Source organism: Tenrec ecaudatus, chromosome 13 (genome assembly GCF_050624435.1).
Source record: "Tenrec ecaudatus isolate mTenEca1 chromosome 13, mTenEca1.hap1, whole genome shotgun sequence".
Lineage (NCBI taxonomy): Eukaryota > Metazoa > Chordata > Mammalia > Afrosoricida > Tenrecidae > Tenrec > Tenrec ecaudatus.
In genome coordinates this window covers 19,720,790-19,831,184 of record NC_134542.1, presented here as the reverse complement: position 1 = coordinate 19,831,184, position 110,395 = coordinate 19,720,790, and the positions used below count along the sequence as shown (strand labels likewise).

Sequence of the window (110,395 nt, the reverse complement as noted above, 5' to 3'; positions counted from 1 at the left end):
TGCTGCTGCTGGGGAGCTCATATAAATGGAATCAGACATGTGTGACCTTTTGTGTCTGGTTTCTCCCAGCCTGTGTTCCAGGCAATTATGCGTAGCAAGTACTTCATTGCTCCGTGTGACTGAATATCCCTCCCTGTGTGAGTGTGTGTGTGTGACTGAATTCTACCATTTTAAAGGGATGTTTTATGAACATTTGAACTTATTGTAAACCTTTCCTTCCTTTTTAAAGAATGAAAGTTTTGTTAAAATTGAAGTCCTTGAATCTCCAAAGCTGACTAAGACCCCGGATCTACTCCTCCCTCCCTTTCCTGGGTACAAATATGCCAGAGGCAGCAATGCTGATGAGGAGGATGTTTCCAATTCAGTCCCCAAATCCTTTTCAAGCCTGACAATAAACAAAAGGGGCAGGGTGATGAGCCACAATGCACTCCTAGTTTCTGAATTTAAAAAGATTTAAAAGCTAAGGTTCAAATGGAGGACAATGACCAAAGATAAACCCTCTGTTTACACACCCTTAGCCTGGAGTTTACTTTGACTCCTGGCAACCCTCAGGTGGGGAGAACTGCCCATGGCCTTGCCTAGGCTGTCACCTCCACGGGAGCAGACCGCTGCCTCGTGCTCCTGCCACATGGCTGGTGGGTTTGAACTACTGGCGTTTCCATTAGCAGCCAAGTGCTCAATGGCTGTACCACCACTGGGCCTTCTCCCTACCGACAGGCACACATTTTTGAGATATTTCACATGCATTGTCTTCCCTTAAACATAAACCAGAATGCAAGATATGACAAAATAAAAATTTATAAATTACCAAGGACTCAGGAGGGAGGGGAGAGCGGGGAGGGAGGGGAAAAACTGAGCTGATGCCAGGGGCTTAGGTGGAGAGCAAATGTTTTGAGAATGATGAGGGCAATGCATAAATGTGCTTTACACAATTGATGTATGTATGGATTGTGATAAGAGTTTTATGAGCCCCTAATAAAATTATTTTTAAAAGGGGGGAGGATAATTTTGTGCCAAACGATTTACATGTGAGGGCTAATATCGCATTAAAAAAAAGATTCCATTTAAATGAATAAAATGTGTAAACTAGCACTTCCAGAGGAGAGTCTCAGTGCCAATGACCCTGACCCGCTAAGACCTCTTTTGCAACAAAGTACTTATTTGAACCATTTGTCACTCCAGCATCTCTCACTTAAGAACGTGGACATTTATTTATATATTTTAGCGGATGGATGCATTATATTGTCAGTGAATTTTACTTCTCAAAGGTTAAGTTTTAAAAGTTGATAGGTCAGCTAACTAGATACATGATAGAAATAAGAAAGACTACGAGAAAGAAAGGAAGGGAGGAGAGAAAGAACGATATCTAGACGATAGATAGCGCCAAAAAAAATAAAACAACACTGCCATCGAGTCAATTCCAATTCATAGAGACTTTAAAAAAATCATCTTACTGGGACTCCAACAGCTCCTACCACAATCCATCCATGGGCCCAGCACATTTGTACATATGTTGACATCATCATTTTCAAAACACGGTCTTTCTCCTTGAACCCATCATAGAGACTCCGTAGGACAGAGTCTCCGTTTCTGAGACAGACTCTGGGAATTGGAAGCCTCCTCTAACTGCTGACCTTGAGTTTAGCAGCCGGAGGTACTCACTGTCCCCAGGGCTCCTGAGCTAGATAGCTGGGGCGACAGAATTCACAATCAGCTAATGACAAAACCAAACTTATCTAAGCGGCAACTCAATCCTAATTTTTAATTTATAGCCGGGATTGAATATAATTTGGAATTTGTATTTGATTCAAAAAGTGTTTTTTTTTAAAGCATTTTCAGCATGGCATGTATTTGGCTCCTTGCCAAGTGTTTGGTCAGTCCACCTGAAGTCCTTACCTTGGCACACGCCTGAGAAAAGCAGGCCGAGGACTTTCTCCTTGCTACACCCTGTCGGAGACAGGGACCTGGGTTTCTACAGAGACTTCCTAAGAATCGTCCTCCACACTCACTTTGCACAGTGGGGAGGTTATTCCAAGCTTAGGAAGGAAAGAAGCTATTAGACTGGAAAAAAAAAAAGATTTAAAAGAACATAAAGGAAAATTTCAAATATAGTGTTTCTCAGGCAAAATAACATTTGATTTTGAATGTAGACATTTAATGTATAACCATAATACCATGATCATACCTGAGGGGGTGGGGAAAATCTCACATTATTTAATTTCCAATCCAAATGTAAATTTCTCCAGTTGTTCTCCCCAAATGTCATCATGTCTTCAATGGCCTCGTCCCCCCTTCCCCCAATCAGGGATCCAAAGTCTTTTGTTTATTTGGAAGAGTGCCCCCCTAATTTTGTTTATTTTTAATTCTTCATGCAGTGGTTATTTTTAAAAGTCCGGCCAGCCACTCACTCATTTTGTAGTAGGTCTTGTATTCTGGATTTATCAGATTGTTATCTTTTAAAAAATCATTTTATTAGGAGCTCATACAACTCTTATCACAATCCATACATACATCAATTGTGTAAAGCACCTTTGTACATTCATTGCCCTCATCATTCTCAAAACATTTACTCTCCACCAAAGCATTAGGTCCTCATTTTTTTCCCTCGCTCCCCACTCCCCTCTCCCTCATGAAGCCTTGATAATTTATAAATTATTATTTTGTCATATCTTGCACTGTCCAACGTCTCCGTTCACCCTTTTCTGTTGTCCATCCCTCAGGGAGGAAGTTATGTGTAGATTCTTATAATCGGTTCCTCCTTTCTTGGGATAGCACTTAACAGTTGGAACACCTCCGGTCCACAACCAAAAGCAGCCTCCCTGCCCATGAGGACGCTCTATAACTTTTAAACTGGGGGCCAGTTCACTGTCCCTCAGACCTGTTGGAGGGCCGAACTATAGTTGTTTTTTTTTAAAGAAAAACAACTATGAACAAATTCATATGCACACTGCACAGATCTCATTTTGAAGTAAAAAAACAAACGGGGCAGAAACACCCGGCGGGCCGGATAAATGTTCTCGGTGGGCCGCATGTGGCCCGCGGGCCGTAGTTTGAGAACTCCTGCTCTGTAGGATCCACAACAGACAGAGCCTGCTGTGAGTTTCTTGATGAGAGTAGAAGACTCATCTTTCTCCCGAAGAGGAGTGGCTGATGGTTTCCAACTGCTGCCCTTGCAGCCCTCGGCCGCCAGGGAATAGAAAGCCTCATCTTTCTCCCTTGGAGAGGGTGGTGGTTTGGAACTGCTCACCTTGTGGTTAACAACCCAATGTGTAACCACTAGGTCCCCTTCCTGAAACTGAAAATTAGAGAGCCGTGATTAGATGCCCCGACCAGCGGGACTCAGTTATTCGAGGGGTTCCGAGGGGGACCCAGCCTGAAAGAGAAACGGGTGAGAGAGAGGAGCGAGACCAAGCAGATTCTTGTCAAGGTCTGAGTTTATTGCTACACAAGCCTCTCTATAAAGGGTGAGGCAAACAAGGGAGTTCAAAAAGGGAAGATAAAAAAAAGGGAAGGGCGGGGGTGTAGAGCACACAGGGCAGGCGGCTGCAAATCTGCGGTTGGAATGTCCGGTGCTGGAGCAGACAAGGGTGGGCCATCTGGTGTGTGTCTGTGTGTCAGGGTAAGATAAGGTTGAGGTGACGTGGCTTTAGCTCTGCTGGGCGGGCAATATGGCTTTGGTTTTGTCAGGCTGATTCAACAATTAGATTCAAACATTTGGGGCAAAACGGTTCTTAGGTGACACTAGACCCTCACGTTGCAGCCCATAAGAGGCCTGATCCCACTGTTGGAGACCAAGTGTGCACCCCAGCCCTCCAGTACGGAGAGAATTTGTGAGTATTGTGTGGGGTGACACTTTCAAACCACAGGAAGTCCGTCCTTCCTTCCTTCCCTTTTGATTTGTGATCTGGGTGAAAGTTGGCAGAGCAAATTGGTTTTCTAACCCTGTTTCCATACACTGTGGTTGGGGACAGCGACGGCAGTCCCCACGATGTCAACAGCATCTCCCCTTTTTCTCCCTGGGTCTGCCGCTGCCAGCCAGCCCTCTTCTGTCCTCGCTGCTTTCTGACCTTTGTCCCTGGCCAAGCGCTGCCCTCATGATCTGGAGTGGTTGGTTGTTCTAAGGTGTGCCCGCCTCTTGGGTGCTATTGTTCACCTGGGGAATGAACCCACTGCTGTTAGTCCATTCTGACTCACAGGAACCCTCCAGGACAGCGGTTCTCCACCTTCCTCATGCCGCGACCCTTTTAGGCAGTGCCTCATGTGGTGGTGACCCCCCAACCACAACATTATTTTCCTTGCTATTTCCCAACTCATTTTGATACTGTTATGAATCGGGCGACCCCCATGAAAGAACTGTTTGACCGCCAAAGGGGTCGCGACCCACAGGTTGAGAACTGCTGCTCTAGGACAGAGTCGACCTGTCCCAGAGGGTTTCCAAGGCTGTCCATATTTTTGGCATCAGACCGCCTCATCCTTCTCCCCTGCTGTGGCTGGCAGAGTTGAACCACCAACCTTTGGGTTGACAGCCCAACACTTAACCCATGGTGCTACTCAAGATCCCTGTCCACCTTATAGGTCTACTATTTGACTGCAAGTTGAGCCAGGGGGATGAATTCAGTCCTAAGCCTGAAATGTGTCTGTCTTAGGACCCTAATCTTGGAGGGAGGGGCCCAACAGTGTCTTTAAACCAGAAAGCCTGGTCTTTGCATTACCTTGACTTAGTTGCACATTTTCTCCCACTCTGAGACAGATCTATTGGTCCTTTTGGCCGTCTGTGGTACTTTCTACATTCTCCCCAGTGATTCAAATGCATCCACTCTTCTGCGGTCTTCCTTGGTCAATGTCTGGCTTTCACATGCACATGAGGAGATTGAAAATGCCATGGCTCGGGTCAAGTGCTTCTTAGTCCTCAAAGGAACAGCCTTGCTTTTGAACTCGTGAAAGCGATCTTGTGTAACAGATTGACCCAGTGACATGACAGGAGTGGTAGCAATCCACTTTCTAACACTCTCTGACTGAGGGGAAAGCTATTCACGTTGCTGGTTAATGGTCAGAAAGAATTCCATCGAGGCTGAATCTATGTGGAAACTCAAAAATGGATAGAGGGCTTCACTATAGACCAGAGCCTTCCGCAAACCTCTTGCTCACTGCCCTCCAGCCAAGTCAGACTCCCAGGGGCTCCTTTCCAGAAACCTAGCGCATTTTGATTTTGAGTTTTAAACACATCAAATAGAAAGAGAAAAATGTAGAACAAACTCAAATTTCAAAGAGACCAGAGCTCCTGGACTGATAGAAGCTAGAAGAACCCTTGAGACTGTCACCCTAAAACAATCTTTGAACTTGGCACTGAGGCCAGCCCTGGAGATCACTTTTCAACCAAATGATGGATGGGCTTGTAAAAAAAATGATCACCCACCGGTGATATACCCCTTAATCAATCCACCCTATGAGACCGGACATTCAAGATTTACCCCAAAGCACAGAAGCAACGGAACAAGGGGTGGGAAGCTAGAGCAATAGAAATAGACCAGCCACAGGGAAAGACTCAGAATGCTGACGCAAGACAATTATAAGCAATTGTATACAATAATCATTTGTATACAAATGATTCAATATAAGGCCAATTTTCTGTGTAAATGTCCACCTAAAACACAAGAACAATTTAAAAATAATTTTCTTGGGGGCTCATACATCTCTTAACACAATTCATCCCCTGTGTCAAGCACATGTATACATTTGTTGCCATCATCCTTTTCAAAACACTTTCCTTTCTACTTGAGCCCTTGTATCAGCTCTTCATTTTATTTTTTCTCTCTCTCCCCCATCCTCCCTCTCTCCTGAACTTTATAAGTTATTATTGTTTTTCCATGTCTTACACTGACCAATGTCTCCCTTCACCCACTTGTCTATTGTCCGTCCCCAAGAACAACTTTTTTAAAGGAGACAGAACACCAAGAGAAAATGTGCGTACTACCTAGGGCAAAAGCCGACCTCACTAAATACAGAGCAGTGCCAACCAAGACGGAAGAAAAGATGAGCAATCCAATGGGAAGCATCGTCAAAGGCGCTCGCGGAGGATGGGGAAGGGTACTCAAAGCGCCATGCACTGCCGAGGGCACCAGCATGCGTCTTGCAAGAAGTCCCTTATCAGGCCTGCAAAAGGACATCATGTTTGGTAGCGTTGAGGGGCAGGCAGCACACAGGAAGGCCCTCGAGGAGGTGGATGGACACACTGGTTGCGACAATGGGCTGAAACCTAAGGACAGGTGTGAGGATGGCGCCCAATGGGGTTTTTATGAATTGGGGTGGTCCTGAGGGTCCCTAACTGTACAACATCATGATGTAGGAATTCTTAGAAATGCCCTTTGAACTCATATGGCTGTTATTGCTTATCTGTTTTAAAAGCCCCTAACCTTGATAATAGTTAAAGGCATTCACAGGAAAGTATAGCATGATGTTTTCGCCTGTAGGTAAGAAAAGGTTCATAGAAACAGAACAAAATCGGCAGGCCGTCACCAGACAGTTAGCTGGGCTGCGTCCTGAGGACCTGTGTTTGGGCACTAGAGGGAGAATCTTCCATTTGCTTCTGCATAGAAATGTTCCGGGTGGGTTATGGGTGATTTTGACTTTGGGTGTGTTTTTGGTGACCTGAAGTCTCTGGAAAGCCACGCAACCACACATGTTCTGCTCCAGGGGGCACGGGGCATTTTGCTTGTTTCCAATTTCAAATTCATGAAGACGGGTGAGCTAATGAAATGACAGAATTAGACCCAGTTACACCTACGTCTGTTACTCTCAGAGCTCCAACCAATACTGGGACGCACATGATGTGTTGTTACACTGTAACTCATGGGCAGCTCCGGTTGGGCACTTTCCCAGGCAGCTCCTTTCTCGATGTTCCCCAAAGAAATAAAAAGAAACGAAGGAATGAAGGAGGAAGGGAGGCAGGGAGAGCGGGGAGGGGAAGGTACTCCATTTTATGTCAGGGTTTAAATTATTTTAATACCTTACTACTGATGTCACAAGGTCTCTGGGGGCACAACAGTGTGCAGTAGGCTATTCACCTAAAGTTTGGAGATTGGAACCCACCCAGGGCAGTGTCGTCACAAGGCCTGGCTATCTGCTTCTGTAAAGGTAGAGTCCAGAACACCCTGTCGCTGTGGAGGAACCCCGGGCACAGTGTTACTCCTGGGCCTGCAGACCAAAAAGAAAGCCCCTACAGTAAGGTGATCAGACGTCCCGCTTTTGGTGGGACAGTTCCAATTTTTAACAATTTGTCCCATGTTCTGGGGCGTTTCTAAAAAGTGCCAATTTTTGGAAAGAATGCATGACAAGCCAGGGAACGGCGGGAAAACGGGAAGGGAACATACGGTTTTTGGCTGCCATGTGGCTATTTCACCAGGATATGAGTTTTATATTATTTTTGTTAATTTTATAATGTTAAACTTTAATAATAACATAATTGTTGAGAACTGCTCATCAATGTTCGCATTGTTGATCAGTTGTTAGAATTCAACCACCATTGTTTGGACTTAATGAACAGTGGCACTTTTGGCATTGGCAACGATGAAAACATTTTGTAACTCAGACGATACACATCGTACTGCGTGCTAGTGCTAGTTAAACAAGTGATCTCAACAAATCAGCTATTCAGATCATTTAGGTAAGTAATTTATTTATTTATTTCATAAATACATAAATTTTCTTGAATTTAGAAGACAGTATTCGTATTAGTTATATTTTATAGTGGCGGCAAAAAGTCTAGCGCCAGCCTTGAAAGTGACACTTACAACTTATGTTATGGCAAATTCAGAAAAAAAAACCAACAAGCTAGTATTGTTATTATTTAGAAAGAAATATAGGATTAAAATTAAAATAATTAAAAATATATAGTTACTTTATAACAATCAAATTAATTTAGTTTATAAACTAACAATAAAATGTGTTCATGTAATTATGTACCTAGTTGCTGTGTTTTTAAGCAATATGTATATAATAATTTATAATATAATTAAAATTATTTTTAGATTTTTAACATAATGAGTAAGAAAAGAGGATGCAAGTTCAATGATGATCTAAGAAGTGAATTTCCTTTTATTAAAAAAACCAAAAGCGATTACATGGTAAAATGTGGGAAATGTAATGGTGAATTTTCTATTTCGCATGGCGGGAAGAATGCTATTTCAAAGCTCTTGGAGACACAGAAACATAAAAGATATTTAAATACTGCTGTATCTTCCTCCAAAATACAGGATTTTTTTCAGAAAACAACTTATGGAGACGAAGAGAAGAAATTAGCGTTAACAGAAGGACTTATGTCTCTTCATGCTATTAATCACAATCATTCCTTCAGATCTATGGACTGTACATCACAAGTTGTCAAAGAGTTAATCAACAAAAAATTTGCCTGTGCTTGAACAAAATCCGAGGCAATTGTGTGTAATGTGCTTTCCCCATATGCATAGTCAGAATTAAACAAAAATCTAGAAAAAAATTAATTTTATATCCATATATTCTGACACATCTAATCATAAGGATATAAAGTTATCTCCAACCATTATTAGATTTTTTGATTCAGAAACTGGAATAAAAATTAGAATTTTAGATTTCATTTCTGTGCCTTCTGAAACTTCTGAAATAATTTTCAGTTCCATTATTAATATTTTGGAAAAAATTAAAACATAAAATGATTGCATATTGTGCAGACAACACGAACGCAAATTTTGGAGGAAAAGCTAGCAGAGGTACAAATAATAATTTTTTTTTTAATGATGATTTTATTTTATTATTATTTTTTTTAACAATTTATTGGGGCTCATACAATTCTTTTCACAGTTCATACATATACATACATCAATTGTATAAAGCACATCTGTACAGTCTTTGCCCTAATCATTTTTTTCTCTTTTCTTCTTTTACATTTTATTAGGGACTCAAACAACTCTTACCACAATCCATACATATACATACATCAATTGTATAAAGCACATCCATACATTCCCTGCCCCAATCATTCTCAAGGCATTTGCTCTCCACTTAAGCCCCTTGCATCAGGTCCTCTTTTTCCACCCCCCTCCCTCCCCATTCCCCCCTCCCTCATATGCCCTTGGTAATTTATACCTCGTTATTTTGTCATATCTTGCCCTATCCGGAGTCTCCCTTCCCCCCTTCTCTGCTGTCCCTCTCCCAGGGAAGAGGTCACATGTGGATCCTTGTAATCAGTTCCCCCTTTCCAACCCACTCACCCTCCACTCTCCCAGCATCGTCCCTCACACCCTTGGTCCTGAAGGTATCATCCACCCTGGATTCCCTGTACCTCCAACCCTCATATGTACCAGTGTACAGCCTCTGTCCTATCCAGCCCTGCAAGGTAGAATTTGGATCATGGTAGTTGGGGGGAGGAAGCATCCAGGATCTGGGGGAAAGCTGTGTTCTTCATCGATACTACCTCACACCCTAATTAACCCATCTCCTCTCCTAAACCCCTCTATGAGGGGATCTCCATTGGCCGACACTTGGGCCTTGGGTCTCCACTCTGCACTTCCCCCTTCATTTAATATGATATATATATACATATATACACATACATATATACATATACACATATATACACATACATACACATACTTATATCTTTTTTTTTTTTTGCATGATGCCTTATACCTGGTCCCTTGGGCACCTCATGATCGCACTGGCCGGTGTGCTTCTTCCATGTGGGCTTATTTGCTTCTGAGCTAGATGGCCGCTTGTTCACCTTCAAATAATAATTTTTATAAATTAAACAAAAACCTTAATCAAAACATTATTGGTGTTGGTTGTGCAGCGCATATAATATATAATGCCATTCAAACAGTTGCTTATTTGTTGCCCGAAGATATGGAAATATTGTTATTAAAGTATATATATTCTTATTTCTATATATACACTGCTCACATTGAAATGCTTAAAGAATTTTGTGAAACTGTGGAAGTCAAATATCAGAAAATACTTGGATACAGTAAAACATGTTGGTTAGCTCTTTTGCCAACTGTCCAAAGAATTTTAAAAAATATACAATCCTTTGAAATCCTACTTTCTATCACAGGATAAATGTCCTAGAATTTTAGAAGAGTTTTTTGAAAAAGAATCTTCAAAAAATTGGCTAGAGTTTGTACACAATCAAGCAGCTCTTTTTCAAAATGCTATAAAACTTATTGAAGATGACAAAATTTCGGTAATCGAAGTAGCAAATGAAGTCAATAATTTAAAATTTCAGTGTCAAGAAAATAATTTTCTTCCATTAACTATCTGTAATAGTGTAAGCCAGCTAGAAGAACAAGGTGCAATAAATCATGCAGATATCATGAATCACGTTAAAAAGTTCTATAGTAACTGCACAGATTATTTAGAAGAGTGGATGGTACATTACAATGATATTGAACATTTTCATTGGGTTACATTAAAGCAAGAATCATTTGACCATATTACTCAAAATTTCCCATATAGTAATATTTCTGAAAATGATCTTTTTAATGAGGTATCATTATTTTTTAGTTAATTAATTAATTTATTTTTAGAGGTATCATTATTAAAATATATATTGATAAGGAAAAAGTTAAATCTTAGGCATCAGCAAAAACCACAATAGAGAACAAGTGGTTAGAAATATTTTATCATTTTGAAACAAACCATGTTCTGTACAATAATACACTAAAAATTGTGGAATATGTGCTATCCTTGCCAGGAACTAATGCTGCGACTGAATGTCTTTTTTCTATGGTAAATAAAGTGTGGACATCGGAAAAATCACAATTAAGTATTGAGACATTGAAAGCCATTTTATGTGTGAAATATAATTTAACAAATTCTTGTGAAAAATATCATGACCTTTTAAACAATGACAGCAATCTACTAAAAAGAATTCACTCAAATGAGAAATATGCCAAAGAATAAAATAATACTATACATAATTTTTTAATGTATTCTATTTGTAAATTGTACTTAAGTTGAAATTTAAAAATATATATTACAATACGATTTTTGCATTCTATGAAAATTTTTGTTGCTCCAAATTTTTAATCAAGAATCCCCGCTCCCTCCCTGGTCAATGGTGTCCCGCTTTACCAATGTTAAAATCTGGCCACCTTACCCTATGGGCAGTTTTACCTTGAAACACACTGGTCATCAGGAATTGGGATCCATTTCATCATGTGCTTAAAAAATGACTTGTTTAAATTGACGTCACTAAAGTCCTGGGGTCTAGTGAGGATGTAGGTGATCAAGTTAATGGACAACCAATCCTCACTTTGGGAAACACCTTTCCAGAAAGTTCAAAGAAAACACCCTAAACTAACATGCCTTTCAAATAAGCCGCTTGAGAACACTGGAGCTTTTGTGCACACAGTATCGAATCCAGAGTCCAGAGGGCATGTTGTGAAGGGTGTTCTACTCTTTGTCCGGGAGACACGGGCTTTGATTGGTTTGTTTTTATTTTTTTTGAATGCTTTAAATGAACTTGTTTGTCATTAAAGACACCAAGTCCACACCTCGGTTTTACCCCTTTCTCCTTTTTTTTAGCCTTTCAGACAAATATTTAGATCTGATGGGTAAGGAATAGTGTTAGGGTTTTTTTTTCCCATGAAGCAATTTTTATTTAGTCACCAACATCTTGTCTATCGGTGTGTAAACCATTTTCCTTCTTGTTTGCTCTTCCTTGTAACAGATGTTGGTCTTTGTAAGATTGAACGAGTTTGCTGAGCATAACGTTCTCCCATTTTCTCCATGCCTCGCTGTAGTTCAGCGAGTTATTGTTCTAAATCGAGTCCTACGTTTCCATCGTGTGAAGGTACTCGAGCTTGTTTATCCATTCCTCTAGGGTTGGGGTCCTGGGGTTGCTGCCATGTGTTTGCTATTGTGCAAACTGCTGCAATAAGCAGAGGTGTGCATGGGGTCTGTTTGTGCCGTATTCTGAATCTCTTAGGGGGTGACCCCAGGAGGGAGGTGCTTGTATTTCATTTGCTTAAGGAAATGCCATACTGATTTCCAAACTCACCGTCCCATGTTACAGATCCCCCAGCCATGTAAAAGCGTCCCTATCTCTGCACAGCCTCCCCAGCATTTGTTATTTGCTATTTTATTGAATTTTGCCAAATGTGCTGGCGTGAAGGACTGTCTCCTTGTTATTTCTTGAGTATCCTTCCAGAGGTTGTCTAACACATGCACAAACATCGAGGTGATGGTAGGATAGTTTAGACACAACCCTGGTGCGTCCCTTAAAATTTTTTAATACATCCTGACAATAAAAATGCGTATAGAGTTATATCATTCTTTTTCAAAGCTGCATATGATTCCAATGCATGGGTCAACAATGATTTATTTCATGAGCCCCCCCCCCCCCCGATGGGTTCGGTGTTGTTTCCAATATTCTTTCTCCCTGTTCAAACAATGCTACCAAAAAAGACCCGGGTATATGAGAGAGCTTCGGAAAGTTCTTGGGAAAATTCCAAAATCTTGTCCTTTCCCTCTGCAAACAGGCAAGCTCATTAGTAAGATGACTTCCTAGGAGAAGAGTTGCTTATACAAAAGGCAGGTACACCTTAAAACTGGAAAGCTCAGTAGCCCATTTGTACTCCCTTGAATCACGATGGAGAACTTCCCATCTCACCCCCACATCCTCACTCCAGAGTGCTATCCGGCATTTGGTCTTTGTCCATCTCATGGGGGAAAAAATGCTGTCACATGTGGTTGGGTCCCGCTGCCCCCACCCCAGCAAGTGTGAGATCTTAATAGTAAAGACCTTTATTGCCCTTATTAGTCAGTGAATTAAGAAACAGCGTTTGCTTTGAAGACTGCACCATTTTTTAGTTTCTTTTCTTTCTTGTTTTTGAAGACTGCATCTTTAGGGGAGATGGCACAGCAGTTCCATGCAATTAACATCAAAGACCTAACATGTTGACATCCCAGGCATCTTTTGCTGACCTCTCTTTTGCCCTGGATTCACACTGGTTCCAGCAGCTCAGGCTTCTTTCCATTGGTTCTCACAAAGGGTGTTTCTCTGCAGGAGTGGGGACACTAGTCCTGTTGCGTCCAGGAGCCTTTCTCTGTAGTGTTATTCTTTTTCTGATAATTTTTCTTCAAGAAGTTCAGGATCTAGCTTGACTATCTGAGTGCTTAACCTGCTCCCCTCTGGTAGGGCTCAGACCCAACCCAGGGATATATATCAGCCAACTATACAGGACGGGAAAAGACAAAAAGAAAGAAAGAAAAAGTGGGGGAACAGGACACTAACCCACCCACAGGAAGGGTGTTATTTATGTCTCCACAGGAGAGGGAGAGGGACCAGACCTCAACCTGGTATGCTAAGTCTTGGTATGCAGCAACATACCCGCATGAAGCAGTGAACTAACAGAGAGGTCTGCAGGGCTGGCCCAATCCTAGCTACATCAACCCTCTCCCCAGAAGAATGTACTACAGAGGGCAGCACTAAAGATACAGCCCAGGGAGAGAGGCGAGTCTGCCCAGAACACGTGGGAGCAAACTAAGAGGGAGAGGGAGAGAGAGAAAGGAAGAGAGAGAGAGAGAGAGAGAGAGAGAGAGAGAGAGAGAGAGAGAGAGAGAGAGAGAGAGAGAGAGAGAGAGAGAGCAAGCATCCTGGCCTACCAAGCCTTGAGGATGACATTCCTGTTTGGAACAGCCAATGCACAGAGTGGACTGTAGAGCTGGATCCACCATGATACTCGACATGCCCTCACTGACCCATAGTGCTACAGGGGACAGCACTGTGTGAACTGTGCCTGGTCTGACCCCCACACTGGAGTGAAACAGGAAAGGAGTGCAACAGAGCAGCAAGGGAACAAAACAACAAAGTCCCTGAGGAATCTTGAAAATAGAGTTCCGTGGGGGGTGGGGGCGCGCGCAGGGCTTGGCACCGCATCAGACCCCATCAGAAAACATTCATAAGGGTCAGCAGACAGACCTGGAACTTTTTATAGGCTTTTTGTTTGTTTGATATCTATCTATATAAGATAGGCAAGATAAACCATACCAAGGAGAAAACAACAGGACCAAACATCTCCGGGGGAGAGGGGGAGGGGGCGGGATGGAGCAGGGAGCCAACAAACCCAGGGACAAGGGAACAACAAGAGATATAAAATCAATGGTGAAGAGGTTGTAGAACGCCTAGTGGGGATTTATCAACGGCAATATAGCCAGTTAAACATGATAGTGGGACAGGAGGAAAGTAAAAGGGAATCGAAGAACTAGAAGACAAAAGACATTTATAGAGGTATAAATATAGGCAAGTATATATGTAAATATATTAACATATAGTGATAGAGATATAGGTCTATGTACATATCTTTATATGTTAAGTATCAAAGTAGCAAACAGACATTGGACCTCTACTCAAGTTCTAATAACCTGGCAATCTGGCATGCTCATCTTCTGGGCACAATCGCTGAAGACAAATGGGTGCATAAATAAATGTGGTGAAGAAAGTTGATGGTGCTTAGCTACTAGAAGATATAGTGTCTGGGCGGTCTTAAAGGCTTGAAGACAAACAAGCGGTCATCTATCAGGGAAGCAACAAAGCCCACATGGGAGAAGAAGCACACCAGCCTGTGTGATCTCGAGGTGTCGACAAGATCAGATATCAGGCATCAGAAGACCCAAAACAAACAATTATATCAATGTAAATGAGGTGGGTCAGAGTGGAGACCCAAAGCCCATCTGTAGACAATAGGGCATCCCCTCACAGAAGAGTCATAAGGAAGGGATGAGCTAGCCAGGGTGCAGTATAGCACCAACAAAATATACAACATTCCTCTAATTCTTTAATGCTTCCCCCCCCCCCAACTATCATGACCCAGTTCTACCTTACAAACCCAGCTAGACTGGAGCATATACATTGGTACAGGTAAGAGAGCTCATGACACACGGAAGCCAGTACAGATAAGCCCCTTAGGAACAGGAATGGGAGTAGTGATACCATGAGGGTAGGGAGAAGGTGGGGAGAGAAAAAGGGAACAGATTGCAATGATTGACATATAACCCTCCTTCAGTGGGGGATGAACAACAGAAACGTGGGTGAAGAGACAGCAGATGGTGTAAGACATGAAAATAATAGTAATTTAAAATTTACCAAGGGTTCACGACCGTGGGAGGGTGGTGGAGGGAGGGAATAAAGAAGAGCTGATACCAAGGGTTTCAGTAGAAAGAAAATGTTTTGAAAATGATGATGACAACCTAGGTGCAACCTATGTGCTCTGTACAATTGATGTATGGATTGTGATAAGAGCTGTAAGAACCCTCAATAAAATTATTTATTTAAGAGATGTATGGATTGTGATAAGAGCTGTAAGAACCCCCAATAAAATTATTTATTTAAGAAAAGAAAATAGAATAAAATCAAAATGGAGAAATAAAAGAACAGAATTAAGAGCTCAAGGGATACATTTAACAGCAGATTTAACACAGATTCTCGGCAGAGAATCAAGGAGGTAAGAAAGAGAGGAGGGTAGAAAATACGGATGCAACCCCAAGACACAGAAAGAAGGCGGCAGGAAAAGGGCTAGGATTTGAGTGTGTGTAGTCAAAGTCGAGTAGGTAGACAGAGCGGAGAAAGAGGAATGGATGAGACCCGATGTGTAGACAGATAAAGGCTGACACATCACCCAAATTGATAAGGGTATCCAGTCACAGATTCAAGATGCTCTGCGAAGGCCAAGAGGATAAATTAAAAAATTCACATGGAGCTACATCTATGGTTGGTCTAATTGTTGCCACGTGAAGGTGCCATTTGCCACGCCCCACTCTGGTTGTCTCTCATCAAATTCCTCAAGTTTGCTTATGATCAGAAATAGGCTGTATCCTCATGGGGACTGGCTTATTTTACAGCCTAGCATGCTTTTTAAAAACATCTTTAACGCTTTCAAAATGAACTTTAAATATATCTATGAACACACGCAGAGAGACAAGATTTAAAAATTAGGAAACATCTTCTTGCAGTTTTCTGCACTGTTTTATGTAAAAATAGACTCTCCTTAAAACTTTAAAAAAGAATACAACCCATCAAATTTGGTCTCAGCCTCTAGTCAGAAAAACGCTGGTTTAGCAGGTTTGGGGTGGGTGGGGTGAATTGGATGAAAAACAACAACGGAATATTGAACTCGCTTGGCTGTTTGGCTGCCTCGTTGGCTTGGGACTGCTGGGATCCGATGAGCATGGCCACTGCGCCTCATTCTCTGCTTCCTAGCTCAGTCCTGGGACTCCAGTGAGTCTGGACGGCCTTTAGGAAAGGCATCGGCAGCTCCTCGGGGAGGCGAGGGCCCCGGGGCGCTGGCGCGGTGGCACAGTGGTGCGTGCAGGAGAGGCCCCCCCGAGCCCCCCCCCCCTCCCCCCCGCCTCGCCAGCTGGGCCTTCGCGTCCGGCTCGTCTGGAACTTCCAGTAACTCCCGCCCGCAGTCCAGAGCAATGTCTTCGGAGAGTGAGCGCCAGCGCCACGTGGGGAGTGGGCAGGAGGGCTGACCACCCTCTGAGCGCTGTGGGTCCCCTGAGTCGCCACCCGGCCGTCGCCACCCGCCTTTGAGTCGCATGACCCTTTCCCAGGACCAGAAGAATTACAACTGGGGATGGGGATCGGGGTCCGCTCTGGGCAGGGCGCTCGCTGGGGCAGCGAGGAACTCCCGGCCAAAGGTGCAGTGGGGTCAGATAGTGGGCAGCCGCCCCGCCCCGCCACTCCCCTCTCCTCCCCGCACCGCCCCCCCCTCCCGCACCCCGTAACCCCGCCCCGCTCCTTTGTCTCCCGAGCCAGGTCCCGCGCGACCTGCTGGGGATCCGAAGGCGCCGCGGAGCCGACGCGGGCCATGGCAGCGCTGGGCTGCACCAGGATGCGCTGGGCTCTGCTGCGGCCGCGCGTGGTGGGTCTCGGCCTCTGCGCCCCCGGGACCAGGGCCAAAGCCGTGCTCCCGGACGCCGTCCCCTCGGCCGGGCCAGAAGTGGCTCGCGGAACCGGGCCCCGGGGGGCCCCGCCGCTGCGGAACCCCGAGGAACTGCCAGGGCCAGGGCAGCTGCGCTTCATGTTCCAACTGATGGTGCAAGGCTACGTGCTGCACTTACACCAGCTCCAGGTACCGGCGAGGGCGCTGCATCGCGCCCCGGGATGGCGAGGAGCCGGGGGAGCGCGGGGGTGGGGGTGGGGAATAGAGAAGCTGAGGGTGGGCAGGGCGTTGCACACGAAGTGAAGGCCGGGCGTCGGGTGGGGTGTGGATTTCGCTTGGGACCAACTGCGTCTTGCCCAGATCTGCAGGGGGATGTGCAAAGTGTAAGCGACACCCTTCAAAAGAAAATGAATAGAGCGAGAGGTAGCTGGAAGTGTATGACTTCCCAGAGGTTATGTAATGATCGCTGGATTCTGCGGCGACATTTGCAGCCCCAGGGAAGCTCTGGTGGCGCTGTTGTGTGAGCGTTGGACCGCTAACCTCCGAGATGGTCAGTTCAAGCCCACCAGACGCGCTCTGAGGGAGACAGACGAGGCTGTTTGCTCCCGAAATGATTGACAAGCTCCGGAACCCAGCCCGGCCTCCCCGTGAGTCGGTGTCATGTCGGTTGGATGCCGGCGGGCGTAGATTGTCAACACAGACTTTCCCCTAGCAAACTCTAGACGGACTGTGGAGGCGCCTCCCGAGGTTGCCTGGTCGTCGGTTTTAGGACAGGAAAGACTTCTCATGGAGTGAAAGTAAAACCAAGAACACTTGTTAGTTGTAAAAAGGGTAGATTTCCAGCAGGAAAGCTTATCCAGCGGAGCCTTGGAGATGGGACTGGGGAGACAGATGGATAGCTCACCATCAAAGAACTCCGGAAAACAAAACAACAAAACAAAACCCAACTCACCACCATCCCTAGCATGCCCACTTAGAGTGACCCCATCAGGCTAACTCTGTATGGGAGCAGGAAGCCTTCTCTCGAGGAGCAGCTGGTGATTTTGAACTTCGAACCTTGGAGTTAGTAGTCCAATGTGTAACTACTACACCACCAGTGATTGCCAAACTCAACAGCCGCCAAGGGTTGGATCAATTGGAGAGATTCCAGGAAATAAGGGGTTGGTAGATTTATTTCCTAATTAATAGATATTAATGCTCCTTCTATGCTCCAAGCAAGGAGCCCTCCTGGTGTAGCAATTACCCGTGAGGCTGTTAACCACAAGGTCAGCAGTTCAAAGCCAGCAGTGGCTCCCTGGGGAAAAAATGAGGCTGTCTATTGTCATAAAGATTTACAGTACCAGAAACCCACAGGGACAGCTCTACTCTGCCCTATCGGGTTGTTCTGAGTCAGCCTCCACTCGATGGCAGGGAGAATAGTTTTTGGTTTTTATGCCCAAGAGAGATCCCTGAATGGACCAAGTGGTTTGTTTTCAACTGCTAACCTAAGGTTGGCCACTTGAGGCCCTCCCCTCAGCAGTGCTGTGGGAGAAAGGCCCGGCAATCTGTTTCTGCAAAACGTACAGCCAAGGAAATCCTATGGAGCAGTTTTGCATCAGAACCCATGGGGTTGCCCTGGGTCAGATTGATTGGACAGCGATAACTTTGGTTGGCTGCATGTGTGCCTGTGTGCTCATGCTCCAAGCATTGTTCCCCAGGCTGAGACGCAGTAAGACAGGCTCCTCAGGGGGATTCTCTGTCCCTCCTGGGGAGATGGAGAACAATGGGATAAATAAATCAATAAGCTTCCTTTCACTTACAAAAACAAACAAACCTTTAAAAAATCATTTTATTGGGGACTCGTACAACTCTTATCACAATCCATCCATCCATCCATTGTGTCAAGTACATTTGCCCATTTGTTGCCATCATTATTCTCAAAACATTTGTTTTCCACTTAAGCCCCTGGCATCAGCTCCTCATTTTCCCCCTCCCTCATGAACCCTTGATAATTTACAAGTCATTATTATTTTGTCATATCTTACACTATCTAATGTCTCCCTTCACCCACTTTTCTGTTGTTTGACCTCCAGAGAGGAGGTTATATGTAGATCCTTGCAATCGGTTCCCCTTCTATCCCACCTTCGCTCCACCCTCCGGTATCATCATTCTCACCACCACTCATAAAGGGATCATCTGTCTTGGATTCCCTGTGTTTCCAGTTCCTATCTGTACCAGTGTACATCCTCCGGTCCAGCCTGATTTGTAAGGTAGAATTAGGATCATGATAGTGGGGGGAGGAAACATTTAAGAACTAGAGGAAAGTTGTATGTTTCATCATTGCTACACTGTCCTCTGACCGGCTCATCTCCTCCCCACAACCCTTCTGTAAGGGGATGTTCAGTTGCTCACAAATGGTTGACTATTCTAACACAGAGACAAGTTCAGTTCCAGACTTGAAGGATAAGGCCCATAGACTTGAGGGTCCCACCAGTCTCCATCTGACCAGTAAGCCTGATCTCTTTTGGGAATTTAAGTTCTGGTCCACATGTTTCTCCCACTCCAGCCGGGACCGTCTACTGTGATCCTTTTAAGAGCACTAGTGGTCACCAGACCCCATCGAGTTCTTCTGGACTCAAGATTGTGGAGACTGATATTTGTGTGGTTCATCATGAGTCCCTTGGACTAACTGTTTCCACATGTCTTTGGATTTTCATGACTCTTGTTTCCTCCAGGTTGGGGGAGACCAGCATTTGCGTCTTAGATGGCTGCTCACAAGCCTTTAAGAATCCACTTGCTACTGACCCAAGTAGAATGTAAACATCTCCTTTGTAAACTACGTAATGTCAATTGACCTTGGTGTCCCCCGAGACCAAGTCCTGATCCTCTGGGCCAGTTGGTTATGTCTAAGACGTTTTCATAACTTTACCCCTGTATGCTTCACCACATTCATAGACATGTTTGCAACCAAAGAAAATACCCAAGTCCTTTGTCAAACTTATATATATATATATTTTATTTTTAAATCATTTTATTAGGGGCTTTTACAACTCTTATCACAATCCATACATCCATCCATTGTGTCAAGCACAATTGTACATTTGTTGCCATCATCATTCTCAAAACATTTGCTTTCTACTTGAGCTCTTGCTATCAGCTTCTCATTTTCCCCCTCCCTCTCTTACCCTTGATCATTTATAAATTATTATTATTTTGTCATGTCGTACACTGTCTGATGTCTCCCTTCACCCACTTTTCTGTTGTCCATCCCCCAGGAAGAGGCTTATATGTAGATCCTTGTGATCAGTTCCCCCTTTCTTCCCCACCATCCCGCCACCCTCCCAGTATTGCCACTCTCACCACTGGTCCTGAGGGGTTCGTCTGTCCTGGATTCCCTGTGTTTCCAGTTCCTATCTGTGCCAGTGTACATCCTCTGGTCTAGCTGGATTTGTAAGGTAGAATTGGGATCAAGATAGTGGTCGGGAGGAAGCACTACAGAACTAGACGAAAGTTGTATGTTTCATCGTTGCTGCACTGTACCCTGACTGGCTCATCTCCTCCCCACGATCCTTTTGTAAGGGGATGTCTAGTTGTCTAAAGATGGGCTTTGGGTCTCCACTCTGCACTCCCCTTCATTCACAATGATATGATTTTTTTTGTTCTTTGGTGCTTGACACCTGATCCCATCGACACCTCATGATCATACAGGCCAGTATGCTTCTTCTATGTGGACTTTGTTGCTTCTCAACTAGATGGCCACTTTTTGATCTTCAAGCCTTTAAGACCCCGGATGCTATCTCTTTTGATAGCCGGGCACCACCAGCTTTCTTCACCACATTTGCTTATGCACCGCTTTGTCTTCAGCAATCGTGTCGAGAAGGTGAGCATCATCGAATGCCAGTTTAATGAAACAAAGTGTTCTTGCATTGAGGGAGTATTTGAGTGGAGGCCCAATGTCCATCTGCTACCCTAATACTAAACCTATAAATGTATGCACATAAATCTATTTCTCCATCATTATATATAACTAATATTTACACATATACATGCTTGTATTTAGACCTCTATAAGTGCCCTTTGCCTCCTAGTTCTTTTCTCTATTTCCTTTTACTTTCCTCTTATCCCACTATCATGCTCAGCCTTCATTTGGGTTTCAGTAATTCCTCTTGGTTACATTGCTCCTGATAAAGTCCTACCAGGCCTCCTACAGCCTCCTCACCATCAATTTTGGATCACTTGTTGTTCCCTTGTCCCTGGGTTTGTTAACACTCACTTCCTTTCCCCTACCTCCCCCTCTTCCACTCCCCCTCCACCCCCCGAACCTTCGATCCTGTTGTTTTCTCCTCCAAATTGTTTATCCTGCCTATCTTATCTAGGTAGACCTGCAGAAATAATAATATGCACAAAAAACAAGACAGAGCAAAACAAAGCAACAAAAGAAACGAAAACAACAATAAAACAAAAGCCTGTAAATAGTTCAAGGTCTGTTTGTTGACCTTTAGGAGTGTTTTCTGGTTGAGTCTGATGAGGTACCATGCCCTGGCCCCAAAGTCTATTTTCGGTATTCCCTCAGGACTTCCTTGCTCTGTTCCCCTTGCTGTTTTGTTGCACACCCTTAGTGTTTTGCCTCAGTGTGGTGGGATCAGACCGGGCGCAGTTCGCACACTGTGTCTCCTGTGTTATTCCCTGAAGGGCTATGGGTCAGTGAAGGATGTCGTGTCATGTAGTGGGGCTAGCCATATGGTCCTCTGTGCATTGTCTGCTCTGAGCAGGTATATCGTCCTCAAGGCTTGGTGGTCCAGGATGTGCTCCACTCTCTTCCTCCTCCTTCATTTGCTCCTGTGTGCTCTGATCAGACATGTCCCTCTCCCTGAACTGTAGCTTCAGTGTTGTCCTCTGAAGTAAATTCTTCTGGGGGGAGGGGTGGCTGTCCACGTAGTTGGGATTTGGACCTACCCCTCAGACCTCTCTACTGGTTCCCTGCTCCATGCAGGTATGTTGCATTCGCATCTAGGAGCACTGAGTTGAAGTCTGGTTCCTCTTTCCCAGTGGAGATATAAACAATACCCTCCCCTTGGGTAGGTTAGTGCCCTGTTCCCCCGCTGCCCATTTCCCCCCCCCTTTTTCACTGCTCCTTTTTAGTTGGCTACCATATGTATCCCTGGATTTGGTCTGGCCCCGGTCATACTACCTGGACCTCACCCCAGGAATGTTTGTATACAGTAGGTTTTTCCCTATGGTCCCTTTGCATTTTTGTTTCAAGCTTACCTCAGCAGACTCATGTTGTACTTGTCCTTTTGTACTTTGCTTAGTATAATTTCCTCCCGTTCTTCCCTGAGGTCATGTACTTCATGCGTTCATCGCTGCTTTTTAACGATGTGTAATACTCCATTGTTATTAATGTACCATATTTTTTAATCCATTTGTCTGTTGATGGAAATTTGGATTGTTTTCAACTCCTTGTGATTGTGAACTGTGCCGCGATGAACATTGGAGGACAGAATGTTTGGCCATGGCTTGTTTCTTGCCTCTTCTGGGTATATGCCCAGTAGGGGGCTTGTTAGGTCGTATGGTAGCTCAATTTCCATCTGTTTTAGATATCGCCAAATTGATTTCCACAGTAGCTGTACATACCTACAGGTCCACCTGTACAAGTCTTTTCTCCATTGACTACCACGTTGGTTGTTGGTTTTTCATATATAGCTTGTATTGTACATACAAGCTATATATGGACCTGTAGGTATGTACAGGTGGCTGGATAGTCTTCCATTTGTTGAAGTCACTCTTGGTTTCTTGTAATAGTGTTCTGTAGTTTTCCTCATACAAGTCTTTTGTTCTTTCAGTCAGGTATATTCCTAGATGTTTCAGTTTGTGCTTGGCTATTGTGAAGGGTATCACCTTTTTGATCTCCTCTTCTGTGGTCTTATCCAATGTGTATAGCAGTCTGAAAGACTTCTGTTTGTTGATCTTGTATCCTGTCACTCTGACATATTCCTCTATTGCTTCCAGTACTCCAGTACTTCCAGTACTCAAGTACTTCCAGTACTTGTGGAGCTTTTGGGATTTTCCATATATAAAATTATATCATCTGGGAATAATGATAGTTTTGCCTCTTCCTTCCCCAGGTGAATACCTCTGATGTTTTTTCTTTGCCTTATGCTGCTAGCTAAAACCTCCAGTACGATGTTAAATAAGAGTGGGGACAAGGGGCATCCTTGTCTTGCCCCCTTTTTCAGTGGGATTGTATTAATCTTTTCGCTATTGACTACCATGTTGGTTGTTGGTTTTTCATATACAGCTTGTATTGTCTTGAGGAATTTTTCTTCCATTCCTATCTTCTTGAGTGTCTTAAACGGGAATTGGTGTTGGATGTTGTTGAATGCTTTTTCTGCATCTATTGATTATATCATGTGGTTTTTATAGTTTTTCATGTTAATGTGGCGAACGATACTAATGGTCTTTCATATGTTGAACCATCCCTGCATCCCTGGTATTAATCTCACTTGGTTATGGTGAATTATTTGTTTTATATACTTTTGTATTCTATTGGCCAGGATTTTGGTAAGGATTTTTGCATTGATGTTCATTAGCGATATTGGTCTGTAGTTCTCGATTCTCGTGGGCTTCTTGCTTGGTTTTGGTATCATTGTTATACTAGCTTTATAGAAGGAGTTTGGGAGTGTGCTGTCTTTTTCTGTGTTCTGGAAGAGTTTGTGTAGGATTGGTGTCAGTTCTTCCCTGAATGCTTGGTAGAATTCTCTTGTGAAGCCATCTGGTCCAGGGGATTTTTTTGTTGGTAATCCCTTGATAACCTTGTCCATTTCTTCTATTGCAATGGCTCTGTTGAGATTCTTGACGTCCTTTGGGGATAGTCTAAGGAGGGATTGTTTTTCCAAGCATTTGTCCATGTCTTCCAAGTTGTTGAGTTCATTAGAGTACAGTCCTTTCGTAGTACTATGTAATCATCCTAAACCTATATATCTTTGTGGGTCTACTTTCCCTCTCCCACCTGTCAGCCTACATGTCTATCCAGACATCTACTGGTAGACCCCTGGTTAAATGGTTCATTTTAGAAAGAGAACCAGAATGCCCCGTGGGAGAAGATGGTCCAACATGGAATGGAGGGAGCTCGTGGGTCAGTGGACCAGGCCTGTGCCCTCCACATGACATTTAGCTGTCAGTGACAGAAGGAGGCAAGGCTTGGTCTGGACTGTGAAGTTGTCAAAAAGGAGGAGGATCCCTGAGGACTTGGGACTGAACAGGCCTTTGAGAGGGTCTTGAAGACCACACCAAGGGCCGGGCCCCTCTGTGGCTGATGCCGAAGGGCCGTGGGAGTCCTTGAGCAGAGAGGGCATGAAGATGGCCCCCCTGAGAAGCACTTTTAAGGTTATGATGTGTGAAGTAGGATGGATTGGGCAGGAGAGAGTCTGAGAAGGAGAGTCTGAGGAGAGTCTGAGGGCTACCCTCTCCCTTGGCTCTGACTGTCCCCATGGACTCAAGTTTCCCAGGTGAGCAGGTCTCAGGGTACTCAGATGTGCTTAAAAAAAAAAAAAATCACCACCCTGTATGCTCCTCCTGGGCAAGAAAGTAGAGTTCTGGAAACTTCCCTCCGCTTGATTGAACTTCTGGAAACACGAGAGGCTCAGTGAATAACGCAAGAGTTGGGCCAAAGGATTTCTCAACCTCTCTCAGTGGAGATTTGCTCAGGATTATCTCAAGAACAGCTACTGCCAAGTGATTGAAGAGGGCATTAGGAGGAGGAGTCCGAATCAGGAGAAAACCAGCAATGTGTGGCTTCTTTAAGGGACAGTCAGGAACAACACGATGAACCTAAGTTAGACCTTGTATGACCCGTGGGCTATATGACAGCCACTGACACTTTCAGCCCCGCACGTTTCTTGGGAAGCTCCTGTTGCCTGGTGGGGAGCCGTCTAACTATGCGAATCTGAAGAAACAGGCCTCATCTCACCAATCCTAATACCAGGGTCCACTCGGGACATATATATCCCACATAATTGTAGCAAAATCCATATTACCTCTAACTTCCCCTCACCCCCTTGATTTCAGCATGCCTGTCCTCTCTGGAAACAAACTGTAGCCACAAAGCAGAAAATAAACCAGCTACCAAAGGGTTAATGTCACTGAATTGGTCACGGGCAGAATGGTGTCATAACAAATGTTCTCTTATATATCTATCTGCCTGTGTTAGACAGGGTTCTCTAGAGAGATAAGACTAGGTTGCTGATAATTATATATATATATAAAGAGATAGATATAAAACACAGGAAACAAACAATTAAATTATAAATAGATAGCTATATAATACAAGAAATGAACAGTTAAGTTATAAAGCAGTACAAATGGCTCAGTGAGACTCAGTCCCATGAGAGTTGTGAGACGCTACCGGTCATTCAAGTCTTGAGGGCCGTCCGGTCGTCCTCTGTAGAGAGAGAGAGCTAGGCTATCCCAGCACAGGCAGCAAACAGCCAGGCAGGTCACCAACTGTCAGTCTCCAGCTCCGGAGATGTAAATTTCATTTGAGTGGTCTTAAAGGAACCTCAACTTATAGCGACACAGTCCACAGGCTAGGCGTCCCACAGGTAGTGTGCCTTTTAAATTGAGGAAAAGACCAAGCAAGGCAGCTGCACAATGGTCCCATGATTAAAAAGCGAGAGACAAGAAAGGCAAGGCTCACTGAGCCACTTGTCTCTTCTTCAATTAATCCCACTTGTGTCTATCGGCCAGGCTGGGACAATAAACTATCTCACTGCCATAATTTAAAAAGAGAGGTGACATGAGTCTTTAGATTACTTTCTGCCACTGCTCACTAGCTCGAGCCCTCTAATCTCAAAGACCCAGGCATGACCTTGGCATGAATTCATAAAGGTCAGAGTGCTCTGGGTTTGAGTTCTTAGAAGACTGAAGGAGAATCAATGCATTTGAATTATGGTACTGGTGATTCTATTGAAAGTACCATGGGTTTTTGTCTTCTGGGGCCTTCACTGAAGGAGCAGCAGCCAAAATGAAGTTCAATCCCTTTGTGACTTTGGGCCAGAGCAAAAGCCCCAAAAGGCATTTCAGCGCGCCGTCCCACATTCTCAGGAAGATGGTATTTCCCGCTCTTTCCAAGAACTGAGGTAAAATGCAGTGTCTGGTCTTGCCCATTTGCCAGGATGACGACGTTCTGGTTGCAAGAGGACGAATTGGCCCAGGTTTACAGGAAGACATGTGCCATCTACATTGAACGGTGGAGTGAGACAAAGCTAATGGCACAACTGCCCGTGTGAGCATTCACCCCAGGAAGGTGATTGTCACCAGGCTAAAACTGGACAGAGACCGCAGATCCTTCAGTGGAGACCAAATCTCGCCAAATCAGAAAGGAAAAGGGGGAAATACAAGGAAGAATCACTTGAGAAGACGCAGGAGGAAATAGTCTTGAACACAACTTCCATTAAGACCAGCAAATTTGAAAAAAAAAGGGGTGGGGTGGGGTGGGGTGGGGAGAAGAAAGTATCAGGGACTTCTTTTTTTTAAAATTAATTAATTAATTTATTTTAACAATTTATTGGGGCTGATACAATTCTTTTCACAGTTCATACATATACATACATCAATTGTATAAAGCACATCTGTACAGTCTTTGCCCTAATCATTTTTTTCTCTTTTCTTCTTTTACATTTTATTAGGGACTCATACAACTCTTACCACAATCCATACATATACATACATCAATTGTATAAAGCACATCCATACATTCCCTGCCCCAATCATTCTCAAGGCATTTGCTCTCCACTTAAGCCCCTTGCATCAGGTCCTCTTTTTTTTTTTTTTCCCCCCTCTCTCCCCAACCAGGGACTTCTAAAAGAACAAACAGTTCTGTGTTGGAAGAAGTACAGCCCGAATGTTCTCTCGAAGCGAGGAAGGATGGCAAGACTTCACACTATGTACTTTGGACACGTGATCAAGGAGAGACCAGTCCCTGGGAAAGGACATCATCATGCTTGGTAAACTAGAGGGACCAGGAAGAGAGGAAGACCCCTCGGCTGGATGGATGGATGGACACAGTGACCACCATGGGCTGAGACATGACAATTGTGAGGAGGACGCAGGACTGGGCAGAGATTCTTCCTGCTGTCTGTAAGGGCCGCCGAGAGTCGGAACCAACCTGAGCCACCTAACCATAGCACGCTGCTGTGGAGTCGACCATACCAGGAGTGAAGTCACTGAGCAGAACTGTACCTTGGAGTTTCTTGGCCTTGATCTTCAGGGAAACCGTTCCCCTAACCTCCCTGGAGACACTGGGGAGGGTTTGAACCACCAACCTACGGGTTAGCAATCAGGGGCACACGGCTACCACTGCCCAGTCTTCTCCTCTGGGTGATTGAGGCAGAGGCTCATTTTGCATCTGTTAGAATTTGGCTACTTTTCAGCATTGCTGAAAAGGCCAGTTGTTGGATGCTCTCCAGGCAGTTTCTTCTAGAGATTCATGATGTCCCCAGGGCTCAAGAAAGCTGCTGCCTTTTGGGTTCTGAGATGAGCGCATAATCACGGCACCACCAGGTCTCCCCGCTCCAGGGCTTGGGGTTTCTACAGGTCTTTTGGCTTTGCTCTCTCGCAGGTGCCCTTTGTGGCACTGTGACCACTGCTAGCAGCCCCACGTTGAGACTCCACTGGTCTACACTCTTCCTCCCAAAGCCGGGGCAGAAGTCGTGAGTTTCCCAGTAATTGAGTTAGCGTGGGCATGTCTCTACTCCCAGCTCATTAGCTCTGCTTGAGTTGGCCTAGGGTACAGGCTCGCCTAGGGAGGCGCAAACTGTGCTCCCCTAGAGGTTGGCAGTCCTAACTCACCTCGTGATTCTTCGGAGGCAAAGTCCTGGTGATCTGCTTCCATGAAGCAAACCCTATGGAATGATTCTACTCGGGGACACGTGGATCCCCAAGAGACCAACTAACCACTCAGCAAACCGGTCATAGCGGCCACACTCTAATTAGCTGAGGAAGACCAGACACTTGAACTTTGGTGCTGGTGAAGATGATGAAGGGCACTGTGGACTTCCAAAAGAACAAACAAATAACCCAAAACCCATCTGTAGACAAGTGGACATCTCTTCACAGAAGGGTCACAAGGAATGAACGAGCCAGCCAGGGTGCAGCATAGCACCGACCGAACACACAACATTCCTCTAGTTCTTTAATGCTTATTGCTCACCAAGGCTTATATATCTTTGGGGAGCATGCAAGCCCCCTAATTACAGGTAAAGCTATCCATCACAGAAAGGGGTTGCACTTTAGGTAATACAGTAATGGGAGGGGGATGATCTAGGAGTACACACACTATAGGAAGAGGAGGGATTGGGGGTTTACATGTGACAAGATGGGCGGACCCTAGATTCAGGAGGGCAGCCTAACTTTGGATGTCACTGAGCAGGTTTGACTTGTTTTTTGGCTCTCCATGGAAACCATTATCAGTAGGGTGTGAACCCCACTTACAGGGACCAGACTGATGGCCACAAGCCTTAGGGAGAAGTAGCCCATTGTCCTTACCAGCAGGGAGTAGGCCCCACCTGTGGTGGGACCAGACTGGCTTAATGCCTTCAAAGAGGATATCTCTCAGCATCTTACCTCCCACCATGTGCTGGCAAACAGCCTCTAATATTTGGCAATATCTTTGGGAGACAAAGCTGAGGAAGTCTTTTGTATCCCATACACTATCATGACCTCAGTTCTACATTACAAATCCGGTTGGACCAGAGCATGTACATTGGTGCAGATAAGAGCTCTGGACACACGGAATCCAGGACAGATTAACCCCTCAGGAACAGTAATGGGAGTAGTGATACCACGAAGGTAGGGGGAAGGTGGGCAAAGAAGGGGGAGAAAAGGGGAACCGACTATCATGATCCATGTATAACCCTGCCCCTCACCCTCCAGGGAAAGGAACAACAGAAATGTGGGGGAAGGGAGACAGCGGAAGGTGTGAGATATAAAAATAATAACAATTTATAATTTGTCAGAGGTCTACAAGGGTGGGAGGGTGGGTGGGGGGAGAGAAAAAAGAGGAGCTGACACCAAGGGCTCCAGCAGAAAGTCAATGTTTTGAAAATGACGATGGCAGCAACATATGTACAAAGATGTTTGATACAGTTGATGTCTGGAGTGTTATAAGAATTGTAAGTGCCCCCAATAACATGATTTATTCATAATAATATTTCAAAAAGAACAGACCAATATTTCTTGGAAACAGTACAGCCAGAATGCTCCTTAGAGGCAAGGAGGACGAGGCTGCGTCTCACGGACTTTGGACGTGTTGTCAGGCGAGAGGACATGGCCCTGGAGGACCTCCTAGAGGGGCAGGGAGAAAAAGGAAGACCCGCGACAAGGTAGTGGCTACCACGCTGGGCTCCAGCCTAGCCCTGTGGATTGTGCGGAAGGCACAGGACCCGGCTGGGCCTCGTTCTACTGTCCATCGGGTTGTTATGAACTGATACCCACTCAACATCAATCAGCTTACCCCCATGGGTGCTCACCCCTGACACTGAATGCTATTAGATGTAGCAATAAAAGCAGCTTACAGAAGGATTGTGGGGCTTACGGAGGAGAGGGAGGGTAGAAATTGGGGCATGTAAAATTGTCTCTAATGTAGAAATGCTAGTCCCGTTCTCTTTCTGAAGTGAAATAAATGCCCACCAAAAACTCACTGCCCTCGAGTCGATGCGGAATGCAATGTGCACATGCTCATGGAGCATATTCAGTGGAGTGATGGGATGAACCGTCCGGTGTGTGTTTCTGGTGGTGGACTAACTGGGTGGGTGGTCCTTTCTGTGCTCCTTACTGCTGGCCTGTGAAGCTCCTGATGGGTGGGCATCGGCCCTTCCTTCCTTCCTCTGTTTCCTCCAGCACCAGGCACAGCCTGGGCCCAGGGCAGTCCCGTGGCAGTGCTTGATAGCTGAAGAAATTCCACGGACCAGCCCAAGGGCTGGGGGTGGTACTAGCAATGGATGCCTCCGATTGCATCCTTTTTATGGGGGAGACTCCTGACTAGAGGCCCTGAGTACTTTTATATCAGACCGTTGTAAAGAAGAGATGAAAGTGGGTACATTGCTCAAGCAGACCCTCCAGCTCTCAGCTTTTCAATCTTGGTGGTGCATTCAGCCAAGGCTGACTTTGGGGACTGACCCATATTGGTCAAATCCTCAGAAACCAACGTGTGAACTTGAAGGTCCCTGTGCTTATTTACTGACCAGGTCAAGCCTCTTGTCCTAGTTCCTTTTTGCTGCATAACCAACTCTACCCAAATGTCGCGGCTTACAGTGACCGACTCAGTTTATTATGTCATGATGTTTACTCTGACTCCTCCGTCAGAGGCCAGCAGGAGTGACTTCCTTCCGCTTTCCGGTAGACTGGACGTCTGCCTGGCATGGCTTCCATGGCGGATGATGATTGGGGTAACTCAAGTTGGGACAGTGGTTGCAGCTTCTGGCTAACTCTCTATGTCTGTCATCCCGGATCGGCTGGAATATCCAAGATGACTTCTTCAGCTGCATGCTTGGTGCCAAGACTGGCTTGGACGGGGCAGCTAGAACTCTCTCTCTCCATATGGCTACTTTGGGCTTCCTCAGAGCATGGTGATCTCACGAGACTTCTTACACGGTGTGACTTGACCCAGAGTGACTATGCCAAGAGGCAGAAAGTGGAAGTTGCCAGTTTCTTAAGGCCTATTCTGGAACTGCATCGTTTTCCCTGAATTCTACTAGGCAGGACAGTCACAGAGCCCAGCCACGTTCTGGAGGAGAAGACAGAGACCTTTACATCTTTTTTTTTAAAGGCCTTCACCTCTTAATTGGAGGGTTTGTCAAAGAACTTGTGGCCATTCATAATCTACCTCATCCTCTTCTAGGATCCAGGTTCCTGTGGAGGAAGTCAGTAACTGCAGCAGCAGACTGCTTGGTATGCGAGGACCCAGAACTAGAGGAGTAGGATTGCCTGGAGGAAAATGTCATCTAGGTTACGGCAGTGAGCTTTGGTGTCAACTTGATGGTACGTGTGGAGGTAGGGGGCCAGGGGGCGCAGCCCAACCTGCCAATCAAGCAGTAGCCTGATGACACCTCCTGGGGGGTGTGGCCTTTTGTATGATGAGAAACACGGGGGACTGCTTCTGTCTTGCTCTTCCCCTTCATTCTTGCTGGGACTCTGGGTCTGTCTCCAGGGGTGGCTCCATGTGGGTCACCCAACCGGAGAGCTGTCAGCACCCTGCCCTGTCTCCACCTCCCCTGGATCCACACGGCTCTGTACCCGCGGACTGTGATCACGCGGTTCCCCCCTCCCCTTCTGTGTCATCAGTGTGCAGCGATGTGAGTCTAAAGAGAGCCCTGGCCAGCATCGGACCCATGGACCTGAGTTGGCCTCAGCTAGAACACCTTCTTGATATGAAATTACTTCGTTATATAAAATTCTTTCTTGTCCACAGATGAGACGAGTCACTGGTTTGTTTCTCTTGACAACCCAGCCCAACACATAGGTCTCAGAGACACCTGGTTGGAGGCATTTACTGGTTATCATTTTAGATGCTATCTAGACTTGGTATCTCTCTCCCTTGGGTAGTAAGTTCTACAGTCTGCCATGTCTCTGCTTTGAGCATCTCTAGTCTGTATTTCGAAGGAGTCCTGGAAGTACAGCGGGTAAAACATTGGACTGCTAACCACAAGGTCCCTAGTTTAAAACTACCAGCTACTCCATGGGAGAAAGTTGAGGCAGCCTGCTTCCATGCAGATGACAGCTTTGGAAACCCTATGGGGCAGTTCTACTTTGTCCTTTAGGATAGCTGAATTCAAATCAACTCGATGGCAATCAACTTGGTTTGGGTCTTCTGAATTTTATAAAGACCATTAAAAAAAAAAAGACCACTCCCATTCTGTTAGCATCTTCTTCCCTCAGTTGGGTTCAGACCATTGGTAGATGGGATTTCCTTCCCAGTACTCGTTACCACCAAGCCTTCAAGAGATTGTCCTCTAGTTACCTTGACTGTGCTTGGATGTTTGTCAGGCTCTTTTGGACGGCATTTACATGGTGTTTGTTACACCGATCTATGGCAGAACTTGGTACACTGACTTCAAACTGCAGGGACGAGAAATTTGATAGGTAATCTTAATTGAAGCCAACACAATTTTAAAATGTGTTAGCTTAACTCAGCAGTTCCATGACTAGAACATGTCTTACAGATAAGTTAGCATGACCCAAGAGATGTTTTAAACTATTCAAGGTAACATATTTATTTATTTTCTTGACCATTTTATTTTTGTTTTTTAAAACGTTTTATTAGGGGCTCATACAACTCTTATCACAATCCATACATACCTGAATTGTGTAAAGCACATTGGTACATTCATTGCCCTCATCATTTTCAAAGCACTTTTTCTCCACTTAAGCCCTTTGCATCAGGTCCTCTTTTTCCCCCTCCCTCCCTGCTTCCCCCTCCCTCATGAGCCCTTGATAATTTATAAATTATTATTTTGTCATATCTTACCCTGTACGACATCTCCCTTCACCCTCTTTTCTGTTGTCCATCCCCCAGGGAGGAGGTCACATGTAGATCTTTGTAATCGGTTCCCTCTTTCCAACCCACTCTCCCTCTACCCTCCCAGTATTGCCACTCACACCCCTGGTTCTAAAGGGATCATCCACCCTGGATTCCCTGTGCCTCCAGCTCCTATCTGCACAGTGTACATCCTCTGCTCTATCCAGACTCGCAAGGTAGAATTCAGATCATGATAGTGGGGAGGGAGGGAAGAAGCATTTAGAAACTGGAGGAAAGCTGTATTCTTCATTGGTGCTACATGCACCCTGACTGACTCATCTCCTCCCCCAGACCCCTCTGCAAGGGGATCTCCAGTGACCGACAAATGGGCTTTGGGTCTCTACTCTGCACTTCCCCCTTCATTCACTATGGTAAGATTTTTTTTGTTCTGATGATGCCTTATACCTGATCCCTTCGACACCTCGTGATCGCACAGGCTGGTGTGCTTCTTCCATGTGGACTTTGTTGCTTCTCAGCTAGATGGCCGCTTGTTTACCTTCAAGCCTTTAAGACCCCAGATGCTATCTCTTTTGATAGCCGGGCACCATCAGCTTTCTTTGCCACATTTCTTCGCTTATGCACCCGTTTGTCCTCAGCAATCATATCATGGAGGTGTGCACCCAATTAAATGGTTTTTTTTGTTCTTTGATGCTTGATAAATCATCCCTTCGGAACCTCATGATCACACAGGCTGGTGTGTTTTTCCATGTGGATTTTGTTGCTTCTGAGCTAGATGGCCGCTTGTTTATCTTCAAGCCTTTAAGACCCCAGACGTTATCTCTTTTGATAGCCAGGCACCATCAGCTTTCTTCACCACATTTGCTTATTTACCCGCTTTGTCTTCAGCGGTTGTGTCGGGAGGGTGAGCATCATAGAATGCCAGTTTAATAGAAGGAAGTATTTTTGCATTGAGGGAGTGCTTGAGTAGAGGCCCAATGTCCTTCCGCCACCTTAATACTAAACCTATAAATATATGCACATAGATCTATTTCCTCATCCTCATATATATATTTGCATATGTACATGTCTTTGTCTAGCCCTCTATAAATGCCCTTTGCCTCCCAGCTCTTTCCTCTATTTCTTTGACTTTCCTCCTGTCCCACTATCATGCTCCGTCTCCACCTGGGTTTCAGCAATACCTCTTTGTTACATTACCCTTGATCATGCCCTACCAGGCTTGCCACACCCACCTCACCACCAATTTGGATCACTTGTTGTTCCCTTGTCCCTGAGTTTGTTAACACCACTTCCTTACCCCCCACCTCCCCCTCTCCCATTTCTCCTCGGAACTGTCAGTCCTGTTGTTTTTCCTCCAGCTTGTTCATCCAGCCTATCTTATTTAGACAGACCTGCAAGGTAACATATTTATAATCTGGAAAGATCACTGTTGTTGTTAAACAAATCCATCATCAGCTCCTAGATTCTGAGTCATACACTTGCCCCAAGACAGTCCGTCTCTAACAGAAGCAGGCAGCCTCATCTTTCTCTGGAGGAGAAACTGGTGGGTTTGAAACATGGACCTTGTGGTTCTAAGGCCACGCAATGTTCAACCCACTGTGCCACCAGGACTCCTGCTGTGGTGAGAAGCCATCCATTCTATTTTGACCCATAGCAGCCTGGTAGCAGAGTAGAACGGCCCCATTGTGTTTGCAAGGCTGGGCTGACCTTTAGGAAGCAGATCACCGGAGACAGTTCCAGGTCGATTCGAACGGCCAATGATTTCATTCCTGCGGCAGCCCAGCACTCAACACACAGATCTGTGCACACTAGTATTGGATGGGTGGTCAGGATGGGGGGTGGGTGGTGGAAGAAATGAAATAAATGGACCATCATTATTGTGGGAAAAGGGGAGAATGTAGGGTGGATGTGCATATATGTATGTTTGCTTATGCATACGAGCTCTCTCAAAGGGCACACGAGAGATTAGGAGCAGTCGTGTCCTCTGTGTCAGTCTTGGAGTCTGGAGGGGTCTGTTAGGAGGTTTACTCTTCATCGAGTACTTGGTAGTGCTGTCTGAATTTTAAGACCATGCATTTTTAACCTTTTATAATTTTTTAAGGCAACAACAGCAAATACCCCAAGATCAGGAATTTGGATGGCTGAGCCAATGTCTCCTTGTCCAGTGTAATATTTGGAGATATTTTGATGTTCCTTCCTATCTTTCAGGGGACACTGGTGGTGTAGTGGTTGTGCGTTAGCCTGGGAGCTGAAGGATCAGCAGTTTGGAAGCTCCAGCCACTCCCCAGGACAAAAGCGAGGCTTTCTACTTTCCATAGGAGGCGCCATCTTGAAACCCCCCGGGCAGTTCTACTCTGTCCTATAAAATCACGATGCGTCAGCCTCGACCTGATGATAGGGAGTTGTTGCTTTTTTAAGTTTGTTTCCTGTCTTGTGCTCTAATTGGCTCAGGGTCCTTGCTTTCCATGTCAACTTCTACATCTACCACCTCTTTTCAGTGCGGCATCCACTGCCCATCTTCTACTCCTTGTGCTTTAGTCATGTCCTTGTTCCTCACCAGCCCAGCTGGCCTGTAGGCAGAGGTGTGCTCAGCTGATTGACATTTGCTCCTGGATGTGTGGTGGTGGTGATGGTGGTGGTGATGGTGGTGTGGTGGTGGTGATGGTGGTGGTGGTGTGGTGGTGGTGGTGGTGATGGTGGTGGTGATGGTGGTGTGGTGGTGGTAATGGTGGTGGTGATGGTGGTGGTGGTGTGGTGGTGGTGGTGGTGATGGTGGTGGTGATGGTGGTGGTGATGGTGGTGTGGTGGTGGTGTGGTGGTGGTGATGGTGGTGTGGTGGTGGTGGGTGTGGTGGTGGTGGTGGTGATGGTGGTGTGGTGGTGGTGTGTGTGGTGTGTGTGGTGGTGTGGTGGTGGTGTGGTGGTGGTGGTGGTGTGGTGGTGGTGGTGGTGGTGGTGGAGGAGAACAGTGTTTCTGACTTTCTGAGAGTATCTCTGAAGGCATCCCAGGCAAATACATTTCATTGGCTCATTTTTTATATAAATCATTTTATTGGGGGCTCATATAGCTCTTGTCACTCATTGACTCATTATTAAGTCAGTCTATCATTTCTTTACCGAATTCAGGGGAAATGTTTACTGTCAATCTAATTCCAGAAGATCCTTTATCATCTATCTATCTATCTATCTATCTATCTATCTATCTATCTATCTATCTATCTATCTATCTATCTATCTATCTATCTATCTTACAAAACCCCGATCCCCCCCCAGAAGATCCTTTATATAACAGCCTGTGAAACACATGAGATCATTCTGAGTCAGAATTCATTCCACAGCAACCGTCTTTTGTTCTGATTTTGAAATTTCAAAATTGTGTAAGCCTTGGCAGGAAGCATCCATCGCTCCTTCTTTTAACTTTATTTATTTTGGCTTGCCAATGATGCCCCTCAAATTCAGGATGAAGGGTGCTCTGGGGAAAGATAAGAAGGGGACTTGGTGTCTGAAAGGGCTTCATTTAGTAAAAATTGATCTGCATCAAATGCGGCAAATATTAATTAAAATTTTTTTCCATATGAAAATGTTCAGAGATGAACAATGTCTGTAGTTTGGCTCCTCATGCGCCCAACTGGCTTGCTCGGATCTGGGAGGCAAGGTGTGGAGCAAGGAGACGCTGGGAATGCTGTTAATCATGTAGCGCCTTCTGTCTCTCGGAAAGATGCATTCCACGCGTGTGAGGGGGTGAGGGTTAAGCTCTCAGAGACTCTGTGACAGCACTGGGACTTGGCTCTCCTAGCTGGACTCCACTTCATGTCAGACCCTCACTGGGCCTTCTTTCTGACATCTGTCATCAGAGCGGCCTGTGCCTGAAGTGACAGTTGTCCTTCTGTTTCTCCACCTGGTAGCTGCCAGTTTTGAGGGCAGGTTTGTTGACCGTGGCAAAATTGTCCCGGGGCCTTAGGAGTCTGGTTTTCCTTGTTGTTCGACTGCTCTTCTGCTTCATGTGTGAGCTTGATATCTCTGATCCTGTTCAATAAGGGAAGTGTAGGGCAAGTGGACCCCAGTGGTGAACCATGGCCGGCCCATGTCCAAAGGGTTGATAATTCAAAGTGACTCTGGTGTTACTCAAATGATAGGTATAGAGTCTAGACTGTCAACAAATTAGGAAGCTCAGCTCTGAGTGGTGTATCCTTTTAAAACTCAAAACACTGCCACACAGGGGGCCAAAGAGCTACTGCTAGACTGCAGCTGATTTGATACTTCATAGTTCCATTCTGAGGAAGTGGGCAGAAAGCTTAGCCCTATCACAGTGGTTCTCAGCCTGCCTCATGCCGTGACCCTTTCATACAGTTCCTCATGTTGTGGTGACCCCCAACCATAACATTATTTTTGTTGCTACTTCATAACTGTAATTTTGCTTCTGTGATGAATCATGAATCTCATATGCAGGATGTATTTTCAGTTACACATTGAACATAATTAAAGCATAGTGATTAATCACAAAAGCAATATATATTGTGAAATATTTATTTCTAATGAATAATTAATGAAGCCTGGCGTAGCATGAGTAACAGTCTTCATATCGGGTACTCGTATGTGGGCATATCTGCATGTGGGCGGACCCATGTGGAGACGGATAGAGGAGCGGTGTCTCAGTTTCTAAGACCATCACAAATATGTGTTTTCCAATGATCTTAGACTTAGGTGACCCTGGTGAAAGCGTCGATTGACCCCCCAGCGGGGTCTCAACACACCAGTTGAGAACCGCTGCCTTATCAGCACTGAAGAGGCCGCAGGAACGCCTCCTGCCGGCCTCCCATGGCAGCTGGAGAGCTGAGTGGGAGATAGCCTCTTGCACACCTGGAATTACTTTGTGTTCAGGGAAAATCACAAGATGTTCTGCCAAGATTCAAGCCTATGCTGAGGTGTGTTCAGAAAAGGTCATTTGAGGACCAGGGCCTATCCTCATTCCTCTACAACCCCAGCCCCTGACCTTTTACCCCCACAGCTGGAAAGTCTCAGGAGCACAGCCACTGGGATTAGGTGTACCAACCGGGGCCAAATTGAATCTCTTTGCTTTGGCCACATCACACGAGAGGGACCACACGTGATTCCTAGCTGGTTCATCTGGCCTTCTCAGAGGGCAGACCACAGCCAGGACCCCCATCTGAAACTAGGCCAATGAAATAGGTGGGGGCTTCAAAACGTTTGAGGGAGATGGGATTAAGAGACATGGGAATTCCCCCCGCCACACACACGTTTTGAAGCACAGGTGTATGTCTTTATCTAGGTGCAACTAGCTAATTCCAGGCCTGTTCGCTGACTTTATGAGTATCCCCCTTTGGTCCTGGGGCTTCCGGGAACTGCTCCCTCCTAGCCTGAAGTCTATTTTGGGGGCTCTTCAGGGGCTTTGTGGCTTGACTTTGCTCCTATTATTGGTGTGTTATGTTGGTTCGCCCTGCTGTGGGGGTTCAGACTGGACTCACTCCCTGTCGTGTGTCCCCACTATTGTCCTCTATAGTGGCGGCTCCAGTGAGGGAGGGGTCGTCGTGTCTTGCACTGTTGTCGGCCCTACAGTCCTCTCTGTGTCTTAGCATCTCCGTGCAGGGACGTTGTCCTCTGGGCTTGGTGTGCCCATATGGGGTCTAGAACCTCGCTCTCTCTCTTTCCTTCTTGGTGTGCTTCCGTGTGGGTGTGGCAGGCTGGTCCCTCTCTCCAACCTGTAGGTTTAGTGTTGTCCTCTGTAGCAAATACTTCTAGGGAGGGGTCAGGTTGGCTCTGGTTGGGGCCGGCCTTGAACCCACTCTGTTCATGCACTGCTCCGTGTTGCTATGCTGCCCTCAAGAACTCACTGCTGTGGTGGGGTGTGCATGCTCACTCCCAATTCTGTATAGACATAACTAATAATCTCCCCCTGGGTGGGTTAGTGCCCTGCTCCCCAGTGCCATCGTTCCCCCCCTTTTTTTACCACCTTTCTCCCACCCCTTCCTTGGGTTTGACTTGTCCCCCACCTGACTACCTGTACCTCAACCCATAGAGTGTGAGAGAGTGGCTTTTCTTCTGTACCTACTGTGCTGTTATAGTGACCTCAGTGGGCTCATGTTGGACTTGTCCTTTTGTGATTGGCTAACTTTGCTCAGCATAATTTCCTTCAGCTCTTCCCATGATGCAATGTGCTTCATGTGATCATCAGTGCTTTTCAGTGGTGCATAGTACTCCACTGTGTGTGTGTGTTCCAGAATTTCTAATCCACTCATCTATCGATGGACATTTAGGTTGTTTCCAATTCTTTGTGATTATGAATTGTGCCGCAATAAACATTGGGGCACAGATGACTGGTCATGATCTGTTTCTGACCTCTTCTGGATATATGCCCAGTAGAGGGATAGCTGGGTCATAAGGTAGCTCAGTTTCCATTTGCTTTCAATATCGCCAGATCGCTTTCCACAGAGGCTTTATGAATCTATATGATCACCAGCAGTGGGGGAGCGTTCCTATCTTGCCACATCCTCCAACATTTGTTGCTGTCTGATTTGGGTGTTAAGCAGTATCTCATGGTTATTTTAATTTGCATTTCTCTGATCGGGAGCATATTCTCATATGCTTATTGGCCATTCAGGTCTCCTCCCTGGTGAAACTTCTGTTCAGGTCTTTTGCCCACTTCCTCCGGGGGTTAACTGTTTTCCTCTTTTTGCAGGGTAGGAGGGTATTGTAGATTTTAATAATAAGCCCTTGGTCTGTTGTGTCATTGCTAAAAATCCTCTCCCAGTCTGTGGGTTCTCTTGTTACCCTCTTGGTGATGTTTTTAGACACACACAGCTATTTTATCCTTAGTATATCCCACTTGCTGATTTCAGGTTCACCTGTGTGTGTACCCTTCTCTATTTCAGTTAGCCTACGTATTCCCTGAGCCAAGGTTCTTAGGTTTGTCCTGATCCCTTCATTGATGGTCCTGCTAGTTTGGGGTTTAACTTCTTGGTCTGTGATCCACCTTGCGTTTGTTCTTGTGCGTGTTTCATTTTTCTACATGTGGATATCCATTGTTTCCAGCACCACTTGCTTAAGAGGGCATCCACCTCCCACTAGATGCTTTTGGGGCCCTTGTCGAAGATCAGTTGTCTATATTGCTGATGGTTTTATTTCTGGGTTTTCTGTTCTGTTCCATTTGTCTGCGTATCTATCATTATTCCAGTACCATGCTGTTTGACCACTGTGGCTGTGTGGTAGGAGTTAAAGTCAGGGAAGGCAAGCCCTCGATTTTTTCCTTCTTCTTAAGGAGTTCCCTGCTAATTCTGGCCTTCTTCCCTCTCCATATGAAATTGGTAGTCACTTTTTCCAATTTCTTAAAGAAGGGTGTTGGTATTTGAATCAGGATAAAGGTCACTTTTGGTTTCCTGTAGTAGGATCCTGTAGTTTTCCTTGTATAAGTTTTAGATTTTTTTGGTTAAATACCATATATACTCGAGTATAAGCAAACTCCCCTGAATATCACCTGAGGCACCTAATTTTACCACAAAAACTGCATTAAAAATATGCTGAAAAACTCAGCTTGTACACGAGTATATATAGTATATCCCTAGATATTTCGATTTTTTTCTTGGCTATTGTGAAGGTTACTGCCTTCTTGTTCTCCTCTTCCATGGTCTTGTCTAATGTACATAGCAAACCAATAGACTTCTGTTTGTTGATCTAGTGTCCTGCCACTTTTCCATATTCCTTTATTGCTGTCAGTACTCCTGTTGTGGAGCTTTGGGGATGTTCAGTGTACAGAATCATGTCATCGCAAATAGCAATAATTTCACCTCCTCCTCTCCCAACCAGATACCTTTAATGTGCTTCCGCTGCCTTATGTTGTTAGCTAAGACCCCCAGTATGATGTTGAAAAGAAGTGGGGACATGGGACATCCTTGTCCGGGCCCCCTTTTCAGTGGGATTGTTTTAATCTTTTCTCCATTGACTATGATGCTGGCTGTTGCCTTTTGATAGGTAGCTTGTATTAACTTGAGGAATTTCCCTTCTGTTCCTATGTTCTTGAGTGTCTTCATTAGGAATGGGTGTTGGATATTATCAAATGCTTTTTCTGCATCTATCGATATTATCATGTGAATCTTATCCTTTTTCTTATCAATGTGAGGAATAATGTTTATGGATTTTCAGTGTTGAACCATCTCTGCATCCCTGGAATGAATCCCATCTGGTTCTGATGATATGTTTTATATACTTTTGTATTCTATTAACCAATATTTTGTTAAGGAGTTTTGCATCTATGTTTATTAGAGATATCAGTCTATAGTTTCTCTATTCCTGTGGGATTCTTGCCTTCTTTGGGTATCAAAGTTATACTGGCTTCATAGAATGCATTTGGGAGTTTGTCATCTTTTTTTATGCTCTGGAATAATTTGTGGAGGATCCGTATGAGCTCTTCCCTGAATGCGTGGTAAAATTCTCCTGTGAAGCTGTCTTGATCTGGGAGCTTTTTTCATTGGTAGTTTCTTGATAACCATATCTATTCTTCTTTTGCTATGGTTCTGTTGAGATTCTTGACTTCTATCTGGGATAATCCAGGGAGGGATTATTTTTCCATGTCTTCCATGTTGTTGAATTCATTAGAATACAGACTTTCATAGTACTTTGTGATTATCCTTTTAATCTATTGGGGTCCGTTGTGATTTTCCCAGCTTCATCCCTCGTCCTGGCTATTGATGGCTCCTTCCATTCCCTGGTTAGGCTTGTGAGCGGTCTGTTGATTCTTTCAAAGAATCAGCTTTTACTGCATTGATTTTTTGCATTGGTCTCTTGTCTTCCCACTTGTTTAACTCTGCCCTGATTTTTAAAATTATTTCTTTTCTTTTGCTATTGGAGGGGTTGTTCTACGGACTCTGTTCTAGTTTCCGGAGGTTTTGTGAGAGATCATCAGTCAAGTCTCTCTTCCTTTTTCATATATGCAATAATTGCTATCAAACTTCCTCTGATAACGTTTTTTGCTGTAGCCCATAGATTTTGGTATGTTGTATTTTCATTCTCATTAGTTTCTAGAAACTTTCTAATTTCCTCTCTAATCTGAGCTAGTACCCATTCATATCACAGAAGGTCACCATTAATCCTCCAATTGTTTGCCCCTGTTTTTCTGGTCATCCTTTTGTTGAGCTCCAGCTTTATGGAATGGTGGTCTGAGAGGGACACCTGAATGATCTCTATGTGTTTGAATTTACTCAGGCTCCACCTGTGTCCCAGCATGTGGTCGATTTTCAGAAATTAGTCGTGTGCACTTGAAAAGAATATGATTTTTTTAAATTGCATTTGGATGGAAGGCTCTAAAAATGTCTATCAGGTCCAGTCACTTACTTGTAGTGTTTAGCTCTGTAGCCTCCTTGCTGAGTTTCTTTCTCAATGATCTATCTTTCTCTGATAGCAGTATATTAAAGTCACCTACTATGATTGTTGAGTCTGTGATTTCTTTTTTCATCTTTGGAATAGTCTGACAAATTTTGCAGGCCTCTCATTAGACGTGGAAATATTTATGGTCAATTTTGTCGGAGATTAGGATTGCACCCCTGATTTTTTTTTAAGTTGCTGTTTGCCTGATGTATTTTCTGCCCGCCTTTTATTCTTTGTCTATTTTTGTCTGCGAGCTGAAGATGTGTCTCTTGCAGGCAACAGATTGATGGGTTATGTTTTCTGAGCCAGGCTGCTAACCTTTGTCTTCTAATGGGCGAGTTAAGGCTGTTGACATTCAGAGTTATCACCATCTGTGGATTCATTGCTGGCATCTTATATCTTTTGTGTTGGGTATTTTCCTATCTTCATTCATATCGGTGTGCCGTGTTTGTGTGGAAAGCTTCATTCTTGCCTTTTCCCCTCTAAGGCAGTGTTATCTTGGTAATTGTTTTCAGCGGGTTGACTTCTGGGTGGAGTTTGCACTATTGGGCAGTCTCCTTCTTGTGCTTAGTGGATGTAGGTCTTCTGATCATAGTGAGTTGGCAAGGATTTTCTGAAGGTTTGGGTGTCTTATGGTGCATTCTTTGAGTTTTTCCTTGTCCTGGAAGACTCTTACCTCACCGTCTATCTTAATAGATAATTTGGCAGGTAGAGGATTCTAGGGCTGGTGTTTTTTTCTTTCAGCCTTCCGAAGAAGTTGCTCCACTTTCTTCTCTTCTTCATGGTATCTGCTGATAGCTCTGAGCATATTCTTGCCTGAGCACCATTGTACGTGACTGACTTTTTTTCTCTTGCTGCTCTTAAATTTTTCTCTTTATCCTCGAAGCTGGATAATTTAACTATTATGTGCCTTGGTGAGTTGTGGTCTAGTCTAATTGGTGTCCTCTCTGCTTCCTGTATGAGGATCTGATTCTGATTCATTAAGGTGAGAAGTTTGCTTCCAGAATTTTCCTTGCTAATTTAGCTGTTGGCTTCTTTGTTGTGTCTTGTTCTGGTAGACCAATTATTTGAATATTGTTCCTCTTCATGGCATCTGTCATTGACCTTTCCCTTTTGTTGAAGTCTGCCTGAAAGTCCTCGAGGTTGCTGGTACAGTTCTCTGCCCCTTCTAGTCCATTGGTGAGGGCCATGATCTTCTGTTGCTTCATCCATTAGTTCTTGTGTTTCCCTTTGGTGCATGGACTTCATTGCCTCTATTGTGGACTTTATCTCCTCTATCATTTTGTCCTTATTCTGCATTGCTTCTCTCATATCCTGTATTACTCCAAGCAGCATTCTGAAGATTTCTTTTTGTGGCGGATCAGCATCTGATTCTTCCATGAGCATCATTAGGTTTACAATCTCCTGTGTGGTTGTGTTTTGTTTCCCTTGTTTTCTTCTTGAGGGTGTTGAAGTATGTTGCTGTTTGTGTTATTTTGGGACTGGGCTCCACTCCATGTTTCTGAAGAACAATGGGCCCTGAACTCTTTCTCTGTGTGACTAGAAAGAATGTTTTCAAGGACTACCTGTGGCCTATTATGGTGGAGGGTTGGACTGCTATGTAGGCAGGTGGGTTGGACTGCTATGTAGGCAGGGTGCCATGACTCAGTGGCCACCAGTGGTGGGTGGCCTTGCATTTGGGCTGAGGCAGGTTTGCTACTGGTCAGGTTGGGGGCGGAACTGCAGCGTGGGCACAGGCCTGGCCTGGACTGTCTGGCTACAATTTGCAGCCTTTGAAAGACTCTGTGGAGCCCAGAACTGGTAGAGCCAGGTTTTGGCTTGGGCTGTTAGCCATCAGAACCTCTTTGCTTTGTTAATGTCCTAGGCTGTGCTTCGGAGATAAATATTATTATGCTAATGTTATGCTAAAGGACAGAGTTCTGGCTGCTTACATTCAAAGTTTGTTTTGTTTTCTTGCTTTTTAAATTTCCTCCCCTTTTTATAATGGGCTTACGGGGTGCTCTGTTATGGGGTGGGGAGCTGTGCCACACTGTTCCCCAGGGAAGGGGACCAGATTAGTGGAGTGAGTTTGGGGCTGACTGGAACTGAATTCTACCCTGGCCGCACTCCTGTGCCACTCCCGTCACCAGCTTGTACAGCCTGCCCGTTGTGCTCTGGGGAACTGCGTTCTGTCACAAGCAAATATCCCGGTGGATCACCAGTTGCTGCCACTATTATCTAATTACCTATTGTTAGGCAACCACCGGCAGGCGTGGAGCTGGGGAGAGGGGGAAAAGGGGTGGCCGATGTAGTCACTCTGTTCCTGCACTACAGGAGCAGGGAGGACAGCAGAGAGGGGAACTCTGGTGTAAGGTCTTGTGCTTAGTTCTCAGAGGTTCTCCATGAGCCTGGGATTAGGACTATTTTTAGACGGCAGCCTGGAGAAATTACTGCTCACTGTCTTGTATTTTGGGTGCAGGATGGGATAGTAGATGCCGGCCTGCTGGACCTGGTAAGGGTTTAGCAGAGCCTGGGAACCAACACAGTGAGCCGAGAGCATTTCAGTGAGTGCTCGAGTTGCTTCGTGGATGAAAAGCACAGAGGCAGGTCTCAACCAGACCCTAGTACATTGAATCTATTTTTAGCACCCAGCCTCTCAGTATTGACCTCCTTACCTCTTAATTTTTTGGTCTAGCAACAGGAGCATGGGGTGGGTGATTCTACCTGGATGCCATCTTGACTCTGACCCAATGTCCCAAAAGGAAATTCTTGACAACTTCAATCTTTTCTCCATTTATCATGAGGTTACCTATTGGTCCAGTTATGATGATTTTCATTTTCTTTATAATGAGTTATGATCTATACTGAAGTTTGCTGACCTTGATCATCATGAGCAAGTCCTACAAGTCTCCTCACTTTCAGCAAGCAAGATTTTATCATCTGCACATCACAGGTTGTTAAGCCTTCCTCCAATCCTGATGCTACATTCTTCTTCATGGAATCCATCTTCTCTGATGATTTGCTTAACATACAGTTTGAACATGCATGGTGAGAGGATACAACCCTGACACACGCTTTTCCTGATTTTAAACCATGCAGTTTCCCCTTGTTCTGTTCCCACAGCTGCCTCTTGATCCATGTACAGGTTCCCATGAGCAGAAGGAAGTGTTCTGGAATTCCCATTCTTCTCAAGAATATCCATAGTTTGCCCAGGCCTACATAATTTAATGCATTTGCATAGTCAATGAAACACAAGGAAGCATCTTTCTGGTATTATCTGCTTTCAGTCAAGATCCATCTGACATCAGGATTGATATCCCTTGTCTCACATCCTCTTCTGACTCTGCCTGAACCTCTGGCAACTCCCTGTCAATGTACTGCTGCAACCATTGTTGGATGATTTTCAGCAAAATTTTCCTTGCCTGTGATATCAGTGATATTGTTCTATAATTTGAGGGTCCTGTTAGGTCACCTTTCTTTGGAATAATACAAATATGGATCTCTTCCAGTCAGTTGACCAAGTACTTGTCTTCCAAATTTGCTTTTATAGACTAGTGAGTGCTTTCAGTGCTTCATCAACTTGTTGAAACATTCCAATTGGCATTCATTTCCTCGAGAGCCTCGTTTTTGACTAATGCTTTCAATGCAGCTTGAACTTCTTTCTTCAGCACCGTTGGTTCTTGCTCTTATGTTACCACCTGAAATGGTGGAATGTTGACTAGTTCTTTTTTGGTACACTGACTGTATATTCTGTGTATCTTCTTTCGATGCTTCCTGAATCATTCAATATTTTGCTCCTAGAATCTTTCAATCTTTCACCTCAAGGCTGGAATTTTGTTCTCGAGTTCTTTCCATTTAAGGTGTGCTGAGCATGTTCTTCCTGACTCTAGGTCTTTTTACATGTTTTTTTTTAATAATAAAAATGTGTTTAAAAATGTGTTTAATGTATAAAACCCTGACATTAAACAGAACTAAAAAATAAACTGGATATTTAACTAATATATTCTTACATATTCCAAAATACACTATTTCAATGAATTTTCATCATTAACAATGCATAAATGAGAACATTAAATACAATTACCCTTTAAAACATGTAGCTAAACGGAACAAATGACAACGTCTAGAAGGATGTGTTCCTGTGCAATGGAGCATCTTTCTGCTTCCCAAAAGAAGAAACAGATTCCTTTTTTAAATTACAACCAAGATATATTCTAAATTTAAAAAGTCAGAAGTACATTCAGTGAATATAAACAAACAAAATTCTCCAAACTAGAAGACAAAAACAGATTCAAGTTTAGAATTCATAATTACACAGTATTCATAAATTTGTACAGTGGCAGTTAATTCACCACTTTTACGTGGAACAATGCCCGTTTCAAACAGCAAGCCTGATGATAAAAGGAAGAACCATTAGTAAAATGGATTTGCAAATGTGTGCTCACGAAATAGCTTTGCTTTTCTGAACTTGTCCAAAAAAATTTTTTTGGAAAACTAAAATCCCTTGGGCCATGGAGAAAAAGTAGTATTTGGAGTCCTCTAACCTACAACTGGGCATTTAAGTCAGCATAATATCATTTTCTGAGTGATTTCTCAAAAAGGTTTTTGACAAAATCATTGGTTTAGACTAAAAGGAGTCCATGTTAGGGAGTGGTATACTAGTTCTGTTTCTAAATTTTGCATCAATTTTAATGCTTAAAAGAGTTTAAAGCAACAGTGAATTAGTGCATTAATACTTTAAAGTATACCAAACCTCTGAGCCTTAAGAGTTTTTTTGACTCTGACAGCGTGGGCGGCATCTTCCTCCACTTCTAGAATGGCATGTTTCAAAAACTCTATATTATTTTTAATGTAGCTAATTTCTTGAGCTGTAGCTATTCAAGAGCCAAAAACAAACAAATAAAACAAAACAACCTTACAATTCTCGGATTGCTTTCTTTCATTTTAACGCAAATCACTTTCACTCGATGGACTAACTAGGACCCCCGTTATTTCTGCCTTGGTACCGGTCATTTCATTTGAAGCAGTCCTCGCTTTGAGGCCATGATGACAGCTGTCTTCCACAGGCCTTACAACTGCAACCATAATGAAGCTTTAGTGCTGAGATGGTCTCTCATGCTGCTGAGAGAGAAATGTATTCATTCCTTCACGAATTCTTTCCTGGGTAATATCTAATTACCAAAAGTACAAATTGATACTTACTTTCCCAAAGGAATTTATCTGGAGTGTATTAAAAGTAAGATATGCCCCCCCCCTTGCCGAGGGACGAACAGAAACCGCGGGGGAAGGGAGACAGCAGTAGATGTAAGATATGAAAATAATAATTTATAATTGATCAAGGGGTCATGAAGGTGGAAGGAGGGGAGGGAGAGAAAAAAGGAGTTGATACCAAGGACTCAAATAGAAAGTAAAGGTTTAGAAAATAATGATGGCAACATATGTACAAATACGCTTGATACAACTGATGCATGGATTGTTAAATAAGAGCCCCCAATAACATAAACTTTTAATTAAAAAAGTAGATTTGAATAAGATCACATTGATTGTTTCAAAGTAAATGTTATTGGCATTTATCCATTTGTTAAACATATATGTATAGGTCTTATGTCTTGATTAACATGTATGCTAATATATTTGTAATGGTAAAACTCCAAAAATGTGTTGCAATAGCTGCTTTAATCAAAACTGAATTACTTGCCTTGTAGTTACATGTTGCTATAATATTTGACTTTGTCTTCTCAAACCAAGCTTTGGCATTATCTGTTCAGCTCTTGGCCTAAATCCTTTCTTCCATTTGCCTCAGCTACTCTACGACGAAGAGCAAGTATAGATCTTGCATCATCCGCTGTCATCTTCCATAGCAACAAGGCTTGATCAATATTTACACGTCCTTGCTCTTTGTTTGTGTTATTAATCAATTTATTCATGGCCAGAGGAGCTTGGAGCATATGGCTGGTCATTAGGTAATGGAGAGATTTCTATTGATTTTCATCCAGCAGAACTGACAAGCTTTCCTCAGCTCTCAGCTTCTGGGAAGAGAGTGTTAAATATCTCTTGTGGTCTGGAGTAGATGAGCAAAGCCCCCTTTGCTGTACAACTTTCCAATCAGCATAGACTGTTTCCTAGAGCTTCCACCACAAAGAAGTGTAAGTCCTCGTGGTTATGAGATGACTTATGGACACCTTGTACTGGCCCTTTAATGTTCTATGCATTTCCCCGCACTTTCAGATCACCGAAGCCGTCCCTGCTCACTGCAAATTCTTGATCACAATGTCGCCTTTGTTTTCTGTCCGTGTACACTCTTTCTCTTTCTTGCATTCTTTGGAACTTATTTTTATCACTAGATTCTTTGCGATTGGTAAGAACGAGTGAGTGGCTAGAATGCGCCAGTGTGTCAAGTGACCCGGGAAATCATAAGGAAACAACATGGCAGCTCTCCTCACAGATTTTCAATCTGATCAAAGATTCAGGACACTTCTCTGCCCATAGAACAACGAGAGAACATTTTAGGGGCACCTTCTACTAAATACTCACCAGTGAGGTGCGCACACTGAGATGTTGTTTAGGCTGGATTTGTCTAGAGAAACAAAACCAGTCTCTCTCTCTCTCTCTCTCTCACACACACACACACACACACACACAAGAACTTTATATCAAGTAAGTTTATATTAAGAAGGCTTCCCAGTCTAGTCCAACTTAAGTCCATGAGCCTGATGCTAGTCAGAGCCCTCTGTAGACTCCTGTAGCTGCAGGCCCACCATGCAGAAAGGGGAAGCAGGAAGCAGGGCGATCACAGGTTGGTGGGTGCAGAGTCTCATGGACCCAAGGTCAGTGGGCACTTAGCAGGGCACCAACAGCTCTCAGTGTCGGGCAGCTCTGTGTGGGCTGCTCCTGGAGGCATGCTGGAAGGCAAAGGGGCAGAGAGAAAAGAAAAGTCCCCAGTTTCACTCTTTTTTTTAATCTGATAAATCATTTTATTGGGGCGCATACAACCCTTATCACAATCCATACATACATCAATTGAGTAAAGCACCTGTATTGGACAGGGTTCTCTAGAGAGACAAACCAGATTGCTAGTAATTATATATAAATATATTTATAAAGATGGATATATAATTCAAGAAATAAACCGTTAAATAATATACAGATAGATAATACAAGAAATTAACAGTTAAGTTATAAAGCAGTGAGACACTAGCAGTCCTTCAAGTTTTTGAGAGCTACCAGTTACTAGTCCCCTTCTGTTGAGAGAGCTGGGCTATATATACCCAGGCAGCAAACTGCAGGGCAGGTCCCCAACTGTCATCAACTGTCAGTCCCCAGCTCCAGAGATGAACATTCCAATCGTGTGGGCTTAAAGGGACCTCAACTTACAGCGACACAGTACACATGCTAGGCATCCCACAGGTAGTGTACCCCTTTAAACTGAGGCACAGAACAAGCAAGCCATTTATCCCTCTGCCCTTCAGTTAATCCTACTTGTGTTTATCGGCCAGGCTGGCACAATAAACTATAGCAGCACCCTTATACATTCGTTGCCCTCATCATTCTCAAAATTCGCCTTCCACTTGGGTTCCTGGAATCAGTTCATTTTCCTTTTTTTCCCTCCCCGCTCCCCCCCTCCCCCATGAACCCTTAATAGTTTATAAATTATTATTTTATATTATCTTATACTGCCCGGCGTCTCCCCTCACCCACCTTCCTGTTGCCTATCCCCCAGAGAGGAGGTTACACGTAGATCCCCGAGATAGATTCTCCCTTTCTATAACCCCTTCCCTCCTGGTGTTGCCACTCCCACTGCTGGTCCTGAGGGGTCCATCCATCCTAGATTCCCTGTGTTTCCAGATCCCTACTGCACCCCTGTGCATCCTCTGGTCTAACCAGGTCCGCAAGGCAGAATTGTGATCATGATAATTGGGGGGGGAGGAAGCATTCAAGAACTAGAGGAAGGTTTTGAGTTTCATTGTTGCTACACTGAACCCTGAGTGACTCATCTCCTCCCCACTACCCCTCTGGAAGGGATGTCCAGCTGTCTACAGATGGGCATTGGGTCCCCATCACGCACTCCCCTCATTCATGGTGATGTGATTTTTTTTCCCTCCTGCCTTTGTTGTTTGAAACCTGATCCCCTCTGCCCTTCATGATCACACACGTTGGTGTGCTGCTTCCATGTGGGCTTTGTTGCTTCTGGGCTAGATGGCCGCTTGTTTACTTTCAAGCCTTTAAGTCCCCGGACACTATATCTCTCAATAACCTGGCACCATCAGCCTTCTTCACCACACTTGCTTATGCACACATTCGTCTTCAGCGTTTATGTGAGGAAGGTGATCACACAATGATTGTTTTTGTTCCTTGGTGTCTGCTACATGGTCCATTCAACACCTTGTATTCACTTAGGCTGGTGTGCTTCTTCTCTGTGGGCTTTGTTGCTTCCGAGCTAGATGGCCGCTTGTTTGCCTTCAAGCCTTTAAAACCCCAGGCGCTATATCTTTTTGATAGCCGGGCACCATCAGCTTTCTTCACCATGTTTGCTTATACACACGTCTGTCTTCAGCGATCATGTCGGGAAGGTGGGTATCATGGAATGACTATTTAGCTGGGCAAGGTGCTATTGTAGTGAGGGAGTGTGCGTGAGGAAGCCCAATGTCCACCTGCTACTCTACTACTGAACCTATAAATATATGTACATAGGTCTATTCCCCCCATAATCATAAATATATTTACATATGTACATGTTTGTATTTAGGCTTCTATGTATGCCCTTTGCTTCCTACTACTTTCCGCTATTTCCTTATGCTTTCCTCCTGTCCCACTACCATGTTCAGCCTCATTCTGGTTTCAGTAATTCCTCTCAGTTACCTCGCCCGTGGTCACTCCCTGCCAGTCCTCCCTTCCCCTCCCTGGCACTGGTTTTGAATCACTCACTGTTCCCCTGTCCCTGTGTTGGGCGACACCTCCTCCCTTCCCCTACCTCCCACGCTCTCATGTCCCTCCGGGACCATTGGTCCTGTTATTTTCTTCTCACATTGTTTGTCCAGCCTATCTTATCTAGGTGGACCTGCAGATGGCTTTGACAGCACCCAAGTGGCACATTGAGAACATGGCATCAACAGCAGCAACACCGACATGCTGATAGACAAAAAAATCACTGCCATACAAAATTTACAAGAGAAAAAAAAAAGAAAAAACAAAACAAAAAGACAGCAAAAAAAAAAAAATTCTGTTAGTAGTTCTGTTTGTTGGCCTTTAGGAGTGTTTTCCGGATGAGTCTGGTGGGGTGCCACGTCCTGGTCCCAAAAGTCCATCCTTTATACTCCCTCGGGACCTCCTTACTCTCCTTTCCCCACTGCTCCATTGCACGCCCCCAGTGTTTGCCTCAGTGTGGTGGGGTCAGCTCATTCGCACATCCCCCACTGTGTCTCGGAGTGCTGTCCCGTGTAGGGCCATGGGTCGATGCAGTTTCACTCTTATTAAAAGACCACACCCCCAAGGAGTCATCATCAGGCTGTGATCTGATTGACAGGTTAGACTCCGCCCCTATGCAAATGCAAGTTGACATAAAATCTTACTGGCACAGACAGAGACGCTTGTTAAGGGCTGGCCTGTCTCTGATACTCCCTGTTGTAACCCCAGCACGCAGTGCAGGAGGAACTAAGTAGGAATTGGTATGGCATCTTTCACATATAGTGCACATACAAAAATAACGCGCGCGCACGTTAAACTCTCATAGGAAACTAACACCCGGGGGGGTTGCACGGTTCTGTCTGTGTTGTTTATGTAAACGTTGGGTCACTAATTGAATTTTGAAGGAATTAATCATTTACACATGCTCTCCTTCTTTGGGGCCTCACTTCCCATTCATTCTGTAGATGCCCCAGGGGGAGTTTCTGCCCTGCAAAGGGCCACTTAGCTAAGAACCCATCTGGGAACCTTGGCACTCTCAACAGCTCAGGTTACGACCTAATGGCCGGCTAAGAGACACAGCACATACCTCTCAGCTAGTGTCCCAGTGCCTTTCGAGAATAGCTTCTTACATAAGTGTTGTCAGCGGCCCTCCAGTTGGCCCTGAACTCACAGGGACCCTGTGCACAATGGAGTATGGCCATTGTCACCCATAGGGTTTCCCCAGCTGATTGGCTGATTTGCCAGCTCCAGATTGCCAGACTTTTCATCCTAGTCTGTCCTAGTCTGGAAGTCCCAACATTCCAGCCTCCACTGAGCTGGGCTTGAGAGACATTTGGTGCAGGACCCAAACCCCGGTTTCCTGCATGGAAGGCCTGAATTCTACCACTGAACTCCAATTGCCCCTCTTACAAAAGCAGATTGTGTTCAACTCCACCAAGTCAACTATGAGAACGAGGGGCAGATGAAGGAGGAGAGCAGCCCTCAGTTTCTCTAACACCCTGGGCCCCAAATATCTAGATTCCAACATAGCTCAGCTCACCACAGTTTTCTAAAATCTCACTCTTCCAAAGTCCTCAGTTCCCTTACTCCCATCAGATGTTCATTGTCCGTCTTCTAGCTCCTTGTGCATTGAGGAAGGTAAGCACTGTCCTGGCTCTTACCTTCCGCACAGTGTGTTGCTGCCCATCCCACCTGCCACCAGACACTCCCCACTGGTTGCTTCTCTATAAAGTGTCTGCCTGATTGAGTTCCTGTTACTCCATTTTGGTTGAACCCCACAGATGCAGAGCAAGGCCAAGTACGGACCTATGTGGATAAACTATCTAGGGCCTCAGTTCCATGTGAACTTGGCCAGTGCCCCACTTGTGGAGCAAGTGATGCGGCATGAAGGCAAATACCCAATACGGAATGACATGGCCCTGTGGAAGGAGCACCGGGACCAGCAGGGCCTGTCCTATGGACCCTTCACTTCGTGAGTTGGGGTCCAAAGGGCCAGTGAGTATGGGTAATGGGCAGCCAGTTGGGTAATGGGCAGGGAATCTTTGGGTTCCGATGCTCCATCTAGAAACCAGTGGTGGGCTTGGGCTGAAGCCCAGAGACTAAATGGTGTGATCTTGGACAAATGAACATTTCCCCCTTTTATGTTTTCATGATTCTAATCTCGAAAATGGGAAGTTCGGATTAAAGTATTTCCAAGGCATAGATATGGCTCTTTCTACATAATCCAGCTCCAATATTTTACATTATGCTTGGAAACAGATCAACTTAAATCATAATGAAACATGGATGTTTATATTTGGGGGAAAAAAAAACACCAACACGTCGTATTAGTTGGGAAAGCTCAATTTAATTTTTTTTAAATGTGCTGAATTAAAAAATTGTTGTTGGATAGAGATTTCATGGACTCCCTCTGCAGAGATTTTGATGTAGATTTCACCCTTGAAGTCATGCCTAAGAAAATTTTTTTTAACAATTTATTGGGGCTCATACAATTCTTATCACAGTTCATACATATACATACATCAATTGTATAAAGCACATCTGTACAGTCTTTGCCCTAATCATTTTTTTCTCCTCTTTTCTTTTTTTACATTTTATTAGGGACTCATACAACTCTTATCACCATCCATACATATACATTCATCAATTGTATAAAGCACATCCATACATTCCCTGCCCCAATCATTCTCAAGGCATTTGCTCTCCACTTAAGCCCCTTGCATCAGGTCCTCTTTTTTTTTTTTCCCCCCCTCCCCTTTCCCCCCTCCCTCATGCGCCCTTGGTAATTTATACCTCGTTATTTTGTCATATCTTGCCCTATCCGGAGTCTCCCTTCCCCCCTTCTCTGCTGTCCCTCTCCCAGGGAAGAGGTCACATGTGGATCCTTGTAATCAGTTCCCCCTTTCCAACCCACTCACCCTCCACTCTCCCAGCATCGTCCCTCACATCCTTGGTCCTGAAGGTATCATCCACCCTGGATTCCCTGTACCTCCAGCCCTCATATGTACCAGTGTACAGCCTCTGTCCTATCCAGCCCTGCAAGGTAGAATTTGGATCATGGTAGTTGGGGGGAGGAAGCATCCAGGATCTGGGGGAAAGCTGTGTTCTTCATCGGTACTACCTCACACCCTAATTAACCCATCTCCTCTCCTAAACCCCTCTATGAGGGGATCTCCATTGGCCGACACTTGGGCCTTGGGTCTCCACTCTGCACTTCCCCCTTCATTTAATATGGTATATATATACATATATACATATACATATATACATATACACATATATACACATACATACACACACATATCTTTTTTTTGCATGATGCCTTATACCTGGTCCCTTGGCACCTCGTGATCGCACTGACCGGTGTGCTTCTTCCATGTGGGCTTTTTTGCTTCTGAGCTAGACGGCCGCTTGTTCACCTTCAAGCCTTTAAGACCCCAGACACTATCTCTTTTGATAGCCGGGCACCATCAGCTTTCTTCACCACATTTGCTTATGCACCCATTTGTCTTCAACGATCCTATCATGGAGGTGTGCAGTCAATGATATGATTTTTTGTTCTTTGATGCCGCCTAAGAAAATTTTAATGATGTTGCTGATAATCATCTGTGCGTTCATGGCAGGCCAGATATCAGTCTAAGCTCTTGACATTTATTCTTTCATTCATGCTCACATCAAACCCATGAAATAGTATCCTTATCTGCATTTCACCGATGAATCACTTATCCCTCAGTTCATTCTATGTTGGTGATTTGCTGGGTGTTGCTGGGATGCAGGAAGCTGTGCCATTGGTATTTCAACATTGGAAGACAGCTACTTGGATGACTAACTGGGGGAGATCTGTTTTGTTTTGTTTTTTGTCTTTTTAAAAATCATTTTGTTGGGGTTTCTTACATCTTTGATTATAATCCATACATCCATTGTATCAAGCACATTTGTACATATGTTGCCATCATCCTTTTCAAAACATTTACTTTCCACTTGAGCCCTGGGTATCAGCTCCTCATTTTTCCCCATCCCTCCCTCAGGAACTCTTGAGGGAGATCCATTTTTGTGCCCATTCCCCACCCCCACCCCCCAAAAGTGATCCAACAGAATGCAGAAAGTATTGAGCAATATATATCATTAATATCATGCACAAGTAACATTTTGCTGAAGATCCTTTTAAAATGGTTACAGAAGTCCATTGACAAGAAATTGCCACATTCAGAAGGGGACATGAGATGAGGGATATCATTGCTGATGACCGAGGGAGCTTAACTGAAAAAGATGATACTGGAAAGATGCTTGCTTGTATTTTGTTGACATGCAGAGGCATTTGACTGTGTGGGTCTTGGCCAATGGTGGAAAGCATTGAGAAAACTCAATTGTGCTCATGAAGAACCTCTACCTGAAACAAGAAACAGTCTTTTCAACAGAACAAAGGAATACAGCATGGCTTAACATCACAAGGAGTGTGTGTGTGTGTGTGAATTGTATTTTTTCAACATCCTCATTCCATCTCTATGCTGAGCAAGTCATCAGAGAAACTGGACTCCCTGAAGAAGACCAGGGCCTTCAGATCGGGGGAAGACTGCGGAACAACCTGCGACACAATCTTGCTTGCTGAATGGAAAGAGGCACTGAAGGATTGTTGGTGAAGTTCAAAGACTACAGCCTTCAATACGGATGGCTCTTCAACAGGAAGGAAACAGGGCTTCACACAGGCAACAAACAAGCCCCTGAGGGAGGGAGGGAAGCTGGGCATTTCCCAATATTTATCCTGGCTCCACAGTCACCACTCCTGGAAGCAGTAGTCAAGAAATCAAATTGGGATGGACAAACAATGCCTCAGGGGAGCCTGACCCAAACCACGGTGATTTTAGTTGCCTTATATGCCTGGGAGAGCTGGACAATTATGAGGGACTGTGGGAGAATTGGTGTTAGTGTTGATGGGGAATAGTCCATACACCATGGACTGCCGGAAGAACAAACAGATCTGTCTTGGAAGAAGCTACAGCCAGAACGTAGAAGTGAGGATGCTTTAGAAGTGAGGATGCTTAAGATTTTGTCTTACCTAACTCGGACACGTTATTAGGGAGAACTGGTCCCTGGAGAAGGGCATCATGCTTGGTAAAGTGCAAGGTCAGAAAAGAGAGGAAGACCTTCAACAGGATGGATCGGCACGGTGGCTGTGACCATGGACTCAAACAGAATGCTCTTCTGAGTAGGGTGCAGGACTGGGTGCTTCCGTCTATGGTAACAGGAAGGGGTCACTATGAGTTGGAGCTGACTCAGTTATACCCCACAGCAACGGCAGCCTTTGATTTAGAACTGGGGTTCAACATTGTGCACCCTGTTTGTAACCGAGTTACTTCCCACACCGAAACCAATTTCTGAACTATGAAGCTTGTATATGTATTTGAAAGCTCTATTTTGCTAACTCAGGATACGATTTTTAGTTTCAACATTTCTATTTTTCAAATCTCATTTTTTTGTTTATTAATAAATCTTTTTATTGGGGCTCATACAGCTCTTATCACAATCCATACATACATCAATTGAGCAAAGCACCCTTATACATTCGTTGCCCTCGTCATTCTCAAAATTCACCTTCCACTTGGGTTCCTGGAATCAGCTCGGTTTCCTTTTTTTTCCCCTCCCCCTCCCTCCCCGCTCCCCCTTCCCCCTGCTTTCTTAATAGTTTATAAATAATTATTTTATCTTATCTTACACTTCCCGGCATCTCCCCTCACCCACCTTCCCATTGCCCATCACCCAGAGAGGAGGTTACACATAGATCTCCAAGATCGGTTCTCCCTCAAATCTCTTTTTTTTTTTAAAAATCTCATTTTAGGAAGCAGTTCTGCCACTCCCTTTACTTGCCCTCCCAAAAAAACCATTTTTAATCGTTTTGTCAGGGCCCCAAAACATTACAAATATCATTTTCTTGGGGGCTCATACAACTCTTATCACAATCCACACACACATCCATTGTGTCAACCACATTTGTACATTTGTTGCCATCATCATTTTCAAAGCATTTTCTTTCTACTAGAGCCTTTGGTATCAGCTTCTCATTTTCCCCCTCCCTCCCCGACACTCCCTCCTTCATGAACCCTTGATAATTTATAAATTATTATTTTTTCATGTCTTACACTGACAGATGTAGCCCTTCATCCACTTTTCTGTTGTCCATCCCCCGGGGAAGGGTTATAGGTTGATCATTGTGATCGGTTCTCCTATCTCCTCCCACCTTCCCCTTCCCCTCTTGGTATGGCTACTCTCAATATTGGTCCTGAGGGGGCAAAAAAAGAGATTTTTTAAACAACTTGTTTAACTCCTGCAACTCTGATTCCTCCTTTGGGGACGTCTCATGTGTGCTCACACACCTACAATCAGAATTTTCCAGTAAAGCTGTCTATTCTGGTGTTCATTATTTTTCCAACAACCCTTCTCATTTTTGTTTCTCGCAGCCATTTCTGCCCAATGTGATAAAAGTTGGGCTCCCACAGTGTAGGGAAAAAATTTAAGGGGAAAGAAATCCAATTTTTGACTTAAAAGCTTTTTTCATGGTTTTAAGATAATTTATTGGAAACTTGACACATGCTTAATGCAAAAAATTCCCAGGATCAACAAAATATTAAGTTACCTTTCTGATGGGTCAGAACCGACTTGATAGCACCTGACAACAACATCACAGAGGCAGCATGAGAGGAATCCCATGACCATGAAGAAGAGCCAGGAGCCGAGAACCGGGGAGACATGCCGTTCAGCAGGACTAAGAAGAGGCACTGCTGACAAAATAGTTGTATATTTAACACATTGTGATCTGTTAAGACTTCTGTAATAAAACCCCATAATTGTCCAAAAAAGTTACCTTTCCGATCCCATCCTCCCAAGCAGCCACCCCTAACAGCGTAACTGTTGCGGTCCTCCCTACTTTATTTAGAAACATGCACATCTTTTCCCATAAATGGGTCCACCCTGTACTTTGATCCCTCTAACTAGCTTAAAAATAAACTGAAATGAAACAGACTCCTATCCAGCTTACTTAGGACAGGGTGCCAGGCTTCGGGGATTGTTAAGGTTGAGGGCAGCCCCTGAAGGTGAAGCTATAATACAGGAACATGCTCCCACGCGTGAGAGAGTATCTGCCTAGCCAGGCTGTGTACTAGACGGCTGGAACACAAGGGTCCGGGACCAGCCTGGTGGGTCTTTCTCTCCCCTCACCTGCTGAGCCAAGGTGAGTCTGAAGACCCAAACCTGAGCACCTCAAGAGACCTAATCTGTTCTTCCCCTATTCTTCATCCTCCACCTGGTGCTGTTAAGGGCCACCAAGTCGGTTCCGACCCATAGTGACCCTGGGCACAACAGGGTGAAACACTGCTTGGTTCTGAGCCAGCCTCACAGTTGTTCCTATGTCTGAGACCACCTAGAGGGACTGAGTCCACTGCTGCTCCCTCTCAGTGCACTTATGGAAGATTCCAGAGGTGTATCATTCTAAAATCATCATCAACACCCCATAAGTATTCCCCAGGTGCCAGGCACTGATCTGAGCACGAGAATCTTCTGAACAACCCTGCAAGACAGCCTGCTTTTTCACCCCCATGCCACAGGGACAAAAGCCGAGTCCCAGAGGAATTTTAGTCATTTGTCCAAGGTCACCCAGCTACGAATCTCCAGACCTCCAGACCTTAACCACGTTCTCTCTCTGCTTAGTGGGGTTCTGAAGGTTGGTGATTCCTTTATTCTAAAGACTCTTTTCCTAACCTCTATAGGGATCTCAAGGCAGGGGAGATACCATTTAAGCCAAATGCCATCTGCTACCTGGGTGGCTCCTCCTCTTCCCCACAGGCATGGGCACCAGTGGTACCACCTGCGCCAGGCTCTGAACCAGCGGATGCTGAAGCCCGCCGATGCTGCCCTCTATACGGATGCTCTGAACCAGGTGATAGACGATCTTCTGGTCCAGATAGAACAGAAGCTGGCAGAGAGCGAATCGGGGGACCACATTCCTGATGTAGCTCATCTCTTCTACCACTTTGCTTTGGAAGGTGACTGTGTGGGGAAGAGGGGCTGGGGGTGGGAATGGGGGCAGGGGCAGGTGGTTGGCCCTTCTTCTCAAGGCCCCCTGGATCGTGTGCGCCCTGGCACTTCCCCCTGTGGTGACCTCTGCGCCCCACCCTGGCCCCTGCCACCACCCAGCTATTTGCTACATCCTATTTGAAAAACGTGTCGGCTGCCTGGAGCCAACCATCCCTGAGGACACCACAGCCTTCGTCAACTCCGTGGGACTCATGTTCCAGAACTCTCTCTATGCCACCTTTCTCCCTAAGTGGACACGCTCCCTGCTGCCCTTCTGGGGTCGATACATTGATGGCTGGAACACCATCTTCTCCTTCGGTGAGGAACCTGAGGAAGTTGAGGTGCTTGACAAGGAAGCTGAGGTTGGGCCCCAGCAGCCCCCGCCCCCGCCTCCCTCCACCCCCAAACAGGACTTTCCTCGAAAGGAGACCATGACGATTGATTGTCCCTGCAGGGAAGAAGCTGATTGATCAGAAACTCAAGGAGGTGGAGGCTCAGCTGCAGGCAGGGAAGCCAGATGAGATCCAGGTATCTGGCTACCTGCACTTCCTGCTGACCAGCGGACAGCTCAGTCCTGGAGAGGCCCTGGGCAGCCTGCCCGAGCTGCTCATGGCCGGAGTGGACACGGTGCGTGAGGGTGGCCAGCGAGAGGATCAGGGGTTCCCAGCGCCCATCCTGAACTAACCTTCCATTATCCCCCGCCTGATCTGAACCTTCATCCCTGCAGGGACCTGCATCTCTTTTTGTCACCTGGACAGAGAGCCAGAAGAGAAGCAGAAGGGTCCCTTCAACCCCCTTCTAGGTGGTCCTCAGGGGTGGCCCGTCACCTCCCACAGCCTCCTCGCTCTCTCTGACAGCCAGGAAGTTGCATCTCCCACCTAATCCTGCTCTCTCTCTTGCTGTAACTTAGGACCACTCCTCTTCATTCGATTCCGGGTAAAGTGGAGCCTGGCCGTGAGCATCTTCTTTCTCTGACCTGTTCTCAGTCCTTGGGTCACATTGGGTTTCTCTTCGTTCCAGTCTCCATCCTCAGGTCCTCATTCTCCTGTGGAGTCACTCATGTGTAGCGTGAAGGTCCCCGTGGACACCCCACCCCCTCCATCTGTCTCTGCCATACTTGGGGCACATTCGTTCTCCTGCATTTTGTATGCGCCCACTCCCAACCCTCCCACAACCCACCTGGCCTCTGGCCTAGACACGCCCTCTCACTCTCACTCTCACTCTGTCTCCAGACATCCAACACACTGACGTGGGCCCTCTACCACCTGTCCAAGCACCCAGAAATCCAAGAGGCTTTATACAAGGAGGTGGTGGACGTGGTGCCAGCTGGGCAGGTGCCCCGATACAAAGACTTGGCCTGCTTGCCCTTGCTCAAAGCTGTGATTAAGGAGACCCTGCGGTAAGATGCTGTTCCGAGGGCACGGGGTCTGGATGGGGGAGAAGGCAGAGCGGAGCAGGGGTGATTAACCAGTAACCATGGCTTTCGCTGGCTTACATTGGGCAATGAACGCCTGGTCTGATGTTTGCTTGCCAATCTGTGGTGAGCAGTCTCCCTGCGTATCACATCTGTGCTTCCGGGGTAGGGCAGGGGAAATTGTGCACTCGAGACTGGGCGGGGGGAGGGGGGGAATTCAATTGGACCCATGTGTACCTGACTTGGGAAGAGCCCCAGTGGCATAATGACCATGCATTGGGCTGCTCACTGCAAGGCAAGGTCAAAAGTTCGAAACTACCAGCTGCTCCAAGGGAGAAAGACTGGGCTTTCTACTCCAGTAAGGAGTTACACTCTGAGAAACTCACAAGGGCAGTTCAGCCCTGTCCTGTAGGATCACTGAGTCGGCTTCAACTCCATGGCAGTGAGTTGGTTGGGGTTTGGCATCTGATGTCTTGAGTAGTCTCAGGTGAGGAGTAATGGCTGTAGGGGTGAAGTTGGGGGGCAGAAATGAGATGGGGAGGGGTCTGAGGGTCAGAGAGGTGGCAGGGGCCTGCCTCTCCTTGGCTCCAGAGCCAGGCTGTCCCCTCCCTTTCCCTCGCAGCCTTTATCCTGTGGTTCACACCAACTCCAGGGTCATCGAGGATAAGGAAATAGAAGTTGGTGGCTTCCTCTTCCCGAAGAACGTGAGTGAGACTAGAGAGCCGGGGTCCCCGGGGCCCCCTCACACCCCTTCCCGGTTGAGCTGCCCACTCTCCCTCTGCAGACCCAGTTTGTGCTCTGCCACTACGTGGTGTCCCGCGACCCCAGCGTCTTCCCCGAGCCTGATCGCTTCCAGCCCCACCGCTGGCTGAGGAAGAGCCAGGCGGATGTCCCGGGGGTTCAGCACCCGTTTGGGTCCGTGCCCTTCGGGTATGGGGTTCGGGCTTGCTTGGGCCGAAGGATTGCTGAGCTGGAGATGCACCTGCTGCTGACCAGAGTGAGTGGGGTTGGGGGTGCCTGGAGGGGTGGGAAGGAAAGGAGGGCGGAGCCCAGGGCAGGCACATGGGGGGGTGCGGGCATGGGGTGGGGTCAGCGGACCCGAGGAGATCACGGACTAACTAGCCCTTGTTCTTTCTGCCTCCCAGCTGATCCAGAAGTATGAGGTAGTGCTGGCCCCTGAGACCGGGGAGTTGAAAACTGTCGCCCGCATTGTCTTGGTTCCCCACAAGAAGGTGGGCCTGCGCTTCCTGGAGCGGCAGTGCTGAGCGTGGGGCCTGACTTCCTGGGCCTGCCTCAGGGGCTCTGAGGGTGCACCAGGTGTGGTGCACAGCACCCTGAACCTTTGTCTCTGTTGTCTGCCTTGAACACTTCTCGGTCACCTCCCACAGGTGACAGGCAGATAGCAGGCAGTGCTATCCTTGGGGACATCTGCAATAAACTTGCATTGACCAGAGAGGCCGTTTGTCCTTCTTTTTGGCTGCTCAGCATGTGAACCCTTCTGTGTTGGGGGAACTCCCCCTCGACATGGGGGCAGGCACAGAGACATTTCCCTCCATGCAAATGCAGACTGACACATACCTTCCCAAGACCTCCCAGGTGTTGGCTGTGGCCAGAGTAGGGGTTGGTGGGGATGGGGGTTCCCGGTTCTCAGGAACTCAGTCAGTCACGAGACATCATAGCAACCACCCTTTTAAACAAATGCTCAACCCCAAACCCAACCCACTGCTATTGAGGTGATTCCAACTCACAGCAGCACTATGGGACAGGGTAGAACTGCCCCTGTGGGTTTCTGAAACTATAAAGCTTCATGGGAGCCAAAAGCCCCATCTTGCTCCCTCAGAACTGCTAGTGGATTTGAACCACCAATCATTCTGGTTAGCAACCCCACATGGAACCTGCTGTGACACCAGATCGCCTTGTTTAACACCTCCCAAACCAAACTGACTGCCATCACGTGCATTCTCTACCCACAGTGTCCCTATTGGACAGGCTAGAAATGCCCCCGGGGCTTCTGAGACTGTAGCTCTCTGTGGGAGTAGGGAGCCTCACCTGTGTCCCATGGAGCAGCTGGTGATTTCGAACTGCTGGCCTTGCAGTTTAGCAACCCAACACATAACCACTATGCCACCAGCGCCCCTTACTGTAGCACTTAGGAAGTGTTCAATTACCTGATAGGAAGCTGGAACAAGAGGGCGGGAAGGGGAGGCTATCCCCCAAACCAACTCCTTTGCCCGCCGATTAGGACCCACAGTGACTGTAGGACAGAGCACAACTGCCCCCAGGATGTCCAAGGCTGACACTGGAAGGAACCCGGAGGGATTTCTGATTGTAAGGGGATGGATCTGGGCCCTCCCTGCACAGTGAATTCACCCATGAGAGACCCTTCTCAGGGCAGGGATACAGGTGGCTCAGAGGACACCAGAATCTCTGTCACAGAGCCCACCCGAGTGGCCGTCTGCTCTCTTCCAAGAGAACCCCCCAGAGTGCAGTTCCTTCAGATCCGCAGGCCTGAGCTGCTCGGTCTGGGGAACAGTCTGTGTGCCGGGGCGGGGGCTGGATTTGGGAGCAGCTGTGCGGGAGTGTCAGCATCGGCTGCAGCCACTTCATGAATGTATAGGCTAATCTTACATGAAAATTGATGCAGATCGAGTTTATCCATGCAGTGGATGATGATTCGGTCCTAGGAATGGAATGCAACCATGTAGATGTCCCTTGAAAACGTGGCGCTAGGTGAAAGGAGCCAGACGCAAAAGAAGCACGTATTGACTGACTGTTTCTGCGAAACATCTAGAAGAGACAAAGCTCAGAGAATAGCTCAGTGGTGGTCAGGGCAGGCGGGGAAGGAAGAAAGGAGAGTGACTGCTAGGGGGGCAAGGCTTTTTTGGGAGGCTGATGGAAAATGTTGTAGAATTAGACAGTCATCATGGTTGGGTTTTGTGGATATACTAAACCAAACCAAACCCAAATCACCAGCATCGAGTCCATTTCGACTCAGAGCGACCCTCTAGGATGGAGTAGAATGGATCCTGTGGGATTCCACGACCACAAATCTTTATAGAACTAGAAAGTCTCATCTTTCTTCCATGGAGCAGCTGGTGGCTTCGAACTGCTGGCCTTGCACTGAACATACCAACATGTAACCCACTCTGCCACCGGGACTGCTAAGCACTACTGAATTACCTACTTGAAAGGGTCAGTGTTATGGCATGTGAATTATAGCTCAATTATCGGGTTGATAATCACTGAAGTAGCTTCCCAAGGAGCCCGGCCCCTCCCCGAATTTGGTAGAAGATTCTTAAGGACTGCCAGCACCCCAGAGGTGCTGTGGGAGGGTCTGAAGCAGCACTTCCCCGTTGGGCAGCTGTGATGTTGTGGTGTGTAGGCGAGTCCCGGTCCCCTCTTAGCGACCTTTTAGAACAGACTAGACCTGTCCCCGGAATGTTTCCTGGGCTGGAAGCTTTGCAGGAGCCGATCACCATGTCTTTTTGCCTGTGGCGTGACTGATGGGTTTGAACAGAAGACCTCCGGACTAGCAGCCACCGCGCCACCAGGACTCCTTTGTACATCTCTAGGGTCTGAGGAGGAGCATGCAGAGGGCAGAGGCTGGGGTGGTAATGCCCCCTGTTGCAGTATTAGTGAGAGAGCCGCTTCTCCCCGCTGGCATTTGCTGACGGCATGATGAGTGGGCACGAACAGTGGACTTGGCATCTGCGGCTGTGGTTTGATTGCCTCTCGGTTTCCCGGCAGCGTCAGAAAGCCAGTCTGAGAGCCAGAAGTTGCCTTTATTCACCAGAACATGGAACCCGGTCCACCGGAGCAAACTGCCTGAGGGAGGCCCAGCTCTGGGGAGGAAGAGTCATCAAACTTGCATCCCCATGCAGAAAAACCCAAACCAGGCACCAGCAGGGCCAGAGAAGGGTTTTCTTGATGCATGAAGTCCTTTTTGTGTGGTTAAAGTCAATTTTTTTCTTTCCAGTTAGGAACATGATATACCTACAGGAACATGTATCACAGGTGTAGATGAAATTCTTTGGCCTCTCTTGCCTAGACAAGACTTACTGAATGCAAATGAAAAGCCCGCAGACTCCTTCACCTCCTTCTAAGAGGACTGTGAGCATGCTCCTCTTGCAGCGATCTCCCAGGAAGATGGGAGGGTCTGGCGCTGCTTTGAGGGCTGACACAGAGCCTGCTGTGGCTGGTGGTGGGCACCCTCTTCCGGGCCCCCACGTCTCAGGGACTCTGAGCTTCCCCCAAGAGGAATAGGGAAGGGATGTCACAGGGCCATCCCCTGATGACCCACCCAGACCTGCCTCTACCATGAGAGAGTATTTCTGTATCTCGAACAGTTGCCAAAAGGCGGCATGATTCTGCACAGCAGAAAGCCCCGGGCCTACAGAGAAGCCACGCTGTCTTCTTAACGTCTTACCCCAAATTGTATTCTTCACCAGAATGCCTCCTCTTTAGGCCAGAGTCTTTCTGCTGGGCAGAACCGATGCTGCCTTTTGGCAATTCTCCAGGGTACTTCTGCTGGCGAAGGATGTTGAAAATACCACAGACTGCCAAAGGAACAAGCAGATCTGCCCTGGGAGAAGCGCCGCCAGAGTGCTCCTTAGAGGCAAGGGTGGCAAAACTCATCTCCTAGACTTTGGACAGCAGAGACCTGTACCTGGGGAAGGACAGTGCGCTTGGTAAAGCAGAGGGGCAGCAGAGAGGAGGAAGACCCTCCACAAAATGGACAGACACCGTGACTGCAACAAGCTCAGATGTGAGGATAGTGTAGCACCAGGCAGTGTTTTGTTCTGTTGTGCATAGGGGGGGCGGGGGCGGGCATCCAACCGCACCACTACCAACAAAGAGGCTGTGTGTTCTTCGAAGCAGGCCTGCGCCTCGCTCCTCCCTACCCCAGTGAATTCGACTTTGTGGGCCAAGTGAGGATCCGTATTTGGAGGTAAGATGTTAAAAAGTGTGTCTTCTGAAACGGCGAGGCATGACTCTGGTGAGCCCAAAGAAACAGGTGTCTCCAGTGTTCCCTGCTTGCCTACACACTCGTGTCTACAGATGTGTTGGCTTCCAGGGCGTCTGTGGTGGGTTGAGCTGTGCGTCCTCAGCGCGCGTGTGCTGGCAGCGGAACCCCTTGGCCCGTGGGTGTGGGTGTGAAGCCGGCTAGGCATGGGGCCCTCTTTGCTATGTGAGCAAGGAGGGTCGGAATTACTCCTGAGCTGTGGGAGAGGGCTGTGCAGGAGAGCCCATACGTGCAGGGGAAGGCAGATGGCCCGTGACGACGGTGCAAACACTGAGAAGTGTGGAGGGAGAAAGCTACCAAGTCAGCGGAGAGGAAGCCTTGCCCTAGGGCTGGTGCTGGAATCCGGCTGCCCACTCCCCTACACTGTGAGAAAACCGATTTCTCTTCCTGAAGGCCACCCGCTTGTGGAACTTCAGTGACAGCAGGGCTGGGAAACACGCACACTTGCTAACAGGAGTTTATGGCCTGGTCCTTGTTCGCGATTCGACGTTGACGGTGGGCACCCGCATACCCCCCTGGAGCGCTGTCAGCGCACACACGTGGCTGTTCTGGAGTCTCGGGTGGTGAACCACGTGTGGGCGAAGGGGCGTGGTCACACTGAGGACCACGATGCCGAGGCGTCCCCCCACGTACTTTGGACGTGTGGTCCGGAGTGGCCAGTCCCTCAGAAGGACAGCGTGCTTGGGGAAGAATCAGGGCAGCGAAAACGAGGAAAGCCCTTGATGAGATGGATAGGCGCGGCGGCTGCCACCGTGGCTCAAATCTAACAACTGGGAGGATGGCGCAGGCCCGGGCCGGTTTCATGCTGCCGGACACGGGTCGCTGTGAGTCAGGACCGACTCGCTGGCGCCTAACAACGACGACCACCACCACCCTGGGCAGTGCTTTCCACAGAGCCTAGGCCATCGGGAGAAAAATAGACCCAAGAACTTGGCAAGGAGTGAGTGGACTTTATGAGACCGAGGCGTATTTATTTCTCAGCGTGTTCTCCTGCTCACGTGACTACTATTCAATCTCTTCATTTTTATAGGGGCAAAAAAAAAAAAAGAGAGAGAGAGAAAGACAGCTGTCCAGGTCCCACCCCCAAAACTCCCCAAACCAGGAACCCGGTGATTGTGAGGAAGAAGCCAGAACCCGCCGTCTATCAAGCTGTCTGGAAGACTGGACACGAAGCCATGGTGGGGAAGGACTGTGACTGGCATCAGAAGAGAGATGGGGATCAGAGGCTATGGGATCTGGTCGGACATTGCAGACCTGCAGAGGGGCCTGGGGGCAAGGGGTGGTGAGGAGGAGGCAAACCTGAAAGACCCTATCCAGACCTGCCCTGGGATCAATTGCAGTCGCCATGGAAATGCTTTGCTCATCCTCTAGCCCAGCGGTTCTCCTCCTTCCCAATGCCGAGACCCTGTCATACAGTTTCTCATGTGGTGGTGACCCCCAACCATAAAATTATTTTCGTTGCTACTTCATCACTGTCATTTTGCTATCATTAAGAATCGGGTGAATCAAAGCCCACATGGATAAAGCACACCAGCTTGCGTGATCACGAGGTGTTGATGGGATCAGGTATCAAGCATCAAGGAACAAAAATCACATGATTGTGAATGAGGGGGAGTGCAGACTGGGGACCCAAAGGCCATTTGTGGGGAACTGGACATCCCCTTATGTGGAGGAGACAAGCCGGTCAGGATGCAATGTTGCAATGATGAAACATACAACTTTCCTCTAGTTCTTAAATGCTTCTTTCCCCCCACTATCATGATCCCAATTCTACCTTACAAATCCAGCTGGACCGGAGGATGTACACTGGTACAAATGGGAACTAGAAACACGGGGAATTCAGGACAGATGATCTCCTCAGAACCAGTGGTGAGAGTGGTGATACCGGGAGGGTGGAGCAAAGGTGGGGTAGAAAGGGGAAACTGATTACAAGGATCTACATGTAACCTCCATTCTGGAGGCTGGACAGCAGAAAAGTGTAAGATATGACAAAATAATAATGACTTGTAAATTATCAAGGGTTTGTGAGGGAGGGGGAAACAGGGAGAGAGGGGAAAATGAGGAGCTGATGCCAGGGGCTCAAGGAAAGCAGTTGCTTTGAGAATGATGTTGGCAACAAATGTGCTTGATGCAATGATGTCTGTATGGATTGTGATAAGTGTTGTACGAGCCTCCAATAAAATAATTTAAAAAAAGAGAATTGGGCGACCCCTGTGAAAGGGTTGTTCGACCCCCAAAAGAGGCATGACCCACAGGTTGAGCAGGTTTGGGGGCTGGAAGGACAGTGCCTCAAGCAGAGGGCTGAGCCGTGGTGGAGAAAGAAGGCCTGGGGTAGGGTGGAGGGGGCTGGGGCAAGGGAGGAGGGAGCTACTGGGTGCTCAGAATGTGGACCCAGAAGAGTTGAGACCGGTCTGCTCTCAGGAAGGGGCAAAAGGACAAGAGGGGGATGAGTGCCTTTCTCAGTCCTGTCCATCCCACCTCCAGTCCAGACTAGTGCTTCTGAAAGGGTTCTCCCTAGAGCTATCCCAGGGCAGCCAGGCCTGAAAGGACCAACCTGGCCCACTTTCCCCAGATCCAGCAGCCACCCCATCCCACCCTCCAATTCAAGCCCAAGAAACCCCCGAAACCTCGGGATTCTCCACTCTACTGCCCTCTGAAGCAATGTGATGGGGCCGTATTTTAGAGACTTGCCCCCCTCCCTCCCCAAAATGGACAACTGGACCTGTAGTGCCCGTTGTTACAGGGAGGGGTGATATAGCAGACACGGATCCTTGGCTTTTACATCGAAAGCCTAACCTTCGAAATGGGTGGCCAGCACTCCGGGCACAGGCCATGAGATAATGGATGTTTGATGGGCTCCGGGACAACCCCCCCCCCCCACTGCCGGGGCTGTCAAGTCCTGGCGCCCCTGCCTGTGACAGAAGACTGGGCTTCTTGGGGGTTTCGGGGCTGTTTTTCCAGAGGTAGGTCACCAAGCCTCTCTTTAGAGGAGCTCTGGATGAGCCTGAACCTCCAACCTTTCCACTGGCATCTCGACTCTGAACTGTTTGCACTATCCAGAGAACACTGGGTAAAGATTCCATAAGCTAGTGAGGTTCCTGAGAAGGATGAAGCTGACAGATACCCCAGAGAGGTTGGAAGATAGGGGACACTGAGAAGCTCTGGGCCCATGTTTCCTTGCTGGAAAAACAGCAAGACCCCAAACTAGACCAGGCCCTTTGCTGTTCTTTCAGCATATAGGCCTGGGACAGCCTTACAGAGCTTTCTGAGGTCCGGAGGTGGGTAAGGTCAGGAGTTGGGGTACCTCACAGCAGACGTAACCACACACACCAATGACCAGCCAAGTGACAAGGAGGCAAGAGTGAGGATGTCTTAATAGAGGCTGACTTGAACGGATGGATGACAATGACTGAGGAACAAAGGCTTATACTACCTAAAGCCTCCCCTTGTTTCCAAACTTAACCCAAAGCAAAGGGGGGCGGGGACCCCAAATTGACTGAGTTCATTTCTACCACCTCCTGAAATAGTTTGATAGCAAAATTAATTTCCATTTAGAAAAACAAAGGTCAGCTCCATATCTTGCCGATGAGAATTTGTAGACTGAGTTGCCCCTACTAGATACCAGTTGTCAAGTCTATTCTGACCCACGGCACCCCATCAAGGGTGTGAGTGGACGACTCACCATAGTGTCTCCAATAGTTTGAAAAGTAATTCATCACATCTTTCTTCCGAGGTGCCTCTGGGTAGACTCAAACCATCAACCTTTTGTTTAGGAGCCAAGAGTGTTAACCAATTGCACCGCTTAGTGGCTCCATGTATAATATGCCACTGCTGCTGTTGCTAGGTGCCATTAAGTCAGCCCCAACTCAAGGAACAAACCCTGCCTATTCCTGTTACATATGTAACTAAGATGAATAATTTCTGTGTGGTTTTCTGGTATGGAAACAAGGAAAACCTAATTGAGTGGAAGAACGCTACCCGCGGAAGAGAACGCTGCTGCCACCTGCAGTGCGTGCCCGGTACAGCTTTTCCTTTGAATTCAGAAAGCGCAGGGATCTTACCACAAGCTCAGGGCAAAGGACCACCCTATTTCCTAAGTGAAAGCTACGCTATCCAAGTGGATGGACTGCTGTGTTTTCTTTCTTTGTTGATGTCTGGGGGTGGTTCATTCTCAGAGATCTGTATAAAAGGTCATTACTGGGCACTGAGACTCCTGTTCAAGCCGAAGCTTTTTGTGTCAGATTGGAGGGAGACCCTTCCCCACCTCCACCCCCCTCAAGCAGGCAGCACTAAGAATCCCCCTTTTTAGAAGCTCCATGGAGAGGGGGTGGGGAGGGGGCTGGGAGAGTAGAGGAGTGGTGAGCAGCACTAAGAGCCCAGTCCATGGGGGAAGGGCACCTGGGGCCCCCAGGAGCTGGGGCCACTAGTGGTCAGCCCGAAGTCAAGGGATCCAGAGCCTTTGACTAAACCTGTGGGCTGGGCCCAGTCAGCCACAACCCAAGTGGATGGAAAGGGATTGGGGATGGGCACGGAGCAAAGATAAGGTGACCAAATTTTAACATCGGTAAAGCGGGACACCAGCGGGACACCATTGAGAAAACTCATATCCTGGCGAAATAGCCACATGGCAGCCGAAAACCGTCTACCCTAGCTTGTCATGCATTCTTTCCCCAAATCGGGACTTTTTAAAAACACTGCGGAATGCGGGAAAATTTTGTTAAAAATCGGGACTGTCCCGCCAAAAGCGGGATGTCTGGTCACCTTAAAAAGATGGCCCTGAGGCAATCCCAGTGCCCCTGCTTCAAGGACCACCAGGCTTAACTCGGCTGTTTTCTTTAGTGTCATCATCCCATGATGCACTGGGCATTCCCAAGGGCTTCTGGGAGCAAAAACAGGGCATGGGCAATTAGGGAAGGCTGGAGAAGCCTGTGAGGAAAAGAGAAGGGAAGAAGGTGACCCTTCAGAGGGGGCCCCCGGTCTTACCATCCACTGCCAAGTAGACAGAATTTATGCTCTACCCTTGCAGAATTCATAGCAAATGGGCCATCTGGAAGATGTCTGAGCTCATGTAGAATTTATGGATGAGCATTTCTTTAGTGGAATACCTCCCCGCCTCCCCAGGGTACTGATGGTTTAAGCCTTAGTTCTTACCGAGAATGGAAATTCCATTCAACAAAGGTTTATTATTTGCTTTCTTCCAGCGGAATTCCAAGCAGATGAGAATTGAATGCGAGGGAGCAGGCAAATCTTCCCAGCTGATCTGCCACCACACTGCTACCCTCACCTTGACCCCAGCCTCTGCCCACCCCTAGTAGGAGGGCCTTTGTAGCCTTAGTTCAAAACAGGACCCCAGTGAGTCCTTACACTACGGCCTCCATGCGGCTGCTCAGCTATCGGCTGGGTCACTGTCATCCTCAGAGCGCCCCAATCTGAGACCTGGGAGCCCAAGACCAAGGGCTGGTGCCGAGGCCAATGGCCCAGGTGAGAGCCTACCTGAACCAGAGCTGAACCATCAAAGGGGGTTGGGGGAAAGCAGCTGAAGGTCAAGTCCCCCAACTGCTTCCATTGACTTCCAGGTGTGGAAGGTGGCCTGTAGTGAGGACTCCGATATTCTTAGGCACCAAGGGCATCAATGCCAGCAGGGCTGAGCACCAGTGCCTGAAGGATGTCAGAGAGAGAGATCACGCCCAGGAGATGCTGGGTCTCATCCACTAGCACCAGCCGGTGTACCTGTGGATCCACAGGGGGCCAGTTAGGGGGCAGAGCTGCAGAACCATGGCAGTTAAGGAGATTGGCACCAAGAATCAGGGGGAGACTTGTCACACTGGAGTACTATGTCTTTCAAAACAAAAACAACAACCGAGAAAACATTCTATATGAGGACCAAATGGACAAGAGCGATTTCCAGGCGCAGACAAGGTTGGCGGGTAGGGCGTTTCAGGGAAAGGGAGGGCAACAGGTAGGACAGGAGTAACGAGAACGATGATGTGACATGAGGGGAAGAACGTAGCCAATGTCATGGAACATGGTGCCTAGAAATCGTTGGCTGGGAGTGGATTTTCCTGTGTGTGTTTTCACCAAAAAATTAAAACGAAACACTGAAAACAAAAGAATGAGGGGTGACAATGTGGCGTAGGTGTAAGTGAGGGGGCAAGAACATGTGCCCTGAGAACCAATGGACGGTGGCTGTGACCCCTCTGGAGATGATCAGCCAGCTGGGTGTGGCCCTTAACTGAGGGCCTCCTGGACAGGCCCAGCTACCAGACACCAAGAGATTGTGCATGAAATGGGAGGGCAGGGCAGGTCCCTGATGTACAAGGGGTGACCCGTGTCACTCCCAAGCAGGGCTGAGCCATGTGTGCTGGGGGCCTACATGGAGGGGTGCTGGGCTCGGGGTACCTGCTCCCGGGCAATCCTGTCGATGACTTCCCCCAGGGTCTCGTGAGGCTGGCAGGAAAGGACTCCTTCCAGACACAGCGTCCTCATCCTCAGGGCCTCGCCCACACTCATGTCCAGGTGGTTGTAGGTTTTCTGGGCTGCTAGGTGCTACAGAGCAAGAAAGAAGAGACCTCTTAGCGACCCCCTAGCCCCTTGACACAGATCTCACCCCGACACTGGGTCTCCCACCCTACAGATAGCCCAAAGCACCCTCACAAGCGGCCTGCATGCCCCTCCATCCCCACACTTACGATCACGTCAAAGCGGGAGTAGAGGCCCACGACCAGACCTGCAGGGGAGAGGGAAGAGGCTCACATCCGCACCCTGCACTCGGCTCCGCCCAGGTGTCTGGCTTTATAACAGAGGCATCAGCTACCCCTCCCCTCACCAGCATCATCTCCAGCGTGCTGCAGGACGGTCCCTGACTGTGTGGCCTGAATCGGGCCCTTATTGTATCTGCTCAAGGAACAGGTCCAGGACTTGGAGCTGGGACACTCTCTAGGCCAACTGACCTGCTTTCTCAACTCCTCGATGGCATGGACAAGAGAAGGGAGGGGGGGTACCCTTCAAGATTCAAAGACAGTTAAAGAGACATGAATAAATGTCTATGTCTTGCCACAAGCATACTGACCCTAGAAGACAGACTGAACTGCCTGCTCCGTGGGGTTTCCTGGATCGTGATAGCCTTGGCAGCTGACCGCCAGGCCTTTTCTCTTGTGTCATCTTGGTGTACCACTCACCCGTGGGTTAGCAGCTCTGACCTTAACCATCGGCCGGAACGCTGGGAAGTTGCCTTGTAAGTCCATGCCCCCAAAGCCTCGTTCCACCAACCCCTCCCTTGCTGCGCCCCCAGCCTGGTTCAGGACTCTCTGGGCAGTGGTACCAGTTTCGTTGACCACGGGCAGCGCAGACACACGCCGGTCCACAAAGATGTCCAGCGCGGTCAGGACGGGCGCCGTTTCCTGCACCACAGCCAAGTCGCGGAATGTGCCGATGCCCAGCTCTTGGATGGTGCGGGCGAGGAAGGAGGGCTGGGGCAGCAGGGCGCCCTGGGCGGAGTTGAGGGGAAGGGGCCATCAGCGCCCTGCTTTCAGCCCCCCAGGGCGCCCCCACACTCCCGGGGTCCCCTCCCCTGCTCACAAAGATGTGCAGGAACTTCAGCAGCCGCTTGTGGGTGAGGATGTGAAGCACAGCGCCGGAAGTCGGGTCCAGGACGGGTAGGCGGTGAATCCTGTTCTTGATGAGGGCATACACGGCCTCGAACAGGCTGAGGGAGGGGGACAGCGTGGGGAGAGATACCTTGGCCACTGCCCAAAGAAGAAGCCCTGATGTCCCAGAAGAGAGAGGCTGGGAAGGGGGCGGTGCAGGGCTGGAAGGGGTGGGGGTGGGGCAGCAGGGACTACCTGTCATTGGGCGAGATGGAGACCAGGGGCTTGAAGCAGCCTTGCAGGTAAATCTCTGCAGGGGAAAAGCAGGATCAGGCCCACCTCCCCTCCCCGGTCCATGTTCCCCATTTCCACCCTCAGTCACGGGTCCACGACTCCCAGGCAACCTCCCAGCTCCCTCCAGGAGACTACAAGGCCCTTCTACTGGGTCCTTGGTCCCACCCTCACCCCAGCCCCCTCAAGCCCCTTTCCTGCTCACCCCTCCAGGTCTCGATCTTATGTTCTTCAATCTCATAGATCTGGACCTGGAGACATGGAGAGACCTCCAGAAAGTCAGACATGAGCTTGCAGGGCAGGGCCCAGGCATACAGACTCCCCTCCCTGCCCTGCCTGGCCCTCGGGGTGCCCCAGCACTCCCAGCCCATACTCACCAGAGGGGACCTGTAGTATCGGTGCAGCACCAAGATGAAGTCCGTGATGGTCAGCATGCCTACAAGAGGGAAGTGGGGGAGGGGAGGGGAGGCTCAGCATGGCGCCTTTCGGAGAGAGACAAGCGGACGTGTCAGGACTGACCCCCAGTACAAGGCACTGCTCGCCCAGCCGTCCTCACAATGGTTGTTCTACTTCAGCCCATTATTGCAGCCACAATGGCAGTCCATCTCAGTGAGGGTCTTCCTCTTTTTCGATGACCTTCAACTTGACCGAGCAGGATGCTCTTTCCCAGGGTCTGGTCCCTCCTTCGGATAACATGTCCAGAGTACATGAGACAGGCCTTGCCAGATATATCACTTCTAAGGAGCACTCTGGCTGTACTTCTTCCAGGTCAGATAGGCTGGTTCTGGCAGTCCGTGGCAAAGCCAATGTTCCCATCAACACCATCACTCAAGTGCATTACTCCCTCTGAGGTCCTCTTTACTTCCTGTCCAACTTTGCTTGTGTGTCCAGTGATCCAAAGTACCAAGGCTTGGGTCAAGGCCATCGTGGTCTGCTCAAGTGACCTTCTTGCTCTTCTGCCCTTTAATGAATGGGGTCTTTTGCATCTTCTAGACGTGGGACCCAGTGTCTCCCAGCTAGCCACCCCAAGCCCTGGGATGGGCTTTCCTCCTACAGACCCTTACTTAGCTCAGCCTGAGGCTCTGCCCAAGCCTGACATCGTCCCTCCTCCCTGTTCCCCACACACCCCACCTCCACCTCCACGCCCCCGCTCACCCACAAAGCTCTGCTTCCTGCTGTCCCACAGAGGTGCTGCCCTCACTCCATTGGCCACCAGGGCGAAGAAGGCCTTCTTGATCTGAGAAGGGGGGCGTTGAGGGGTAACTCTCCAGATGGCCCTTCCTCTCCCCACTCACCGCCTGTCAGTGGGGACCCGCCCATCTCCCTGCTCTCTCCACCCGGGACCCTTCCATGAGACCCTCTCTCAGGCCCTTCGAGATGTCACACCACCACGCTAGAATGTGTATGGACTTAATAAGGTTTGCTAATCTAAGTCTTACAGGCACAATTATCTGTACTATCTTTCCTCCACCCCGTGCCCCCAATAAACTTTACATGGACTCGCTTTGAAGCATCATCCTCAGCGAAAATAAGCAACATGCTGGTGGTATTTTTCTATCACGCTTGAAAACAAGTGCAAACAATGGGTGGATGGATGGATTGTGATAAGAATTGTACGCGCCTCCATAAAATTATTTTAAAAAAGAAAACAAGTGCAAAGCGGCTGAGCTAAGGGTTTGTGTGTGCACCACGAGAGCCCCACCCCGTCTGGTAGGCGGTCCACATACGAGGCTTTGGGAAACACCGTTCTGCTGTCCCACTGACCAGTCTAGAATCAAAGACCTTTTAGAGCTTGGTCCGGTGGGAAAGCAAGGACCTGAGCTCATCCTATTGTTTTGAGAATCCCCCCCACTCCTTGTCCTGAGCGACCCTGCCGTGTCTTGCCCTCACCTCTCTGTCTGTAAAGCATTGCTGTTTCCAGTGGGTTGCCCAGCAATGCTCTGAAACAGGGACCTCGTGATTAACCTAGGCCAGGAGTCACTGGGAGCAGTGGGTTAGGACCAGGGAATGCTAACCAGGAACTCCCTCCCCTCCCACTGGCCTCCATGAGGCTCGCAAGAAGCTCTGGAAGGGGCTGTGCCCAGGCCCCTGGTGGTGGTGAGGGCAGGGCTGTGAGAGCAGACTGGCTTGGTGGGCAGAGCTGTCGCTCACCTCCAGCATGGTGTCGAAGATGACCAGCTTGGAGCTGGTGGCCATGGCATCGTAGCAGGTATGCTCCTGCATGAAGTGCATGTACACCTGGGCCCCAGGCTTCTGAAGCTCAGCATCCCAGCCCAGTGGAGGCAGCAGGGCCTTTGGGGATGGGCACGGGGCTGCCCTCTCATCCACCAGGCCTTGCAGCTCCCACTCCCCGGCTGCTGTGACGGGGAACTCTAGGCTCAGCTCCAGCTCGTCTGTGCTGGAGCCCACAGCTGAGATGGCACAGTCGGGCTGCGGGAAGTCCCAGCCTGCTGGTGGGGTGCCCGCCCAGGCCAGGGGAGCAGCCTGGGCCAAGGGTGTGGTCTTGAGGAATGTGGCCTCTAGCCCAGAGGACTCAGCAGCTGGCCTGGGCTGGGGACCTGTGGCAAGGGGAGGGAGATCAGGAAGTTCATCTTCCAGAGTACTTGGGACACCCAGCTGCTAGGAGCCCCATTTACAGGTGAGAAAGCTGAGGTTCAGAGAGTCGCATAGCAAGAGATGGGCTCGGGGCTATCTTTCTGAGTAGGCCATATGGAGCCCCTGCAAGATGAAGGTTGAGTCATGTGGGGTGGACAGACCCACTATCTGAAGTTCCCATGGCCACCTCCCACCTCCCCAGAACTGGTCTTGGCCTTACCTTCCCCCTGGCCCGGTGGCTCCCCTTCCTCCACAGCCTCCTGCCTTGTCCATCTCGAGGCCTTGGCCCCCTGTTTCCCATGGGTTCTGTCTGATCTGGTGGCCATGGTCGGTGAGGGCCATGAGGCACTCTCTCCTGGCTCTAGGAAACTCATGTCTGGAAGGGAGAAAGGGATCAATTGGGTCCATAGTGGGGGTCGCACAACAAATGCATAATATTTAACATTTGCAACTAGCTTCTAATGGGATTTTCTCTGCCATGTTTCCCATTCAACCCTCAGAGCAGCCCATCAGGGAGACATGCTGTTTAACCAGGGAGCGACCTGAAGTGCAGAGACTTTAAGCAATTTGCTACATATCACACAGCTAGTAAACGGTGAGGTCAGGATTGGGGGCCATGTCTTAAAACTCCAGGTTTCTGGAAAAAGGAGCGAGGCAGTGAGGGAGAGAGAGGCAATGAAAGCTGGCTGGTGGGGGTGGGGTGGGGCAGGAGACGGGGCCCAGAGATGTGAGGGGAGGTGGGAGGTTAGGTCCATGGGGAAGGGGCAGACCCACCTACCTTGATGCTCAAGCTTCCCAGAGTTGTTTCAGGATGAGGTCTGTGGGGAGAATGTCTGATGGGGCGGGGAAATGCTCCAAGGTCTCCAGACACAACTCCTTCCCTCCCCAAGACACACACACATACACACATATATAAATACACATAGACGGACACATACACACAATCATACATATAAATACGTATTTAGCCATAGACACACACCCAGACACATACACACATATAAATACACACATAGGCACACACGCACCTATACACACACAGACATACACACACACACACACACTCTCTCTCATATACACAGATCCCACCACTCCTGGACACAAGCAGAACCACGCAAGCTCACCTACCTATATACAAATATGCAAACACAGACCCACATACACAGAGAATCCAAGCGTCTCACACACACATACACACACACACACACCTCTCTCTCTCTCTCTCTCTCTCTCTCCTGGTGTGCTTTCATCCTGGGCCCTGGATGTTCCAGCTCTCGGGGGGGGCCCCCCGCCCCCAGGACCCCTGTACCCTGTGCAGTGCTTGCTCCAGCTCAGCTCCATGCAGCCAGAGAGGACCCAGAAGAGCGAGTGCGTGCAAGCCTGTGGTGAGCAGCACTATTCTGGGCCCAGTGCCTGGCACCCTGCCTGCCCAGATCTGTTTCCCTCTGATTGGGTGTCAGGCTGCTGGGAGGGAGGGATCCATCCACCCAGCTGCCCAAACCCAGTGGCCTGGGAGTTGGAAGTGGGTGGGGGGAGGAAGGGGATCTTGATGCTTGGCTTTTAGCTGCCTCCTGGGTCTTTGAGGACAGGCCAGGTGAGGTTCTGTCTAGGAGAAGCCCTTGGGGAATTGTGGGGACCTGGGGCTGGGAGGAGGGGTCGCAGAGTCCCAGGTTTCCACTCGCAGGGCCTGTCATCTTTGTCAGGCACAAGGAGGCAGGTTGGGCCTGACTTTCATCCTTCACACACTCCTTTGAGTGTCCAGGAGAAGGGCAAGGGCGTTCTGAGGGTCCCTGGAGCAGCCCAGCCCTGGCTTCTCAAGTCAATCCCGGGCACCCTGGAGATCACCCTGAAGGTGAGGGGTAGCCTGGAGGACTCAGGGCCCACCTTTCTCCACAAGCGGAGACACCTGTTCCTACCTGTGGTTGGGCGGAATGTCCGGGTGTGCTGGAGCCTTCCACACCCTCCCGCTGCGTGTGTTGGCCCTACGGTCCTGGAGCCAGTGGGATCCTAGCCCAGCTCTGGTGGCTGCCCGCCTCCCCCCTGGCATTCCTGGGGCTTGAGTCAATGTCCAAATCTGGAATGCTGACCAGCTGCTCCAGGTCCCTTCTCCCTGCCCCTCCCTTTCCCATCTCCTTCTAGCCTCTTCCACCCCAGACCCTGTCCCTGCAGGGTATGGACACGACAGAAAGGATTCCTGGGTTTCCTGCTGAATGTATTGATTACCTTTCCCATCATCCCTCACGGCACCCAGACTACCTTCGGGATGTGGATGAAAGCAGAGCTGGGGAGACTTTGTCCTTCCCATGTGTCTAGCATAAAGCAGGGGTGAGTGCAACCTCCTTCCCACTGCCCCATCGAGTCATCCGGGATCCCTGCAGCCTGTCAAGCTACTGTTCAGGGGGAACCTCAGACGGTGGAAGGGCTCAGAGGAGATATGCAAGGCCGTGGGCCTGAAAAGTCTTCACCCCTCTGCTCTGAGCTGCCTTGATAGCCAAGCCAGGCACAGAACACACTGTACACAGTCCCCCGCCCTTCCCCTCCACCCCGCACGGCCAGCATCTCCCTGATGGTCCCACACGGATCTCCTTAGCGTGTGTGTCCAGTGTGCAAGCTCAGCACGGGCTGGGCGGCATTTACACAGCGATTTCCCGTGTGCATAGCTTTCAGTTCCAGTTCAGCTGTGGGCCCCTGGATGATGAGCCGTGCTCACTGGATGTCCTGGAAAACCTGTGGACCGGGGTTCAGAGGGCTCTGGTTAAAAGGCAGGTGCTGCCGTCCACCTGGGAAGAAGGCTGCTGCCCTGAGCCTGTGGTGAAGGGAGACAACAGACAGTGTAAGATTCGAAATAATAACAATAATAACAATAGGATTCAGGAGGGTGAGAGGGCAGGGGAGGGAGGGGAGAAAAGCAGAGCTGATGCCAAGGGCTCAGGTAGACACTGTTTTGGAAACGATGATGGCAACATGTGTACAAATATGTTTGATACAACCGATGTTTAGAATGTTAGAAGTCCTGTAAGAGCCCAATATAACGATTTTTAAAAAAACACCCGTGGAAGAGCCTGGCAGCGGCCCCTCCGCCTATCTATCTACGTGTTTCTTTCTCCCCCAGTAGTACCGTCACCTGGCCCTCACAAACATTCCGGCCTTCCTCGCTGCTAATTATGGCCTGATGATCACATTCGGACTGACGGGGGGGAAGTAGAAGCGACCCGAGGAAGTCCCAGGTCTGACCTTACCAGAGCCTTGAGACCCCCTTGCCTTGGCCTCTTGTGCTGGCTGGAAAGCTCCTGGGATGACAAGAGGAAGATGTTTGTGGAGAGTCACTGTGTCAGGCTGCGTTATCTAGAGAGATCAACCCAGTGACACTCAGATATGTATAAAAAAAGAGTGTGTTAATCTGGGTACTTTAGAGAAGCAAATCCACAGAAACTCATGTATAAGAGAGAGTTTTATGTAAAGGGTAAGCGCACATCAAGAAAACATCCCAATCCAGTGCTGCCCAAGCCCACAAGTCTAACATTAACCCACATGTCCGACACCAATGCACAAAGTCCTCCTCCATCTGACAAAACACACACTTTGACGCCGACTGACTGCAGGAGGACAGCCAAATCAGTAAACGTGTAAGCATCTCAGTGCTGGCAGGGGTCTCCACACGACCGCTCCAGCACCCAGGGGTAGGTCCATGGGGCTTCCGTGCATCGGGGTAGGTCCATGCGGCTTCTCCTTGGGGATGTCTTGCTGGAAGTGAGCCTTGTCACCTGAAGCAGGGAACTGGCTAAGGCAGCTGCACCCTGGTCGGACCATCACAAAGCAAGAGACCCAAGAACTGGAAAGTCGAGACTCACTCAGCCATTTATCCCGCCACCCTTCAATTAACCCCACGTGTGTTTATCGGCCAGGTTGGCACAATAAACTAACTACCTCAAGAGCTTTCTATCAAAAAGTAATCTCACATCAAGAAGGCATCAATGTCAGTAAAGCACAGAAGAAACACATAAGATTCCTTTGGTTCCTTGAAGCTTCCTCACCTCCCACTATCATGACCCCAGTCCTGCCTTTCACCGCGGGCTAGACCGGAGCATGTGCACAGGTACAGTTAAGAGCTCACGACACTCGGAATCCAGGAAAGGAATGGGAGTAGTGATACCAGAAGGGTAGGGGAAGGTGGGGAGAGGAGAGGAGAAATGGGGAACTGATTGCAATGATTGACACATAACCATGACCCCCTCTATGGGGGCAAATGACAGAAATTGTTGGGGAAGGGAGACAGCGGTCAGTGTAAGATATGAAAATAATAATAATTCATCATTTATCAAGGAGTCACAAGGGTGCAGGGGGGAGAGAGGGAAAAAAGATGAGCTGATACCAAGGGCTCACTAGAAAATAAATGTCCAGAAATAATGGTGGCAACATATACACAAATATGCTTGATACAATCGATGTATGGATTGTTATAAGAGCTGTAAGAGCACCCAATAAAATGATCTTTTAATTTTAAAAAAGGCATCAATAGACAATGATAAGATTGTTTTGTAAAAAAATTTAAATACATGTCTTTGAAAAAAATAAATTCTGCTTTTTTGGGGGAGGAAACCCCTCATAAATACTCCTTGGTGATTGGTTTGGCCTCTGGTCATGGCATCGTATTTTTCTGAAACTCTGCTTCTTGGCTCGCTTGCAGAACTGGGTGTTATAGGGACCCTGGGCCCTGACCTGAGGATGCATTTGGCTGCTGCAGTTTGATGAATGACTATTATGTGGCCTTCCTCTCCGTGGTCTTGTAATTTGTGACATTAGAGGTAGGCAGATGCCTCCGCACACCATTTAAAAAAATCATTTTATTGGGGCTCATACAACTCTTATCACAATCCACACATACATCAATTGTGTAAAGCACACTTAAACATTAATTGCCCTCATCATTCTCAAAATTCGCCTTCCACTTGGGTTCCTGGAATCAGCTCCTCATTTCCCTTTTTTCTCTCCCCCTCCCGCCCCTCTCCCCCCTCCCTCATGAACCCTTAATAATTTATAAATTATTATTTTATCTTATCTTACACTGCCGGGCGTCTCCCTTCACCCACTTTCCTGTTGCCCATCCCCTAGAGAGGAGGTTATTTGTAGATCCCCATGATCGGTTCCCCCTTTCTACCCTCCCTTCCCTCCCGGTATCGCCACTCTCACCATTGGTCCTGAGGGGTTCATCTGTCGTAGATTCCCTGTGTTTGCAGATCCCAACTGTACCTCTGCATCCTTTGGTCTAACCAGGTTTGCAAGGTAGAATTGGGATCATGATAGTTGGGGGATCCGCACACCATTTTTACAGCCGCCCTCTCTGGAGAGCTGCTCCGTCAGGACATGGGGTCCAGGATGCTGTACAATGTCATTTTCATAGCAGAGGAAGAAGACCAGCTTGAGGAGGCCACGGGAGTTGCCTGCCTGGCTGAGACCCTAAGACTGTTCAATCTCAAAGAGGGTTGTTGAGTTCGGTTCGAACGCGTGGTTAGTGCCACTCACTCAGCCCTGCAGCATCGCCTTGTCTCTGGGGCTGAAACGGAGCAGCGCCTGTGCCAGTGTCCCCAGGACGCGTCAGAATTAGCACCTCGCTAGTGCCGTGTGGCCTGCCTCAGGAACCCTCACGGCCTTGTCCTGCGCGCTGTTGGGGAATGATAGCAGACGGACGATAGTCTGTCTGGTCGACCGAGTGTCCGTGTACCCCTTCTTGGCACTTCCCCAATCTCAGAGCATGCGATTTGGGAGGGGGCAACTGTGGGCCCCCGATAGGATGCCTTGGATTCAAATTTTACCAATTCCCCCGGGCCCCACAGGTGGGAAGGGGATGAACAGAATTGGCCCAGTAAGTTGTAAATCCAGTACTTCTGCTGGGTCCCCTGGGAGGAATCTTGCCCTTGAATGCAGAGCTAAGAGGAGGTAAGTGTGGAAATTGGACAGAGTGCCCTGAAGAGAGTCAATGAAGGACCTACCTCAGAATGAAGTCCACAGAGGGCAAAGGAGCCGGCAGGGGATGAGAGAGACTGCGTTGTCCAACATTCATCGAGACCCAGCGCCTAGCCCTCTCACTGGGTGTTTTCCGTTACACAAACCAAGAGGTTCTTGTCTGGCTTAATGAGGTTCGCATTGGATCTTCTCTCACCTGTAACTGAAAGGATTCTAGCTGATCCCGGAGCCAACAAAACCTCAGAAGGCCCAGACACCTTCAAAGGCTGCTGGAGCCATGTTCTGGCCACGACATTTTCCAAAGACAAAGTACGGCACATATTAGCAAGCAACAAGGGGAAGCCAATAGGGTGTCATGGGGAGGAGAGATTTTGGGGTGGGGGAAGAAATAAAGGAAGGTTTGGAACGGGTCCATTTGATGAAGGAGGCCTCCCTAAAGATGGTGTGTGGGGAGGAGGCTACAGCAGTGCGAACACATCATGACGGAAGGGTCAGAAGCCTCCTCCTCAGGCCCCGCCCCAGCCGTAGGTAAGTCATTGGGAACTCAGACGATGCCCAGGGAGGTGGGAGACCATGAATGAACTGAGGTGGACTTGTTCAGAAGGCTGCATGTATCCATTAGCATTATCTCAGCTATGTGTCACAGAAACCACCATTCGAGTGGATTTCAGCAAAATGGGCATTTTTGGGTTCCCATAATAGAACATCCGGGGGCAGGCTGGGCATACGGCTGGTTTACTGCAGGGCCTCTGGAATGGGTCCCCTTGACTCTCAGCTCTGTGCAACTCTGGGGCCAGTTTCAAATATTGAAGGACCGTGATGCTCTGGGCCCCTGATCCCTGTCAGCCACACTCAGAGGAAGAGACCGCCTTTACTTGTACAGGTGTACCCCCCACCTCCCCCTCTCCCCGTTTTCCAACATTTACTTTGCTTTTATGAAAGACCTACATTAGTACCCGATTTCATTCACTGACAGAAATCCACAGAGGGACCTGACTTCGATGGAATAAAAGAGGCAGCGTGCACCCCGAGCAGCGAGATCGGTACCCTTGGGAGCTACACGCCCCATCTCAGCCTCAAGCCACCATTGCTTTGACCTGTGTCTGTGACTGCTACATGTAACATGGTGTCCTTTGGGGTTGTATGTGTGATTGGCTATCAGTTGGGAGATTATTTTGGTGTGGGGGCACTTCAAAGAGTGTCCCACACGTGACAGTTAGGCTTTGCATCCCCTTGGCTGGGCTAGGAGTCTCTGTGCGGTTTGGCACTTGTTTTTATCATTGCTGTGAGTCAGTCCCAGTCTATAGTAACCCCGTGTCGAGGGGATGAAACGCAGCCTGATCCCGCGCCATCCTCACAATTGTTGCTATGTCTGAGCTCATTGCTGCAGTCACTGTGCCAGCCCATCTCCTCAAGGGCCTCCTTCCTTTGCCCCAGCTCTCCTCTGTACCCAGCATAATATCCTTCCCCAGGGACTGGTCTTTCCTGAGAACATGCCCGACGAACTTGAGACACTATCATGCCCTCCTCACTTCTAAGGGGCATTCTGCCTGTACTTCTTCCAAGACAGCTTTGCTTGTTCTCCTGGAAGCCCATGCTGTTATGGTTGATAGGGACCTTCGAGTCAGTTCCAGCTCACACTGACCCTGAGCACAACAGAATGGAACTCCGCCTGGTGTGTCTCACAATGGTTCTTATGTTTGAGCCCAGCACGGCAAACACTGTCAGTGCATCTTGTCCAGGGTTTGTCTCTTTCTCTCTGTCTCTTTCTCTCCCTCTTTCTCTCTCTGGCCAGAAACAGGGAGAGGGAATGGATGAGGGGGATCAAAATATATGGAGGGGCTAACAGGATGATGTTGATTTCATTTCTTGAGGTGGCCAGGCTGGCAGCATATGAATGAATGGGGATTACTCCTGCATTTTTGAACCATTTGGGCTTACAAAAGATTTCAGAGGAGAGCTCTGCTTTGGGACAATGGAGAAAACTTCTTTTTTTTCCCAAGAGAAGCAAATGCCTTCCAAAAGTTTATAGAAAAATGATCTTTGCTTCTTATTAGCGGAAACAGAACTGAAAGCTCTCCTAGAGTCTAATCCTCATGCTTAGGAGAGTATCATGTTTGGAGAGACTAATTAGGAATCGTTCTCGAATCTGGGGCATTTCCCCCCTACGTGGCGGTCTAAGGGAGGATGGAATGGATTTTGAAGATAGAACTACAACTCCATATCTGCAGTTGTCTGATATGCCTGCGCTCCTCTCTCCCTAAGTTGCACACAACGTAAGCTAGCTGTATCAACGTGTCTGTGTGTGTGCGGCCATGGCTGCAGCTATGAGGACAGCTATGTAACTCTAGCTATATCCACTGTCTTCCTGTACTGGGGAGGCCGTAGCACAGTATCACAAGGTGGGTGGCATCGAAGAAGAGGCATTTATTTTCTCACAGCTCTGGAGCTGAGAAGGCCTCTCTCCTGGTTTCTGGCAGCGGAGGGCCACCCTTGGTGTTCCCGTGCTGCTTCTAGATGCTTCTCCCTCTGTTTCCATGCAGCTGCCATCTCCTTCTTTCTCACACCCTCCTGGTGACCAGAGGATTGGCCACCCCTAACCGCATTCACCCAGCCACTGGTTACCTCTCCCTCACTGCCCCATCCAGGCCCGGATCCACTCTGAAGGCACACGAGCCTCACCTCAGCAGAGCAGCCGAGAGAGCACAGGGTTACAACCACACAACGTCAAGAGCAGCCTCTCCTCTCCCGTGGGGTTCTAGCTTCCTCCATCACCTCACCAGCCGATTTCCTTACAAAAGGTGACTTGGCCTCAGGGTTCCATCCTCCTCCTCCCTCTCACGCTTCTCCTCTCCCTCTTGAACAGGGGCCCCTTCCAGAAGACCCCAGCCCACCAGCAGGACTGCGCAAGCTCAAATGCCAGAGCCAAGTCCTCGTCTCCCACAGAGCTCCCCGGTAGCATCCATCCTAAGTAGCCCTCGCCTGCCCAGAGCCTACAGAGGAACTTGGTGGACAGTGTGGCTTTATTCCATGGGGTCTCTACAGAGTCCCTACTCTGCCCAACCGAGAGACCTCCCCGCACTAGCTGTGCAGCTTTCAGCGAAGGCGCGCATGTCCCCGAGCCTTGGTTTCCATGTGTGGCCCAAATGGTTTGCACTAAGACGGCTAACCTAAGAGTTGGCCATTCAAACCTCCCCAGAAGCACCACCTCAGAGAACCCTGGCAGTCTGTGCCCATCAAGATTGCGATCAAGGAAGCCCTCTGAGGAAGGATGGACAGGGGAAGCAGAGGGCAAGTAGCTGTTACCTGTGGTGAGGGGAAAAGGGTGTTCTTCAGGGGGTGGAGAGAAAGGCGGGCAGACAGAACAGGCTACTGGGAGGTTTCATAAGTTGTTTAAAATGATGAATGCAAAAACACTGATCTGGAATGTAAACCCCACCCAATTCACAATTTGGCCAACACCATAGTGCAAATGTGTCCATTTTTCTCGGCTCTTCCTTATTCAGTGTCCAATTTTCACACACACATGAAGCTATTGAAAATACCATGGCTTGGGTCAGGTGCATCTTTGTCTTCAAAATGGTAGCCTTCGATTCAAGCAGGACGCAGTACAGCACTGACAAAACACACATCATTCCTATATTTCCCAAATGCTTCCTCCCAACCCCCCCATGACTGTGACTCAGTTCTACCTTACAAATCCGGCCAGACTGGAGAACACATATTGGTACAAAGAAACGCTCTTGACACATGGAAATCAGGACAGATAAATCCTTCAGGAACAGTAGTGGGAGTAGCGATATCATGAGGATAGGGAGATGGGGGGAGGGGAAGATGGAAGGAGGAGAAAGAGGGAACCCATCACAAGATTGGATATATAGCCCCTCTCCAGGGGCGCAAATAACAGAAAGGTGGGTGAAAGGAGACAACAGTGTAAGACACGAAATAACAATAGTAATACATCATTGATCAAGAATTCACGAGGATAGGAGGGTGGGGGAAAAAAAGAGGAGCTGATACCAAGGGCTTAAGTAGAAAGAAATTACTTTAGAAATGTTGATGGCAACATATGTACAAGTGTGCTTAATATGATTGAATGATGAATTGTTACAAGATTTGTAAGAGCCCCCAATAAAATAATTAATTTAAAAAACATACACACACACACACACACACACACAAAGAAACCCAAAGTGATATTCTTGTTCTTCAATATTTTAAAGAGCTCTTGTGCAGTAAATTTACCCAATGCAAATACATCGTCTGGTCTCTTGACTGCTACTTCCATGAGCATTGATCATGGACACGAGCAAGATGAAATCCTTGACGATTTTCCTTTTCCCTCATTTATCACAATGTTACTTCTGCCGTCCTTGACCTTCCTCGGCAAGTGCTTCCAGTCCTCTCGGTGGTGAGGTTGCGGCATCTGCATATTGCAGGTTGTCAGCGAGCCTGTGTTCAGTCCCAGGGCCGACTTCTTCCCCATAGTGCGCACCTTTTCAGATTATTGGCATAGCATCCCAGTGGACTGAGCCTGGGGAAAGGACACAACCTGATACGCTCCTTTCGTCATGTTAAGCCGTGCAGTGTTCCCCTGTTCTATTCCAGTGACTGGTAGGTGCCAGGATGGAGCCGTCTTCTCCAGCCTTGCTCTGGTATAGCCCTGCTTGGGGCAACAGCTGCAGGGTGGTTTTCCGACCTCACCCTGGCCTCTTCTGCCCTCCACGGGAGGCTCCGAGGGGGTGTCTCAGGCTCGCTCCCGAGGGTCTGGCGCCCTCGGCTGGCTGCTAAGAGGAACACGCATCAAAGAGCTGTCAGAACAGTACCCATGGCCACGCCCTCTGTGCACAACAGAGAACCGAGGCAGCAAGGGAGGGGCTGACTGGTTTTTAAGATGCAGAGCTAATCAGCTCCTCAGACGGACCAGAAAGTGGAACCTCTGCCCACTCTTCCAGCACTGTTTCCAGCACACCGAGAGGCACCAGCCTGGGCTCCCAGGAGGGGCAAATCTGTCCTCTACAGCCCCCCTCTGACACTCCCGGCGCCTCTCAGACAGGCAGCAGGACCCTGGATGGGGAGGAGATTCTGTGCTATTGGGCTTGTCCTCTGTGGTGCTCTGGGGCACCTACTGTCCCCTCTGGGGTAGTTGGGTGTCTTTCCTCAGACCAACTCAGCCACACTCTCACCAGTCAGCCTGGTCTCTTCTGTGACGCTGAGTCTCCTTCTACATTGATCTCCCACTCTATCCACACCTACTAAGGTGACCCTTTCAGGGCAGTTGGCCGTGGTAGGCAGGTACCATCTCGTTCTTTTGGTTACAGGGTTGTGGAGATGGATGTGTGCCTGGCCCGTTAGTCCACTGAACTCATTGCTTCCCCGTGTGACTCTGGAGCCTCATCCCTCTTGTTTCCTCTGGATGCAAAAGAGACTATTTCCACCTGAGATGCCACCTGAGACTATTTCCACCTGAGACTTGTAAGCCCCTAGTCAATAGCCACCAAGATAGAACTTTGTCTTTGTGGACTACGTTAGGTCAATGGGGCTTGGAGTTCCCCTGAGACCATGGTCCTGAGCCTCTGGCCCCAGTGCCTCATTCCCTCCAGGTGTGTGGTTACACCTACAGAGTTTCCATAACCTTGTCCCCATGTGCTCCACCACATTCATGGAGATACATGCCATGGAGGTAAACCCACAGATGCTCTGTGAACCCTATAAAGATTTGTGGGCACAGCCCCCTCTCCTTCTCATGTAAATGTAATGTTAATGGCTGATTTAAATTCTTATTCTAAATGCCAGCTATATATTTTTTTAAATGTATGCCCCGAAATAAATGTTTGCTACAATAAATTTACCACGTTAGATAACTCTTGAATGCCACTGAGTCTATCCCAACTGAGAGCGACCCTGTAGGACAGAGTAGAACTGCCCCTGTGGGTTTCAGAGATGCTCACTCTGGATGGGAGCAGACAGCCTCCTCTTCAAGGAGTAGCTGGTGAGTCTCAACTGCCAACCTTGTGATTAGCAGCCGAAAGATTACCCCACAGAGCAACCAGGATGCCTGCAAAACACTGGACATAAGCTGCTTGGGGGGAATCTTGTAAAATATGGGCTCTCCGCTTGGCTGGGGCAGGGGTAGGGGTGGAGGGGGATGGGATTGGCCTCCTTCTGTAGCTCCTGGGAGAAAGGCTGCATAGGGATCGGGACACCTGGGTTCTAGGCTTGAATCTTTTGCCAAATGATCATGTGGTTGTGAGAGGTGGGGCTCGGTGGGCTCACATATAAAATGACAACTTGGATCCCTGGGGGCTCTTCCAGCTCTGGCATTCATTTGTTCTTGGAACAAATCCCACTGAAACCGGTTCTGGTGCAAATCCTGTGTTGAGTATCAGGAACCGAAGAGATAAAAGGGTGGGGGGGGTTGTTTTGTTTACCCACTCCCCTTTTTGGGGTGGGAGCCGTTCTGACAGTGGAGGAAATGCCAGTTGATGAAGGTCTGATCTACCTTCCGCACAGAAACACCTGAGGCCTCGCAGGTGGAAGCAAATGTGAAGAAGACCGAGATAAAGACCCAAGAGAAAGTGCCACCTTCCCCCTCGGTGAAGCCCATCGAGGTATCTTGTTCCCTATATCTGCTTCCTCTAAGTTCCTTCACAAGGGGGAAGGAGAATCAGGCTCCCCTGCAGCACTGGCCACGGCCAATCCCTAGGAGACAGACATGCCTTCATCCTCTGTGTTAGTCTGGGTTGACTAGAGAAACAAATTCATAGACGCTCATATGTGTATAAGAGGGAAGTTTATATCAAAGAGCAATTGTACATTAAGAAAACATCCCAGTCCAGATCAAGCTCATAAATCTGATATTAGCCCATACGTCCATTACCAGTCCATAAATTCTTCTTCAGACTCACACAGCACATGCAATGACACTGAAATGCAGGAAGAAAGATCACAGGCCAGTGGGTGACAAGTCTTGTGGATCCAGGGGTGGAGGAAGCATCTCAGTGCTGGCAGGGGTCTCCATGTGGCTCCTCCAGCTCCAAGGCTCTAGTGTAGCTCCATGTGTCTTCTCAACAGGAATGTCTCACAGGGAGGGAGGGAGTGTCCCCCCTCCAGAGAGTTATTTATCTCCTTAGCACCTACCAATGAGGTCATCAAGCTGCGACCTGGTTGACTGGCTGAACTCCACCCCTTTACTCTTAAGTCTCAAATTGAGAACAGATTCTGTAACTACCATACCCTCTAAACTTTTTACCAATTCTGACAGCAGTGGTCCCTCCCACAGCACTCGACTCTTCCGCTAGGCTTGAAATTCATTGCAGTGGCCCCACGGAACCCAGACCATACTCGTGATAGTGGGGTTTATTAAGGATGTTCACAGGTTACAAATAGTTTAACAGGATACAATTATTGTGACAGGACAGCCTCTTATCAGCCATGCAGAAGGTAGGCCTCTCTCGTCCTTGGCCTCTCCGTCATGGTCCCTTGATCTGTGCCCTGCTCAGAAACATTTCAAAGCTTTCAAAGTTGCCCAATCAATGCCTAGAGGACACACCACTCCATCAGAACCTCAGTCCAGCGGCACTTAGCTCTAGCTCCGTGGTCACCAAACCTAGCTCCCCCGTTTGCTTTGTGGGCTGGGCTGTCCACCACACTGTCCACTGTCACATGCCCTGCCTCGTGGTTCTGCTGCCACCATTCGTCAGCCACTACAGCTTTCAGTCTGCTGGATCAGGGCGATTCCGTGTGCAGGGATCTCTGGATCCAAAGGATGTACTCCACTCCTGGTTCTCCTTTCTTGCTAAATAGCAAGATTCCTCCTTCCTGCTTCTGGGATAGCTCATTGTACACACAGCAGGATGGCAAAAGTAACTGTTGGCTGTATTAGAGTTCCTAGCTTTTACAGTAACAATGAGCCTAGTTAACAAGACTTCACAACTGAATCGTAGTCTGTCAGCATCTCCCCGCTCCTTCTCTTAACCAGACAGCCATTTGGCAGGAGTTCCAAAGATTGTGACTGGAAGAGCCATATTAAACAATTCACAGGATCGCAAGTCCCCACTGTCTTCAGTAACTGCAAGTAGACTTGGCCTTCAGCATGAATTCTTAAAGAGGCCCCTTCAACAGGCATTCAGAGTGAATGAGAATCTGGGATCGTCCAGGATAGTCTTAGGTTCATTTCCAGTGGAGGCGCTGAAGATAGGTAGGAAGGTGTGGCTGTGGGGATTAGTGACACCTCTTGGCTTGCTCTGGTCTTCACAGAGCGGGACCCATAGTTTAAGGACATCGCGCTGAGGGGACTTCTGGAGGGAAGAAAGGAGTGTTTGCATTACGGTCTTTGCAGTTAGCAGCCTCGTGGCCGTTTACTGAGCCCTGGTGGTGGGCCAGACCGTGTGTCAGGAAGTCGAAAGCACTTGGAGGGAGGACTCTGACCCTGTGAGGTTGGGACACTTTCCTGTTATGACTTCTCCTCCTGGTTTGCTTGGTGGCTTTTAACTGAATAACTGATGTCCCTGTGATAAGAACGAGCAGCGACCAGAGAGTAAATCATTAAAACCTCAAAGCACTTCCTCGTCGTTTAATAACCTCAGCCATTTCCAAAGTCTTTCATCCTCTCGCTCTTAGTAGGTGAAGCCACCCAGCAGCTGCACCCGTGGGATTCCGCTGGTTCAGACCAGTTCGGCCAAACCCCTACCCAAATTTTGTGGTTGTTGAGTTCGGTGAGCTAGTCATCAACGTGGTGCTTGTAATCAGGGTTCACGCCCAGCTGGGGGCTGTGGAAACCACACCTTTACATTCCTTACTCTTCCCTAATGTTCACCTGTGCAATGTTTGGGCTGCAATCCTCAAGGTCAGCAGCTCGAAACCCCCAGCTGCTCCTCGGGAGGAAGCCGGGGCTTTCTACTCCTGGAAACAATGACCATCTCGGAAACCCACAGGGGCAGTTCTACCCTGTCCTACAGGCTCGCTGTGAGTCAGCATGGCATCAACCCATCGGCAGTGGGTTTGGCTTTTTTGGCGCGTGTAGTAATGTTCATTTCATCCATAGGTTAAAAAAACTAGACAGAAAATGCTTGTAAAAAAATAAAATAAAGCTTGTAATATTTAATTTCATGAGCCCCTAGTAAAACATTTAAATTAAAAATATTTATTAATTTCATAAAACTCGCTGTATTTTTGATGAAGGACTACATTTGTAGTCATGACTTCAGCAAGCAAGCATTTCAGGTAAAGCGGGAGCGTTGCAGGCTGGCACGCTGTCGTTCGTTTCAGCTTTGGGTCACTCTCCACATTCCCACGAGATAGTAGGAGTGAACGGTGCGAGCACTGAACCAGTTCAAAGAGCTGAAAGTATGGTCAGAACAATTGCCCTAAGTTCAGCAGAAGCGGGAAGGAGTGTTCCAAAGGTGGACATAGTACATGCAAAGAAGAGAAGTCCCCTAGCTTTTCTACGATAGCAAACACAATGACTGTTGTCGAATTAGCCTCCCTGGAAAGGATGGGCTCCTGCTCCTCCAGGGAAAAGATGGTGAAGGAGAAACCATCCAGCCGATGATGCTCAGATAGCAGCCCAAAATATGATGCCAATCAAGAAGCAGTTAGAAATTTCGTAAATAACAGTTTTTTGGGGGTATTCTTCAATTTTAAACTATTTTTTAAAAATTATTTTAAAACTCTTATAAGGCAGCTTTGGATGTCATTTTATGATTTTGTTTAAGTATTGACTGCATGGAACAATAAGCTACCATTCAGTATGTCATTTAAAAATATATTTAAAACAGTCATTAGGGAATATTTGAATCCCACCACCGATAACAGGTATCCTTGTTTCAATACAGTGACCATATAAGGGGACTTAAAAAAGTTGTTAAGAGGAGGGGGGAGCGGGGAGGGAGAGGGAAAAAAAGAGGACCTGATGTAGAGGGCTTAAGTGGAGAGCAAATGCTTTAAAAATGATTAGGGCAAAGAATGTACGGATATGCTTTATACAATTGATGTATGTATATGTATGGATTGTGATAAGAGTTGTATGAGCCCCTAATAAAATGTAAAAAAAGAAAAAAAAAGATTGATGGAATGAATATATCTGTAATCTACCAACTGAAATTAGCAAGCCTTACCACTACTTTGGCCTATTGGTCTCAATGTCTTGTTTGTGTTACATTTGTTGTATATTTTCATGGCCTTATTTAAGCAAATACCAAATCTGTGTTCATTCATTACTTTCATATCCAACCTTGTTTCTATAATAACTGTTTTTATTATTTGGATTGTTTACATGATTGTATTTCTTCCAGTGGACAATAAACTTTAAGCATAGTGTTTTATTTACATTCATATAAAAAAAAAGTTGTTAAGAGATCATAGAATTCCCCCCACGCTTTGCAATGTCCCTTGTACTTGTCACTGTCATGGCTGCGCTGGGCCAAGATTCTCAGCGACTTGGCAGTTATGAAATGACATCATCATCCTCCATGACGTGATCTGATCTAATCCACCAGTCCGCCCGTTGTAGGGGGTTAGGGTGGGATGCCACATCTTTATGAAGGTCATAGTCCTGAGCTGCATTTCCCCTTGCCTTTGATCTCACAAGTGACAAAAGAGAGGTGAGCAGACATAGAGGGATCTGACTACCACCCAGAAAGAAGAAGCAAGAGCCGAGTTTGTCTTTTGGATCCAGGGTCACTGAGCTGAGAACCTCCTAGACTCAGGGGAAGATTGATGCCGAGACCCACGTGTGTTGAAAGGCGGCCAGGACCATCCCGAGAGCCAACACAGAGAGGGAGCCTTCCCCATAGAGCTAGCACCCCAATGTGGACTTCTAGCCTCCTGAACTGTGAGAAGAAAGGTGGTCACGAAAGCCCATCACTTGTGGCATTCCAGTTGTAGCAGCACTAGATTACGAACCCACGGTAGTGCTGAATTTCCCACAAAGCAAGGGAAGCACGGGCTTATTCATTAATCTGTGATAAACAATTTCACCTTTATTCATCACATCAAGGATTCACCTGCTCCATCTGACTAGTATCTCTCTCTCTCCTGACCCCATTGAACCTTCCACCAGAACCAAGGCCTGTTTTTCAAATTTACCATCCCCGGCAGGGACAGAATACACAGTAAACAAGGAAAGCATAAGCGTAGGGGTGCTTACTTACTAATCTGCAGTGAGCCCCATCAAATATTCACCAAAGATGAGGTGAAGGCCGTGTAAAATGGTTCACTGCAAATGAGCAAGTAAGCAAAAGCTAGCCCATGCTTACCTAAGTTATTGAGCTACGCACCCCTGTATGTGGTGGACAGGCTTCAGCAGAGCCTCCAGACTAAGACAGACTGGGAAGAGGGATGGGGATTTCCATCTTTGAAAAAGCCTTGTGAAGAATTGCGGAACACGATCGGATGTAATGTTTGGAGGGGAGGCCCCCAGGGGCAGGTGCTGCCACCAGGGGCTGACTTGCAGCAAGGATTGCGAGTGGGGCACATGATTGGGGGAGGGTTTGGTTTTGACTCTTGTACACGGGCCGGGGCTAGGGGGTCGGAATGAATTTGAAGGCACCTAACTACAAGAGCGTATACAATAGGTTTTGGTTTTTCTTGAATAACGTCCATTGGACACTGCCCCGGAAGTGAAATCCTCCGAATGATATATCAGCGTCCTCCCGTGGTCTCCAGAAAGTGTGGTCCCATGCAGCCCACCTGCCGCAGTGCGTGAGGATTTCACTCCACCGCATTTTACACCTTGCAGACAAGTGTTAATGAATGAGTTGGCGTTCCTCTTTTGTGCGGTTGTATTGTTTCGTTCTGTTTTTGTTTTTTGGTTTTGTTTTGTTTTTGCATTTGCATTTCTCTAGTGTGGAGACAGGTTCCCCTTGCAAATGGTGGTGCAGAGTAAGAAATGTCTGGCGACATGCTTCCAGAAAGATGACAACCAAAGAAACTGTGGAATAGTTCTACTCGGTAGTGGGGCCAGCATGAGTCAGCTAAGGAAGACAACCTTTCAGAATTTAGAAAGTGGATTTTTTTGGGGGGTTTTTTAAGGGACAGTGCCTCTTCTTGCCAGGAGATGGCGCTGTGACTCTGTGCCTGGGCTCCCCGCGAACGCGCCCTGGCGGAGTGTGCATTCACCTCCAGAGGGTGTGTGCATTCACCTCCAGAGAGGGTGTAAGAAGTTCTCCCACCGTAATCCAACTTCTCACCTGAGTTCTGGCCAGCTGATTTTGGAGAGAAGGTGTGACCTCATTTGTGGAGGCTGCCTGGCCTTACCTGTAGAGCCCACCTGCCCCCCTGACAGACCAACCCAACTCACTCACCAAGTGCCCCCTGCGGGCCAGACCGGGTTCATACCCTTCAAGACCCCTCAAGTGGAACAGTAAACTGACTCCAATGGAGTGGATTCCAACCCACAGCTGCCCTGTAAAGACAGGGCCCTCTGGGGATTTGCGAGAAGTAAGCCCATAGAAGAAACCTCATCTTTCTCTGCCAGAACTACTGATGGTTTTGAACTGCTGACCTTGCCTCTCAACTTGTAAGCTACTACAGAAGAAAGGCTGATTAACCACCTGCAATATGCAGATGGAAAGGATTACAGCCTCCAGTATGGATTACAACTCAATGTCAAGACCAAAATCCTTACAAGTGGAACAATATGTGGAGAGAAAATTGAAATTGTCGAGGAGTTTTGTCTTGCTTGGCTCTGAAATCAATGCTCCTGGAAGCAGCCGTCAAGAGATCACAAGACGAGTTGCATTCGGTCGGCGGTTCTCAACCTGTGGGTCTCGACCCCTTTCAGGGTCGAGGAACCCTTTCCCAGGGGTTACCTGATTCATCACAGTAGCAAAATGACAGTGATGAAGAAGCAACGAAAATAATTTTATGGTTGGGGGGGGGGGTCACCACCACATGAGGATCTGTATGAAAGGGTCGAGGCATTAGGAAGGTTGAGAACCACTGAATTAGGTAAATCTGCACAAGACCCCTTTAGAGTATTGAAAAACCAGGATGTTTCTTTGAGAACCAAAGTGTGCCTGAGCCAAGCCACGGTCTTTTCAGTTGCCTCATGTGCATGCAAAAGTTGGACACTGGATAAATAAAGATCGAAGGCAAGTGGATGCATTTGAATTGTGGGGCTGGAGGAGAATGTTGAAAGACGCAGGGCTGCTCGCCTCCTTCGAGGCAAGGATGGCTGGACTTCATCTCACAGACTTTGGACGTGCTGTCAGGAGAGAGCAGTCCCTGCAGAAGGACGTCATGCTGGGTAAAGTGGAGGGGCGGGGAAAGAGAGGAAGGCCCTCGAGGAGGGGAGATGGACTGACACTGCTTGGAGCAAGGGGCTCCAGCATGGGAACGATTGTGAGGAAGGTGCTGGACCGGGCAGTGCTTCTTTCTGTTGAGCATAAGGTCGCTATGGGTCCGAACTAACCCGAAGACACCTAAGCACAACAACGAAGGGAGGCCAAAGACACAAAGTCAACTCCAAATGCTGTGCTTCCTTTACGACAGGTCCAAAGCGGGATGGGTTACTGAGAAATGGAGACATTGCTTCCAAAATTTGGGGAGCCTGGAAAGGAGAACCCTGGTGACTTAGTGGATGATGTATTGGACTCTAAACCACAGGGTCAGGAGTTCAAAACAACCTGGTGCTCCCTGGAAGAAAGACAAGACTTTCTACTGCAAATATCTACAGCCTGAGAAACGCAGAGGGCTGGTTCTACCCTGTCCAATAGGATCATTATGAATTAGAATGAAGTCGACAGCAGTGGGTTTTGGGCTGGGTGGGAAGGAGGGAGTGGAGCCAGGCTTTGTGGAGATGGGGGCTCACTCAGAGACAAAGTGGAAGATGAGGCTGGACAGACAAACAGGAGCCAAACTCTGGAGGGGTTTGAATGCCAAGCTAAGAAGTGTGGACTTTATTTTGTAAGCAAAGGGGTTCCCGTGGAGGTTTTCTAGTAAGAAAATGACGGGATCGTGGTTGAGTTGTGGCAAGAATAGCCCGAGGTGTAACCAGCTCGGCGGTGGCGTGCCGACTGTGTTCTATGGACTCGTTTTGCCCCCTTGTCTGGAGACTTCTCAGAAGCGGTTGCCCACTTCCCTCGTCTCTAAGTGCTCTCTCTTTCCGTGGCTTCTGGGCAACCACAGTGCTCATTTAGGCCTCCTGCTTCCGCAGCCCCCTCCCTGTCTCCTCTTCCACCGAGACCCCTTTCACCCAGCCATTAACTACTGGGTTTCCAGGTTCCCTTGCTCTGGACTCCCCTGGGCCATCTTCCTGTGCTCAGCTTAATTATACCCTACACCTAATGACTCAGGTCAGGCCTCCCCGTGGAGCTGCAGGCCCATCTATCCAATGGCTTCCTTGACAGTTCCTCCCGAAAGTGATGGAGGTGTCTTTAATTCATGTCCCCCAACACCCCTCCCAGCCTCACCTCTTCCTGGTCCATTTCCGGCATTCCTCAGCCAGGGGAGGACACCACCAGTCATCCTGTTAGGAATCTCAGAGCTGTCCAGAGCCATCCTCACCCTCACTTCCAGCCCCGTCTTCCTCAAGTCCATGACCTTGCTTCCTTGACATCCGTCAGAACGTTTCCGTCCTTTGCATCGCTTCCGGGGATCTCCTGTGGCAAAGCCACGCTCAGTTTTGGAACTGGGATCACTTCAAACTGGCTTTTCTGCCTCCACTGGACTCTCTCCACCCAGTGGCCGGAGTCATCCTTTCAAAGGTGGCGCTGACAGTGGCCTCATCTTCCCCCTGAAAGCTCCCGGTGGCTCCTGGCCTGTTCTCCTGTTCTTTACGGAGACGGAGTTCACATCCCATCAACGGAACCGTCTTAAAGCGACCAAGGCTGGGACATTGAGTCCATGCAGAATGGTGTGTGACTGCTACCTGTCTCTAGTCCTAAGCATGTCCATCATCCCAAAACAGATCCCCCCCTCCCCAGCCAGTAAGCAGTTCCTCCCGATGTCGCCTTCTCCCCCAGCCCCTGGCAGTCACCGTCCTGTGTTCTGTCTCTAAGGACTGACCAATTCTGGTTATTTCATCGAAATGGAACCATCCGCCGCTCAGCCTGCTGTGTCTGGCTTCTGTCCTTCAGTGTCGTGTTTTACAAGGTTCATCCAGGGTTCATCTTGTAGCGAGCCTCACGCTTCAGTCATTGGTTTTGTTTTGTTCTGAATGACTAAATCATTTTCCATTGTATGGACACACTCACTGCCTTTTGCTCATGACTCACCAGTTGGTAGACATTTGGGGGGGGGGGTGTCTGCCATTTGATGACTGTGAACAGCTTTACAAAAAATAACCCAAATACCTCGCCTTGAATGCTTAACATATCAAATACAAAAAAGGATCACTGAAAAAATTCTACAAATGAATATAATTGAAACCTGAAACCAAACCAAACTCACTGCCATCAAGTCGATGCTGACTCACGGTGAGCCTAGAGGACAGGATAGAATGGCCCCTGTGAGCTTCTCAGACTGTCACTCTTTAGGGGAGTAGAAATCCCCAGCTTTTTTCGGAGGAGTAGCTGGTGGTTTCAAACTGCTGACTTTGCAGCCAGTAACCCAGTGGATAAGCACTATGCCACCAAGGGCTCCTTCACCGAAACCAGGTCCTATGAAAAGAGCCAGAACTGAGTCATGCCGGGAGTCCACTGTGTGAGCTTCTCCCAAAGAGCACAGCCTCCTCTTCACCCCGCAGGACCGCCCGCCCGGACTTTGAAGGTACGCACCTGCTTACTCGGTCATCCCTAAGTCGCATAGTTCAACCTGTCCTGTTTATGTTGTTTTTTTTTTAACCTCTTTTAAGCTCGAGATCCTCTTTTGCCTTTTTTTCCCTTTTTCCAAAGTATTTCTCCTGCTGGATTCCTTCCCCCATCCCACCCCTTCTTCTGTTTTTTTTAAATAGGACTTTATTGTATTTTTGGTGAATGTGTCCCCGCAGAATATGTTCCCACCCACAAATTTTGATACAGGTGGCTCAGTGGCCTTGCTGACTTCTCCCCCCACTCCCTCATACTATACAGCTTTTGTTGAGTTTCACAAAAGTAGAAAAGCATTCAGGGCACCACCAATCTACCATGGTGGACAGGGTCAGGACCCCATTCCGAGCTCCTGGAATTCTGGTACCATTTTAAATTTAATTCTGTCTTGTCGTCATTGAGAATAAACCCAAGAAAGCACACAGCAGGGTAACTGTTCCCACACGCAGAGTTCTGTGACATTGGTGGCATTCTTCAGGTTCACATGAGACCTGGGCCATCTTCCTGTGCTCAGCTTAATTATACCCTACACCTGTGTCCAGCTGTGTTCTCCAGAGAAGCCCAACCAGTGATATAGGAATCTCAAGAGAGAGGTTTCTATCAAGAAAAATGACTCACGCCGTTGTAGGAACAGGTAAGTCCAGTTTCAATGTTGCGGGTCAGATGTTAAGCTGGAGGCTCTTCCTGAACTGTGCGAGCTGCTGGGGCCAATAGACCAGGACGCAGGAAGCTACAGCAGACAGACCCCAGGCTGGTGGGTGTTGGCAGGACAGGCCTGTGGTTGACAATGTAAAATGAGTCCATGGGCAGTAGGCTCTTGTAGCTCCTGTGGTCAGCAGGCAATATGGCAGGCTCTTTATAGCTCCCAGGGTTGGCAGGCAACATAGTCGACCGTTGGCTCAAGAACCAGAGCTTCAGGGAACCAACACAGAGGTCTTCGGGACTGGCCCCAATCTCAACCATGTGGACCCCACCCCCACTCTAGAAGAATGCACTTCAGAGGACAGCATGGAAGCTACAGCTTGGGGAGAAGGGCACATCTGATCAGAGCACACAGGATAAATGAAGAGGGAAGGAGACTGAGGGGTACATATCCTGGCCCACCAAGCCCCGAGGATGATATTCCTGCTCAGAGCAGCCAATGCACAGAGAGGACCATAGGGCCAGCCCCACCACGACAAGACACGATGTCCCTCACTGACCCATAGCACTATGGGGGACAACACTGGAGACACAGTGCAGGAATTGTGCCCGATCTGACCTATCACACTGGGGCAAAACACTAAGGGGATGCAACAGAGCAGGAAGGGGAGGAAAAGCAATGAAGTCCCCAGGGAATAGACTTTGGGAATAGAGTGTGGCACCCGATCAGACTTGACTGGAAAACACTCCTAAAGCTAAATAAACAGACCTTGAACTATTTATAGGCTTTTCCTTTTTTGTCATTGGCTTTCATTTTTGTTGTTGCTGTTGGTTTTGTCTTCCTTTGTTGTTTTGGTGGGCTCTGCCTTGTTTTTGCACTCATGCATGTCTATCTAGATAAGATAGGTGGGATAAACTATTTGGAGAAGAAAACAATGGGATGTGAGAATGGTGAGGGCAAAGAATGTACAAATGTGCTTTACACAATTGATTTATGTATGGATTATGAGTTATATGAGCCCCTAATAAAATGATTTTTTTAAAGAAAGAAAAAGAAAACAATGGGGCGGATAGTTCTGGGGGGACATGAGAGAAGGGGAGGTGGGAGAAAGGAAGGGGGTGTCAATCAACCTAGGGACAAGGGAACAACAAGTGAACTAAAATTGATGGAGAGAAGGGTGTAGGATGCCCAGTGGCCCAGTGGGGCTTAACCAAGGACAATGTGACAACAAGGAATTACTGAAACATGAATGAAGTCCAAATATGATAGTGGGACAAGAGGAAAGTAAAAGGAAATAGATGAAAGAAGTAGGAGGCAACAGACATTTATAGAGGTCTAAATACAGGTATGTACATATGTAAATATATTTATATATCACAATAGGGAAATATATCTATATCTAGTAATATAAGTATTAAGTTAGCAGACGGATATTGGGCTTCTACTCAAGTACTCCCTCAACACAAGAACACTTTGTTCTAGTAATCCGGCATTCTGTGATGCTCACCTTCCCAACATGAACACTGAAGACACAATGGTTGCGTAAGCAAGTGTGGTGAGAAGCTGATGGTGCCTGGGCTGTCAAAAGATATAGCATCTGGGGTCTTAAAGGCTTGAAGGTAAACAAGCAGCCATCCAGCAGAGAAGTAACAAAGCCCACAAGGAAGAAGCACACCAGCCTGTGTGCTGATGAGGTGTCCATGGAATTAGGTATCAGGCATCAAAGACCCAGAACAAAATAATACCCAAGGTGAATGGGGGGGCGGAGGGTGGAGTGGAGACCCAAAGCCCATATGTAGACAGTTGGACATCCCCTCACAGAAGGGTCACAAGGAAGAAATGAGACAGTCAGGGTGCAGTTTAGCACTGATGAAGCATACAGCTTTCTTCTAGTTCTTTATTGCCTCCCTGCACCCCCCCACCCCCTGTGCATTGTCATGACTTCAATTCTACCTTACAAATCTGACTAGACCTGACCACGTACACTGCCAAAGATAAAAGCCTGCAGCGCAGGGAATGCAGGACAGATAAACCCCTCAAGATCAATAATGAGAACAGAGATAGCAGGAGGATAGGAGGAAGGTGGGAGAGAAAGGGGGAACTGATCACAAGGATCGACATATAACACCCTCCCAGGGGGACAAACAACAGAAAAGTCGGTGAAGGGAGGCAGCAGATGATCTAAGATAGGAAAATAATAATTTATAAGTTATCAGGGGTTCATGAGGGAGGAGGGGTGGGGAGGGAGGGAAAAATGAGGAGTTGATAGTAAAGGCTCAAGTAGAAGGAGAATGTTTTGAAAGTGATGATGGCAACATATGTGCAAATGTGCTTGACACAATGGATGGATGGATGGATGGATGGTGATAAGAGGCTCCAATAAAAGTATTTTTTTAAAAAAACCCACCAGAGATTGAGGAAACAGATGCAGAATCCTGACCAGCAGGAAGAAGAAAGCTCTCCACAGCATTTACGTAAATCCCCAATAGGCCACAACTCCAAGGACGTATCATCAGGTCTATGACCTGAGTAACTGACTCAGCAGATCCACCACGGAGTTGATCAAATTGTTAGAACGCATTATAGGGGAGGCCTGCACTGGCAACCCACTGAGAATCCTGGCCCAGCCCAGTAGACACAAAACCTAACTATCACCACCTTTAAGGCCTTACTTGGTCTGATTCCCACCGAATCCCTCTAGTCTCCTCTCCTACTATACTGCTTTTCATTTTATATCCATCAAACCAGTCTGATTTCTCTCTCTCTCTCTCTCTCTCTCTCTCTCTCTCTCTCTCTCTCTCTCTCACACACACACACACACACACACACACACACACACACACACACCCTCCTGCTCCATCTTCCTTCCATGACCTGGTCAGTTCTCCATCAAAGCCTCTCCCAGTCCTTCTCCTTGTCCTCCATCACCTCAGGAGGGTTTCCCCTTAGTGGTTGTGCTATGATAAAGATCCACAAGAGTGTTGTGGGGTTATGTCTGCTTTTGTTCACCATCGTTCCTCCACCGCCCACCTGGATACCTGGCACGTGGCAGGTTTTCGACGAGAAGTGTGCACACTGCTGCCCTAGGAAAGAAAGGAGAAGAGATTGGGTCTGGAGACCTGGTCTGAGGAGCCTTGTTGGTTCCGAGGGGAGAGCAGAAACAGCGGGGATAGAAGGTGTTGCCTGGGAGATTGGAGAAGCAAAGGGAAGAGAGAGTGGTGGCCGTACCAGAGGCCTCTGCCCACCCTAGAGTCAATCCCGCAGGAGCCAGGCCTGGGCTGAGAGGACTGGAGAAACCCTGGGGTCCAATCACTCCCACTCGGGGCCACTGGGGCTGAGCTAAGTGGAAACAAATGTTCCCTGGCGCTCCCCCAGCCCAGTCCTGGTGGGTGGGCAATGGCCCTTCCTCCTCACCTCTGCTTCCCCTCTCCATGCCCCTCCTTCCGTTCTTTCTCCCTGGGATTGGGGGCATGGCCTGGGGTGTGAGGTGAAAAAGATGTAAGGCAGGTGGGCTCAAGTCTGGGGTAGGAGGTCCCAAAGTCCCCCAGAGGGAACTTAGCCTGCATGGCAGGGTCAGGCTGGCTAAAGGTGGGACCCAGTCATTCAAGCTCCCAAACTCAGTCAGAAAGGCAGATTCCGATGAGCTCTTGACTTCAGGTGGACTGGAGGGAAGCTGGGGTGGAGACACAGAGGGAGAGGAGGATCCTGGATCTGTGTGGATCTCGCTGCTTCTCCTCTTCTCTCTCTCTCTCTCTCTCTCTCTCTCTCTCTCTCTCTCTCTCTCTCTCTCTCTTTCTCTCTCTCTCCCTTTCTCTCCATGTCTCTGGAGGTTTGCTTTTCCTTTCTCAGTCCTCCTGGGAGCCAGAGACCAGGCCCCTTAGGAATTCTCAAGCCTTGTGCACTACCCTAAGGGGATGAGAATTAGGTTCCTGGGCCTGCGAAGGAAGAAGGGAAAGGAAGAGAAGGGAAGGGATGGGATGGGAGGAGGGGAGGAGAGAGGGAGGTTACTGGGAGGGGAAGGGTCACAGGCCTAAATTCCTGGGCTCCTGCAGCTTCAGTCTTTAGGAGAAACAAAGAAACAGAGAAAGTGATTTAGAGGCAGACTCAAACAGAAGGAGAGCAAATTATGGAGATGGAAGAGACTTGAAAAGACATACAAAAGACAGTGAGAGAGAATCCAAAAGAGACAGAGGGCTAGGCTTTGCCTGCAGCAATTGTGATGTTATCTATCTCCAGCTGCCTCTCTCCCCCCTCCACAGACCCCACCTCTGCTCCTCCTTCCTTCCAACCCCACAGCCAGACACCCTTCTCTCTCCTTCACCGCCTCCGCCTCCTCTCCAGAGCCTGGAGTGGAGTTAACAGGTTCAGAAGACCTTAAGCAGAGCATTGGAGGAAATGGTGAGGGCTTAGCTTCCAGGAGACAGAGAGAAGGGGACTGAGCCAGCTTCTCCCTATTCCTGCTGTCCATTCTGGACTGCTGAGTCCCTCCAAGTCCAACCACTTAGGGACGTAACTCCGCACTGTGTGTGTGTGTGTGTGTGTGTGTGTGTGTGATCTCCAGGGAGAAAGGCAAGTGTCTCCTCTTGAGCCAGCCCATCTGTGTGTCTACCCATACCTATACCCGAGTGTGAAGGTAGCCTGCATGGTCTGGGGGCCGGCAGATGAGCTTCAGAGTACATGTCTGAAAGCTTCCCAAAGGTCACAGCTATGAAAGCCCTATGGCATTCTGCACACATGGGGTCCCCATCAACCAGCACTCAACTTGACAGCAATTTACAACATATGGAAGCATATGCCCAGGTTTGTGAGTGAGTGTGTGTGTGTGTGTGAGAGAGAGAGAGAGAGAGAGAGAGAGAGAGAGAGAGAGAGAGAGAGAGAGAGAGAGAGAGAGAGAGAGAGAGAGAATCATGATTTATCTTCTGGGGTCTCTGCTTGGATCTCCCAAGCCCTATTCTGCGGGAAGTCTAACATTAACAGCAGTGGACTGAAGTCTCCTGGGACATCTAAACTCATCCATCTGAAGGTTTGGGGATGTATGCGTGAAAGCCATTGCCCCTGCTCTGCCTAGGTGCAGGCAGCCCCAGAGAGCTTCTGAGAGGACAAGAGGGTGTGGGGACAGAGGCTTGCCCTGGGTAGGAAGCCCCAGAATTTGGGATCCAGGAGTTTTGCCCATCACAGATTCCAGTCTGTCCTGCCCAACACTCCTTCGGGTACTCCTGGGCCAACTGGCTTTGGAATGGGACTCTGGGGGAAGGACAAGGACTTAAGGAGTCCAGGGGCGGCACATATTTCTGCAAGCTCTGGCCAGAGTGAGAGCAGCAGAAGGGGTGGGGCGGGCTGTTCCTGTTTGTAGGAAAGGTGGGGGGTGGGGGCAGAAGGCCGCCTGCGGGGGAGAAGGCTTCTTGGCAAGCGCCCCAGTTTCCTGAGCTGATCCCTGCTCCCTGCCACTGCTCCCAATTCTGTTGTTTCAATAACATCATTTTTATCCACCCCACAGAGAGGCTGTGTCTGGAGTGGGGGGTGGGGATGGGGGGCAGGTCTAGGCCATGGAGAGAGGCTGGGGTCTGAAGGCAGCTGGGACTAGACTTGGGGTGCTCCTTCCTCAGGCAGAGGCAGGGCGGTCCCAGAGCCCAGGTCCCCTGATGACAAAGACAAATACATTAAAATTCTTGCCTCGGAGAAGAATGCAGGATAGAGAGAGCATTTCATAACCTGCAATAACAGTAGCAGCGGGTGGGGGCAGGGGTGGGCAGGGGGCTTGTTACACAAGTAATGGCTTCCTGGGGGCTGGTTGTTGACCACCTGCAGCCCCCAGGAAGCCCCAGGGCTCTCCTGCCATCTGTTGGGTGCCATCTGGCTTGAGTGTGTGCCCAACCAGGGTGCGCCTGTGGATGCAAGTGCCCAGCTTGGCATCGCCCTACAGAAGCAGGGACTGGGCACAAAGCTGATCTGTGTGGCATCTTGGTTCTGCTAAAGGTTAAAGGTGGGGGGCGGGCATGACGAACAGCATTGGGCCCTCCCCCTCACTGGCCCTTCCTTTTCTTCCCTGCTGGGTGCCCACCCACTCATCAAGTTCTGGGAAGCCAGAACTTCTAGAGATGCACTCCCTGGTCCAGGGGCCCCAGGTGTGCCCAAGGAGGCGCTGCTGCATTTCAATCCTGCTTGGTCACCATTCTTATTTCACACCTGCCTCATCTCCTGAAGCACACTGCCATGGTCACTGAGCTTCAAATTGAGCCACTTGTCCCCACTCTGGGGGGCTCAAGATCCTGCCTTTCCTCCCTGTCTCCCTGTCTTAAGGGTGAGTCTCTCTTGCTGTGGCCTCACCACCTGATCTCAAATGCTCCACAAACGACCACGAGCGAGCTCTCCTCCCACACCTCGAGTGTCTGCCACCGCAAGCTTGAGACCTTCTGTCTACCCTCCATACACTGCCATTGGTTCCCTTATGGGATGGTGGCTATACGCCCACACTCCATGATGGGGAAGGGCTGGAGGGTTTGGCCCCTGCTGTGGAATGCCCCCCACCACCTGTCTTTGGCACCCCTGCCTCGTGGTGGGGCAGAGGTTGCCCTGCACTGGCTGGAGGAGCAGGGCTGCCGACTGGCTGCCAGCTCACTCTCGGCGTGATGAATGGAGCTGTCCCTCCTCCCCACGGGGCCTTTGATCTCCCTTCCTTGGGGAGGGGGCCAGGGGGCATCAAAGACATTTTTGTGTCTGATAAATCTGATAAATGGCCATTTCACCTGCAGCTCTCTCCCCAACCTCCTCTGCCCAGGCCAAGTAAGGGGGGAAATTGAGGCAGGAACCACGGGCACAGACAAGAGAAGCGGGGCGGAGTTGGGCGCCTCTGACCGACCCCCTATCTTTGGGAGGCAGCTGCTCGCCCTCCCACTCCAGCTCACACTCTCACTCCCTTAACCCAGCGCCGCCAGCGGCGATAGTGGCTGGTCCTGTGGTCCAATCTCCCAGCCCGCCATGGGCGCGGGTGGGAGCGGCAGGACAGCTGGGGGGTCAGAGCAGAGCGAAGGCCGGGTCCCGTCCTCGCTGGCTTTGCAGAAGATGAGGAAGGGACATGGGGGGGGGGCGGAAGGAGGTGACCCCTGCAGGACCCGTCGGGACGCAGCTTTCGACCTCCCTTCTCCGCAGCTCTCCGCGACCCAGGCCGCCTTTCTCCTGGCCCCCAGCGCCAACATCTGCCTCCGCACCGCCCCCCCCCCCCAACTCCCTCATTCCTGGGAAGTTTTCTCTCTTTACAGTCAACAAACCTGTCAAACGTCTCCCTCCCAGCCCGCTCCCCAGCCCGCAGCGCCTCTGCCTTTCCCCCTTTGCCCCTCTCCACCCTAGTGCCCCGCCCCTCTAGGCCCCCCGAGTCCCGCGGCGGGGGTGGCGGGGGCGCGCGGTCCGGGGCGGCTTGGCTAGGGGGCGCGGCGGGCAGGTCCCGCACCCCTTAGCGCTCGGCCCCGCCCCGGGACCCTGCGCCCGCCCTCCGTGCGCTCTGCGCTCTGCGCCCGCCGCCCCGGGGCGCACGGCTCCCTCGGAGAGTCCCGCCGCCCGACTGTCGCAACTGCCACCCCCACGGCTCCCCTGCCCCCCGCCCCCGCCCGGCCCGCTCCCTTCCACCCCCGCCCCCGGCTCTGATTTCTTCTCCCGAGCGAGCTCTGCAGGAGACAGGCGCTGGCTGCCCCGCGCGCTCCCCGCCTCCGCCTCGCCCTCCAGGCCCGGGATGGGCCCCCCCACCGCCGCCGCCGTCCCAGCCGTCGCCTCCCGGCCGCCGCCGCCGCTCTCGCCTTGACGCCCGGGCCCCGCGCGCGCCGGCTCGGCCCGCCTCGCCCCCTGCCCGCGCCCCAGCCCGCCGGCCCTCGAGCGGCCACCATGCTGCCGCCCGCGCCTGCCCGCCCGGGGCTGCTGCTGCTGCTGCTGCTGTGCCCCGCGCACGTCGGCGGACTGTGGTGGTGAGTGCGCGCCGCCCTCAAAGGCGAAACCCCGGCGCCGGGAGGGGGCTCGGCGCGCGCCCGGCCGCTCCGAGATCTACCTGTGCGCCCCGGCCAGGTGCGTGCCGTTCCCCTCGCGCGGTGGGCCAGGGGCGCTCCTCCACTGCCACTTGAATCATCCTAACACCTGGGAAGGGGCCAAGCGGCATTCCGTGGTGGCCGCCCCCGCCCCCCACCCCCCCGCTCTCCTTTCACGGCCGAGAGGGCCGAGAGAGCTGGGGTGACCTGTAGTCCGGGCTCAGAACGAAGGAGAGTGTGGGGCAGCCCGGGAATAAGGGGAGGGAACTGGATTTGGGGAAAAGAGGAAGAAGGTGAGGCGCCTCAAGGCAGGAAGGACAAACAGCTGTTCCTCCCCAACCCACCAGCTTCTCTCCGGGTTCCTTCGGAGAGAGTGTGTAAAGGGGAAACTGAGTCAGGATCCTGGCTTGCTTGAGCTCCTAATCCCTGAATAAGGAAGCCGCGGAAAGGCAAGAAAGCTCTCCAGCCCCCTCCCCCGGTCCTCCCAGGCGTGGACGAAATGTGCAGCCCGGGAGGTACAGGACTTGGGAGGGGACTGGTTCGAGGGAGGGAGGCTCGGTCAAGGAAGAATGGGGGCGTCTTCCCCGCGCTGCCTGCAGGACCTGGCCCTGGGCTTCTGGAGCCGACACCTGGGCGGCGAAGGGTGCGTGCGGGAAGCCCGGAGCGGACGGGGACAGGGGAGGTGGACGCTGTGCTGGGACCATTCGGAGATCGAATCCCGAACATTTTTTTTCACCTCTCCCGCTCGGAGATCTCCGAAGCTGAGACTACCCGCCCAGAATAGTTTAGAGTTTGGAGAGGAGGGACTAGGACCAGAGAGAGGGAGAGAGAGAGAAAGAGACGGGACCAGCCAATCATAATAGGGCAGGGCCTTGCCAATTTGCATATCGCGACGTCATTGGCTGGAATCTGCACCCTCTGCTCCTCCTCCGCCCCCTAGATTTGGAAGGCGGGTGGGGCAGGCAGACCCTTGTGCTCTGGGGAGATAGCAAGCATATGCCCACACAGGAAGCTACTGGCCGCGGTCCCTCTTCTGTCATTTTGGGGAGATGCCCCTCGGGGGTGCCACTGAGGGGGCAAATCCAAGACGACACCATATCTCGGCTAGAGACCACACATCTGGAATAACAACTTTAAAATTAGACAGATCTGCTATGTGGCCCTAAGCAAGTCCTCTTCTCCCCACCTCATGGCTGAACAGCAAAAGAGGGATTGCTTGAGGGAGACGACCTACGCGGGATCTGACATGAAGAGGCACTCAATACATGTTGTCAGCCCCCCCCTCCAAACCTCAGGTCCCCCACAAGGATACCCCCTCACAGCTGAAAGGGGGATGTATGTAAAACATAATCAAATGGCAAACCCAAGGTCCTAAGCAATATTGTGTGGTTTCTCCTCTCTGTCCCTGTACCCCAAAACCCCTCTCATCTTGTCTTTGCTCTTTCTTGTGGTGGCCGCTTCCTTTCCCACTGTTTAAATTGCTTCCATCCTTCCTATTCAAACACCACTTCCTTTAAGATAGTTGTTCTCCCTGTGAGGCCTTCTCTTCTCTGGACACCTGACACAACCCGGCACCACATAATGATGGGTCTGGCATCAGAGACTTTGTCTTTAGGCCCAGAGACCACTTCCCCCATGCCCCCCACCCATCCAGCAGGGGCTGGGGTTCCTTTGGGAAATGTTGTTGGGTGTGTGTACCCCCATTTTTGAGAACCCATGGAGGTTCCTTTGTGTGGGGTGTGGCTGCCAAGCTGAGGAAGAAGGGCTGGTCTTGGGAACTGACCAGCTGGGAAGGAGAGGGTGGGGGCTGGGAAGCAGAGGGTGGGGGCTGGGAAGCAGAGGGTGTGGGGGAGGTGAGTAGAGCAGGTGTGGGAGAACACAGGAGCCTTCATGGCCACAGTTGCATGGGGAACCAGCCGGGTGAAGAGTGAGGGGCTGTGTTGATAAGGTGTCCACACAGAGAGAACCTGCCTCTCCCGCCCCCCCCCCATTCCCAGCCCCACTGTTCCCCCCCCCTCACTCGCCTCTATCTCTGAGGCTTCATTCCTTTGGTCCTTTAAGAATTGGTGACTGCTTACCTGCCTGCCTGCCTCCCCCCCCACCCCCTCCCCACCCCCACCTCCCTTTTGCCACTGCCCAACCCACTTCTGCAGAGAGGGTTCAGGCCAGGAGCCTACAGGTCACATGCTGCTGTCTAGGACAGACTTGCTGGCCCCTTCTCAGGGATGCCAGCCAGGCTGCAGCTCCAGTGGTGCCCAGGAAAAGAGCCCAACAGCTAGGGCAACCCTTTCTGAACTGCTAGCAGACGGCTCAACAGTCCTGTTTAGGGTGGGAGGGTCCTGGCAGGGAGTGGCCCATGCTGCTGAATCTGCTCCAAGAACAGGTTCCAGGTTCCAGAGAAGTTACCTTCTACCTTCATCCTTTCTCCGCCTTCTTCCTCCAACTGCCTGCTTTCTAAGCTCTGCCTCAGGCCTCTCTGCCTGTCTCTCCCATCTGTAGCCTTATCTCTGTGAATCTCGGATTCTAGGACATCAGCCAGGCCTCTTGAGGTCCTTTGTCCAGCCCACTGCCTCGGGGCCACCTGGCCCTGGCAGTCCTCCTCTGGAGTGTGAGGCAGAAAGAGGCTATGACTTCCTGGTCACCAGCACTCACCTCCTCCACCCTGCTCCCCCACCCTATCCCAACTTTCCACAGGAAGTTCTCCATGTCTGTCCCGACTTTTCATTATACCTTCAATCACTGGATGCAGAAAATAGCTCACTGTCCCCAAAATAGCCAAATCAATCTCCCCTCTTCTCTCTTCCTCTTTCTGGTTTATATGTTCAGTGAGAGAAGATCCCTCCCCGGTTTTACTCGGAAAAACACAACCCAGTCGCGTTCCTCCCTCCCCGCTTCCCACTCCTCTCATCTCGCACTTTGCACCCCTTCCTCTTTCATTTGCGAAGAGACCAAGAAGTCTAGGACTAGGACAGCCCCGTCCCAGCCCCCAACCCCACCCCGGGAGGTAGGGAAAGGACCCAGGCTTCATCCTGGCCCTCAGCTTTTCCAACTGGGATCCCACCTTCTATCCCAGGCTGGGCCTGTCTTTCTCTGGAGCCCCTGGCACTTCGTGAGCCGTTCTCTTGCTGCCCCTCCCCCGCAGAGCGAAGGGTGGGGTGGGGTGCAGTGCGATGGGGGTGGGGTGGCCGTCCATTCCCCACTCTAGGCCTCCGGCCTTGGCAGCTGCCCCTGAAGGGAGACAATGGGGCTGTGAGCGGAAAAGGGCAGGGGCACAGGAGGCTGGCGCACCCCGGCCCCGAGCATGCCCCAGCCCACCCGAGTCCTGGCACCATATCATTTCCTGGGGTGTGCAGGCCCCTGCTGCCCCGTTCTCCTTGGAAATCGGGAGCCAGTGGAGAAGGCGGTGGAGAGTTGATGGGGACGGCCGGGGCGGCGGCGGGTGTGATTCCAGAGGGGGCGTTGCGAGGGGGCGGCGAAGCTGCGGAGGGCGCGCGGCGCAGGCGGGCTGAGAGCGGGCGCGGGGCCGGTGCCGGGCGGAAAGCTGGGGGTGCGGGCACTGCGCGGGGTGTTCCTCCGCCGACTGACGCGGGAGGGCGCCCTGTAGCTGCGCCCGCTTTCCCGCAGGGTGGTGGGGGTGCAGCCTCACGTGCCTCTCAGGGACTACTGCGGGGAGAGGCTGAGCCCTGGCGAGGGCTCGAACTTCCCTGGTCCACCTCGCCACACGGGCTACCGCCTTGAGCCCCAAGCCCTCGGTTTCATCTCGAAAGGAGACCCGAAGGGCCTTCCAGAGCATCGGCCTCAGGAGGGCACCACGGCCGGGGACAGGAGGTAACTTGTCCAAGGCCACCCAGAATGCTGGTGTCTGCCTCCTGCTACGTGGAGAGGGGGTGGCAGAGCAGGAAAGAGGTGCAGCGTCCTGTCCCCCACTCCCAGCACACATAGACACACATCGGCCCCTTCAGTCTTCTCACCACCACCTTCAGATGCCCCCCACCCACCAGTAAGGAAGAGCAGAAGAAGGATCCCCCTCAACCCCAGAAGTGGAGGCCCCCCAACCCCAGCCCTAGACGATGGGGAAGTGCACGGTGGAGTTGGTCAGGCCAGGAGAAGTCCCGCCTCTCCGGAGCCAGCGAGGAGGAGCAGGGGATGGGAGGGGACCCGAGCTAGCGCTGCGCTCCAGACGCGGCAGAGGGAACCAAATTGGGTCAGTCGAGGAGGAAGAGGAGGAGGAGGAGGAGGAGGAGGAGGAGGAGGAGGAGGTGGAGGAGGAGGAAGAGTGGAAGGGGGCACCTGGTGGGCGGTGGGGAGGATGGGGTTAATGGAGTGGGGGCATCTCGGGCTTTGATGTTGTGGTTGGGCTGGGG

At 48.7% G+C, this 110,395-nt stretch overlaps 3 protein-coding genes across 4 annotated transcripts in view; 2 read left to right on the top strand and 1 right to left on the bottom strand.

The window, feature by feature from the left end:
• The first annotated feature begins 16,767 nt into the window (after positions 1-16,767).
• Positions 16,768-61,615, top strand: CYP27A1 (cytochrome P450 family 27 subfamily A member 1). 2 transcript variants are annotated; one of them, XM_075529479.1, is made up of 9 exons: positions 16,770-17,105; positions 52,469-52,659; positions 58,524-58,723; positions 58,875-59,072; positions 59,209-59,381; positions 59,987-60,153; positions 60,791-60,872; positions 60,953-61,165; positions 61,314-61,615. In XM_075529479.1, exons 1-9 carry the CDS (start codon positions 16,842-16,844, stop codon positions 61,431-61,433), a joined length of 1,608 nt encoding a protein of 535 aa, XP_075385594.1. In that variant the 5' UTR covers positions 16,770-16,841; the 3' UTR covers positions 61,434-61,615. The 2 variants fall into 2 exon arrangements, with proteins under 2 accessions (XP_075385595.1, XP_075385594.1); XM_075529480.1 differs by lacking the exon at positions 58,875-59,072 and having other exon boundaries at positions 16,768-17,105.
• A 9,088-nt stretch (positions 61,616-70,703) lies between these two features.
• On the bottom strand, positions 70,704-76,037 carry PRKAG3 (protein kinase AMP-activated non-catalytic subunit gamma 3). Its single transcript, XM_075529050.1, has 11 exons — positions 75,884-76,037; positions 75,220-75,626; positions 74,224-74,305; positions 73,446-73,504; positions 73,274-73,319; positions 73,033-73,087; positions 72,770-72,896; positions 72,513-72,678; positions 71,881-71,918; positions 71,591-71,737; positions 70,704-70,921 (listed from the first exon to the last, which is right to left on the bottom strand). Exons 1-11 carry the CDS (start codon positions 76,035-76,037, stop codon positions 70,805-70,807), a joined length of 1,398 nt encoding a protein of 465 aa, XP_075385165.1. The 3' UTR covers positions 70,704-70,804.
• A 29,694-nt stretch (positions 76,038-105,731) lies between these two features.
• Positions 105,732-110,395, top strand: part of WNT6 (Wnt family member 6) — a 14,313-nt gene continuing 9,649 nt past the window's right edge. The window contains exon 1 of the mRNA XM_075529320.1: positions 105,732-105,974. Coding sequence (XP_075385435.1) covers positions 105,895-105,974 — 80 coding nt within the window. The 5' untranslated portion in view covers positions 105,732-105,894. The remainder of the gene's footprint in view (positions 105,975-110,395) is intronic.

Bases quoted from the DNA above. Each gene is read 5' to 3' on its own strand.
- CYP27A1 (XM_075529479.1), top strand. From the start codon at position 16,842: ATGGCAGCGCTGGGCTGCACCAGGATGCGCTGGGCTCTGCTGCGGCCG. The intron at 52,660-58,523 runs GTGAGTTGGGGT...TCTTCCCCACAG, and splicing joins TCCTATGGACCCTTCACTTC to GCATGGGCACCAGTGGTACC. The intron at 59,382-59,986 runs GTGCGTGAGGGT...CTCTGTCTCCAG, and splicing joins TCATGGCCGGAGTGGACACG to ACATCCAACACACTGACGTG.
- PRKAG3 (XM_075529050.1), bottom strand. From the start codon at position 76,037: ATGAGTTTCCTAGAGCCAGGAGAGAGTGCCTCATGGCCCTCACCGACC. The intron at 73,320-73,445 runs GTGAGTATGGGC...CCATGTCTCCAG, and splicing joins GATACTACAGGTCCCCTCTG to GTCCAGATCTATGAGATTGA. The intron at 72,679-72,769 runs GTGAGCAGGGGA...AACTCCGCCCAG, and splicing joins TGAAGTTCCTGCACATCTTT to GGCGCCCTGCTGCCCCAGCC.